This window comes from Vidua macroura, chromosome 1 (genome assembly GCF_024509145.1).
Source record: "Vidua macroura isolate BioBank_ID:100142 chromosome 1, ASM2450914v1, whole genome shotgun sequence".
In the NCBI taxonomy this organism is placed as follows: Eukaryota; Metazoa; Chordata; class Aves; order Passeriformes; family Viduidae; genus Vidua; species Vidua macroura.
In genome coordinates, this window is record NC_071571.1 from 29865957 (window position 1) to 29999351 (window position 133395).

At 37.2% G+C, this 133395-nt stretch overlaps 1 protein-coding gene across 4 annotated transcripts; it reads right to left on the bottom strand.

The window, feature by feature from the left end:
• Positions 1–53632: 53632 nt before the first annotated feature.
• On the bottom strand, positions 53633–118459 carry SNX13 (sorting nexin 13). Of its 4 annotated transcripts, none has more exons than XM_053982350.1 (26): positions 118368–118459; positions 97859–97971; positions 93261–93363; positions 88306–88395; positions 87750–87871; positions 85297–85418; positions 85050–85151; positions 84301–84389; positions 83767–83850; positions 81268–81406; positions 80733–80821; positions 79977–80076; positions 78280–78473; positions 77149–77253; positions 75599–75731; positions 74833–74870; positions 70403–70472; positions 67824–67963; positions 65252–65359; positions 64413–64523; positions 62951–63112; positions 61706–61777; positions 60694–60839; positions 58898–58966; positions 57690–57802; positions 53633–57206 (listed from the first exon to the last, which is right to left on the bottom strand). In XM_053982350.1, exons 1-26 carry the CDS (start codon positions 118377–118379, stop codon positions 56959–56961), a joined length of 2874 nt encoding a protein of 957 aa, XP_053838325.1. In that variant the 5' UTR covers positions 118380–118459; the 3' UTR covers positions 53633–56958. The 4 variants fall into 4 exon arrangements, with proteins under 4 accessions (XP_053838325.1, XP_053838318.1, XP_053838333.1 ...); XM_053982343.1 differs by having other exon boundaries at positions 67824–67996; XM_053982358.1 differs by lacking the exon at positions 85050–85151 and having other exon boundaries at positions 67824–67996.
• Positions 118460–133395: the final 14936 nt, after the last annotated feature.

The following is a 133395-nucleotide window of genomic DNA, read 5'->3' on the forward strand; positions in this document are numbered from 1 at the left end:
GAGTGCCCAGGTACTTACTCATACTCATACATGTTCATGTCTGTCCTGTGATATTACTAGATAATAGAAGGATGAAAGAAACCAGACAGCCAGACAAATCCCAGTTTAGCAAGCAAATGTTTAATGCTCAGGTGATTAAGCCATCAAAGTTGAACAGGTGACATAAACAGCCTCCTTCAAGGCACAAGGAAAAGGTTTTGGTGAAAACTATTAATTTCAATCAAAACCTATTTAATTCTTGGGATAAAACCAAACATTAGACAGTGTTTCTACAGCTGAGATATGGGAAATTAGAAAAAAAAAAAAAAAAAGCTAACCTGTAAGTAATCCTCCCTTTTGCCACGAGGCAGTTCAGCAGCGAGCACAGCATGTTGCTTTCCCACAATAGCAAGCAGTCCCTCGCACATTTACTGTACTGGAAGGTCACACAGTGCTGCCAGAGAGGCAGAAATCTGCGTTGAAATGTGCAAGATTTCAGGGATGGACCTTTTCCATGCAGCAGTCCATAAGTGACTTTGGGGAGCTGAGGTTGATGCATTCTCATTTTGATGGGATCCATGACAGCGTTCCCTCTCTAGCTGATAAACTGCACATACCAACACAACTGGAAGCTCTCCTGAGCTGTCATTTTGAAGAAAAATGGAAAGTCCATCAATGGCCCAAAAACGCTTTTTGTGGACCATTGTTGTTTATGTTGGGCTGTTCAGTCCAGAGTTATTTTGGAATGTGTTTGCATTGGGGTTTGAGGTTTTTCAGAAGAAAAACGCTGGTTTATATTTACATTTAAAATATACTTCTGAGGGAGATAAGGCAGAATCCTTTGTTTTGTACATTTATCCAAGATGCATTTTATGGTTATATTTCTAGTTCCTTATCCTGCTGTCCTACATATTTTTGTCGAAGTCTCTGACCTAAAACATATGGTATAGGCCACTGAGGGATTCTATTTGTCCTTTTCCTACTTCACCTTCTGCTGCCCTTGTGCCCCCTGCCAAATAAATAATAGGGAAGTTATTTTGTCTTGAGCAAAGCTCCTAATCTCAAGGAAACGATAGGATAATATGATAAAGCCCCAGGCACCTACAGAATTGGTTTGGATCAAAAGACTTCGGAAAACAGTGAAATCAAGAATCCAAATAATTGTCTTAGGTAAAGTAAGTTATTTTAAATACCATGAAAATGTTTGTAACATTTAAAATTGTAATGCCATTTATCCAAGAGTTTATACATCCCACTTTTCCAGCAGTAAGGGAGCTGTTTAACCCATAGGCTGCAGTGTTAATTGTAATTCTCTTAGTAAATAGTAAGGGAATCAGTGGGCCATGATTCAGTACAAATGTGTGATATTGTGTATCAGCAATAAATAGAAGACTTTTTAGCCACTCTACAACTTCTGCTTCCCTGTGAAATAATTTTATCCATAAATAATTTCCAATGGAAACAAGATTTTAACTATAACACTCAAGAATTAATATATCTAACTACTGTAAGTAAAACATAAAACCAGATTTTAGGCTACCAGAACAATGAAAATAGTCTTAAGAGTCTAAGTAATTACAGGAGACTTATGATGAAATAACATCTCTACGGAATGCTTCACATTTCTATTTAAAAGATTAAAGCTGAGAAAAGGCGAGGGTTAAATCTGCTATACTACAGCTTCTGTAGCGTTTCTGATGCTGCAAAGGAACAAAATCTCACACAAAGAAGAAGGAGCATAATACCTCTGTACTGCCCGCTTGAGAGACCCAGTATAGAAGGCCTGCAATGATGATGCTTGCTTATGGTAGATCCAATGTATGGGGAGATTCCTCTGCTTCAACATCTTCTGGAGAAAACACAATGAAGCAAAATTTAGCAGAGACCTGAATAAAGTTGTACTCACCTGTCCTATGGGCAAAATAAGGTAGATTAAGAAGTAGACAAGAATATTCTTTCTTTCTAAATCCTCCTCCACTTCTAGACAGAAAATGGTTTGCCTAGGGCAGACCATCAGGGTCGGTGTATGCTTTTATTTTGACACAAAACATCATGGCCCATTTAAGCTTAGGGAAAGGATATTGTATTCAGATGGATTTTTAGCACAGACCACAGAGAGGCTATTCTGCACTTTAAATTTAAAAGGACATGCATTCCAGATCGTGCTCTGAACAGGATCTGGCTTTGGTGGGAAGGAGAGGTTTGTTGCTCCCACAATAAGGACTTATGAAACATTTTAATAAACAATAAGGCTTTGTCTGAAGACAGAGCCTTGACATCCAGTTTGCAGTATATGCACAATACATTCAAACTGAACCACTGTTGTATTCAGAGAATCATGGCAGACTAGTGGATGAAATCCTTATTTGCACAATCGTGCACTTATTGAAGTAGCCTTTCCCAAAGTACTTTCACAGGGGGTTTAACTCCATGCCACCCATGTTTTCTTCTGTCTTTTATCCTGATGTGAGCATTTTTCACTCTCTGAGTAACAAGGGATCTTGTGTGGGAAAATGTTTTCCCTTTATACCTTACAAAGAAAAGTCTTTTCACTCTGAAAAATGTTGTTGTTAATTGCGTTAATCCCATGTTCTATGTGTTTGCTTATTCCGAGGAATTCTCTCAAAATTTTATGGACCATAGTTTTTCTTTGTTCAGGTTACTGAAAAGCTACTTGGGAAAACATTTCGAGTATAAAAACAATGACTTTTGTTTCTAGTTCATTTAATAAAAGAGAAATCAATGTAGGCAACCGTAGTTTTGCCAGACCTCTGCACAATTCTAGGCTTTGAACACCCACATCTCTGGCCATACAGGAGATACACCAGGCTCAAAAAGGCAGGAATGCAGAATCAGTTTTGGCTACAACAGCATGGGCCTTTTGCTTAAGGATTCACATATGTGAATGTACTACACAACTGCTCTCTATCTCAGCATTGCTGGAAAAGAAAGAATTCAGAAGTTCTGCTTTGTACGCTTACATGGAGACTGAAGGATGTGGAGACTGTAGGAGTTTGATTCCAGATTTCATGACTCACTAATGGCAATGCTTTCATCTTGTTTTCCAAACTTGTTGTTTGCTTCCAGTGAAGTTGCAGGCAAAATTTCCATTGACTTCAGAGGAAGTCGGATGGCGCCAGTGAGGTTCTCATAGTTTTAGAAAGCTATCCAAATTTGTCACTAACTTCAAGAATTTGGTCTGAAAAGTCCTTTTATATGTGGGCTAATTACTGTGGGAATGGATACAGCCACTGTATGTACTAAGATATTTTAGCTTCTCTTCATACTGTAATTATATGTATTATCTTACATCACTAATTAAGTTCAAATGTTCTTTTCTTAGCACCGTCATTAATAAACTGTAAAAAAATCTCCCCAGAACAAAATTAAATTAAAAATCCACTGTCCAGACCACTTATAAGAGAGTAATCTGGTTGGGTTTTTTAACTACTGGCTTTCAGATACAGCCTCAGGGACTCCATTTGGGTGGTCAAGTAATTCTGTTTGATGAGTAATAAACAAATAATTCTACACCCAATTCTGTTTTATTCCCACTGAGTGGTAGCTCCTTATGCAAGTAGTTCCCCTTCAGTATTTAGGCATGCACTTAATCCCAGATATCTATATGGCAAAACACCACTCCCTGAAACAAGGGATACAGTATTAGGTTATGTGTACAAAGCAGAAGATTGCCCAATAAAATGCAAAAAATCATATGCTGAAAAGATAGATATTATATTCAGGACTCAGTCATCAAACTAATTATAATTTTCAGTTAAAATAAAGCTTCTCAACACCATATCTTAATGCATATTTTTTCCCAAATTTGAGATGAGCATTAATAAGATTTACATGTCTATTTTTTCAGTGGCAGTGATTTTTTTAATAGGTGGAATGTCCCTGCTGATCTTTCACATAGTCAGTGCTAATGTTAACAAGAGTTATTTTGGTGCTAAGAGTATTTCACTGAATGTTAAATATTATATTATCTTTGACTAGCAGCTGTCAGGTTTTTCAGTTTCAAGGGAAGAAGATTGTTTATTTGGAAAAAAGGAAAAAAAAAGACATCACAGTACCTTCTGGGCACCCACACCAAAACACTTGCATGGAAAACAGAACTATTTTCTTTATTAGAAGTTTAACAAAAAACAGACTTTGGCAGCTAATCTTCTAAACATCTAAACCTCATCAATTACTTTCCTCTGCTGTTGGAGCAAAAGTATGCCATTCTTGGAGAACAATATTCAGGATGTGAAATATGTATGTATCCATTTTCATATATGCATACTCTGGCAAAGATTTTAATAGAAAAATGTCACCACAGCTCAAGCTCAATAAAGAACTGAGCAGTCCAGTCTATGGTTTTATCTTTTAGTCTTTAGGGGTGAGATTCTGACCCTTTTATTCAAGCTAATAATCAGAATTTTCAATGATGTTTATTCAGTATTGGTGAAAGCTGCAGCAGCCAACAGAGGCCTGTGAGTGAAAATGCCATGGAAAATAGGCAGCTCTGTTTTTTTACCCTTGTAACCTTGCTGTGTTATACCTGCAGGTAGAAAACACAGTCTACCTCACTTTACATTAATATTTAAGCATCAAAAAAAGTGCTACACCTGAGGATTATTTCTAAACTTTTCTTCATTTCATAGCATAGGCAGGCATAAGCTCATACACAGCTACATGCCTGTGCACAGTAATACACAGCACAGACTCAAAGGGTCCTCCTGCAAATCTCCTTCTATCTGGAACACCTTTATTATTTGTTTTTCAAATTTCAGTTGAGTCAAATCAAAGACAAATTACTTAAGGAACAAAGAGCCTTACTGACACTTCTGGCAGATTAGAGAACAGCACCTTAACCCCAGATTTCATAAGCAGCCTAAAGAATCTTGATTCAGGCAACTGCCTCTCTTGCTGAACTTCAGAGACTACATTCTCCTCTGCCTATTCTCAAGCCCTTTAAAAATTAAATTCAGAAAGGCTCATGCAGTTGTGCCTGGCACGGTTTTGGCTCTGCAGTGTAAGGCTACTGTCTTGTCTTGGTTGTTTCAAATCAAAAACTTCCCAGAACAAATCTCAAAAAACTGCCAGCAAGTACAATATAAAAACAAAATGTATAAAAGCAATGATATAAAATGAAATGAAGGATATTTTGCTGTGCTTTAAGGTAACTTTCCATCAGTAAATTTTTTAATGTTCTTCTATGCTTTAGGATGGCAGAAACTTCTGAAAAATATATTATTTGTAATCTTAATAATTCATAATTATAATAATAAAAATATTAAAAATGTAGATTAGAAATGACAATTTTATGTCAAATAGGAGAAGGATAATTCTTAGGATGTATATGCATTTGAGGACAACTGTAGTAACTGGCACCTCTGCATTAGCTCTAGTGATGTCATACTTGCCACAGAAAACACACATTAAAGAATTAATAAAGAACCTGCTCAATATTACAATAATAAGAAAAGAAGATAATGTAAACCAGTGACTCTCCATTGCTTCTGGACAGGCCCTGTCTTTCTGTAGCATAATTCTACAGAAAAACACCTTCTTTGTCATCTGACAAACTACCTCAATACTACCTGAGAGAGCACAGCTACCATGCTCTGACACGTGCAAGATAAATTCCCGGGTTTGAGATCAAGCAAACAGCACCTTAAACTCTTGTCCTGAGACTTTGGTAATTTAGCTTATCCAGTGTGATTTTTATTGTATATTTAGTTGAAGCATAGACTATGAGTTATCGTGGGGAGATTCTTTGCTCTGAAGTTTGAACTGGTAATGGGTGTGGGAAAAATCTTTTCTTCTCTAGTGCTCTGTTTTCTTGCTGAATTTACTGGGAACAGCAGAAGTTTAGAAACAGTGAAAACAAGCCTCTGTTATTTATTCCACTTAAAGTGTTGCAACTGTGACTCTTATTGTTAAAGTGCATTAATTCAAATTAACATAATAAATTGTATGTTTTGTGGTTTGGCTCAAAAGGGCCTTAAAGCCTATTTTGCCTATGGATTTCTCAGATGCTATTACAGTTTGCTTTCTGCTAACTAGTCTATGAATAGAACAAGAATGAGGATTGTTTAACAATTAGCAGAAGAATATAATACAAAGCACTAAAAATGCTCACATCCTCTCTCACCTCCACTAAGGGTTTCTTCTTTGTTTTTTCCCTCACTCAAGAAAGAAATACTCTGGAGCCAGCACCCACATTCTGTGTGTAAGTGTAGCTGCTGTTTCTTTTAGGACAGAGAACAGAAAGTCTTTTTACCCAGATATAAGTATAAATCTTTGTAGAATGCATCTCTTCCAGCTCACTGTGCCAAAAGGCTGGTTTTTGAATTTCATTTTTTTCTTTGAAATCATCTGAGCAGAAAAGGGATTTTGGACATAGCTGTGCCCTGTGATGAATTCCATTTTTTAGAGCTCTGAAAGTTTCCTCGCATAGTGTGAGAATCAGGCACACCCCTCTTCTGTTAATTTCAGATGGTGCTATTTCTTTTAAAGATGCTACTAACATCTTGACCATCTATTATTTTTCCTAAAGAAAAAGATGCAAGGCATGAAATTATCTGAATTTTGATGACCACACCTATTATACAGTGCTGCTGTCATCTCCAATGGGAGTGCAAGTGTTTTAACCACTCTGTTCTACAAAAGACAGGCAACTCTGCTTTAATGTCAAGATACAGGAATACAAAGGCATGGCTGTACTAAAGATACAATGCCACACAGTCAAACCAAACCAGCACAGTTAAACAACAGGTACCATGGAGCATTTTCATCTTCTGGAAATTCACTTTAAAGTTCCTCTGGAAACTAAAATATCTCATGATATGGGTACTAATGGAACAGAATAAATAAGACTGGGAGAGATGCACAGACCCTTGAACAAGCAGGGTAAAATCCATAATTAGGCACCCAGCAAGGCAACTGATATGTCATAATGTCCTTCTTTAATAATCAGCAAAAGATGGAGCACATTACTAAGGACAATCCTGCTGTGTTGCCTGTCCTGGGAAGTGGAATTGTACAATGTTACAAGATCCACTTAACTATTAACACAGCTTCTTAACACAAGATGTTATCCTTACATAGAGATGTCCAAAAACAAAGATGAAGGAAACATTTGTTCAGCCACTCAGATGATCTGTATACTTGACAAGGAAGAAAGGCTTTCTATCCTTCACATAAATAAATAAATAAGCATAACAATCCACCATCTCAAATTCTGTCAAAATTTTAAATATTTTATCCAAAAATATTTCAAAACGGGTGGTGTTACATCTAAAAATACAAAACACATGGGATTTTATTTCAATGAGACACAGAAAAATAATTAAAGACATTAAAATTAAATGCAGAAAAAAATTTTGGGAATCTGGTTCAGTTAGAAAAACATCAAAGAGCTTATTACTGTATCTTGAGTTAAGTAAGCATGTTGTCACTCTAACAGACTGGTTTTCATTTGTTCAAACCACTCTGTTGGGATGACTTATATCCCAATATTTCTGGCAAACACATTTAGGAGAGTTAATTATCTTTTCTGAAAGGCACAACAGGTTTTCGTTGACTCAACTGCGGTGCAGAATATCAACACATAAATTCAATAACTTTGAACAGGCTGTTACAATTCAGTATTCTAATTTAGCAACTCCAATTCAAATAAAAACATACCACTTTCTATTTAAAAAAGGTTTTCTAACTTTCTTTTTTTATGATCTTCTTAGTTCTAGAGGCAGTTTATGGGATGAAATTTATGGGGTGAAATGAGAGCCTCAGTGACCCCAAAGGAACTCTACAGTAGTTCACTACCCCTTCAGCCACACCAAAACAGCCCTTTGTGGGAAGGGGAATTTTGATTTGGGTTTTTCTGAGGGTTGCTTGTTTTGTTTTGTTCATGTCAGTAATTCAGCTCACTGAGTAGCCCCATGTGCTGCTATTCTTGTGCAATGGGGATGAGGTTTCTCAACAGCTTAAACCAACTTTGCCACCAACATCTCTGTCTTTCCCTTGCCATCTCCACCCCTCTGCTGCTGGCAATGGCAGTTCCCAGTGGCTCAGGGCTGGACCAAAGGGCTTAACAGAAAGCTACCAGAAATTTCTGTAGGCTGGCACTCTGCTGCCAGGAGTAGTACAAGAGAGGAGAGGAGAGACACAGCAAAGTGTGAAGATGGGACCATGACTGCACTGACTCAGCTTTGTTTAATTTGTCACAGAAGTGTGACCTGAGGGTATGGTAAACACCAGCAAGGAGATACAAGGCACCAGGGCAGAGGGGGTGACTGGAAACTTCTAAAACCAACTTTTACAGCAATGCCAATGTCTTGAGTAATTTCAGCCAGAGGGCTGAGATTGACATAGATGGATCCTGTGCTCACAGCAGGTCCTGGCACAGCTGGTCCCACTTCAGTCCCTGTGCTGCTGACTACGTAGGGGAGAGAGGGGTGGGAAGCAGAGAATCAGCAGATTTAACACAGCTAGGAGACTTTTCCCTGAAGGAAATGTCTATAGGCCATATTCAGACAGCTTTTAAATTCTTATCCTCTTTCAAGTAAAATAGTTATTAAATATGTCTCTTATATCACTTTGCAAGATGGGTTGATGCTTGTCTTTTTACTCTTCCACTCTTTGCATCTTCAGTATTAATAAATCAATAGTTTATATGTTTTAACAAGCTTTATAGTTAATTCTATTGCTTGGGTTCTTTCTTTGGTGATATCTCACTGGGATCATTTTTGTATCTTTTGTGAGCAGAACTGCAGACCAGAGTGAATACTTGCAACCCACATTCCCTAGTAAAGTGAATTCTTGTTGAAGGAGAGAAAACACAATCAAGTCTGCAAGGAAAATGTCATGTCTAGTCAGTGGAGGAGGCCCATGCACTCCCCTTACTCTCATAGCCCCATTAGAAGTGATGCATAATGAGGTTTCTAAATCTTCTGTTAAGCACAGCATGTAAAAACAGAGATTGCCCCATACACTGAATTTATGTCTTCAAGGGAGAGTGATTTGAGCATTTTAGGATTGGAAGGGATTCTCAGAAATTTTCTAGCCATCTCATCAGGGAGAAAATTAGCAGCATCACTGAGGGATTCAATTGTGTTCCATATAAATTAAAAGTATAGGGAAGAGAAAGAAAAAAAAAAGGCATTTATAAGTTGTTTGTTTTGGCAAGCATCCTGCTCTATGCAATTCCATAGATACTGCCAGAGAGTTTATAGAAGGTTCAGCATTTTTATTTAAATATTTTGGCCCATTTCAGAGGACAGTGACCTGTGGGAAACATTATGCATGCTTACTCAGAAAAATATCTGAAATACCACTGTAGACTCCAGCTGTTCAAAAGAGAAGGAAGAATGATTTAACTGCTGGCCTTGACCAAACTTGGATGACAATAGTTAATGTGGGATTCCCATCTCAGTAGACATTTACTTCAGCATCTGCGACATTCAACAATAGAAGGAAATAGTGGGAACCAACAGCAGGATTTCCTCTGAAAATTCACTTTTATTCCTTCTTCCCTTAAATCCCTTTATTCTTGCCTAGTAAAAAATGTATACATAGTAGAAGCTGGAGGGAATGCAAGGTCGGGCCTGAAAACACTTCAATCCATCAGCAGAGGTGTGGCAGCTGGTCAGTCTTCTGTCTTGCAGGAAGGAAGCCGTAGCCTTCGCTTTGAGTCATGAGAAGCAGCCAAGGAGGGAAGCATCCATGCTTAAATGGTGGATGTGCCTGGGTGAAGCTCTGGAGGAAAGTTGTGCACAGAAAACTGTATCAAGCAAAGCTGCTCTGTCATCAGTTTACAGCCAATGTATATCTATGTTCACAACAAGAAACTGAGATCTGTCTGTGTCTGCCTTGGCAGGTGGTGGATTGTAATAGGAGCAGACCTTTAGAGAGACAGAGTTGTTCCTGAAGAGCCAGCTTCTTCACTTTGCTAAGTAAAGAGGATATTACAGCAGGTTATTTCTGGTCTGGCCCAACTGGCCAGAAGTGGTGTAAGCACAGAAGGAGCCAGCTGTATCTCTTCTCATTGAAAGCTCTCTAGTTTGGTCAAACAGTGTAATGTTGTCTTGGAGTGAACAAACTGCAGAATGTGGGCATAACAGGGGACCTGTTTCAGAAGCAGTCTTACAGCAGCTGGTTTTCTTGTATTTCACTAGTGAATGAGTTGTGAGATCAACATCCTGATAACAGAAAGGAGATGGACTAGAATTACCAGCGGTGATCCTTGGAAGGACAAGTCCTATCACTCCCCCTGGGGTTGCATCAGAGGGATGCCTTCTGGTCAGGAGTTCTGAGATCACAGCAGATCCACTGCTGAGAATACTCGAGCAGCTATTGCATAGCACAAGCACTTCATTACAACCAAAACCATCTGTGTGAGAGGGAATATAGTTTAACTACATGATAAATCTCCCTTGAAAGTCTCTCCTATCCATCACCTTTACAAGCTTTTTAAGAATGAAAGCTAAAAAAACTTTACCCAGACAAGAATATCATGTTTAGAGCTGGTGAGCACTCTTTCTGTTCCTTTTCTTTTTCAGAGCTTATTATGGCGCTATGTAGTAGCACAAGCACGATGAACAAGGCTTGGTGGCACAAGGTAGTTGAGGGATACTGAATCAGCTCTTGGCTGGCTACCTGGCTTCCTCTGGGTTAGCAGCAGCCTCCCAAGGAAATGCTTTGAGGAGTTCAGAAACAACATTCTGAAGAATATTATTATATGCAATAGTGTCTTCTAAACCTTGTTACACAGTAATAAGCACAAACCTTTGGAAATGCAAGTGATTTGTCTTCAGAAGATGCAGGAGAAGCTGTGCTTTTGGGAAGAAACATGGACAAACATCTTGGCAACCCTCATATTGTGCCCATTCTGCTGACACATGCCATATACGAAACAAAAAGGAAGAGAGGGTGATCTCCTTACACTCTAACCTAGCTGTTTGACCACATGCTTTACAAAACATAGTCAAAGACAGAAAAGTCACAAAACCCAATGTTAGTGTTCTTTCTTGTGTACAGACAGGCAGTAGAAATCAAGAATTACAGCTGAAACTCCAGCATCAACTCATACTCAAAGACTTCTGTGAAAAGCCAGGGATGTTTATATATTTAGGAATATGTGGACCCAGTTAATGATAAGAAATCCATCTAAACCTTCATTTCCCTATTGAGCAAATTCCTACAGTTACAGGTGGTTTTAATTTAATTTTTGAGTAATTTTTCTTCTACTCAAATTATCACCTGACTAACAAACATTAGGGGATTTGCTACTGCCATAATTTCTTCACTGAATGCTTAAAAATACAGATTTAATTCTTCATGCATCACACACTGTGGGTAAAAAAATAAGAAAGAAAAAAAAAAAAAACAAGGATCAACTGAATTAATATGAATTTATATGAAACCACATTGATTTTACTGGAGCTGAGATTATCCACTGGTCCAACAGCAGAGCGAGACCAAGTCTTTCTTTTAGTATTTTCTTTCTATCTTCTTGTGCCAATATCTTGCTATTTGACTCTGTTGCTAGTGTCTAATGTACTTTAACAAGCATGAGATTCATTATCATAAAATTCTTAATTTTAAGTGAACCTATTTATTATTATTGTAACTATTGCTTTAGAAAAAATCCATTTTGAATTGTCTGTGAAATAGTATCATGGTTCTCTGGCCCTTGGCAATCCTTGAATGACCATTCTCCTTATTTTTAAACAACAAATCTTTCTCTGTAATGTCACAGCTCTTGCTTTTGATCATTTCCACAACTGATGACTTCTGAAAATATCCAAAGTAGGATTAAGAAATAAACACAGTGGGTTCAATATCTACTGAAAGGCATGTCTTAATGTCTTATCAACTTCAATCTTTAGAACAGAATGTGAGGTTCTTGGGTTGAGAGGAAAAACACAGGGAAATAGCACACTGGGGCTGAAACAGGGGTGTGAGCACTGAGCACACACTTCACTGTTAAGTCATCATCTGCATTCTAAATTTGAGTAAAGAAAATTATTTTCTTCTATCAGTGATCAAAGCTTGCATTAAAACTAAGTGGCTTATATAAAATTGGATGAAATCACAATTTGTAGCCTCAAAGGAAACCTCCAAAGGTATGCATGTGTGCACACATTCACACCTATCACCACCTGTCAAAACGCTTCCAGCTTGCTGATCTCAGAGTGTATCTGTGGCTATCTCAAATCTGATATGATTGTACTGAAATTGGACACTTCATAAAAGGGCTTAGAATGAGCAAATGGAAACATGTGGCCTAACTCTCCTCTCCTACTCATATCAGAGCAAATTAAGGCTACCACTGGATTAGTTTTTTTGACAAGCTGCAGAATCTGTATGGAAGCTTCTGAAAAACCCAAGACTTTTGCAAATTTGTGTTTAGTCTGACCAAACATTTCCAATAGGAAAGTATTTTTGGCATTTTGATGAGAAATTATTTTCATTTTGAAACTAATTTTTTTAGCATAAAGTGTTAAACAAATCAAAAGTAATCTTAAAATTTATGGATTATTTCTTTGTCCTTTCTGCAAATGGGAAAATATTATATGAAGTTGTCACTTCCATTTCTGTGGAAAAAAGTAAAGGCATACAGTTTAATATACTGCACAACAGAATTCAGCATGTCACAGTACAAAAAGTAATAATGCACTCTCCTTCCATGGGTCAATTTTGCTCAAACACTAAAGTCAATTAGAATTTTCCAACTGCTTCATTACAGATGAATAAACAGGTCCAGAAAATTTACTCAATTCCTTAAATATTTGTCTCATTTAAACAGAGGAAATTTCAAGGAACTTTACAGAAAATTTGTACTCCTGAGTCCTGATTAAAGACAACAGATTCCTACTTGCAGTGAGTATTCTTTTCACTGCTTGGAAAAGAGTAGCAATGTAAGGTGTAGTCAGTTCACTCCAATTTATCTTCACTTTAAATTTCCATGTCCCTCTTGGAAAGGTTCTAAAGGATCTTAACATAAATTGTATATGTAAGTGATACTGACCTAAAACTTCTTTCAATAATATGGTAATGATAGTTTTGTAGCAGATAGAGTTTGGAGCACTCAGCCAGACCCTATAGGCTCCAGCTTTGACACCACCTAATGTTTCACTTTTGGCCAAAAGGGAGTTAAAATGACAGCCCTTGAGCTAACTCCTTGTGATTGCAATAACAGTGCCTCTTCTCTATTCAAGAACAGAAGCAGTGCTTCTACTGAAAACTATTGGCTATCAGGGAAGTTTTGTGATGGGTCCCTCTCTACAGCTACCTTACTACTGCGAACTCAGGTTTTTTTATTCAGTGTTGACAACTTTCAGAACTTTTCAGTCTAAGCCTGATTTGAATTGCTAACAAAATTAAACTGCTGGGTATTTAGTTTTTTTCCAACCGAGATTTTTAAAAACTTCACAAAACATGTAGACATTTATGCCCAGTTTGCCTTGTGTAATCTTCAACACTATTATGAGTATTTATCAGTATCACTTGACAGTCTAGACTGCATGGTGTGGCCAGAGAGCTGATCTAGTCTCTTCTGCAGTCAAGAGAAATTTTCCTACTCTTTCAAGGTTTGCTTCTTGATTTCTTTTTTTCTTTGTAAAGTATTTGGAACTTCATTTTCTGTTCTTAGTATTCATTGAAAGGTGGAATTTTAAATGTTAAATACCCCCACAAACTGTAACATGGACTACTGTCTGGGATGTTTTAAAAGCCACTAAAATAACTCTTTAATTTTCTTAGTTTTCTTTCTTTCTATCTATCTATCTATCTATCTATCTATCTATCTATCTATCTATCTAGGTGTTGCAAAGAAAGGGTTAAAAGCAGAAAATTTGGCAAGAGGTGAAAGTAGAGTTGTCTTCTTTCAAGATGACCTTGATGCTGAGGGACAGTGAGAATATCTAGCATGGAAAATTTTGTGTATTGTGCTTGCTTTGGGTTGTTTTCTGTCTGTCTTGAGAGGTGAAGTTTTTGTAGAAGATTACAGAAAGCTGTCAAAGACTTGAGGCACTCTTCATGGGCAGGCTTGGAAGAGAGATGAAGAGCTGGGGGTTATGGAAAGCACAGCAAATGCCCAGCACTGTGAAGTACTGTGTGTGCCCCAGGCCCTTGGGGATGCTGAGGGAGGAAATGTGCTCCCAGCTTTTTGTCCTGCTTACACAGACTAAGCTTAGCAGTGCATGTATTTCCTCTTGTTTTCGGAATCCTCTAGCCAACAGGGTGATGGAATAAATCTACTCTTTGCATTTCAGCTGTGGGTCGTGGTGGCCTTTGTTCCTTGTATCCATCAAAGCACACACTAGGTTAGACTGATGACACAGTAATTATCCAGATTAGACAAGTACATGCCCAGGAAAGAGGTAGGGAGAGGGTAAAATTACCAATTCTAGATGGATAGAGTGTACTGATGGCATCATTTTTGGATAACTGTTTGTTTGGGGCACAAAAAAAAAAAAACAAAAAAACACTTCAAAACTCTCTCTGTCTCTGATGGGAAAATTGAGGAATGCACACGGCTTCAAGATGCTACTTGACTCTTACTAGACAAAATGCCTTTTGAGTGTTGTTGTCACATAGATAAGGTGCTGGGAAAAAGCAGGAGTGAAGTCATAAGGATGAGTTATGTAGTGCCAACTCTCATAGGGAGAGAAAGGATATTGCCAGGCCACCACCATGAACAAGTTCTCAAACCTTTCCTGCATGCTGTGAAGGTCTAAGGCATTGTGTTGGGGTTGCAGTGCATTTCCTTCCCAAACCTGAGGCAGGAAATGGGAGTGCAAGGAAACAAAAGAAGAAAGAGAAGTCCAGAGATAGTTCCATTATAACCACATGTGACACTGCAAAATACTTCCTCTCCTCTATAAGAAAAAAAAATTTAAATTAAACTGAGCTGTGAACCTGGACAAGAAATGGTCTTCAGTCCCCCGGGAAGCTTCCCTCTTATACTCCATGTTAAAATTTTGTCACATGGCTGCATTACTTATTCTTTCTTTTCCTGCCCAGCAAAAAGTTTGAAGTGCCTGACTAGTGAGCCAGGAAAAAGACACAGAGAGACCTCTAAGTTACCAGAAAACCCTCCTGATTATCTCCCTCTCAGTTTAAAGGGGATTCAATAGATTTTTTTGCTTAAAAATATAATCCCTTTTTTTTTAACTGCTTTTCTTTTCCTCCTTTTCCCTGAGAAAAGCATTACTGTTCATTTTTTCCTGGAAAGATATCCACTCCAGTCTAACAAATGAAAATTAATAAGTCACTGTTATTGCTAAATCAAAGGCACTGGAGGAATGCTTGCACTCCAAGCCTTCATTGACTCCAGGAGACTTTGTACTGGGACCTCTAGGGGAAACATAATATGAGACTAAACAGGTTTTCCAGTAATCGCATTTGTTCATTCTTCCTAATGCAATAAGATACACCCAAAGTTACCTCAAGAACATTAACCAAGAACATTTTTATACTTCCAAATATATTTTGTGCTGTTAAATGCGTAGATAAACAGCTTGAGGCTACAGTTTAATAGTTCCTCTCAGTATTAATCACATACACATACAAAATATTATTCATATTTCCACTGAAATAGTTAAATACTGAAATTTGAAAAGGATCTTTCTGTAACAGGATTGGGAATATTACCTCTGGGCTAATGTGCACAGTAAAGGAAATTAAAAGAGGCTGCAAAGCAAAAGTAAAAGTAGAGCTGGCCCTTACTGAAGTCAGTGAGAAAATTCCTTTAAACTGCAGTAAGACAAGAACAAGCCCCAGCAGACTGGACTGACTACAAAGCCAAGGGCAATTTTAAAACATGAGTAATAAGAAGAAGGAACAGTACAATGATTATTAATACTAAGAAATTAGGAATCATGCCTTTTAATATTTAAAACAGTTCTCCAAATACACATTTTAATTTGTCTTTAGGATTAGTACAATGTTATCAATTAAAAAAATAAAAGATCTATCATCTTAGTCTAATTGTGTTTGTTTTTCCTTCACAGTATACATGCGGTGTAAATGCATTTATATTTCTGTATATCGTTACCATGCATGCCTGCAAAGAGGGAAGGACCGTAGTTACATGGGCAGGAAACAGAAAATGTTCCATTTTCCAAGCTTATCCTTGCCTTCAAATCATTACAATGCCAGATTTTATCAGGAACGCTGCTTTTAAAAAATTAAAGAGAATTTCAGTTCCAGATGGAGTCTATAGTGATGTTACAAAGATAATATAAGAAACAGAAAGTGGAAACAGATGTGTCATTTTTAAGGAGATGGATTACATTAGCGTAAAACTCTCCAAATGTTCTGCGAGTTGTGACATCTGCAGCAGTGTTTTCAAACCTGGGTACTTCTCTCCCCTTCCCTTTATGGGTTTCCTTGTTTGGATGGTCTTTTCTTCCTTTGTAACTTCATAGATTGTAAGGGACCATCTAGCCTGACCCTCTCACAGGCTGCAGGACTTCCCACAATTAAGTCCTAAAAAAAAAGTTGTCTTGAATAGCAGCATAGTAGATAAACTATGACAATACTTGCTAGCCATACTAATGAATTTTTGTAGATAGAAAAGCAGAAACCAAATGTCTCAGGAGAGCCATCCTATAATCCTGATCACAGGATTGTCACCACTTTCCCTCAGTCATTATCTCCTCTGTTGCATTGGTGGAATGTTTCATACTTTGATGAATAACCTTCCTATACAAAAATAAATTATTCTCTTTCTTTCTGCATTGATACATCAGACAGGAACCACCTGTCCTCTGACAGCTGCCGGAAATGGTTAAAATGTGAGCTATCACAATGAGGTTTTAGTCTATGCTATATTACCAATTGCCCCTTTCATGTCTTAACCAGAATTCCAAATGAAAAATACTTCACTGCCATTGTCTTTAACAATCAAACATCTCAATTTATTCAAAACAAGATAGTAAAAGCTGTTTGCTGCAAACCTATGTCAATGGATGCTGACACTAGGACTTTACTTTCATTTGTCCTGGAGAAGTTCTTCAGCAGCTTCCCACAAATCCTCCACCTACTGCAGTCACCGTTTTGTTCCTTTAAAACATTAGTACAGTATTAATTTTTCTCAGCTCTAGATTAGAATAAATGTTTACAGGGAGGCTTATCAAACTAATTTATTTTAAAATATCTAACTTGAATGGTATGTGTTTGATGTCCTTAAATAGTGGATGACATGATTACTTAGAGAGCAGTTCTGCCTCTCTAGGTTATTATATACAATATTAGCACTTTCTTTTAGCAATTGAACTATATAATTGTAACTTTTCTTAACATACTTTAAAACTTCCCTCTTCCACTCTACATGTTCTGTCTCTGTGGGTTTTTTTCCCCTTAACAACTCTTGAATAATTCCTACCTTCTTTAATGTCCCTTCCAGCCCAAACCATTCTATGATTCTATGATTTTGACTTGTATCACTATCACATTTGCCTTTCTTCCATTTTTGTGTAAATTACCATCTTCCTGGGTTTATTTTGTTTGTTTCATATCTGTTTCTACTTTCCCTTTGAGCCAGGGTTTCATTTTGTTTAGTTTTGTTTTGTTTGGGTGGTATTTTTTTTTTTTAACAATATGGCCTTCTCTCTCATTTGTGGTTTTTGAAGCATTTAGTAAAATATTCCTAAGCAGCTCCCAATTATCATTCACATTTTTCTGTTTAAAAGCCTTTTCCCCAAAGATTTAGCTCTTGATTGTTTTCAGATTTATGAAACTGCTCTTTCAAAGCACTAAGAGAGGGGGAATGTGAAGTTGTTTTTTACATTTTTTGCTTGTTTGAACACTCTTTTGCTTTGATATGCCTAATATAATTTTGCTGAAGATGTATGCCTAAGCATTAACAGTGGCATTAACACTGAGTTTGAAATTCCCTTTTACCTTACAAAGTAGGTTCAGTAGAGGGCTCAGTGTTCCAGAAACATTTTCTGATTTAAGAAACAGATAAAAAGAAATTACTATAACTTTTTTAATGTTTAAAATAGTTATTTAAAGAACCAATTGTCATGGTCTTTTCTGTTACTTGGTGCTGCAATAATCTTAGAAAAGCAAAGTTAAAAGCAGGGTTTCATTAAACATTTGGTAACAGGCAAATAGAAAAATATTCTTCTTGCAAGACTGGTCAGATCTCAAGTGACACACTCACCACTGCACTTCAGATTTTCACCATTTCTCTTAAATGTTCCTCAAGTGTCTTGACTTTTGCTGGATGCTTGGTGAAGAGTGATACAGGCTTTTCAGTAGAAAAAACACTAGGGAACTGAGGGGAATGGGGTTTCAGAGAGAAACAATACCTCAGTTTCTATATTAAAAAGTAATGAAGTTTATATATTTGATGGAAAAATACAATTAAAGTTTGAGTTTTTGAATGCGCTAAGAACTGGACTACATCTATGAGCAGGTGAATAATCACACTGTCATCCCCCTGACTTAGCAGATGCTTCATTTGCTCAGAAGAATTACAACTGGGTTACAGTATTTTTTTTAGAATCCATCCAATCCCAATTTTTAAATTAATTCAGAAGTGACATGGATAAAAATAAGAAATAGTGACAGAGAATAACTTCTTCATACTTGTATTCAAAGTTTAGTACATTCGAAACTGATCTTCTGTGGAGTTGTGTTTTTAGGTTCCACTGTATATATGTTCAGAATGGTTTATCCCTCTGTACCTTGTGCCTTTTTGGTTCATCCCAGGTTTTCCCATCAGCACCTGTGTGTCCATCAATCACAAAAACCCTGACTCAGGCCCCTGACCCCTCCCAGGTGACTTGTCCATCCGTCCCCTTTGTCTGGAGGCTTCTTCTGGGGTCGCTGGGTGACGGGACAATGGCCTGGGGTCCCTCCCCTCCTCCCTCCTAAGTGGATACCCCGGCTGTCCTTCCCTCGGAGTGCCACTCCCATGTCTTCTCCCATTGGCTGATCGGGTTTCCCGCCCACCCTATATCAGGGCCTGCTCGAGGCCCAGAGCTCACGCTCTTCTGGGACCTCTTTGAGTGCTGTCGGGGTCTGGGGCTCTCTTCGGAATCACAATAAATCTTGGACCTATGCCCAGAAGAGTGTCGCCTCCTTCCTTGCTGGTGGGATCAGCGGTGTCCTCGGACCCACGAAGGCGCTCTCTAAAGCCCAGCTGGGTTCAGCAGGGAGTGCCTCTCGCTGCCCTTATCGCCCCAAAAAGAGCTAGCCGGGACTAGCAAGGGATCTGCTCTTGTGAAGTTGGGACGAGATGCGGCAGTCTTCATTGCTGACCCACTGAAATAATCACAGAAGTTTTTCCACAGTGTTACAAAATTCAGTTATGGGCTTTGTTTAATGACTCCGAGCAGAATTTAGATCATTTTTCCAATTAGCTCCTTAACTAAATAATCACTATTCTCTTCTTAACAGGATTAAAAGATATGTAGTAACTCATATGAATTACAAGAGCATTAGTGGCAGTAGTCATTTGAAGAGATCCAGTGTGGAATAGGCAGAAGTAATTTGGATGCCAAGATCAATTTCCTTATTATTGTAAGAGAGCTTATGCTTCCAAAATTAATGAATTGAAAGACAGTCAAGATTACACTGCAAAATCTTTTTAACAATTTAGTTGGAAGGAATTAGGGGTGGTAACTTACGGGAGAGATTCAAAGTCTTCAGGTTTAGTGATACATCAAAACTGTTTCCAGACAACTTTTAGGTATGTGGTTTGGATTCTCCCTTTGACATAACCAGCTCCATCTCTCAGTGCTGACATGCTTTTTCTGTGTCTGGTCAGTAAGGAAGATCCAGAGGGGACCTGGGTTGTTGGGGCAGGGAGAGTGTTTTATTTACAGTATAAGCATGGAGATGTTTATTCTTCAGTGGCAACACACATTGACACATCAACCACAGTGTCCCAGTTGAGAACTATTCCCAGTTGAGAACTATTTCAAGAATAAGAATAGACTTTGTCTGGTCAGCCACCTCTATTTTATGTACCAGAAGAAAGGAACAGATTTTTTTCAAAATAGTCAATCTTTGCTTCACTTACTGTGTCCACAAAGTGAATGATTTAAGCAGGTAATCAGAAAATTTTAATAAATGTCTTGAATAAAACCAATTATTAGAAATAAAAATAGTGTTTTGGCTTGAAGAAAAAAAAAAAACTTTTCAAAGAAGATGTCATAGACTGAAAGAAAATTTTGATTTAGAGAGAATATCCCCCAAAGTGTCTCTAGTAAGATTCTGAGAAACAAAAAACTACATTTTAAAATGATTAAGACTTTCTCCTAGTAGACAAAAATAAAATCAAAAAATGTTTAAAGCTGTAGGGACTTTGGTTCCATTCATTAAGGAGTTTTAAATCAACGTAATCTAGTTCCTAAACAAATGTCTGAGAAACTAAGTTATAGACTGGTTTTGAGGGTACCCTCCTATTGCTTTTCCTCACTTTGTATTAAAACTCAAGACAATAATTGGAAGTAATCACAGGTTTGAAATTTGCTTTCCAATCTCCCAAAGCAATGAACCAAATTAAGAGGCTGGAAAGTAATTTTTTTCTGTGCTCCAAAAAAATATTCAGATAACTTGCATAAAGCAAGACCACACTGATAAAATGGGTCAGACTTTATCAGAATACTTAGACAAGATCACTAGAGCACTCTTTTATGTGTACAGTGCTGTTAAAAACCTTTTGAGTTGAAATCTAAATCTCCCGCTTTCTGAAAAAGCACTCCGGCTATTATTCAAAAGACTGCTCAACACACACACAATGTGTTAAGATGAATCCTGTATGATCACTGTGTATTAGGAGCCCCAGAAATCACACAACTAGAAACAAAACTTTCTGAGAACTAAGGCAAGAGGAAGTATAATTTCTTGACCCTAAACCTCATTAAGTAGAAGGCAGGCTACTGACAGGAATTTATTCAAACCAGATGAGCTTCTGGTGCACAGTCCAGTCACCAGCTCAAGAGACTGAGATGGTCTTTCGCCAGTCCTTTCTGGGAGCTGTTGCATCAGGTATGCTCTCGGGAGCTGCATCATATTTCTAGCTCTCCAACTTCTACATAAGCACCAAAATTGCAGCTTTCCTACTACTGCAAATCTTGCTCGCCATGTACTTATTTACAGCTTTGAAGTTAGCAATGCAAATTACCAGTTTCTGCATGCACAGATATGTCCAGAAAGGCCCAGTAAAATGATTCAATACCCTCACAAGCTTCTGCTGGATTTCCACACCCCAGGTGTCCACCAGAGTTCCACCTTATGCTGAGTCTCTCCACAGCTGAGGCCAAGTACAATGTTTGGTGGTCTTCTCTTCCTCAGACACTCACATTATTAACACCAGGTATTACTGTCTGGTGAATTACCTTCCTTCCTTAGCAGCGGCATGATAGATGGAGGTACTAAAGAACTCATGTTTGTTTTTCAAATGAGACAAGTGAAATTATGATCTTAAACATAGATTTGAGGTTCTAGTCACTTCCACAGTATGAAGGAACAGAAGCATGGACAGGCTGATAGGGGAGGGAAGGGAATGTAGACTTCCAATAATGGAGATCCAAAGAGCAAAAGAAAAAAACATATACATATATACAGATATACATAAGCAAATAAAAATGGAAACTACTATGAAGACAAAACAAACTGCAATAGAAGGAGGATTCTAAGAAATGGTGGTGGAAAACAGAAAAAAAATCCAACAAAGTATTAAAAAAAAACCCTTTGATCAACTATATTTTTATCAGCCAGGCTGAAATTAAATGTGAAAAAACCCCAACATTTTCAATTTAAAATTCTGTTTAGAAAGTGCTCTTATTGGGGAAAAAATTACATAATGAACCTTTATTTTTGTTGCACTTAAAAAGCAGTAAGTGTTTCTTTTCCTTCTACTTTTATAAATGGGCATTACATTATATCTGTTGACACAAAAAAAAAATTCTTAGCTCCACTGAAGTGAACAGAAAAACTGTATATGACAATTTAAGTACAGAAATTGTATCCATACTTTTACAAAAGATATAAACAGAACGTTTCCAACCTGATCAAGCCACTAAACTTGAAAAGTTATAACCAAAAGGGAAAAAATATGACTGATTGAAAGAGTTTAATTAGGAGATCCTGCTGGATGGTGTCAGTTTTCCTTCTATTCAGAATTTAATTTGGTGTAAATCTGAAGCTGACGTGGATAGAGTAATAATGATTAGGGAAATATAAAGCAAAAACCCTTCTCACTTAGTTCTCATTTATGCATTGTTATGTTACTCAGCTGTCTCTCAAGCTGGGCAGAGGGAGAGATTTAAGAGAAGTAGCAACTTATCTGAGTGCCAGCAGTTTTCCAGAAGAAAGTGGGAAATGCATTTTCTTTACAAAAAGACAGCTGCTTCAACGAGGCAGAATATGTCTGCAAGAAAAAAACATCTATGGTGATTATAGTTAGGACACTGAAGTTTTGCAATTGAAACAAGCTCCCTTCTAAATGAATAAGACATATGTGAGATCTCTTTCCTCTGCTGGTAATGGGCACAGACAGCAATGCAGTGTCACAGCTGCCCCTCTCCCCATGCCAGTGACAGCACTGATGCTGCTGACAAAAATGAGATTTCCCTGGGTGCACATAGTGTCTGGAAACCAAATAGGAAGTGACAGTGTCAATGAGTTTTTTTATGAATCATGGGAATGCTGAGAAGATTGTCAGGGAAATGAGGGTTATGAGGAGACAGACTGCACTGAAGACTGAAGGTGATGTCTTGAAATTCTGAAGTCAAAGGCAAAATTTCTCCTGGCTTCTACAGGGCCAGGAGCTCATCCTCTGTATGTAAAACAGTGAATGCAAAACTTACTAAAGGAAATAAATAATTTTCACCTCAGAAAGAATTCTGTTAGAGAATCACTCCCCCTGATAAACATACCATGATGACTTAAAAGCAAATCTTTACATTGCCTACAAATGGTGTTGTAAATTAAGCTTAAAATGACCATGAGAAAGAAGCTTCTAAAATTATTGAATTCTTGATATGACAGCATGTTAAATTGTGACAAGATTCACAATACTTCTCCCAAGGCTGAGTAATTTGGAATAAACTTCAGAGCACAGCAGAGGTATGTCAGTTCTGGTATGTCAAGGGAGTTACTTTGAAAACCTCTGTACACACCCAGGCACCAGTATGGTCTTCCTAAGGTCCAACACAATTGAATAATGTAGCTGTAGCCAGCCTCGGACATAATACATGTATTATTTTATCTTATTTTACCTAGTAAGAGGAGAAATGTTACTGCTGAAATGAAACATTAGGAACACCAATGACCCAGAAGAGAATTAGCCTGGATGAGAAGCTTACATCCTGGTTTCCAAAAGCTAAAATCTACCCCAGCTTCTTCTCTCTCTGCTCATTTTTCTCTGCTGAAAAGTGACAGTGATTGATATCTTCTCCCACCCTAAGTATGCTGTGGTTATTTCTCCTTATGGTTAGAATTAAGCTAACAGCCCAGCTCGAACACTCACCCATTTAGATGAAGTATTTATTAGCCACGAATCCTTCTGTTCTTACACCACCTCAAAGTTCTTGTGTACGTCACTGAGGAACACAAAGGGAAGGATTCTGGCATTCAGTCCGAGGCTCCAGCACCAAACACTCTAACAAGGCGAGCAGGCATGGAACGGCTCCGAAAGCCCAGATGTTTAAACCATATGAAGCTGCAAAAGAAAATAAAGAGCAGCTGAATTACAAAGGAGGGGAGGATACAATGTTTGTGTATGGTTAAACTACTGTAAACTTTGAAATTTGTATTATGGAATCCATTAGGAAACCCATAACTTTGATTTAAAAGTAATAGTCGTAAGATTCTTACTTCGCCATTATTTATGGTATAATGAGAAGGTACGTTACTAGAATCCCACAAACCAAATAGATGGATTTCATTAAAACTGTCCTGATGAAGAGTAAAATCGAAGGAAAAAGGAAATAACAACTTTTATTTGATGCCAATTTATTTTCATAGGCTGCTTTGCACAGCAGAAACCTAGGAAGATAAAAAGACAGGGAAAACTTTTCCCTCTCTTCCATAACAGAAAGAAACTTTTTAACGGTATTTGAAGGGCGGAAATGACCTACTTCCAGTTGCTTCTATATTAAGAATCTGGCTATGTATCCAAGACTTGCCTGAAGAATCAAAGCAATGTACAAATTCAAATCAGGATTTATTTGTCAACACATTGGTTAAATAGAAAATTTGTTGCTAAAGAATGTGCTGTAAAAACGAATGCTTGAAAGTCTGCCCCAGTAGGGTCCTTCAGGGACATAACTCCAGTATTTGCCTTGCCTCCCCCCCAGCTTTCTCCTGCTCTCCCTTCCTGTCTCCACTCTGATGGCTGTCCTGGGGAAGCAGAAATCACAGGAGCATCATGGGCTTTATGCCTACCTTTCAGGTCAGCTTTTTACTTCAAAGGACCCACAAACCAAGTCTGCACAAACTGCAACCAGGACTGTTGTGGTATCCCTTGGGGTTTTTTTGCAGGGATCCCTTCCCACTCAATGAAGCCCCAGGAGTTCACCAATCCCCCCTTGCTCCAAAACTGTTCCTGTTACAGAGTTTTTTCACAAGACAGAGCTCCTCCAGGAAAACTGCCAAGACCAGAACAAAGTGGCTGTCCTGTCTCATGGATTCCACTTTAAATAAGCAACCAGTGAAGGAGACTGGCAGAAGCCTGGAGGGCTCCTCTCCATGCTGGTAAACCAGCACAGCACTGATATCTGCACAGGGCGTGCACAGAAAGGCTGCTCTCCTCTTCCTCCTCCCCAAGAGCAGTCTATAGAGGTTTATGCTTGGGATAGCATGAAACAGATGATAGGTCACATAACATCACGTCTGGGGCTGCACCCACCCCCTGCCGGGAGGAAGAGGAATGAATGATCCAGCATTTGAATGTTATTATCTTGTGGGGAAACAGGAAGGTCACAGGCAACTCCAGAACTGTTACCTTTAGTCTTGAGTTATAATTATGGTCATCATATAATCTATAGTTAATTTTACAGTAATCAAAGGGTGCTGTCCATAAAATCTATTTATTTGTCTACTTTGCAGCTTGAATGGCCACTATCCCCCAGCTAGTCTCTACTGCCACTTTCCCACACCCTAGGTTGTGTTTCTGGCATGCTACAGTTGGCCCCTCAGGCATGCCAGTGCTCTTTACATTTCAGCCCACACTCACCACCTCCCAAGGCAAAGGACTAGAGCTGGGTGCAGCATTCTAGGTGAGTGCTCAGCCAGCCTCAGGTCAGAGGTGCTAAAGCTCCTCCAGCTTCACTGGAAACTCTTCCCCTTGATTCTACACCTTGATTATTGATTTATAGATTCCAGTGTGACTTGAGCCTTCTTGTCATCTCTTCACTTGTAGCCTACAGACAAACTTTTGGCTTGTTCTTCCTAAGTCTGAGCCTTTGCATTCCATGTTAATATGTGTATCACCTTCAGATAGCTGGAGCCCTCATATTCATCTACTCTTGTAGTGCTACCCTCCAATTCTTCTACCCACAACAGCATCATTTCCAAATCTGTATGGGCCCCCAGTGTGTTGTGCTGAGCCCCCAAGATCAGTGGAAGCTGAAATCAGCAAGCAAGCAACATTTCACTGAATACCTAGAAAAATAGATACTTTTGTTTCCAGTTTTTCTTTAGGAAGTTGCATCCACTGGTGTGCACATGTGCTTCTCAGATGTACCCCTGTGTGCACACACATAATATGAACATTAAAAGAGCAGGCTTTAAAACTGCTCAGTCATTTTGGTAGTTTTGCACTCTCAGCTATTGAACTAATGGCCTGAGCAGCTGATTTTTGGGGGGATGACAAAACAGACAGGCTGTAAATTCAAACTGTGGAAACTTTGACACTCCCAATTCTTGTTCTTATTCCAATGTTTTAAACTATTCTTGTTGATTTGTTAGGAGTTAAAAAATCATGGCAAGAAAATTAGAGCCATTAAGTACTTCTCACTTATTTAATTTTAAATATACAGACTTTTGACCATCACTGCCTTACAGTGACACCTTCTGGAAAATCTAAGAGGAGAGGGAAAGCTCCTCCATAAAGAATGTGTAGGGGCAGATGTGAATCAATGCAGATCAGCTTTGGAGCACTTATTCCTGGCAGACTTTTGATGTTCAAATACATGTACAGTGCTGTTACAGACACCCTACAGTTCAGCTCTCTCTAAGAAAACAAATCTATTGCTGTGTCATTAATCTGGTCATGTTTGTTTTCTTCCATAAAATGGTGTTAAAGTGTAAGGTAGTCATAGTATCATTCTTCTTAGCTTCTCACAGAGATAAAAATAAAACTAGAAGTAGTTGTTTTTGCTGGATTAACATTTATTCTGTTTGCAATACTGTCTAATTATATTTTTCTATATGCTAAGAGACACATATATATGTATTAATACTAATTCTTTAAGGGACAACAACAATAGCTGCAGTACACAGGTTCAGCTGATTAGACAACTTGCTTGATCAGGCAAGAAAAGCAGGGGAAAAAAACCTCAAAGTTCATTAGAGAAGACTAGCAGAGGATGTGAAAATACAGTTTCCACTCATAGAGAGTAGTTCAGCTGTTGACAACCTACTGTCATGGCAGAGCTTCCAGTTTCTGGGAGGCTCCCTCAATGTTTAACACACAAAGGAGTTACACTGGCATCAGCAGTAGTTTCTGAGACTACTCTCAATACACTGTCACAAGAGTGGCTCTGTTGTGTCCCACCAGACTTAGAGAAAAGGAAGGCTTTGAGGCTGGCTGCCATTTAAGCAAATGAAAGTTTTACAAGGAAGATCTGGGATCTGGGGATGGACATGTTTGGTTCATTAGCAGAGTTACATTGATGAACAGCTTGTGCAAGAATGGTGTAGGAGTATAGACAGTTTATTATAAAAAGCTGAAATCTAACTGAAAACAGAGCTGTTAGGCCCCCACAAAAAGTATGGCAGGGTGATTTTCCAAATTCGCAACTACTGACATCACAAGAACCAACTCCAAAATGTCTCAACGTCCTTACTCACGTTGTCACTGATGACCCTTGTGCCATGAGTCTCCATCCATTTGTATAACAGTGCTAGCTGTAAATTTCCAGCTCATTAGTTATATATGCAAACATGAAATCAGCACAACCATGATGATTTAAACCAGATGAGGGCTGACCTTTAGTTCGGACACAGGATCATGTGGGAGAGGAAATTGTATTACATGGGAAAGAGTCATTACAATTACCAAAAGGTGAGCTTGACTCTACTTACAGGAGACTGACCCTTGTGCCCAAAGCCACCAGGGTTGACTGGCACTGACTCAGCCCAGAGCAAAACACAGCTGGGTGATGCAGTTGCTGAGCTCTCTGCCCTGAGAGATGGAGCAGGCTGGTAGTGTGGTGGGACCTGCCACCTACGCAGACAGACTGTACCTGATGTACCTGACAGGGGGACATCCCACATTTCCCACCTCTAAAGCAACTCAGCCTGCACAATTCATCTGTCTGGTCTCAACGTGAAACCAGCACGTGGACAAAACCTACACTCAGTCTCAAGAAATTGAAAATTGTCCCAGTGCTGCCAGCAAGAGAGGACTTCAGTCTTCAGGAGTTGGAGGACTTTACAACAGAGATCTTTCCAATGCAGATTAGCCCAATTTTTCATTTATTTCCAAAGATTTCTGTTATCCTTTGTGTGTTGGTAGTTTCTTTATTTGATTACATCAGAAAGGGCAGTTAACCATTCCCCCAAAAAATATTGTATTTAACATCACGAAAAGGGGACTTTGCTATGGAAACCCAGTTTCCAGAGGAAAAGAGGAGAAAAATCCACTGAGCAATAAAAAAGTTGTTATATATTCAAGACTGATCAAGCAGATTTGGTTTAAAACCCATTAAGTTTCCAAATTTGTGACTACCAACTCTTAGAATTTATTTATTTAAATCCTCCAGCTTCACCCAGGTGAGGCCTTTAGGTAGACAAACCTGCAGCAGCTGGGGTTTAGAAAATATCATAGGATTTTCAATAGTAGGATTTTCAATAAAGCAAAGAATGAGTCAATCCTGATTGTATTTCTATATAAATCCAATCCCTTTTTGCCCATCTTGTTATTCCAAAGGCTGTGGTCTTTTGTAGCAACTACAAAGGAGGCCAGAAAGTGGTGCACAATAGGTGTAATATGGAGAGAGCAACATGGAAGGAAACAAAACATGGACTCACTGGAGCTCATGGGAGCAGAAAGGGAAAGGAGTAGCTGCAGGCATGATCTATGCCTAGTGAAGAGACTTCACCTCAGTGGCGTAATTTAAAGGGGCTTAGTGCTGGAATGCAAACTGGTGACCACTAATTTTTTTTTTAAAGGGGAGTCAAATTTGTCACATTAAGCTCAGAACAGCTTACAATAGCTGCCCCCACTGAGGCTCTAGAAACACCATTGCAATAGAAGCATGAGAAACTGGAAGGAGAAAAGGATTTTGCAAGGAACAGCTTAAGACAATGACTATAAGGTTTTCTTTTTCCTCAAGATCTGCTGAATTATAAGGAAAAATTACTACAAGGGGTGCATGCATTTTTCATTGATAACTATGACAGTCACATAGCTATAACAAGAAGTTTATTTCAGCCTGGATGCAAAAATTGGTCTTGAAATCATGAAATAAAGGAGAGAAGGAGAGAGGGGAACCGAGACACAGAAAGAGAGGGTCTGTGTTTTTGCAAAAGGACACAATATGCTGCCAGGTAACAGGACAGGGAACCTTCTGTACTGTCAATGTAGTTACTATAAACTGCCCCTGAGAAAATATTTAAATGCAAGTTTCTTTTCAATTCAAGAAACAACCTTCAAAAAGAACATCTTTACTTTAATAGTAATCCATGTTAATTTACTGCAACAATAACCAGAAGTCAGTTTGCCAGTTGATGTTTTGCTTTTACTATAAAGCTTGAAATGGAAACTGTGGCCTTGATGAAAACTGTAAAATTCCAGTAAATGGGATTAGTCATCCTTTTGTGTGTCCCAGTTCCACATATCAAATAACAAGCAGTGACACCCTCATCTAGCAAGTGGAAGTAAATATACTTCAAAAAGGGGAAAAAAAGCCACAGAGAGGATGAGTAACATTTGACATTTTCATGTACGGAATTTCTGTAGATGTCTCTCTCCCAGGGGAGAAATCTCTTCCAAAATATTTAGTTCATTGTGGTATTTCTCTTTGATAGAGTACTGTGAAATCCAGAGCGTTGAAATCCTTAATTAAAACATCTTAATATTTAACTCTTTGCAACCTTGGATCATTTAAGGCTTTTCAAATCAAGATTAGTATAACAAGTGGCAAAGAGAAATGGATTTCAATCTTTAAGATTCCAGCAGATTGTGGAAAACTTCACTGCCTGATCTCTCTCCATCCAATGCCATGAGCCTTTAATTTCACCTTCAAAAGAAGAATTCCACTGAAAAAGTAACTACTCCATTAAGCAAGCAGATGTTTCTCACACTAATACTGTATGTCTAATCTCTTTGATTTTGATGGAATATGATTAATATTTCCCTCCCAGAGCTCACTGTCCCCAGCAGAACCTTCATATATTCACTTTCTGCTGATCTTGGTTACACAGTATGTTTTGCCAAAGCATGATGCATGCTGCTGCTTGCATAAGCAAGGAAACCCCATTGAAAAAGTTGCATTTACTAAGTTTCTGGGTTAATTGACTGTTGCTATTGAGTAAAGCACCTGATTGTTATAAGATTTTAGCATACTGAATGGATCTTAAACAGATTTCCAGTCCAAACATGCTGTCAAGCACATGGTATAATAATTATAATTCTTTTGATTCATGGTCAAATTATAGGACAATAAAAATCCATTTAAAAATTTTAGTTGCAAATTTCAGTGATAGACATAGAATGAAAACAACTCTAGCAAACCCAACCTCTTGCAAGTGCTTACTGTTTTTGTAATTCTAACTTCATGTCATGGATCATAATGCCTCACTAGCACTGGTTAAAACCTCACAATTCCTGACAGCTCCTCAGGATTGGAAACACCCTAAGTCATTTATCTCCATCTTGCAAGAAAGCCATGCTCCACAGCAATCCCAACCTTCAGCCTAATAAAGAAGGCTCTTTCTCCAGAAACTCAACCCTGGATGTCTTCCCTTGTCAATGTTAGTATGAAAGTCAGAATGGGAGAGCTCCAACATCCAGGATACCCATGGCCCATCTCTAAATGGACAGGTAAAGGTCAGAGAGTGGAATTTCTTCTGCAGTGGCAGGATATCACAACAAAAGGCCACATCCCAGTCTTGCCACCCTTACCATCTGGCCTATCAGAGTAGTGTACAGGTGAGCAATGGACTGAAGTAATCAAAAAACCCACCTGCTTGGCTTCTCTTGGACACATACAGATGTACACCTCAAAATGCTTTGTTTTAAATAATAGCTCCAAAAGAGAAAGGATCTTTTGCTTATTGCTGCTATAAGCGTTAGTTGTGCCACATTCCTATTAGAAAGAATAGAAATTTACTTTGCCTTTTGAGAAGATAATCTGTACTGCACAACTGGGCAGTACAAGCATTGCATACAAGCATTTTGTGGACTTCAATTTGGGATCTACAATATTTCAGTATTTTTCATAAGTTAATGTCTTACATTTGATAGCAGCTTTTTACAAAAGTTGAATGAAGAAAAATACAGCACCTTTCACTACATTCACTGGCAGGCCATGGCAAGCAATGCCTGTAGATGAAAGGAAAGCTGACACAAGCTGGCCAAGGTAGTTTATGTAACAGTAAGAAAAGTCTGTGTTCTCCAGGCTCACAGTAATTACAGCAGTTAGGGCACAGGGAGCACACATATGCTGCACAAAGCCCTGCAAACCCAAGTAGGGCTGCAGGCAGAGCTGGCCTCAATGCCAACAGAAAATCACAAATGCCATCAAAATTCTCCTTTTAAGCTACAGCTGGCTGCCAACTGTTTAGCAGCTGCAGAGGAAAGGAGGAGAAACAGGGAAATTTTAAAATTTAACAGGATATAGCTTTGGTACAAATAATTTCAAGGAGAAATGGAAGAAGAAAGCAAACACATTAAAGATACATTCTCCCCCTTGCTCCCACCATTTTAAAAGGAAGTAAAAGAATTGCAGGGAAATGACATGGCCATTTATAGACACCAAATTTCTGTACCAGCTGAAAGACCAATGATAACAGAACAGAACAGATTATACCCTTAGCGAGGTAGGAGAAAGGCTGGAGTTTAACTGCTCTACAAATATCTAAAGGAGACCGTTCTAAGTCTACAAAATACAAATTCACAAGACACATAAATTTTTGACATTTAAAGAAAGCTAAGAGATGACTCAGGACACCTGAATCAGAGCATGATTACCATGTGAGACACAAGACCCACCAGTGCACTGCTCTAGGCTCATAACATCCACTGATGAGATGTATCACCCACTAAGCTAAAAAAAGATGCACAAAGGAAGAGTGGGTTCTGGGAAAGAATTTCCAGTAAAGCCACCCCTGTATGAGTAGCACAGACCACATAGTGAGACACAGCAGACCCACCACAGAATAAAAATTAATATCAGAACTACATGTTTCCCCAGACTGCCTGTTAAAGGGGACCAATAGGAGACCCCAGGGAGAAAATGCATAGAAAACCTGTACAGGAGACCAATAGGAGACCACAGAGGAGAAAACCTGGAGAAACTTGTTGCTGGTTTTCTAAGCATATTGATATGGGAGATTTAAACTCATATGCTAATTATTTTCTCATTAGAAGAGTGCTGTTGCACTATTTGCAGACTAAGTTACTACTCAGCATGTGCACTTTGTCCCCAATCTGTCCCTTAGCAGGGACATATTGATACTCCGTCATATGGAACACATTACACATTAAATATAAAAGCTGTTTTTGTTTTTATATAACTTCACACACAGAGAAAATAATATCCCACAGACTATATATTAATCATGTTTACTGATCTCTGCAGAGTATTAGTACACTTTGAAGTCAGCCTGTTGTGCCAAACCTCTGTCAGCTGAAGCCATAAATTTTCTGCTTTACTCCTTGTGTAACTTTTCCTTTCTCTCCCCACCCTAGCCCTCAATGAGGCAAGGTTAGTTTTGAGCTAGATGCATTTCTATGTTAGCCTGCCAAATCATACGAGATGTGTGAATGGATGACTTCAATTTGAAGGTACATGTTCAAGTACCCAAATCATCTTTTCCATCCAGTAAACTTCTCAAACAGTCATCCTTTTTGAATTGTTCTGCAATGGAATGAAAGCTTTCCAAAAGCACAACTCTGCCCATCAGCACAATTGTTAGCCACATTTCAAGCCAAAGACTGCAAGTTACCTTTAGAAAGTAGTGATTATAAATAAAGCATCTGAGATATGGTTTCTCCCATATTGTGAATCATAGCAATAACATGTCTTTAACTGAATAAGTATTTTGCATCAGAATACAAAAACATGTTCCAGTTTGGAAAAAACCCCAAACCAATAGCAACAACAAAACCAGCTGCTAAAATGAAGTGAAAAGATGTGTTGATAAAACTAAGCATAGAGTTGTGCAGAATTTTCTGCCCTAAGACACAATGCTATCTAGCAGGGGAAAAGGAGTTATCTTTCAGCCATCAACTAGTGTAGGCATGCACAGACAGGATAATGCATGCATGATGTAGGCATGCATCCACAGGATAATGGTATCAGCCAGTGGCTGATGTTCCCAACATCTCTCTGCAAATCCTGGTCCGGTAGGAATATCTCTTGAGAGGCTTTCAGCAAGAGTCACTGACATTTTATTATGAAGTGTAAGTGTATGTATCAAGGCACTTACTGGATGCCAAAGCAGAAGCATTGTTTGATAAGAGCAGCTCAGGAAAGTCAGTCTAAACTTTACATGATTCCACCATTAGCACCAGCTTCAGCAGGGCAAACAAATGCAGCAGTACAAAAACATAACCCTGTTCCTTCACTCAGAACAGAAACACAGAGTGCATACAAACAAGAAAGACACATGGAAATCTTGGCTCTAGTTGGCATACAAGTCAAAGTTAAGGAAGCAAGACTAATTTTCCCTGGAGTTCCATCAGCACTAGTGATTGTTTGTGGCTATGCATAGTTAATATCTATATCCATCTGCATTGCATTTAAAAGTCTAGGCTTCTGATTTTGACCGTCTGAAGAGTACTGAAGTAAGCTGCCTGCAGTAGCCTGAAACCAGTGGTGAATATACATCACCCTCACTATATTTTTCATAATAAAAATTATTTCAGTCCCTAGTTGCCATTTGACTACAGTTGTTAAGGACTAAAGAGAGCTATCTCAGCTGGCAAGGACAAAAATTAAATGGCCTCGAAATCTTACTGACAGTCTCTTTCCTTTGTCTTCCAAAAAGACAGCCCTAACATAGCTAACCAAACATAGCTAACGAAGCTGACAGAGCCTAAAGAAAGCTGAAGTACCTCTGAAACTACTGCTAGCACCAAAAGTAGCAAAACTAGCAAAACATACCAGAGCACTTCAAACACATTAACTTCATTTATTAATTGATTGATACAGTTATGTTGGTGTGAAGTGGACTTTTTGCAGGGCTGATGTTAAAAGCCAAGCTGCTGTTCTGGTGAGTGAACCTGTTCCTCCAGGACAGACCCAGACCAGCAAGCAGGGAAAGAAAAAAAGTGCCACCACTTCGGGTGGGGGAATCATGAAGGGGCTTGTATTTGCCAGGTGAGGTCTCTATGCAGCTATGATGAAAAGCTGCTCAAACACCACCTTCCTTGATGGTGGACATGATAGGAACAGGAGCATGTGAGGCGCATTTAGGAACAGGGATATAAAACAAAATTCTCTCCCCAACTCTGGGAAAGTGTCATTAATTTAACAACACCTTGAAAACCATTGGTTTGACTCATCAATGGACAAACAAATGTCCTTTTTCTGACTATACAGCCAAACAAATACAGCATCTCTGAGAATCTGAGCGGTGTGATCCCACACCAAGGCCTGTGCTGGCTCTCAGTAAGAACAGGCTTGAAAGGTGTCTGTTTCCATCCCATTGGAGCTGCCTCCAATGGGATAGTATTCTGACGTTAAAACAAATGCGCATTATTCACAAGGGAATTATTAAAGAAACAACAAGCCACTAAATTACCACTTTTTAGTTTTATATCTGAAATTTTACCTCATAGGAGTTCATTTCAGTGCATTAAATAGAATGGTTTCCTCGAAAAAAAAGTACCTGCCAGCACACTTATTGCATCCCTATTCATAGTGTGTCCAGAGTGCACACACTCTTTTCACCACAGGATAGATAAAGATGAAAGCTCAGAGACACTTTTGAATGCTTTAGAATTTGTTTCTACTTTGAAAGAGTTACTTATCAGGGCTGTGATACAACTTAGAGGCAGTTTTCTGATGAAGCTGAAATGGCCACTCTCCAGGGCTGGGAAAGGATGTTACTGCAAGAGCTCCATTAGTCACCAAAGCATTTTTCTCTTAGGTCAGTTTTTGACCTTGGAGGTCAGCAATAGACTGTGCATCTGTTGTTGGTTGGTTTTCCTGAAGACTCATATCTTAGAGCTCGGGCTGATGTTTCCCTAATTGCATTTCCTTTTTACAACAATTTGCCATTGCCTCATTCAAAAAGGGGTTCATCCAACCTGGAAGTTCTTTTTGAGGCACCTAGGGACAGCGTCCGCTCCATTATTTCTGGCTGAGAAAGAACTTCCAAGCAGAGCAATCACAAACCTTTACATCCTAGTAAAATTAACCAAAGGGTTCTATGCAGAGCAGGGGAGGGGGAAAACCCAAAAATAATATACAACTAAATCAACTAAATCCCACAACACTGAGATACAAGGAAGCCACAAGGGAGTTTTTGTTTGCAATCAGCTGCAGGCAGAGAGCTTCTAGTATACGGACAACAGTATGAGGAAAATGACAGCAAATATTACCAAAATATACAAAAAATACAGGAATGAAATACAGACAATTTTTTTCCCAAATAATTCAAACAAGTGGATGAAAACGACAAAAAAATTTCTTCTTTAAGAATCTCTCTTCTTGTAAAAGACAAATAGCTTAAAACAGGAAGCAAACACTGTGACACATCAAGGTTATTGATGGTAAATGTTCTTGTTTCCAGTAAGAATTTAGTGTGTTTTGGATAGCTTAAATGGAAGTAAAAAAAAATACAGAAAATACTTCTGCCAAATACAAAGAGGCCATCTTTTTTTCTTGCTTTTCCTTCCCTGTTACTTGAAATGCTCCCTTTTTTTCTTTGTATATTTTAAAGCAAATACCTTTTAAAACCTGTTTGCATTCACCCAAGTGGTGAAATACAAGAAAGGCAAAACACTAAGTATCCTATATGTCTTCTCTGTGTGTAAGAGCAAATATTTACAGCACATCTCTCAGTGAAAAGTTTCACAAAGCAGAAAGCAGTCACCATGGGAATGACAGACACAAAATATGGATTAATATTGCAAATCAAAATCTACCATCTGAGAGTTCGCTTCTCAAAAAAAAAAAAAAAAATCCAGAGAAACAACCAAACCTGAATCACAACAAACAAACAAACAAACAAAAACCAACCCCGAAACAAGACAAACCTACCCAACCAAATAAACAGAAAAATAGTTCACCTGCTCTTGATTTCCTGATGTCATATCCTTAAATCCCTCCACTGAAAATGTCACTTAGGAACAATATTAAATGCGCAAGCAACCCCTGTGATCAGGATTGAGCATAAAACAAGTTGACACAGCATGGGAAAACTTTCAAGAGGCCACAAAAAATAACTTGCACAGGCTTTCTGGGAAATCACATATCTGGAAAAAAAAGTCCATTACATGATAAATATCACCCAGTGGCAATACCTTATCAAGCAGACAAGCCTTTTCACAAGGCTAAATACAACATGTATTTAATGTCCAAGCATTTCAAGCTTGAAATCCAATGAAAGTGTATTTACTCTCAAAGCTACTCTTTCAAACTTCATGACGTATTTATAAAAAATAAATTCGTTTAGTAGAGGGTTGTATAAGGTGGTTAATTCTTCTCTATTCACTAGGTGGCACTATGAGTCCGCCAGTGAATTTAAAGCTCGTCAGTATTTTCTACTGTAGTTGTTGCAGATGTCTGTCTGAAAAAACAATATTATTTTTTAAGCCTTCTTTAAGAGCTCTTCTGGGGTTTAACTAGATATGCTTTGTCATGTTAAGCAGGAAAGCAATTTTTCGGTAAGATATTAAATCCACAAAATGCAGCATGTAAATCACTTTATATTTATATTGCTCTGAATGGTGCTCAAACTTCATAAACTGAAAGATCCAGCAGGGGGGGGAAGAAACAATGAATTTGTGCTTTAAGCTTGACATTTCTAAATGTTTAGATAGAGAATTTAAGCTGCAATAATAGTAATAATAGATGGTACTTATTTTGTTTGTATTTATTTACTTACTGACTACTAAAACTTAAACTAATAGTCCATGTAGTAGGTTTGCTGATTTTTTATTGAGGGAAAAAAAAAAAAAGTGAAAATGATGGGAATTGAATTTAGAACCTGACTTTTCTTAACCTGAAGAGCCAATAACTTGGGACACAATGTCCAGTGCTCTCCAGTGAAGGTGACAGGGAGGGTGGATGTGCCAGCCCAAGGGTTTGTCACAAAAGCCTGGAGCAGCACTGATGGTACAGGAAAACACATTGAAACCTGCTCTGATTTCCAACATTGGTTTGGCCAGCAAGCCAATGATTCATGAGGCTGATTACCAAGAGAAAGGTGGAAAGAAAAGCCAATTTTGTTTTGATAGCAAAGGAAAGCAGCAGGCCCTGCTGTAAGCCTGTGCTGTTTCTCCAGCACTCTTGGTGGGTTACTTTTGCTGAAGACCCTTCCAGCTTGTCTGTCCAGGGGCTGTGGATGCAGTGGGTGCAGCCAGGAGCTGGCATGGTCTGCAGCCAGCATGGAGAGGAAAAACAAAGAAAAAGCAAGGTAAAGCCAAAATAAGAAACAGCTGTGGCACTTCTCTGTCAAAGTGAAGATCCAATGGTTGCCCATGAAAAGCCAGAGCCCACTCCCCTTGGGGTCTTTTCCCTGATGCAAAGGTCATGTCTACCATGAGCAACAGTTTTAAGTGGTCTGTGATCTAGCTACAAAACAGAGCTAATGGCAGACCTGTATGTGAGATATGAAGAGGAGGGGCAGGATGACAGGGCAGGTCTGACAGGTACCCAGGACACAGGACAGAGGTGCACAACCTCTTCCAAGGCCTTATGAAGGCCAAAATTCCTATCTCATTTGTGTGCCACAGAAAAGAAAGGCCCATTCACATGTGTGTCCCAGCTTTCCCACAGGACAAATTCCAGCCTTGCTTACAGTGTAAATCATACACTGGCTTTCCAAATGACCAAGAATCCTTTATAATTATGTTTTCAAATACACTTACCAGTTTGACTGTTTCTGAAAATCTGGATCTCAGCTGATGAAATAGGAGATGGGGCAAATCTGACTCTTAGAAGGTGTCAGAATCATAAATATGAAAGAAGAAAATCCCTCCCTTTTAAATCAACCCTTCTGTAGTAAGCATATCTTCAGTGTTTCCAAGCAGGATATTTTTAAAAAATCATATATTACTATTCACAGGAACGTGTGCTTATGAGTAATTCCTGGGGTACTTTAAAAGTATTTATTTGAATGTTTTTCTTCTTCCAGTTTGTCACTTGCTCACATATCAAAAGTCCAGAAAAAGGCACAGAGCACCACTGTGCTCCCAACCAGCTCCTTGAATAGTCCCTTGGCAGCTGTAACTCAGCAGGAAAGCCTAGGGGCTTGGATGTGTTAATTAGTTGGCAGCTCTCCTCAAATTTTCAGCAGTAATGCTTATTGCCATAGCTCTGTCTCCGGGCATACACTTTCATTTTACTGTTTCACCAAGCAAACCCTGAAAAAGGAAGAACAAGTGCTGAATTTAATAGGAGTTAATGCATTACTTTGCAAGTGCTTTGTGGCTGAGAGTCTAAAGTCTTCCTCCCAGCAATGTGACTGAGACAGCTGCAAATCTCCAAGTAATGACCTCTGCTAAGTGACTCAGTCAGTTCACTCCAGCTCCCAGCAGATAAATAACACCATATATCTCCTCTTCAGCTACTTACCCAGGCTTGGGAAGGAAGCAGGGCATGTGAGCCCTATCCTGCTGTGGCTGCACACAACCAGCTGTACCCCAGTGAGTGAGTGTGAGATTAACCCAGCAACTGAGACCTTGCAGCCGCTCCGTGACTGGATATTCCTGTCACACAAACTACCCGAGAGCATTAGCAGCCTCTAACCCCCGTCAGCTTAAACACATTTTAGAGTATTATGCACAGTTTCCTCAACACCAAAGGTTCTTTCAGATAGCACATTACCTGGCACTTCACATATTGCAGGAGGATATTTCAGTTTCTGGAAGGAAATGCTGGACAAAACCAGAGTCCCGTCTGAGCACTGGAAGGGCCCAGTTTTCAAAAGCTTAAGAATTCTTTTCTTCTCTATTTCAGCAATAAGCAATAATAAGTAATTAGCACCCTCAGTATTATTTCTACATCCATTTTCTGGACCCTATTTAACAAACTTCACACTCAAAACGTTTCTGTCATGGTTAAGTTTTCTTCTGCAGCTTTTCCTTATGGACAGGTAGCAATGTAAGATAATTTCATTAGGCTGTAGGGAGTAGAGAAAAGCTCAGTTAACCTGAAAAGAGTATTGTAATCCACTGCCATATATCAATATTTGTACTTGCTCTAATTAAATACATGCTGTTAAAAGAGAGCATAATATATCTAACATATTTAGAGGGTGGTTAAGGTAAATGAAGTTACCTAGTTTTGTTTGGATGATAAAGCTCATACACTTTGCATAAGAGGATTTATCCTTAGTTTGGATGTCTGTCTATACAACATCCTACAGTCTACAGTCTTCCTTCACAGCTGAAAAAAGGTCAAGGAAATAACTTCAGCCATCATAAATAATGCTCAATTATGATGTTCTAGCAAATGTGCCACTTCAGATGCCATTTGTGTGGCAGAAAACAGCTGACAGTAAGTGTGGCCTTTGAGATGACAGGGCAAGAAGACAAGTTATGTTTTAAAGAAAATGGTGCAATGAACCCAGAGTGTTGCTTGTCTCTGTTATTAGTGTCCAGCGGGAGACATCAGTCACAGGGAGAATCAGTGCCAAAACCAGCAAATGCATAACTGGGCAGATGGGGAGAGGATGGCCACTGCCACCCTGCACAGGGTCAAGGCAAAGGCACCTGCCAAGAGAGGGGACCTGCAGCAAGGTTCTACACCCACAGTGGCCCCCCCCGACAGTTGTGAAAAAACACTCCCTTTAAAATCATTAGGGATATAGTTTGTTTATAAATTATTGTGTCTTAAGGTCTAGAGCTTCTGTTTCTTTAGACTGACTTATACCAACAGTTAAATATGTCTTTAAAAATAGTATGTGCAGTAGGAATGTAAATGTAAGGTTGCTTGTTCCACTAGAAAAATACCAGATCAGTGAAGTGATTCAGTTTTGATATTGCAATTCCTACTCGTTAAGGAAGTCACCTCTGGTTTGGAGCTCAAGAGGCCTGCAAATGTTTATCCATACCACCGTGCATTAAATATGGAGATATTTAACAGTGCTTAAAACAATATTGATTAGCCTCATTTCCAGACATCAAATTGGGCAATTAGTACAAAATTCTGAAACCAAAGTGCTGCTTTGGTAAACATTTACATTGCCCGCCACTGTTTTTTCCAAGAGGTAGTTTAAAGAGGTCTAATATTTAAATATTTGCCTTGTCTTGTCACCACAGGAATATCTCAGGCACTACAACTATTTTTCCATTTTTAATGCAGAAAAGACAGCTCTAACTAGTTGGATTTCCCGCAGCTATAATTACCTAATGTCTCTAAATTTTTCATTATGTATGCCCCCCTGGATTCTGGGGCTTAAAAGGGGCCACAGTGCTAAATAAAGGTAATAAGCAGGACTCTGGTGGTTTCTCTGTGTGATACCCTCTCCCAGGGATCCTGACTCATCACAGTCGTTGACCAGGAATACAGTTAACTACAGAAAAGCAGGCATCAATATTGTCACATAAAACCTGTTTAAATTTGTTGCAACCCATCCAATTCAGCTCAGTTTCCAACCAGGAGGTGGCAATCTTGTTTCATACTTGTGCTGTTTTCAGCCAGACAGACTCCAGCATCAGGACTTTGACCTGTGTGTGCCTGCAGAATAAATAATGAAAACCAACTCAATTTTAAATTGGCAGCTACGTCTTATTATAGGCATAACATGAAAAGAGAAAAAGACTCCTCATCTCTAGAAATAAAGATATATTAAAGTTGAGCATTCCAACTGGAAATAACAATTTTTAAAAGTTGTTCTTGATAGGTAGAATTATTTTGCAACGGGTCTCTTATTTATAATTACATTTAGGGTGGAGAAACTTGTCATGGGCTTACGTCATAGGCAGAACTTTTAAAGTGGAAGCAGATTCAATGGAAAGCTCTTTCTTTACAGGAGGTGGGATTTGCCTTCCTCATGAAATGAGCACAGATAAGCTTGATATTGGAAAGATACAGTAAATTTGGCTTCCTAGAAGAACCTGGAGTAAAATAAAAAATTAATAGGTGCCTGAGCACACAAAAATTATATTTGAACAGATACTCAAAAAATTGCATACACTACAAAGTAATTCAGCCCTGGTCTGCAGAAAAAAAAAAAGAAAAAAAGAAAAGAGTTTCTTATAAATAAAGATGAAGGAGCTACTTCTTACACAGGGCTTGATCCCAGCCACCACCAACACCTTACCCAGAGAAGGAAATGGAAGATTTGCCACAACAAACTCTGTGATCACTATTGAACAGGAGGAAACACAAGTCTGGGATGATTTTTTGCTCCCTGAGCTCTAGTCTTCTGCCATAGCATTTCTGGGCATTTTGGAAAAGTTTGGCCATTCTGCCTTTTCAAGGTCCTGGGTGCGGACAGAGACACACCGAGAGACAGAGGTGTACCGCAGAGAATAGTTTTACTGAGACCTTTCACAGGCATCACAGCTGTGCTTCTGCTCTCCAGAGGGATTATTCTAACACAAGGCAACATGACATAACTTATTTTTCACTCCAGAAATGTTTCAAGAAGTTCTTTGTTTGGACAAAAGAACTTCATCTTGCAAGCTGTGTGTAAAACCAAGAGATCAGCCTCTACAGAAGTCTACCATTAGTAACAAACCATTTCATTTCAGGCATTGCAGATTCCAAAACATTCAACACTAAGCGAAAAGCTTGTTCACAGAGAGCACCAGGAGCTGAGGCTTCTCAGCAGTGTCCCATGACCTGCTAAGTGTCAGGATCCCCACCAGTGGCAAGTCAGGTGTTTGGTGCACCAATGCATGGCTGCACCTCCCAGATCAGCACCTGAATTGGGCTGTTTTCTCTGGGATCCAGCTGTGCCTTGCAGCAGATGCTTTTTCATCAGCATGTACATTTTTTCAAAGAACTGTCCTGATAACTCTAAGCAGTCCTATATTAAGGGAAATAAGATCACACAATAGTAGAACCAAAGAATTTCTGGTGCTTTAAGACACCCTCCATTCAAGCCATGCTGTGGCTGCTGAGGCCCAGGGCTCTTCATCCCTGGCTCTCATAGTTAATGGATGAGTTTGTGCCCGTTACAGCATCAATCCCTCCATCCTCTGCAAGAGGCTGCTGTTCTGGGCATCAGTACAGCACAGTGACTGTAAAGGACAGAAAGTAAGAATTAGGTCAATAAATTATATGTTTCAAAGCAAAACAATCATTATGTTGTGCACAGGCGTTTGCAGTTCATTTAATGAAATTAGAGTAAAGGCCCCAAAACCAGAGGGTGTGGAAACCTTCAATTCACAGATGTGCACTAACTGCATACCAACTCAACATGAGACCAAAATAAATCACTAAGATAAGAGAAGATTCCTCCTGGAGACTGAAAAACACTGGAACATCTGGAAAGAAAAAAAATTTAGTTGAATATGTGTTTTGGATGCTTTGTAGGAAAAATATCTGCAAGAGACTGTCTTGTCTTTAAACACTGAACATTGAGACCCAGGATGTTTCCTGGGGATTTATAACTACCTAGGAGAATTAATGACCCAGAGAAAAGCTGAGGGTCATTAAAACCAGTCAGTCATCAGGTCATTGGGAAATGCCCTCTGCTCAAGTTTGTTACGGTTGCTGACAGCACCCCTCCTTCTTGGTAAATATAAGAAAAGAAAAACGCAGCAGCATACTTTTTCTGCATTGCCAGAAAGCCCTGCAGCCATCCCTCTGTGAGGGGAAATGCTGGGAGGGCATCACCACTGTGCTAAACCTTGTAAAAAAACCCAATATAATGTCTCCCCTTGAATTTAGATAATAATGTTATGTTTCAGTGTGCTTAGATTAGGCATAGTTGCACACAAAAAATCTAGGCCACCTTTCAATAAATGCTTGATATCCATCAGTTTGAGTATTACTTAAGAAGTTTTTTACATAAAATATTAACTTTTTAAATAAATGCAGTTACAGTTATTAATTGCACTTTTAGCTGAACAGACTTCTGTCTAAAGGCACCCAAATATTACCAGTTATTAAACCCTGATTTGCCAATGAACACTGGGAGAAACATAGTGCTCTGAACATTTCATTTGTCTGAGGCTTGCCAGTAACAAGGACAACAAGACAGGCAACAACTATAGTCATGTATTTCCTGCCTTAGTTATACACCACGATACTGGCACAGGAGTCAGCAGCCAAAAGCAAAGTCACAATTACCCTGGAAAAGATGTTCTTTCAGGGAAACCTGCATCTGCGTTTAAGTCAGGTGGTCAGCCACAAAATCCAGAGGCAGAAAAGTTTCCTTTAATGAGTAGATTGGGTAGTGAAGTATGTCTAACTTAAAAATGCATGTTTACAAAACCTGAACAGAAAGAGGCAGGGGGGCAAAATTAACAAAGGTAGCTTGAAAAAGCAGCAGCTCTCACTTATTAGGTACTACCATCAAAAGACCTTAAACACCAATTTTAATTCTCAGCCATGCAAAAAGATCCAGGTGAACACAGATGGCTGAATCAGTGAAATATTGCAGGACTGGAGTTCAGGCAGAGACCAATGAGGGAGTGCCCAGGCCATACCCTTCCAGCAGCAGAGGCTTCAGACAAATTTCAGAGAATCAAGGAATCACTTAGATAGAAAAAGATCTTTAATATCATAGTGTTCAACCATTAACCAAGTTCACCACTAAACTGTGTCCCTAAGTGCCACATCTACACTTCCCTTAAATACCTACAGGAATGGCAGCTCCACAACTTTCCTGGGCAGCCTTGACAGCATGCTTGGATAATACATTTTCCCTACTATCCAGTCTGAACCTCCTCTGGTGCAACTTAAGGTCATTTCCTCTTGTCCTGTCACTTGAAGGAAAAGATTTACCCACACTTCACTGCAATCTCCTTTCAGGCATTTGTCAAAAGCCATAAGGTCTCTCTCCCCTGAGCCAACAATTCCAGCTCCCTCCTCATAAGGCTTGTGCTGCAGACCCTTCTCCAGCTCTGTAGCTCTTCTTTTGCCACACAGAAACAAGTTTACTGCCTTCTTCCCCCACTATGCTGGGCTGGGATTGGAGCTCTATGTGAGCAATTTAAGAGCCACAGGACAAGGGTTGTACAGGTCTGACAGAAAAGTCATATGAGACACGACAGTATCCATGTAACAGGGACCTTCTAAAACAGGCAATTATTTTAGAAGTCTCATTTCATCTACTTGAGTCAATTATTCAGAGATGATAAAATAAATCTCTGTGTTTTCTTCTTTAGAGAATCTCGCTGCATTTTCAACCAGGAAACCTTCTCTTGACTGAATATATGGCTCCTTTCAAGAGAAGCCTCTTCCTCCTTGCAGGAAAAGGATTTACCACTTCTCCTTACAGACTTTGTTTGGATGTTGCTCCTCATTATTTTTCAAGATGTGCTGGGCCTGAAATACTCAGAATAGCAACTTTTACTGCAGGAAAAGTGGAATACTTATTTTTAACTGGTCCTACTTTAAAGCCAAGTGTCTTGGTCTTTGTTTTATTGTTAGGGAATTTCTCTGCACTTAGAAAAATAAAATTTCACCAGAACACTGAAGGATCTTGGGAGGTTCAATCCAGCCTACTCCCACAAGGCATAATTAGGCAAATAAAATTTCCCAGTGTTTACTTCTCTTCCAAGCTTCACTTTTCCATATCTTAGTGTGACAATCTTAGGCAGCAGTAATCATTCATTAGAGAGAATGGAAGAGAGATTCAGCAGCTTCTACAGATGAATGGGCAAATGCTCAAGTTTAACCTGACATTTCAGCCATCAGCAGTAGGCATACAAGTAAAATTATTTGCCATATCAGCCCTGTGATACCCTTTTGAAAGGGCAGGGTTCAATGTAAGTGTTAAAATAAAGATGGAAAAGTGAGGCAAGAGAGAGGGAAGACTGCCAGCAAGTCAGAAATCTCTTCCAACATTTTATACAAACCTTCAACTTTCTGAATTTTGCACATTTTTGACTCAAAGTAGTGGCAATCAGCACAAAATATAAGCAAATATAGGCAAAAAAATCAGCCTAATAATTTTAATATGGCAAACCTGCAAGACTGGGAGAGATGAAAAAGAAATATGGAAATTCAAAACAGAGAAGTTTCCAGTATCTATGGCATCATTTTGCCAAATATCAGGCACAACAAGGAGAGCAAGCATCAGAAAAATAAAAGAAAAATTAATCTCTATCACTTAGTGGATGTATTTATCTCATGCATTGCACCAGGGTGACTAGGAAGGTGACCCAGGTCTCCTACCAGTTGCAGAAGCAGCCACCACGCTGCACCTGGGCACCAGACTCTTCACATTTGCTCAAAGTGTGTTTGCTGTACACAGGAGGCAGGTCTATGAGAACTATAAAGTAGTACAGCTGGGACAGTTTCTTGGGGAAAAAAATAGGACTATTGCAAATCAAAATGAGCATGTGGAGGTTTTTTTAAATATCATTTGCCAAAAACTGATAATGTGTACTTTTCTGACTTTGCTATGGAATCTCTCTGCAGCTTAATTTTTCCTATTACTGCTTCTACAAGGTTCTGGGGGACTAAAAGATCATGTATGCTGAAAACAGTTACAGTAGGAAAAGCAGAAAATTATAATAGCTGCTGTTAAAAATACAGTCTTTGTGACAGTCCTCTGGAGAGGTAAGATTGCCCTTGTCAAGGCTGGGGGACAAAGCAAACTGCAATAACCTATACAATGATAGCCTCAACATGTGTTAAGTTTCAAGCTTCAAGCAGTCACCAGCTGTGACAAGAGTGACTTTTCTAAAAATTCCTCTTTAGTCATCATGTGCAAACAGAGACTTACTAAAAATCAAAACCTGTAGACTGAAAGATTGTTTCTTCTCAAATATCCATCCCACATCCATGAAATACATGCAGAATGGGGGTAACAATTCAATAGATGTCAGATCCTTTGCCCACCAGGAGCTTTTACACAAAGCCAAGAAAGTGATAGAGAAAGGCAGCAGAGAATGACCTGCTGAAATGAAATTCAATATTGGGTCATCCTTAATACAAACATCGCAATTATTTGGGGTTTGGGAAAATGAAAAAGACTTTCTAGATCCTCCTTAAACAGCCTGTGTAAGCTGGCAGGGCTACTCCCACCAAGATCTTTGCCCTTTTCAACTCCAAGACCATGTGACTAATGCCTGCCCTGCCAATACCACCTGTAACCACAGCCCATGCTGACCAAAATTGCATCTACATTAAATGTTTTCCTATTTTTTTCCATTCAAATCCACCAACATCCCCAAAAATATCAACAACAAACAAACTAAACAAACAAACAAAAACTGTCAACACAAAATCCTTCATGCAGCTCTTCAGTTTAGAACCCATTTTCAGAAATATACTTTCAATCTGACTACTTATTCAAAAACAACTATTAACATATTCACTCTGGAACAACTTATGGAGAGGAAAAGAAGCAGTATCATTTAATATAGGGGCCATACTACTATACAGGACTTTCCCCAAATTAAAATTGGAGAAATTGCTAATAGTAGTCAGAGAAATTATGCCAATGTTTTTGGTAAAAAAAATTAGCTTATCAGGATGGAAGTATCCTTAGCTAGCAGATTTCAGTGACAGAGCTGGTAACAGATTAGCTTCTGTACAGCAAATTAACAGCCTATATAATAATATGCACTACAACATACACACACGATAAGTTTTAGAAATTCAGACTTGACAGAAGACAAGAAACATTTGCTTGGGGAGAACAGGGCTGCGCAATTTCCTTCTTTCTTGACCTGGAATGCCAAGATCTACACAAGGGGAAGCTCTGGAGATAACTCTGGCTTCTGTATCTTGCAAAATCATAATCTTGCAGTCTGTCTGTTAATTTTGCCAGACAGTCATGCATCTTATTTTTGAAGATAGCTGTTCTGGAGAGGAAGGATTAAGCTATCATAGCCTGAGGTCCAAGAAATTAAATTTGCTACTTCTCTGAATGTCACTCTGGGACTGCCTTAAACTTTTCTGGGGCATGGGGGTGGGATGTTGTATTTCTCCAGCCCTGCTGTTTTTCAAGTGCTTTCACACGGGAGAGAAGGAGACTGCAGCTCTTACACGTGACACACTCAGAATACAACTGCCAGGCAGCCTACCCTTCTGCAAATGCCATTAGGAACCTTTCTGTTCAAAAAAACAAACTTAAATAAACATTAGCACTATAATTATTGCAAAGCTGATGAATAGGCCACTCTGTTACCTAAAGTCCATTTTAATTCCAAAGCAACATAGTTAGGATGGGAAAGACTTTTTAAAGGTATTTGAAATATGCATATTCCATTTCAAGTCCAGGGAATCAAATTACCAGCCTGTAAGTGAGATAAGGCAGCAATAGAGCACCCAGATCCTGAACGGCTGTGGGACTTGGGTGATTTGCTTAGCTCAGTCCTCAGGCTAAGCAAAGCCCTCGATAACACCAGCTGGAACGTGTGCCCTGCAGCCCTGGACAGCTGGAAGGAGAAAAGGCTAGTCACAAATTAAATTAAGAGGTGTAATATAGTGTGAGAAGAAAAACAAATTGAGATTGTGAAAACAGGTGCCAACTGACATTTACTCAATACTCAGTCACACTTTCCTTTCTCTCCCTGTGATTAGCAGCTAAGCTGAATTAGGATACATTTCATGCTTCTGTGACCTTCTAGAACCCCCTTACAGAGAAAGAAAAACACCTGTAGCAAGAAAGGGTTTTTTCCAAGAGGGTAAAAGTGCCTACTACTGTGAAGCTAGGCTGGCCAAGATTAATACACCAAAGCAAAAATATAGTGATGCAACCAGTTAAATTCTCTTTTTTAAAAAAAGAGCAGTAAAGACAGAGATTTAAAGTAGTGATGTCTTAAGTTTAGTTAGACAAATCTTTTTCCAGCCCGAGAACCAAGAACAGCATTGCAGCTTTGGGCCCAAAAAGTGTAAACAGCAGCAAATTGAGGAGAGCAATCTGAGAGGATGGGACTTCATAACCTGAAGCTGTAAGTGGACAATTAACCCCAATATGTAAAGCAACCAAAACTTATAAAAGTGTAAAAATTCGTGACCTGGAGTCCATCTTGGGTGTAGCCCTTGGCTGGGCTCTTGTACTGCCCAAGGTCTATATTTTGAAGGCCTTTTTAATACCTACTTTATTCCTACTTTATAACACTGTCTAGCCTCTGTTCTAGGTAACCTCTCGAGGCATCAGTAGCACCAGGCTAGAAGAGTCATGGATTTATTTATCTGCGTCATTCAAGGCTATCCTCCTAATTATCATTCAGAGAATAAGCTGAAACCCATGAACACCATCCTGAAGCTCCTGGGAAGGACTAAAATGAAAAGCAATGGACCAAATTGTTCCCTGCAGAGCCTTGTGCTCTTTCTGTGTTGCTGAAAGCAGAGCCATGATTTTGTATAGGCTCAATCTGGGGCTCCATGAAAGAAAGGCTTTACCTGTGAGAGTGCAGGAGATCACCCCAATACCACTACACCTGAACACCATTTCTCCGGTCACACCACAATTTGGGGTGCAAAACTTCTTCCACTGCCAGGGCAGTCTCTCCTATTCAGACATGGAGGCTCCCATGGGCTCAGTGCTGAGCCTGGTCCACTCTCAGCTGGGGGACTTTTCAGATGTTCCTCAAGGCTTCTGCTTGGTGCAGGCTCCACACAACCTGTTCCTTCTCAAAGCTTTCTTCCTAGGAGGGAAACTATGGCAGATTTTCAGCAAATGGACCTGCAAACACGTCTTTTGATGACTCAGGATGCTAAGGAGACCCCTGACTTTGGCCAGGATAAGGTTAAATAGAAGATATGCCATATCCAACTGCTAAATCCAGGACAACCTCCTTGTACACCCAGAGACTATGTAATTTCAGAAAACCCTCTTCTGACACAAGGATCGGCAGGTCTGTGGGAACAGAGAACTTCAGAAGTGCAGCTTTCAAAGCAGACCTTTCCCTCTTCCCAAAAGCACCAGAATTATCAGAACAAAAGCCTTTGGTGGAGCTTACCTCTGTCTGTGTGAGGCTGTGCCCATCTTGCATGGCTGAAGCAAGCATTCAGCCTTATCCTGTGCTCCAAACTGAAGTTCAAAGCATGATCCCACTCACAAACAACCCCAGTTGTGCTACAATGCACAAAGACCAAGTGCTTTGGAAGAAAATACTTCAAACGACACCTTCCACTAATTTTTAAGATTACAGACTTTTTTGCAATAACATCAAGTTTTGGAACTCTATCAATGACAGCAGCATTGAATTAACATTTTTTCTAAAACCCTCCACAGCTGAACAGATGATGGCAAGCATGTACCATAAGACCATTTTATGAAAATGTCAGGGGTCTTAGAAATAGTTGACATTCTTGGGCCTTCAGTTTCATGATCTTTATCATACTAAAATGTTTTTGCTTATTCCTTGCACACCTGCTGTGTGTCAGTTTTCCCCCAGTGGAGCTCCCTTACCGCATGCACTGATCACACTGACATACATAACCACTTTCTTTATACCAAGCAGATCTCAGGCACTATTGGACCATCACACACTGATAAAAAGCAGAGAACATAAAACACTTTGTGAAAAGAGAGGAATGTAGACCAGGAACGTGGCTCAGGGTTAGAATAAATGAGAACAAAGGCCTGGAACTAGCTGCCATGAAGCTTTGGATGAAAATTCACAAATATTTCTGAAGTATTTATTTTCATCTCATACAGCCAATTATTCTTATGAACGGTCAGCAGCAAATCAGGCCAGGAGATAAGCTTCTTGAATTTTGAAGCCATAAAGTATAACCAAAACACTGCAGGGAGTGGGAAGGATGGACAAGAAGAAAGGGTATAGATCCAAGAACTTCAGTGCCTGACCTCTTTTTAACCTCTGCAGTTCAAGAGGGTTTCAGCTCCTCTGCTCCACTTGCTCTTAACTGAGCTCAGTAACTGCTGCCTGCCCACAAGTACCTTGTCACACGGATCATTCAACCCTAAATACGCACTATGCAGTCTCCTCCAAAATACATCTGCTTTTAGAAACATACTATCCCATGCTTGTACTTACAACAAAACAACTTAAGGAACAACAACAACAACAACAATGTTAATTTTTGACAATAGAGTTGAAAAAGAGCAAATTTTAAAAAGTTGCTTTAGCAGGTTAAATTGTATTTGTAAATATTTTACATTTTTTGTATTTACATTAGTTTAACAAGAAACGGTCTTTCAAACTGATTCCTACCCTGAGTAAACAGTTGTTGCTGTAAAACCTACTGAGCACAAACAATACTAGAATTGCCTGGTTTACTTCAAACATAATTAAAAAATCAAGAGTAGAATATTTTTAATTTCATGTGTTGTGCAAGTATGGAAAGTCTCAGATAATTATCCTTGCAATATTTTTTATTAGGACTTGTAAATTGAAATTACCTAAAAGATGCAGCGGGCTGTTAAGAATGGAATTTAGCTTACATGTGGAATTGATAATAGGAGAAAGAAGATTCATTTAAATGAAATTATTCTAGGCCCATAAAATACAGGCACAGAAACAGAAGTCCTAACTGTGATTTCTCTCTTGTTTAACTTAAAGGAATGGCCACCATTCCTGTAGAAGGCAAAAGCATTGGTCAAAACATTACTCATACAGCAAATAAAGAATCATACAAAAAAATGCATTAAGATAGGCATATTTTACATTAGCATAAAATAAAAAGCATCATTTTTCATTTCCCCATATTTGATTTTAAAACTGCACAGTTCCCCCAAAATGGTCAGGAGGGTGGTACTTAGTTCTATACTTTGCAATACACAACATACACTTATGTACATATATATAACCTAATGCTACATGTTAGACTTCCTTGATTTGCTGACTGATAAAAAGTAATCAGAAGAAACAAACATTATTTCTGTCATTTCCCAGGAGTGGCACTTAGTCTCTTTTGTCAAACTTAGACTCTTTTGTCTCTTTTAACAAAAGTGAAATATTTTCTAGCTGAGAAAATGTAACTGATTTTGATGTGATCTACTAAAGCAGTTTGCAAAGGCTAGGCAGTTTATTTGGAGAGTGCTTCCCTTCATCTGTGATAAAAACCTACAAATGGCTAATGGGAAAGAAAACAAGTACTGCGTGTGAAATAGTATTTTTCTGATGTGAAATGCCCAATACAAAATGTGTAAGTCTCAGAAGTACAAATGCACACAATATAAAAGATGCACAGAAAATCAATTATGCTGCAAATTTAAATAAATTACTGTCTAGTTTGTAACAGTGTAAAAGCGTAAAGTATTGGAATGGGATGTCAATGGAGACTTTATTTAACTTTTCAAAATAAATGTGATGCTGAGAGATATTTCTGACCTACCAATTTTTCTTCTGCAGTGTTCTCCTTTCAGATTATTCAATTCTCTCTCAAGTTAATGAACTGAGACTATTGTACTTCACATGCTGTTGCTAAATGAGTACAAAATTTTACTGTTTGTTTTCTAAGAAACGGGTTAGTAGACCCACTATGAGAGCCATATCTCTCTCTAAGTTAAGTAAGTGATCACTTGACTTGGCATCAAATAAATCATCAGTAAAAAAGTTTCCAGGTAAAATAATTTTAAAGTTATTATTCTTAATTAGTCATCTTAATTATTATTTAAATTAATCTTATTTTTATTATTGCTTCTTCTGGATTCTTTTTAGCTGTAGTCCACAATACTAGGAGAAAAGTATTACAATTGTCAAGCCAAGAGTCCACCTACACAAACAGCCCTCTATCTATTACTACACTCCTTAGGCTCAGGATGACACATCCTCTAGAGACCACAATATTCTTGGCAATAGCAATACCATTGACAGAAAGTAAAAAAAGGATGGATTTTATAGCAAGTAGAACAGCACAAATGTTTCTGTGTGGAACCACTCAGGTGCTTCAGCAAGTTCTTTTCAGTGGTGAGAGCCCCATGTGTTGGTTCTACAGAACCCCTGTCAGTAACACATTTCTACAGGCCGCACTTCCCTCATGAGCAGAACAATGAGGCTCCAGCACATTCAGAGGCACTTACCACAACTACCCACCACTAGCCTCAGCAACACTTAGAACCCACATGCAATAAGAAGAAAACTAAAATACTTTTCCCTGAGATCCACTGGAGAACCATGAGTGCATTTTTCCTTTATACAGCAGTGCACAAAGTCAGCAAAACTGGTGAATTACCAAATGGATGACATCCCAGTTTCACTTTTGCACTGATACAACTCCAAAAGACAGAAGAACATTGCATGAAGATCCTATCCCTTATTTCTTCCAGATAGTCGTGTTTTTACATTAGACATAAGCAGGTCTTGTTTACTTGCAGAAATGATGTTCAGGATTAATGGGAAACCAGTGTTTTAAATCAACATAGATAACAAAATTGAGTAAGATGTGAAACCAATTTTTTCAACAGACTATAGGGGAATGCTTTGTATGAAGTTCTTGATAACAAAAACAATCCTTTGATAATCAAATTCCAACTTCACCGTCACACTGAAAAAATAACAAACCTGTAGGGGAGATGACATATGCAAAGGTTTGTACTTACCCTAATACAGGCTGGCTATGTTAAAAAAAAGAACCAAAGTGAAAGTTCTGGCTATTCTGTGCATGGAATTACCAGGTAACTTGCAGAACCATATTCCACACGCTGCAAATGAAGAAGAATGTTTCCAATTCAAATAATTTTGATAATCTCTTACCTAAAACTCCCAAAAGTTGGTAACAAAAATTTCATCGTTACCTCTCAATTTAATTCAGAATTAACATGTTTTCAGAGCTCAAGCTGAGAAAATTCAGCATAAAAACCTCTAAAGACTACTTTAGAATAATGTTTAAAAGTGTTATGGTTAGAAAGAAAAATACAGTTTTTTAAATCTACATTCCTTATTTCCATTTAGTACGTCTTGATTGCCAACAAATTCAATATAATCTTGTTCTCTACTTAAACCCAACCTCAGAATTAATTTGCAGACTAGTCTAATTCTAATATGCCAAATGAGAATTCCAGTTAGCCCTTGCTGAACCAGGTATCAAATTATTTAACTGACCCATGCAGATTACCCCAAGCCCAACATGCCATAGTAATTCAGAGACATGGCAAGTATCTCAAATTGCTGGGAAACAGTTATTTGAAACCTCTGAATACAAAAGTAGTCAAACGTATTTTGGGGAGGGACACACTATAGTGGTGTACATGTTTCAAGCGTTTACTAAAGCTTAGTTTCTTTTGAAATACATAACAAAAGTGAACTAATTGTTTTCATGATGTAATTTCTCTTCTTCCAAGAGATAAATTATGGAATTTGTGTCATGTCAAGGAAGACTGATGCTACTACTGAACTCTAAATAAACTTTAGCAATCACACTGCATTAGACATCAAAACCAAAATGAAATAATGTGACAGACTGAAGATTTAAATAAGCCACAAGACACATATAACCCTCAGTTAGCAAAGGGTAGATAATTTAAAGATTTTTTTTTTTTTAAATAAACTTATTATGGAGTGTATTTTTGCCATGAAATTACCCTAGGATAACAGGTTCAACAAATTAGAACTTCCAATCAGCTAGTAAAATTCCTGATATGCATCTATATCCTGTAGCAAAAGTGGTAAACACTTTACTCAAAGAACTAACATCTCTCTAGCTCAGGACATCTTTTTGATGAATGTGAAACAGCTGGAATAAACACATCAAGGGTAACAATTGTGATCCCATGGTAGACCCAGCTGCTGCAAAAATAAACCCAGGGGAAAGAGCCGAAGATTTAAAAAACCTGCAATATAAACCCATCTTGCATCATACAATCCCATTGTTTCTGCTTCTTTTTAAAATACAGTACTCTCTGTAAACACTGGTCAAAAATGAATGTAGAGATTAATTTGTTAAGAAGTAAACTCAGTTTATAAAACATTTAAAAAATTCAAAGAATAGGTGTTTTATTTAAACAGTAATAGTTTTATCTTTAGCGACCTTTTGTACCTGCTAGTGAGAAAGTTATTTGAAAAATAAATGGAGTCTCATACTAATCCTGTTAATACTTTATTAGTGTAATTTTTTAGCTTTCTATTGGACAGAACATAAATGCAAACTCCAAAAAAAATTCAGAGTCCTCTGCCATTCAGTAGAAGTGACCATGGCAGCCCATTTCATGTTCATTCTTTGTTACAGAAACGAGAGGAGGGGGAGGGGAGGGGAAAAGCATCAATAGAACAATTAGGCACACAGCTGACACTTACTGTACAATGATATGCACAAGTAATTTATAACAGCTTTATGAGTTTATGAGATGTGTTCTTCAGATTCTTCCCTTGTAATACATGAGCTTTGCTCAGGCGAGCAAGGATCATTGAGAACAAAGGAATTAACAAAGGAGTAACAAGTAAGACTTTTAAAACAAGTCCTTAAATAAACTAAAGTAACAACAGAATGCAGAATTGTTCACCTGAGAAGACATTTTTAACCTAGACTTCAGAACATTAAAAATTCATTTATTTTACAGCTATTCAAATACACATGCATTAAATGAAAATATTGCACAAAATTAAAATTTAGATTGTGGAATTTATATAGTTTCATTTTGGTACACATTCTGGTAGCACTTAAAATTAACTGTTTAGTTCTAGCAAACACCAGCAGCACAAGCTTGAGGATGAACCAAATGAAAAATTCAATTGCTCATTTTATCTTAAAAATAATTAAGGCTAAAACAAGTGCATTTGTTGACAGTGGCACAATTTTCAGCGGTCAGTCACAGCACCTAAAGGCCAGAAGATACACCCAGACACTTAAGTGCTGTATATTAACATTCAGTTTTGGAGACTTCCTAGGATAATAGGCTGCATGGGTTGACAGCGTGGGTACTTCAAATTGTTGACAGGAACACCTTTTAAATAAAGATACATACAAACTCGCTTTAACAAAAAGTACTCATTTCTGAGGGTTCTTGCCAGCCAAGAGGCACCACTGAATTAGGAAGCCACATTCTGTAATTAAATACAGAAGATAAAACTTCAATACATATATACATATGCACACATGCCTATATAAATGTGTGTATAGGTATATGTAATAAATTCATTAAGTAAAATGACTAATAAGTATGGTGTATTATGTTTAGTTCACATTCCTAGAGATATTATTTTTTTTGTACAGAAATGTACCAGATAACTAAAAAATAATTTAAAAAAAGCCAAATTTGTATATTATCACTATCCTGTTGAAATTTTTCATGGTACCTACAGATAGATAAAAGGTTCCACAGATTTGACATAACAGTATTTGAACTTCCCATTTTCATACTGCTTCACAAATTCAGTGACTTAAAAGACATAAATTAGATTTGGTAGGATTAATGAGATATTTACTGTATCACCAAGAACAACTGCTGAATGATCTTTCATCAGTCAGATATGAGCTATACATGAGCACCCTCACAGAGGAAGATACAGGCATGTAAACAATAGGAGCTGGCCATGTTGATTACTTCACACAGAACTCAAGAATTTTGTTAAATTCAAAAGCATTTAACCATCACACTTCCACAGAACCTGCAGAGAGGAAGGGAGAGGGGCTCTTCTATATTTACCAAGTTGTCTTCCTAGGGATTACAAAAGAAAGGGATTTAATTTACAGCATTTAGTTCTGCAATAAAGAAAAAAACAAGTGCACTTGAGCCCATGCATACTGTATGAGAATGTTAACAGTACAATATGATCATCATTAAGTAGTATGATAAAAGGCTACATTTCAATAATAGAGTCCATGAGAAAAATTATCAATATAGAAGTGTCAGTCAATTTAACAAGGTCCTTTGAGAGCCTTCTATCTTGTCTCAGAATGCTTTCATCAAAGGTCTATGTTTCTCTCTTGCATAAAAGGACCATTTGCTCCCATTAACACACAAATTACAACAAGGATCCTTGGGATCCTTGATCCATAACTGTATTTTACCCTGTGTTTAGTGTTCAGAAAAAAAAGGGACTTTAAAAGATTACCTTCTATTCAGTCAAGATAGTAGTGCTCAAACAGTTGGGGACTATGAAAAAGAAAACACAAACTGAGATATGCTGTGGCCAAACAGGATTATTCAAATGTTACTGTATTTTTAATCGGACAGAACTTCTTCCATGAAACTAAACAGATGGATGTGGGGCCTTGATGTCAAATTTTTATTAAAATTTTACACTATGCAAAAAATAAAAAAATTATTTAAAAAAATATTGTAGTTTTATTTCCTTTTTATTTTCATATATACACTGAGATGCATTCAGAAATTTCCAAGTGTTTGCATATGACTAATGAAATCTTTTACCTGTGAGGAACCAAGTAATTCTAGCATTTTTCCATATGAGGCTTACACACTAAAAGGTAAGGAATCTTTCAATTAAGTAGGACATAGTTCTTTCACATCCCAAAAATGCTCCAGATTTTAGTGGGAAGTTGTGTGTAAACTGTGTCTTAGTGCAATTTCCTCATCTTCTAACATTATATCTATCCTCTTTGAAACATATATTCCTTTCCTTCTACAAATACCAACTTGACTTATGTTCCAATAGACCAATTGAACATAAACATGATGCTCCTTCTCCACTGAAGTTACATGCAAAATGTATGCCAGGTGCTGTAAGAGCAGCATACAGCCATTAAACGCTACAGAATAATCAGAATAAATGGTTTGTTTCTACTGCACCTCTGCTTTTACTAAAACCCCCATTAGATATAAGGTTAATTTAATTTTCAAAATATGAAAGGTGATGCAAATATGGCATACAAGCCACCTTACCTCCACTTTTATTTAATAAATGTACTTTTATGATGGGGCTATAGCTATTTCTCCCTGCTCCTATCAACCTGCTATTCCACAGACTGCTTTTCCGGTTAATTCAGCCTTTACAGGAATGTTAAAATAGCCCTACAGAGCCTCAAAACTTTTAACGCCAAACAATTCCACCTGACTCTCACACATTGCACTATCTCCCAGTGCCAAAACACCCCTTTCTTCAATTGTTTCACCATAGTTGTGCTTTACTTGAACAGCCTGGCACTTTGCATTGCTGGCAAAACATCGACTCAGGAACGGAAGGGATCAGCATTCTGATATACTGGGCCAGTTTTCTTCCCAATGTTGCATGAAGACGCACCAAATCATTTAAGACACACAAACCATTCTGGTCGTGGTTGAACTACAAGTGAAGATGAGAAGATCCACAGGTCTTACAGATGCATTAATAATCTAATATGTGACACTAGAAGACTGGTGCAGAAATGACGGCATGTGAGTTTGAAGCCCCAGAGAATCTGCCCAAGAAATTAATCCTGGACAAACAAACACCAGCTAAATGGATTTGAAGTGTCACCTTTTCTGTAAGGAAGGCGCTTGAGTAGAGTGTAGTCTCTGCTTATATCTCTGCATTTGCTTTGACCTTGAATGCAGTTTGTGGAACAGCTCAGGGAACTTATTTTGTGGAAATAAGGTTTCTAGAAATCTCTCCAGAAACACATACACCATTCTCTTATTCAGCTGACTATGCTGGAACATTTCGAAGACCCGAAGAATGCCTTTCCGTGTAGTCTCAGCGCCTATGATGTGCTTCAGTTCATCTACAAAAACAGAAGTCCCACAGAAGTTTAAGCAACATTCTACTTCCATGTTAACAACAAACTTAAACTGAATATTAAGTCTTTCAAACTATGTAGCCTGAAATCTGAGGTAACAGTGACTCTACACAACATGAATAAACTAAAAGTTCTCTTACAGAAGGGACCATTTCTGAAAATTACTTCACTCTTACTCTACACATGTGGGAACCATATTTACAAGAAATCGGACTGGTTTGGAATATACCCATTTTAGGCACAACTTAATCCTCTAGAAAATTAATGCTGGGGTGGCTCTAAGAGAATTACTGAGATTACACGTGAAAATGTCCAATGCTTTAATAATTAGAAACCTTTTTATTTAAATACTGTTCATATTATCAAGGTTTCTGTGCAGTACTTAAAACAATCAACAAGAATCCTGACATCAATTTCAGTAACAATATATCATATGGATTATTAGGCTTTAATCCCAGACTCACTTACCTGGCATTACCTCCAGCAATTTGGTTTTCCCTGCCACTCTTGTTCTCATTCTAATAGCTTTGTCCCTCCGTGGAACAGTTTCTGCTAAAATGCCGTTGGGCCAAAAAGCGTCTCTGTAACAAAAGCAAGTCTGTCAAAAATACATTAACATTTTATCAAGTGAAAAGCTCTTTTAAATCTCTCAAGGCTATCTCATAAAATAAATACAAGAAAATAATTTGCACACAACCTAAGAAAAAAAATGAAGAATGATGAAGAAGATGAAATTAAAAGCAAGTAGTACCATACACTCTATCAATAGCGAACATATACGTTTTGTACAGAATCAGAAGAAATGAAATTTTAATAAAATAATACAAATCAAAACTCAAATACCACATAGTTCTTACATAAAACAGACCTAAGCCTTGCTTTTACCAGGCTTTATTGCTGCTGAGGTTCTAGGTCTATTAATTGCTCCCTCAAAATTTTGAAACTAGCAGTTAGCCTTTCAACAAGCTAAAGCTGAGAAGAAATAGTTTCAGTGTAGTAGAAAGTCCAGTGCAAAAGACATGCCTCTAATAAGCTATTCTCCCTCAGTGAAAGATGATTTTTTTTCTGAATAAAAAGTAAGCATTCTTACAGTTTAATCAAAGAGTAACAGAACACTTGTAAAGTATGACCCTTCGGAGAATATATGACCCTACTTTGACTTTCACCCCAACAAAAAAACCCCAAAATATATGGAAAGAAAAAAGTGTGTAACATTTTCTCAACACCAATGTAGAAGCCATTAAAACTTTTAGGATATTGATAGTTTCAAATTCAAACTTCAGTTCCATTGTATCTATCCAAAGTGAAACATTATCTCAGAGCTAGGGCTCTTTCAGCACTAATTGCTTGCCTTTAAAAGCAAGGCACGTACATGCCTTCATCAAGGCAAACAAGATATTACATCACTACAGTGATAAATTATGAAATTTCTAAGTATGCCTGTACCCTAGCTCTTCTAGACTGGTTGACAAATAAGTTTTTAAGGTAGAGGAGAAAACTTAAAAATACTCTTTTCCATGTGACAATTGCTTTCTCTCACTTAACGTCTAAAAAGCAGTGTATGATCCAGCTGTATTCTGGAGAATAATAATTTCTTCATGTAAGAGGAAAAGGAAGACATATTAGACATCAATTGGTGAGTGCTTTGTATTTAACATCTGTGATAAAAGACATACCTGAAGCGTTTCACTGCATCTGCTACTTGCTCGGGAGATGTCATCCAATCAACATGATCAACTATTTTTCTAAAATCAAAGCAACAAGTCTCTTATTTAATTTTTAAAGCAGGAAACCCATAAGTGAAGCATTTTAATGAGCATTCTAGGGAAAACAAAGCATAATTTAAACTTTTTCCAACTCTGTAAGTAGGTTCTATAATACTGCACAATAGGAAGGCAAACACTGATTCTCAAGATAGAAATCTAAGTTCACTGATCACTTCCTAAAGCTAAAGCTTTCTTCTCTTTGGATAAATATGTGATAATGAAGTTGGCTGCAAAGCTGCTGTTGCATCTCCTGTCAGCATTAGATAACTGGCTTGCTTCTAGACTACTCCTCTTCAGGCTCTTCAAGGAGTAAGCAAAGGACCTACTCAGAATCTCAAAATACTTGCTGCAATGTGTACAGTTACTTCACAATCCTTAACAGGAGATACAGACTGATAATTCATCAGGCCTTCATTCACCAACCCATACATATAGCTCTACATCCAAATCTAGGATGCTTACAGAAATGATACATGCATCTGTGTATCACCACAATCACAGGACTGTTTCCCTAACTACAATTTGAATTTAGTTTTCTAAGAAACAGAACAAGATGATTTTTCTGCAGAATGCTATTAAATCCTAAGAACTTACCAGGACAAGGTATGGCCATGAGTATCTGAAATGGTTCTAAATGCAGAAGCAAACTAGAAATACACTACAGCCATATCTGTAATAAGGAAGCAGCAGCCTGTGCAGAAACTGCTGCTTATACTACAATCTGGAAACAGCAAAAAGTATTCAGAGTTGTTCAACAGGGCAGCATGTTCTTGGAAGTACAGTTCTCAAGACAGTTTTCAACTGGCCATAAAATTGAGAAATCCCTGTGCTATTTTACAACATAGTTACCTCATTACTGCTACCACAAGTCTGTAAGTTTAACAGTGATGATAAAAACATCACAAATATAATTGTGAAGGGTGAAAAGAAATGACACAGTGAGGAATGTCCTGAAAAAAAGTAAAAGGAAGCTCTTTCTCACCATCTAGAAATTAAGTTTTTTGATTCACGGCACTAAATTGAGAGTAACAATGCAGTTCTAGAATTTGTTGTTGTTTATATTTGCTCACATTTCAGAAACAAATTATTAGAAGGCAAGCCTGGAAACTGTATATTTCTAAGCTGAAGGCAAGAAGCATTACTTAATTAGCACTATTAACTGGCTTTGTATTTGCATGAATAAGTGTACATGTGAAGTACAAAGAACATGGAGTGGCCAAAACAGACCCCAAAGGAGTCCTTTTTCTTTCCCACTTCCATCTTTTAAGTGTGAGAGCAAAAGCTTAACACAGCAACTCAGTACAGTTCACATAATTTGAAAGTGCTAGTGTATCATTTGTGGCATGAAAGAGATGTAATCAGAAAAAGTGCAGAAAGTAATAAATAATATTAATAAAAAAAGGTATAGTGGTAAAACAGGGCAAAAAGCATAAATATTAAGTTACATTCACAGAAACGTGAACTCTAACATGTGAAAGCTCCTTTGTAAGTTCTCTGGCATGTAAAAGTTACTGGAATTTTTCTTTCAATAATGTTTTGTGTTTAATCTCCATTGTACACCACATTCGCACTCAGTTTATTGATTTTCTCCAAGGAGGAATGCATGCAGATTTAAAGCACAATAATTTAGTATCATCAAAAAGGATGTATAGACAGATACTATACGGTGTCACTCACATGATTGCTCTATATAAGAAAAGCAGTACCTATTAATTGTGTCACCATATGTTGCTCTAATAAGTTGCTGAAGCAGATTTTTTATATTTCTTCTTAACCACTGATTTCTCTCCTTTAAATCAAAGACTTCATCCATAAGTAGAAGCATTACTCTCAGCGGAATATTGTCATCCACCTGACCACCAAATAAAAGAATAAAGAGTAAACTTTTATTTCAGTTCAAGAAAGATACAGTTTTAGAAGCTACTTTAGCTGTCAAACATTTCAGTATAAGCACAACAATGACAAACACTTTACTCTGTATTTTACTGTAATGTGAAATTGTCCCTAAATCTTCTACATCATTAGTAGCAAAGAAGGACTGAAAATTAAATATAAAACCAGATACACTGAATTTTTAAAATATGACAAGAAGAAGCAGCTATTTCAAAAGTCAACAGTTATTATGGAAGTTGAATAAAATTAATACATATAAGTATGTCCTAAAGAGAGACATCATCCCTGACCTCTTCCTCGTTGCTGTGCTTCCAGCTGCCTTACAGAAAAACTCAGGAAGGAGCTTTTCTTGGGCACCATTTTCTTACGGACACTAAAAACAGTGACATTTCACTGCAATTAACTGCTTTTTATTTAGACATCATTGTAACCTGCATAACTATCCTGTGCTTTTATGCTTGAAGATTAAGAAAAGGATCATAATTTTACTTTTTTAGTAGATAATGTTACACAGATGGGCCTACAAAAAACAATGTTGGAAGGAGAAGAGAAAAAAATCAAAAAACTAAACGCCCCAGCCATAAAACACAGAAACAGTAGTACATGCACACTTCACGGTCATTCCAATGTTGTGCAAATCATTCTAGTGCGAGCAAAAATGTTAATTTTAAAAGGAAGTATGCAAATTTATTTTTAAAAAGTTTAGAACTGTTTTGATGTGCCTGGTATAGTGTCAGAAAACAATAAAAGTGTAGCTCAATACAGAATAAGTAACAAGTTTGGTTTTAGAGGTGTCAACTTTGAAAGGACAAACATCAGACTCACATTGTCATCAATTGGTGCAGCAACACGGCAATGGTCAGGATCTGAATAGGTTTTCTGCATCAGAGGTGGCACCTGCAATAAAAAAGGCTATGTTAATGAAAGTAAAAAGTACTTTAGGGTATGAATAAATGAGAAAAAAATCATAAACAGTTTGGTTATGAAAATATAAAACAACATTTGGTCAACAGTAACTGCAAGCTAATATATACACAGCAGCACTTTCACCTTCCAAAACTAATAATCAAGTCTGTACATTTTTGTATAGCTACCAAGATTATCAACACCTTTAAGACAATCCACATCTGATTTATCAAGTGCCTAGTGCTTCAACTGAAAAACACCTAAAAACTCTTATGAGACTGAGATTTCTTTTGATATTTCATGCTGATCTTGACTCCTGCCTAGTCACGGGCTTCCCAGCAAGTACAACTGCAATTATATTGCTAGTCACACACCAGGGAAGTTTACTAGCAATGATAAAGTCCAGAGACAGTCATTTTACCCTGCAAGTAATTAAAAAAACTCACATATCCTCCCAGGCCCCAATTTATTATCCTCTTTCATGATTTAAGGGTTAATTCCCCCATCTCAGTTGCTGTTCTACATCTGCCATATATAACTGCTTTGATAGCACAAACCACAGACCTTACAGCTACATACAGGAAGAGGAAGACCAGAGAAACAAAGGGAAGATGAACATGTTCTGAACATAACTATTTTCATAGGACTTCCAAATTGCATACCATGCTACCATTCCTCACCTCTAAAGTATTATATTTTATCAATGTAAGAGATGAGGGAAGATGGCAGGAAAGACAGAAAAAAAATAATTTAAACCAGAATTCAGCATGGAATAAGCAAAAAAGAGGATATGTCTTTATTCTAAGTTTCAAAATATATGTTTTTTTTCCCCTAACTAAAACAGCAGATGCAGGAAATTAGCTGATTGAGAATGGTTAGTTAAAAATAAGCCAGGAATCTCATGTTCTTCTCAAGTTACTTTACTGAATTAAGTGGAGAACTGTAACAGTCTGTAGATGCTATCTTAAAACACGTTATTTAATTGCAAAGACCTCAATTTTTGCAGTAAAATCACTGCTGAACCTTATTAAAAAGATGCAGGTACAAAACAGATTGGTCTTCTGTTTAATGACTTGACTCTCCTATATAACATTAGTTTCAGTGTGTCAATAGTGACTCTTCTGTTGATTTACTAGTATGTATTAACCATCAATACTTTCTTACCTTGAAAAATGATTGCTTTATGTCTTGTCCCAGTCTCTCTGACATTTTACCCATGTTGTCTGACATTTTAGTCATTCCCTCTGCCAGACTGTCAGGGATAGACTTGACTGCATTTGATACGTTTCTCATAGAGTTACGCAGTGGATTTACAAATGTGTCCATCTGAAGGGGAAGATGTTTAACCAGAATTGTATAATCTATGAGGACACCAGCATATTAATACACTATGAGAAGCATGGCACAGAGAACAAGAACATAATAGTTGTTCTTACAACTCAAACTACTTAACTTCATTACAGAATGCAGAATACAGTTTTAATTTTATTTCCATTTATATTTCTCATTTGTTACATCCCTACTGCAGCTATTCACATCTTTCAACAGATGTTTTCCTGAGTCATTTCCATTTCCCATCCCTTGGTTTTTCTTAGCTTAAATTTATTTTCCTTTTCTTCTCCATTCAACACCATTTCTCCCTTCCAAGCTTTCTACTTCCAGATGTTTCAATTCTGCTTTCAACTCTTCATCTTTGCAACATGCCTCTTCTAAACAGCACTGGAATAGTATGTATCATGGCAAGTATAATTTAAAACATAAAGTAGTTTCACAGAAACTGTTACAATTTTTCTTCCAGTATATACTCTGAATTCAGTCCAAACAGAAGCACAAATACAAGAGTGATGCCCTTTAAAAAGTTATGCTTATAAAGAATCTTGTAAGCTGGAAAACACATCATTATAAAAACCTTGATAAATATTTAACTATTTCTCTGTTAATTATTTCAGGAATATAGGCAGGACAGTAACTTGAGGTGACAATGGAGTTGCAGATGCTTTTTATATCTAAATTGCTTAAATTTTAGAAATGGCTACATTTGCAAAGCAGATGCTCACACAAACTGGTCAACTGAACAAAGAACCACTTGTCTGAAGACACTTCTGGTGGCTTAACAAAAACGACGAAGAGCCCAGAGCTCGGAATTTGACCAATGACTCTGGATGGTTACACCTAAATACATAACAGGTGCTTCTGAAGGGAAATGCATATTGTGTTTTGGGCTGAAGAGTGGAAAGCATGGTAATAGCAGCAAATACAGAGTAAAGAAATAAAAAAAGAAATCTGAGTAAGACTATAAAAAAAATATCGCAGATGTCTGACAGAAAGCAACTTGCAACAAACACACTTTTAGACTAGTAGAGAAGTCTCAGTGGAATTCACTGGGTCCAATTTCAAAATTTTATTTTCTTGTCATACAAACAGATTTGCCTATTATAAAAATGGCAATTTTTTGGTTCTGTATGTCCTCAGATACTTTGCCACTGAAAGTTTTAAAGCAACGCATTTGCAAGATGTTTTCAAAGTGCTACATAGCTCTTTAATATCAGTTCAACATGTCTGTTTAATGCAATCATTGCATGAATGAATGCTCTAAAGTTCCCCTGACTGTACAAAACATTCTTACCTTCCGTGCAAAATCCCCCTTCCCTTTGCTGTAGGCTTTATTCTCCAGGAAGTCATACACATAATGGGCTAAAGCTGGAGAAGCTTTCATCATCTCAGGATTTAACAAGAGCTGAGTAAAATAATTTTTAAAAGTTATTTTAATACATAATTAACAAGACAATCAAAGACATCACATGTAGCAATGTATTTTTTAATTCCTAAATTTTATTCCAACATTACAGTAGTCTCAAGATGGAAACAATGGGCTTCTTAGTAATTACCATAATTTTAACCACTATGGTAATTATAGCATCTCACAGGAAAATATACACCTTTATCATCAAACTGTCATTTCACAGTGCTTTACTCATCTTCATTATTTATTGTTAATATGTTCATTGACTTGGTCAACATATTTTAGTGCTAAATGACTAGAAAGTCCCTATGAAGGAAGACTTTTTTTGTTTGGGCTGATACAGGCTTTATCTGAACAGAGGGACTGTGTGGTTTGCTACACTGCTCGAGTGAGCGCCACAGAAATCCTTACACAGCAGCACAAGAGAAAGTGACCACAAACATGTAAGTAGGAGAAGATCAATGGCATAAAGCTCAAAACCAACATACCTGGAACTTCATCAGCTCAGAAAAGCTGTGACAGAACTGGCCAAGAATAAACCAAAACACCAAAGAAAATGCACTTATAAGACAGTATCAAGTTCTTATGGTATATTATTTAATTTTGCATACCAACTACAAAACAGCTTTTTTTTTTTTTATAAAAGAAAAATCCACAAAGGCAAGCCACCTCTGAAAAAATAATTCTAAGCACAGAGCTAAAAAAAACCAATAACAGCTTACCTGCAAATAAGCATTTAAATCTTTTTTCCTCTTTTCCAAAAACTCTCTGTCCATATTGTTAAATGTTTTTTTTCCAGGAAGTTTTAGTATATTTGCAAGGTTTTCAAACTAGAAAAAAAGAAAAGATTTTTTGTTGCTTTAAAGAGTTTCAAGTCTTCATATAAGGACATTCTATTCACCTATTCTTATGTATCATCTAACACCTGACAAAAAGAATTCTGCATCATGCCTGGAACTCAGAATTCTTGGAGAAGCTAAAGAAAGAGGTACGCTGTCAATAAAAAATGTGTGAAAATTCCCAGGAGACTATCACAGGTAAAATTTCATATATTGTGAAACTCTCTTTTGAAGTACACTTTTGAAATACAAACCAATAGTGTGCAAAAGGCTTAGGCTCAAAATTTATCATTATTATTATTTGGAATGAAGTTACTACAATTATAAGACTATAAAGAGTAAAGATTTTTAAGAGAACTTGTAAATCTTTCTAAAATCTCTTTCCTATCCTGATCAATTCTATTAAGGAAATAATTAAGCTTTTCTCCCTGAAGAGATGGCAGCACCTAGTTTAAACAAAGGTTATCACAACTTGCTCTATATGTAATGATCTGTGCCTTTTCTCCAGGTAATGACAGTGATTGGCACTGTAGTCTTTGACACTGTACATCGTTGACATGTACTCTGATCTAGTTTTGCAGGAAGAATGGCAGTCCCAGGGAAGGAGAAAGGAAAGAAGAGGCCCTAACACTTAATAAGGCTGAATATATTTGGTACAATGCACAAAAAATTAAAAAGTGACAAGAACAAAACTTGAAGAATCAGGACTATCCCCATATAGAATCCAGACTTCCTGTAAATAATATCCTTAAGGTGGTAAAGAGAGAAACATACAGTATTCTAGGCTTTAAGAAACAATATGGAAAGAGGTTGCATCCTTTTTCTCTTTAGAAAAAAACACAACATTACAGATTTAAAGACATGGATTCCATTCAGTCCTTGCAAGATCTCTTCTTGCATCATTAAACTTTGGAAGGCCACGAAGCTCATATGAAATTTATGGTCTGCAGGAAGCACCAAAGAATAGTTCTTTACAACTTCAGAAATCCCATTCCCTTGCAAGTAGGTCATAAGGGAAAATAACTGAACAGAAGATGGTCTAGTTTTAATAGTTTTCATTTGGACTCTTATATCTAACCAGAACCAATATAAGCAACTAACAGCCTCTATTTTAAATATAGGTATTTACTTCAAATGGCATTTATTACATGACTGACTAAAGGAACTGGTGCGAATCTATTCAATGCTCTAAGGAAAAAAATACTCAGATACTTTGAACTGCTTTGAACTACTTCAATTCCATTTTGGATCGACTATCTATTTTCTCTGAAAAACAGTCCCTGACCTTCTTACTGATTTTAAATCAATGATTCTAACTTTTACCCTTAACATGTCAATAAAAACATCTTAGACAAGCACACAAGACAATAAGAATGTCTATTTTATTGTCAAGACAAAGCAAAACTGTTGGGCACATCTGAGATGCCACAGTGAATCACAGAAATCTGTTTACTTTTTGCAATCTTAGTGCTCTAGGTTAACATTTCCAGTCTCTGTAAATTCAATCAGACTTAGCAACCAGAAATGTTGAGCTTTCATATTTTGAACATCTTTGCTTTTGCCATTTATTTCTACTCATTTAACGTTATGTTGGTTTTAAATTATTGTCCCATACCAACAGGATGTTAATTCACTCTAAGATCCACGATTCTTCAAAACACTGAATTAATTTAAGAAAATAAATTTGAAGGAGTACAAAAATTGGTATTTTAACTTTATTGACAGCACACTAAGACCATCAGAAATTCAAAGGAAAGTTGGACTTCATTCATAATTAATCCAAGTATTCAACATGTTTGCTTTTTTAATAAAGCCTTTTCAGTTTTTATTACTGCTGTAACTTTAAAATGCTAACTTACCTGCACAGAATTTGTTCCCTATGACTCTCAATTAATAACAGAGTAAAGGGATACAAACTGACACTTCTGACTAGTTCAAAGGTTATGCAGTCAAATCTGACTTCTGCAAAGGCTTGGTTTTAAAGCACTTCAGCCTCCTTTTAAAGGCACCGTGTTTTCATCTTTTTTTCATGTCAATAGGTTCTACTTTGTACCAGTTGGTAAATTACAACTCTCTATTTCTTCCTTCTTTCATTTTAGGAGGATAAAGAGTCTGAGAATACACGTACAGCAGTAAAAGGCAGATTGGTAGTAGTATAGTGAAGTGCTACCAGCTCTCCCTTTTGCGACCCCACCAATTCTTAATATTCACTTAAAATCTAAATACCTATTTCCCAACCTCAGCTTTTATTTCTTAATCTCTGACAAATATAACTAACTCTCTTGGAGACCAACAGCACTTCCAAAGAAAGATTTAAAGTAAAATTAAGCCGTATGGGAAGAGGTGGGGAGACTTTCTAAGTTCCATTTCTTTTTCAAAGAGCAATCAGATATTTACCATCAATTATTAAACTACAGGAAAGTGTACCTATAAAGATTTTCATGAGACTGGTTACCTGTTCAGTGATCCTCATGTGAAAGTCATGGAAGTCGCTGTAGCGCCGGTATGTCTTCCACATCTCCTCACTGTTTGCATTTCGCCGGTGAACGGTGATGGCGTACAGGGCATATGTCTTGCCGTGGTCATTACACACTCCTGCCACAGCATATGGGTCAGAGTCAGCATAGACTAGCAGTTTTAAAAACAAAAATAAAAAAGGAACAAACAGAAAGAAGGAAGACGAAAGGACACAAATGTGAAGTGAAGAAATGTCTGAAATGACAGATTTGAAAGATAAAAATGGACATGCAAGCAGAAGACTAAACTATCCCTTTAACTTAAACACTGTATGGTACCCTCCAAAACTTACTGCATAAACTTAGAGATTAAACAGCTTTAAAGCTAGACAGGTTCAATGACATGCAAAACATAAACAAACAGAAAAATTTTCAACTTTTAAATAGTAAATAGAACTTTAAAAAAATATTTTAACCTAAAGAACTCAAGATGGGGGTGAAAGACAACTGTGGAACCAGAAGAAATTCCAGTCTGCAAAGTAGTCTAATCACATTGCAAAAGTCTGCCCATCAGAAAAGTCTATAAATACAAGACAATGATTGCAAGCTGCAAGCATTCAGTTTTGTTATTGGCATCAGTAGTTTTTTATTAACTCAGCAGTTTGTTATTAACTCTAGGATAAAAATCACTTCCCATGCTATTTTAGTTAAGTATATTTACAGACATGTGTGTACATATATATAATTCATTCTCTGTGTGCGCACACACACACTGTATGGAGAAGTCAATTCATAAATAAAAAGAACACATATAGCTATCTAAAATAGAAGCAAACATCTTTTTGATCTCCGTTAAATATTTAAGTCTTCTTGGACTTCCTCCCTCACAGAATTTTCCCAGTACAGTTTATTTCAAAACCTTCCATTTTATTTAGAGAATAATCTAGAACCAATATTGTTTACACTGCACACCATTTAAACTGGCAACATGTAGTGTTTCTAAGTATTGAGCCAATATCCAGTACATACAGTTATCCAGTGGCTAGATGAAAGTCTTTTTAATCAAGGTCTCAGCTGCTGCCTATGCAAGAATTACATACTAGAAAGGAGAAGAGTGGGCACAGAGTTATCTTGTCTTTGCAATCCAACCTCTAAAAGAAGAATGTTGAGTGCTGAACCCCCAGGGGAATGAGCAGGCAGTCAGGATGGTGCCAAAAGACTGCCCAGAGAGCCGTCAGGAACCCCCTGCACTACGGATGCTGCACAAGCCCCATCCTCTACATTGACATTGACCACTTGGCCCTGCAGCCACCAGACCACATTCCAGGGGCACTGCCAAGTGGCATCTTCAGAACCACTTCAGGCAGAAAAAGAAAGAAGTTGCTGTCCCTTATGCCACAGCTCTTAATTAGTATTTATTTTGCAACCCAAGACAGTGTGAATCCTGAAACACACAGAGATAATCCTGTCTGTATATAACCCTCACACACAGGAAAGGATAGTAACTGGGTGAGGAAAAGAAGCTGTTCACAGATGCAGTTTAATACTACCTTGCAATACAAACCTGTACAGATCTCCTGCTACAACTGGAGTATTATGTATTCAAAGTCATAATGGTAGTTATCAATACATGCTGTCCTTAAGATTATAAATTTTACGATTGATGTGGTTCTAAGTTTACCTTTTTTTCTTAGGTTAGAATGATGAAACTTCTAAGTTTAATTCAGAAAAAAAGTACCACAGGCCATTTTAATAAAAAAGCAGAATTTGGTTAACTTTCAACGCATTTTCCTCTTTCCCTGAGGACTGACTACCATTACACTCGGTTTGCACACTACCCTCACATTGAATTGGAATAGGTTTAATTAAAATGTAAAGTAGCTGAATGCTTACTGACAGCATGTGTCCACTACATAAATTCATAGATTTAAGAGCTTATTGCATAGTAAAATCTACCCAAAAAGTATCTGAAGATCACTTCATAATTTAATTGCCCAATGCAATCTAATTTAATTAGAGTATTTGAAATAATAGTTGAAATTTTTGTTATTTACTTTCATGTAACAAAGAAAAATAATTTCTTTCTAGGCAAAGTTTTTTAAAAGATACTGAAAAATGCCATCACAGTAACAACAGAACTCACTTCCTTAAACTAAGCTAAGTCAGTAAGGAAGCACAAAGAATAAGGGAAAAGTATTATACTAAGAGAATGAAACAGTCAAGACTTATAATTCTGTGACTAGAAAGAGAGATATCTTTCAGAATTTCTTTAAATAATTGCTAAAATAAATCCTACTCGATAGTAAGTTTAATGAATGATTCTCCAGAGATAAAAGTAGTAATAATAATAATACCATACACAATAAAAATTAAATTACTTCTTAAGTGATATATAGTCTGTGACCAACAGAACAAATACTGGAAAGATTTCCAAAAAGACTTAATGGAAAATATGAATTCAAATGTTTTATGAGGCCAAAAAAATGAGACAACCAGGATTTCAAGGGCCTGTAATACTACAAAATTAAAAATAAATTATGGGAAAAAAGTTAGAAGATATCGTAACAGATTCACTTACCTGTATCTGAGATGTATGCATGGAGCTGAACTGACTCATCAGCAGGGACATTTGAAAGGTCATCTAAAGACTGCAGGTGGGGAGATAATATAGGAGGAAAAAATACGAAAAAAAAAATAAGATCAGAAATACATTGCACTTGAGATGTGTTTTGATTAATCTATTTAATTTTCAAACTTTCAGTTCATTATACTAAAAGCTTAGCGCACTGTAACAGTGCAGGTGTTTGTACTACTTGGTTACCAAAGCCATTCTTTTGCACAGTATAGGGCATTTCATTTGCCCCATCATTTTCACACATAGTTTTGTGACCACTCATATTTGATTAAACATATTTGCCACTTCAGTTTGATATCTCAACCCTAATGAAAGTACAGCTAAAAATGGTCTTTTACTAAGCATTGGAAAAAAAAACAAAATAAAGCCAGAAAAGCTCCCAAACAACTGGGGAGATACGGATGTTGTGTAACAGATGTTGTGTTTGGCTTTTAGCTTCATAGCATTCTATTTTCTTTCAAATGTCTTTATGCCCTACACAAAAGTTACACAGCAGCAGAAACTGGAAGTTTTTCTGCTTTATGTAAAAAAAAAAAAAAACCAAACAAAAGCCAACATTTTTCTCAGGAATATTTTCTGTCGTAAAAAATGAACAGGTACATTCTCAGCTGGTTAATGCTGTCTCCATATCTAATAATTACTGGGATCAAAAGAAGTCTAGTGGGTCTTTTAGAGAAGCTTTGGTTTTAGTTAAAATTAATACATCTGATTACTAAGATTTAACATAATAAAGCTCTTCAAGACTGTTGGAAGACTTGGTTATGCAACTGATAGAAACAGAGGATGGGCCACTATGCATCCTAATCTTAAATTATCAGGTTAAAAAAAAAAGAGTTGGAGCTACCTAAGTATAATTCACAGACACTCAGATCCCAGTTACTTTATGTATTTTACCCCAGAATTCCCCAAAGAAACACATTCAGAATGAATATAGCTATTTGCTATCTTTTATAATTTAACCAAGCCAGTTTAATAGTGACTTACCACGAAAAGTAATCTAGAATGGGACTTAGTAGTTAACCATGCCATTCCCATATCAAACTAAAACCTCTACCTACATCAATTCAGTTTCTAAATCTCTGTTTCCTTAACATAAAACAATATACGAAATCACAATCAAAAGATAGGCTGGATTTAAACATGACTTATTTAAAGACTCTGCTCTTGCCCCTTCTTCATCTGAATTTTTATCAACTCCACAATATCCCAACATAATACTCCATTGCTTCCTCCTCTAGTTCTCTACAAGGAATGGCTTTTTCCTGTCTCAACCACCTCAATCAGTCTCTGCCTAAATGTCTACTACTGAAGGTAAGGGAAATAACATTTCTGTTGTAAAGTCTAGATACCAAATAAAAGGCATCTTAAAAGTATCTGAATAACATGTGTTGGAGTAGGGAGTCTCCTCAATGATATGCTTGTACACTTTTAGTACCAAAGCCCCACACTGAGAAAAGGTAGAAGAAAGAAAAGCCCTTCTGAGGAAATCTGTTTTGCCACTACATGCTATAGTGCTAGAAGTATGTCTGTCGAATGGTAGAACAGATGAATTTATGCAAAAATATTTTGACACCAGACATCATCTTTACCTCAAGAATCTACAAGTTACTGGATGCCGGAGAGTTATTCTGGAAATGTATCACCATAAATGGGCTTTCCTTTAATCTTTATGCTTGGTTTCAGTCACTGTTGGACACAACACTCCCACTTAGCCCATTCTGGATCAAGTCCCTTGAACAGCCATGACCCTCTCAGGTGCTGCTCCATAATGCTGTGTTTGATTTATGAGCAGAGTATCACCTGGGACTGGCTAGCAGAAGACATTTGTGGAAGCCTGGATAAAGTGCTTGATTTTAAAGCTCTAGGATTTGATTATCAATAAGATGGAAGTGATGTGATGTTACAAGAGAAGACAAGTAACTGCCAACTGCTCAAATGTTTTGTTTTCCTCAAAATACTGATATTAGGGTACTGTTATATTTTTAAAAGGCATAATTATTTATTGTTTTCCTGCTTCCCTTCACTGTCACTCAAGTTCAGATTTCTTTGTGATTACTGAGTGGGGCTCAAGCTGACATATGCTAATGATTGCCAAAAGTTCAACCCAGTCACTTCTGCTGCCCTTCAAGGTCTTGGAACACCTGTGTAAATCCTTATATTTACTCAATGCAAAGCTCCCATTATGGATCCTTTAGAGGAAATCTGCAAGAGTCTATTAATATTTATAATAATTTTATACTCCAAAAATGTGACCCACTGATTTAATATAGTCGATTAATGTATCAAATTAAAAGGCAGAAAATAAGATTTTTTTGTAAAACAACTTTTCCTCAAAACAGTTTTGAGCCTCTCTTCCAAATTCTTCCAGTGAAAGTATGAATTGCAGACAATTTATTTTATAATAGAAACTTTAGGAAACACTCAACTACTGTGGCAAGGCACTATACAGCAACTATTAATACAAGTAAATTAAAAGGTTGAAACATGAACAGATAACACAACAGACATTTAATATGAGCTAATATATCTACCATTAGATATATTCACAGGAACACAAGTTAATTAAAAACCTAAAAATATCACAACCCAATCTTATTTAATACATTGTCATTAGCTGCAAGTACAGAAATTTCCTGACCTTTAAAGTAACCTCTCCAAGCTCTATTTTTCTTACGTAACAGACTAACACAAGGGAGCTAAACTATGTGTACAGAAATTTACTCTTGACATGGAATTCAGCCATCAAAAACTAATCTACCAGTATTCAAACACCTGTAAAAGCACTGAACACCCTGAACAATATGGACTACAGAAAACTAAGAGTAGTTCTGCATAAAGAGAAATTTACTTATGGATTTCTCCTAGAATGTTCCTAACTCTTTATAATAAATGTAGTATTCTATAAATACCCTTGTCACAACAAAAACAAAAATCAAGTCTTTGAAGAGTCCCATGCTAATACCTATTTGCAGTGCAACAGTGCTTGGTAAACTCTTTAGGTCTTTCTAACTTAGCTTGGAAAGTCACTTGAAGCAGCAGATAACCACTAGCCAGAAAAGCCACAATCATGACAAATCCTCATCCATAAAATATAACTCTGGTATGGCACAACATTATTAGAAAGAGTACTTTAAAGACATTTGAAAGATCTTTGTTAAAGAGATTAGTCAGTTAAAAAGCTCTTGTGAAAAAATATGGCTAAATTAAGTTTTTCTTCTGCATCTACCAGGAGTTTGCATTAATTGTATCAGCCGAACACCTCCCCTTTTCTTTACATTTCAAAATGTCAACAACAGGAAAATAATAGGAAAGAAAATCTCAGTTTAAATTAAAAAAAAATCCAAAACTCACAAAAAATGAACCCCATAAACAACAAACCCCCACACTGAAACACATTGACATTAATGTTACGTGTATTCCTTTAGAAAACACTCATTCCTTTTCATGCAAGCATGACCTTATCAATGCAATGGAACTCCTAAGGAGCTACAGCACCTTCCAAGAACAAACTAGAAGGGCCCAGGCATCGCATAACCCAGGAAATTGCATGCAGATTGTAAATCTCTACGTAAACCTTCATGAAACAAAAAGGTTTGGAAACATACTATCATATGCCCAACTGAATCTTGTGTACCTTGTGGCTCAGCTACACACTGTCTGCAGAAACATGAGGAGGATATATACCAAATTTCTTATGATTTCTCCTGTTTAAATACATGTATTTGCATTTTTGGTTCAGGTACACTCATTTAACAAAGAAAAGGTTTTGACAAACTGACACAGGTCAAGAATCACTTAAAAATAATAAAACTGAACTTGAAATTAGATTAAAAAAAACCCAAAACCATAGACTCATGGCTGGAACAAACTCCAGATACTTTAATGCTTCCAAATCAACTCCTAATGAAAAAAAAAAAAAAACCAAAACAAAAAAAAAACCAAAACAAAAAAAAAAAAAAAAACCAACAAAAAAAACCCCAATAAAAATGTAATTAAATGCCTCATTTTACAGTCTATTTGAATTTAATTCTTTGAAATTTCTCTTTCAAAGGATTTGTTTTCACCCATTATTATGTAACTCCAAATTTATATCTATTTAAGAAAAGCAAATAGGGATAAGAAATTATGCTTTCCATAAATTAACTGTTTCTGTGAGAAACAATGCAAAATTTCATTAAACATGGCAAAATACAAAAAGGAGATGTTTTATCTTACGGAGTAATGAATAACTTGTGTGTTTTAATTTGGTTAAAAAACTTTTTCAGAAATTCAACTGCAGTGAAGTAAAACCTATAATGTACATTAAGTTAAACTATTTTATCACACTTTCTCTACTGTTGAGGACAAAAAAAAAAAGAAATCAAAGCACTTACCAGATTTATGCTGCCAGTAGGAGAACCATTAAAAGATTCTGGGAGCAGTGAGGAAAAGGAAAGAAAAAGCCAAGTCAGAAGATTTCTCCACATTGTAGGATCACACATAAATAAAAATGCATCCACAAAACATTATGAAAAATGAAGGGACAATCGTGGCACTGGGCAAAATGCTGCATCCAACATGCAAGTATTTCAAATTTCCAGTAAAGACACTTAAAGAAATGTAGGTTTATAAAGAGTCTAAATAAATACTTCAGAGATAACATTTTTTAAAGTTTATATCCCCACATGGTACTGTTGTGTTAACAAGCTAGTTTAACAGTGAAAACAATTTCCACTGGATTTGTACTTCAGTTAACAAGAACAATGTTTTTATTTGCTTTAAAGAGTCACATCTCCTATGTACTTTCAATTTCTCTTTCCAGAGAGGACTATTGTTATGTATTAAAAGAACCTAATATATTGAAGAGTTTTAAATATTTTCACAAAAAAAAAGTAGAATGGAAGAATCGCATATTTATTTTAGTGACAAACTAGTTACCAAGACCGGACAAGAATTTATATAAGATTAATAAACTTATTACAGTGAAAACCCTATGTGAGTTTACACACAAAAGCACAAGGAGGAAAATAAATTTAAGTATCAAAGACACCACAGGAGTATTTAATTTCCTAAAAACAGTGTGGATAATTTTTTTATTTTCATTTTAAAGCAGAGAAAAGAATGGTCCCAGGAAATAATCCTTAGAGATACAGAGCTCACCTCCTTCACCATCATCTGATCCTCTGAAACTGGGATCCTTCAGCATATCCAGCTCAGCTAACATACGCACATACAACACGTTCTGCTTGAATGAAGGGTAGAACCTCTCATCTCTCAGCATCAACTCATATACCTTATTGAAACAAAAATGCCAAATTCAGAAATACTTATTGCATTTTTTAATCAAACTAGTTTTCATAAATTCTACTTGAACAAGAAGTACCTGTGCAAACGCGTCTCTGACTTACTCTTAATGAAAAGGTTATCAGAAAATATCTAACTAGTCAGATGTGCACATCTAGGAAGGGAAGTAGCACCATAGCTGTATATGCTTCTGTTCTCTGCTCTTAACCCTTCCAATTGCAGTATACACCTATTTCATCTTTATCTATTTCATAAAAGGTTATCTCAGTCCCTCCTTGTGGATAAACTATAAATGTAGACCTGCAAACACTAAGGGCAAGAGGTGAGGAGCGGGAAAGAAGGGGAGAGAAGACACCATATGTGACCGTTCTGACAATTCCTAGTTTAGCCAATACAATATAGCCATACCTCACAAAGACTTAACCACACCACCTCAAACAATTTACCTTTACAGCATATATACAAGTATCTCTACGTAGCAGGAATTAATTTACAATGTTTGGATACTCATGTCAGCTCTAGAATATTTTAATTTTTTTTTTTCCATGGACTACTGTTCAAGTACTATCATCTAGTAAGAATAGGAAAAAACCTAATCCATACAGTTTTCAGGAAGTTCATTTCCTTTGTAACATATGGGAAATTTATGGTCTTCAGCAGAATTCACAAGTAAGGCCCAGATTTCACAAGGGACTTTAATTAGTCTTAAATGGAGTCCCACATACAATAGTGTGATTCTAAATTCTACAGCTCATACCATTAATTTGTAGCATGAATGAGAACACTGAAGTAACGATCTAAAATAAAAACATTTCAGACTGGGTATGTAAGTTATTGCCAGAATATTAATCATTCACTTTTCCTTTTTAAATACATGTATTAGACTTGAATGATAAAGTCTACATATGCAGGTAGTAAATATATTGTCTTTTTCTTCAGTACTTGAGGCTTCTAGCGCTTCATTGGGCAAGTCTGCAGAAACAGATGAGTCAAACTAATTTCTGGGAACAACTATAGGATTTAAGATGGGACCATTACATTCACCTTTGAAAAAGAGAAGTAAAACTGAACAAAAACTGTATGTTTTAGTCTACTCATTACTTTTTTCTTAAATTGGTGCATTAACACAAATAAAAACACGATAATTCTAAACTGTGTTTCATACTTAGATTTATACAGGAAGGACACTTACTCCTTCTGTCTACTGCTTTGAAAACCGTGGGCTAACGAATGGAAAAGCAAAAGTTGACAATTTTAAACGAGTGTGATTTTCATAGAACAGAAAAATTATTACACAGCTTTTAGGGTTTAGATATTTGACTTCTTTCTTTTCTAGCATCTGTAGTTATGTTTCCTACTCTATAGCATTAACAGTTCTTATGAAATAAAGGATGAATAGAGTATACCTTTCTCTGAATGTCATCAAAGATTTCAGGTGTTGGATCCTCATGGTTCAGTGTTTCTGCAAGTTTTGCTACTAAGTTGTCATCAATATTAACTCTTGGAGATGCCTGTCATAGAGATTTAATCAACTTTTGCAGCATAAAAATAAGAAAGTTCTACTTTATCAAATAAAATAAAATCCAATACAATGCTGCAACTCTCTAAGTAAATTAAATTTCTTTTTCACAAGTATCTCTGTAACTGTCTAGAACATATGATAGGAGTCAGATCCCATCCACCCCCAAATTAAGTTCAGAGTTTGTATTAAAACTTGGAAGTTTCATTATTAAACACTAGGAACTGCCTCAAAAACAATTTATACATACATTTTGAAGCAGTACCTAAATCAGATTTACTCAGACTTATAAACAGTTTTTATTTGTTTATGAAAAAGATTAAAATTTAGAAATCAAGAACAAGCCAGTAAAAAAGTAATAGGATGAAGTTCTGAAACATCTGAGGAAAGGCTAACAGTTTGTCAACTGCCCATTTCTGAGTGAGAGGTGATTTTTATGCACACACAAATTCAGAACAAAAATGCTTTGTCAATACAAGCTAATGAGCAGTTTCTTCCACAGAGGAATCCTTACTGCCTATTGAAAGATACCCAATGGTGATATTTGAGCAATTTACACAGACTATTGTAGAGAGGCACAAGAAGCTATTTCATTTGATAACCCAATCATAATCCAAGTTTGGACAAATACTCAGTTCCATTTTTTTCAATAACACTTCTTAAGGGGGCAGGCAAGGATAGAGGGCAGAATAAATGGAAGGAAAAGGACAGCATACGCAGAGAGACGCTTTTTTATTCTGTCTTGACTTCTAGAAAGTCAACTTCTGAGGAACACAGTGCATCTGACAAGGCAGTCAGTGGCAATATGAGCCTTTATAAATAAGGGGGAACACAAAAGAGGAAGACTTCCTTACTGCTTGAGATGAGAGAGAGAGAAGATACACACGCAATAGCTTAAATGTCAACATGTAAGCAACTTGTACTACATAATAACCATTTCATATTAACTTAGCCATAACCATATCAAAGAAGTATCAGTATAAAGAATAAATAAACTGCAGAATGAAGTTATTCCTACCTTTTCTGATAAATATTGCTCATAAACTCCAAATGCAGCTGCTCTTAATAGACCCTTGGTCTGATTAGTCTGATGTTTTCCATCTTTCTGCCGGCTTTGAAGTACCTCCAGTTGTTGCTGTGCTGTAACCCTGTATCCTTCCACTGTCATCCAGAAAAACAGATGTGCTTGGCCACCAGTTTGCTGCATGTAATCTCCAGAAAACAGACACCACATGACCTTAGTTACTGTTGTGCATCTTGGAATAGGAATGATGTTGACTACATATGGAACACCAGGATCTGGTTATACATCTGGAATACTTGCCATATAGAGTCAATTGAAAAATACATATACATATTAGTGATATGTATGTATATATGTACATATTGGTGATAGTCAGTAAAAAAAAAAACCTGAGAGCAAAGTCTAGGAACTAAGCACTGAATCCTCAGATGCACATGTAAAATGTGAATCCATCACTACTGTGTGAATGTAACAGGCTTGTACAGAATGATGCAAATGGAGACAAAATTCAAACTGAATTTCTAAAAAACAGGTTCATAGAATCATGGGATCATATTTACACTGGAAAAGATGTTCAAGACTGCCAATTTAACAGTTTTCAAGTCCACCACTAAACCATGTTCCTAAGCACCACATCTACATGTCTTTTAAATATCTCCAGGGATGATGACTCTACCACTTCCCTGGGCAGCCTGTCAAGCCAATGCTTCACCCTTTTGGTGAAGAAATATTTCCTAATACCCAATCTAAACTTCATCTGGCACATCTTGAGGCAATTTCCTCTCACCCTGTTGCTAGCTGCCTAGGAGAAGAGAGGAGCCCTCTCTTCACTCCAGCCTCCTTTCAGGCAGTTGTAGGGAGTGCTAAGATCCTCCCTGAGCATCCTTTTCTCCAGCCTAAGAAACCCCAACTTCCTGGGACACCCCACATAAGACATGCTTCAGACCCTTCCCCAGCTTCGTTGCCCTTCTCTGGACATGCTCCAGCACCTCAATGTCTTTCTTGTAGTGAAGGTCAGGATTTGAGGTGTGACCTCACTAGTGCTGAGTACAGGGGAGCAATCACTGCCCTAATCCTGCTGGCCACACTGTTGCTGATCCAAGCAAGGATATCATTAGCCTTCTTGGTCACCTGGACTCACTCCTGGCTCATGTTCAGCTGCTGACAATCAGCACGCCCAGGTGCTTTTCTGCCAGGCAGTTTCCCAGCCACTCTGCTCCTGCCTGCAGCACTGCCTGAGGTTGACACAAGTGCAGGACCTGGCACTTGGCTTTACTGAATCTCATACAAAAAATCTCGGGCCATAAATTCAGCCTTCTTCCCTCTAGAGAGCCTTCCTGCCCTCCAGTAGATGAACACTCCTGTCTAACTTAAGTGTCTTCTGCAAACTGACAGAGGATGTTCATTTTATGCCCAAGACAGCCTCCAATTATCACATCACCCTGTTTGCAAACAACAGGTTCAGACAGGTGCCTTTCTAGATTGGCTGCCTCACCAGCTGTGTCAGGAAGTACCTCCCATGCACTCCAGGAAGTTCCTGGACTGTTTCCATCTACTGCATTAAAAGGACTACAATCACCAACAAAAGTGATGGATATTCTTAGTACTGACACTTAGCAATTCCAAGTACACTGTCCTGTGAGTTAGCATCGTCCTTATAAATAAAACAGATCAGATGAATTAACACTTACCCATAAAAAACTGTAGTGCAACATTGTCTACCAAAATATGGTCCAGAGGGACTGTGCAAAGTTTTCCAAAGTTTGCTGCCAGTTTCACAGTATCTATTTCCTGTAAGACACAGTTCAGTGTGTTCATAGGTTTTTTTTTTAATTAACTTTCAAAAGTTCTACTTACTACAAAGCATATAGGTTAAAAAAATTACATTTCATATAATAAAGTAGCATCTCAATGATTAGCTATTTTCATGATCACTAGTAAATTAAGGTCTAGATTAGGAGGTCATGTTTTCTTAATTATTTGTCTTCAAAACCAGCTGCAGCTGTTCTGCTACATGATAAGCTGGATTTTAATACTGCTGTTCATGTAATACTCTACAGATCAAATTAACCCTGCATACCTCATCAACAGTGACAGTAGCAGAAAATAAATTAAAAAAAATTAATTTCAGCATTTGATGGGCTGCAGTTCACCACAACTAAATTAATCTCTGCCACATTTTCCTCTGCCTATATGACACTTCTTGCTATTACAGCAATACCTTCAGGTCCAGCTATAAAATGCTTAATCACTTTAATAGTCAATACATGCAGAATATTATATTATCTTGGAACCAAATCTAGGCCAAATTAAGAGAATCAAGAAATTAAGTAAAACCAAACAAACCAACTCTATCAACCCTTAATTATAAAACAAGCAAAACTAACAACTAGTCAGTCATTTGCAACCTCACTCTCTTGAAACCAAAAAAATTTTAAAACACTTACTTTTCCTGACTGCAACCTCTGAATTCTTGAATCACATACTTTAATAACATATAATAAACTGTTTATTTGATTTTTTATAGTGTTGATATCTGCAAGCAAAAACAAAGACAATTAAGCAATACAGATGACTAAATAAAGTCTTCATTTTTTTTTCTTTTCAGTTTAAATACCTTGCTAATGAAAGTGAACAAGAACAACTATTTTTCTTTTCCCTTTTTCATATTAATGGTTAACTACCATTAACACCTTAAATATTACCGAAATTAAGAACCACCAGTCAGGCAGTTTTGATTTAACAGAAATACACTTAGCAAACCAAATTCTCTATACTTACAAAAAGGAATCAAACATACACCAACTAAAAAAAACACTTATGAAAACAAAAACTCGAGTTTTATGAATTCTTACTCATTTTTTAAATAAAATACTTTATACTATGCTGCATCAGAGCTTTTATTTTTTAATTGTTGCAATAATCTACAGCGATCATGCTGGTAAGTACATTTCATATTTTGCAAAGCAATGCAGCACTAACCATCTCCTGCTGTATCTAGAGATCGAAGATATTGCAATTCTTCACTTGCTTTATCTTTCACAGCTTCCAACTCGCCTATATTATCACTTAATTTAATAATATTCATAAAGGCCTCATAGTTACAGTTGGAATCACGAATCTGAAACACAAAGTTTTACAGTGTAAGTAATGCAAACCAGCTAAAAGTACAAGACATGATTTTTCTTCAAGTGAATTAGTTTGATACAGCACTATAAAGTGGCATTTTGAAAGTTCTTTGACACTCGTAAATTTTCCTCTTGGTACTCAAATTCTACATGGACTGAAACAGAAAAAGCACGCATAGTCAAAAACTATTTCACTTCATCACTTTCTGTTTCCAAGAACTACAACATAGACACATGGGAAGTCCATTAACCTCCTTAATGAAGATGTCCAAAATCCAGTCTACCATCTTCTGCTATTATCTCCTTAGCTGAGCAGGCAGAAAATGGTGAGACCACTGAAAAGGTTCAGCTTCACCAAGATCCCCTGCAAGTACACACGCTCCCAGAGTAATGGTTTCTTAAGATACAGAATTACAAAAAGAATTAAAACATTCTACAATGTAATCACAACCTACTAAGGGAAAAACAAATCTACATGACTCCTCTCTGGAACCCTAATTCAGATACCCTGGCAAATACTATTAAGCTATTTAAATACATACAATTTTACCAGTATTGGCATAACCTGCTCTAGGGACTCAAAGGAATTTGTGCAAGTGAAGGAAGCCTACTGTGCTGCCAAGATCACTGGAAACTGTGCTGTGAATGCAGCATGGAGATCAGGGAAAGGTTGGCAGCATTACAACACGTGCACACAGGTGCTGAGGATAAAGACAGCGTTAGAACTCAACCATCTGAAGCTAAAAAAGTCACTTCACCCACATCTCTTCTAAGTGCTCACTTTGATATGGAAATGTAATACTTGGTCTGCACTGAAGAAGTGCATTGACACGAGCTGCATGAAGCAGAAAGAATGAAGACTGGATACCACTGATCAAAGTTAATGGAAAAATCTCCCTAAAAATCTGCTTTTAAAGTAATAGTACAAGCAGTACTTGAACTTAAAACATTTTGTAAATTTGTGAATTTCACAGTGAAGAGAGACCTTTGAATTTACTTCTGATTTTGTATCGAAGCTTTGTATTTTATTGCAACAGAATTAGTATCGGACTGTGGTATGTCTGGAATTAAACCTCTCTTTTCCAGAAACTGATCCTTTCATTCAAGTGTGACTTTATGTTAAAGGTTCCAAAAGAAGCCAGGATTTATTTCGGTCATCTCTACTTCTGACCTTAATTTCTGCAACAATCTCCATTTCATAAGACTTGTATTAAATTTTTTCCTTATCTTTTGGCCAGCACATTTGTTTCTTCATCTCAGAAAGCAATTTTGAAAATTAGTTATTTGGGACATCACTATCACAACAGAAAGCTTTATAAAAAGCACAGAATCCTATCTCTGGATGCAGCCGGGGGCAGTGCTCAGCAAATAAAGAATGAGGCCAAGTTACAAATAGAGAACACACGTAGGAGAAGAGGGGAATCGAAAATTGAAAATTCTGGTCCAGATGAGCAATATTTTTTCTTACTAACATAGGTTCCAGTAGAATGCGTGCAAACTTTTACATGAAGTGAAGGAGGCTGGAGTGAAGGAAACACTGCACATATACACTTGAAGCCTGCACATATACACTTATAATTCCATACATAAGAATAACTTTGAAATACAAATATATTTTCAGCATAGAATTTGAATGTACACTATAGGACCAAAATATATGACTAAAAAGAGAAAAGTTGGGGAAAAAAATTAAACTTGATTCATTAACTATACAGGATAATGACATACAAGAGTAAGTTTTAACTTGCTTTCCAAAGAATCAATATTGTTAATTAAAGCATAAATATTCTATTTATGTTAGCATATTTACTATGTAATACTACTTTAAAATTTTAGTGGCTTTTCTTGCAGGTGCATTAGAAAGTTATCAAAGTAAAAAAATTGTTTCTGCCCATTCCATTGAATTATTTGGGTTAACACAAACAGTCCTAAAATAATTGCCCTGAAATTCCTTCGCAGAAAATAAATATTTCTTAGTTTTCATTCTTGAGGTCTCTTAAGCTTGAAAGGCCAAACTGTAAACACAGGGGAAAACACCTCCACGGGTACTGCCATACTTCCCAAAGAGCCAAGCAGAACAGTCAGAGGACTGAATTTTACATTTTGTTGATACATGTCCTCAGTCAGGCAACTTTTGCTGAACAATCAAAATGAGGAGTGCAGATATATAGACTCTTTTTTTATGTGTGTATAAAATTTAGTATAGCAGCCCTAAGTTCACTATCTCTACCAACATATCCAATGGTAACGTTTATACCAGACACTTATCCATCGTGATTACAGGGAACATGAGTAAAGCTGTATATGAAAACGTTCTGGAAATACAAACAATTTTAAACATTTTATATCTTACCATCCATATGACATACTGATTAATATAATCAGGATCACTGAGCTGGTTTATTAATGGAAGAAGAATTCCTCGGGAGAGGATTTCCTAAAAAACAAAGGATTTTTATATCATCATTTTTACACTTATTCATAAAGTTAGTATAACTGCAACAATTTAAACATTATTGTGTAGAGCTTAAAACACAAAAGTGTAATTACAGAGAGCATTTAATAGGCACTACCACATTCTCTTCCAATTAACACTACAAATGTAATTTGTAATTGCAAGAAATTACAAGAAAAACCTCCTCAAGAAAAAACAATCTCAAAAAACCAACATCCACTTTTTCATGCTTTTGTCATGATAGAGCTAAAAGAACCTTCAAAAACATTTCAGACAAACTGTTCCCCGCTATTAAACACTTATCAAGACTCTACTGCTTTTAAAATACCCTAATATTAAAATAGATCAATTTTAGAAAATAAGACCAGCAGTTTAAAAATTTTTATGACATTAAACCAAAGAATTGGGATGGCTTTTAGAGTCTGTACGTACCCTGACAAAGTATCGCATGATCTTGTTCTGGAAGTCTCCAGGAGGTAGCAATATATACAGTAAAACCTCACACAGATCCCTTAGGAATCCTAGAGAAGGAAAACAAAAACGCCTCAGCACAATTTCACATTATGTTACTTCACATCTAACCTGATATCACCAAATGCCATAGATAAATCCTTAATTCTGAGTTCAAACATACAATACATGTATCTCTGTAATGCTTTTATTCCAAGCATTACAGTAACACCTTTCAGATGGAATATAAGCAGCACTCATGAAAAATATCTACCTCAAACCCAAGACAACAAAAGCCAAATTGCAAGATTAAAAAAAAAACCAACAATCTAACTCTAATGCATTTTCCTTACTTAGCATATTCAGGTTTTTCTCCCCTCCTTCAACACTTTCCCTAAAAATATAGTGCTTTTTGCAGCAAGACTACAGAATAGTGATAAGGAAGGCACATCTACCAAAAAGCAGTAAGAATCTGCAAAACCATCCCCTCCCTCCCAGGAAAAAATATTTTTATCTTAGAATTTTTCCAATAAAAGGAGGAAGACTTACATAGGTACATGCTTCATTTTAGTTATCACATTAATATGTCCAAATCGGAAGAAATATACACGTATGGTACATAACCACACTGAAAGTCATATGCTAAGATTTTATACTGTGAACACAATTGTTAGTATTTTAATTTAGTCTCCCATACTAAAAGATTTACTTAGAAGATAATATTGAGAGACCTTCTTCATCTTTGGGAGAAGTGCAGACTAGATCACGACAGACTTCTTTTTCCATTTCAACTTCAACCTCAAAGAATGTATCTACAAGTTCCTCAGCTTGATCTATGCAAAAGAAAATAAAAAACCATGTTTTTGTCAAGACTAGAGACTTGAGAGAGAACTTGAATTATAAAATAAAGCTAACTATATTTCACACACATAAGATACCAGCCTACTCAGACTCAAATAAAAAAAATCTTCCCATTACCTTTCATCTGATTGCCTTTCTCTGCTATCCTTTGCTGAGCTTTTCTGAAAACTCGAAGATGAGTGCCAAAGTCATCAACAAGTCGTGTAGTGAAATAAGGCTGCCAGTCTGTCTCCTTTGACCTATTAGTAAAGGACATCCATGGAAATTAATTATTTTATTGTGAACACAAAGAACAATAATAAATTCCTACCTCTCCTTCCTTCCTGTCAAGAACCACACTGATTGTAAACATGGAAAAGCAAAGAAATAAATCAGTCTCCTAATTGCCTATCCACTGAAAACCCAAATATTGTAAAACACCACTCTTGAACCACATTAATATTTATGCTTGATTTAGTTGAAAGTCAACATTTGCATGTAGAATAGCATTCTGATTTGTGACATTGTCAAATATCTGTAAGAAGTCCTGATATAAACAGTTCACAATGTAAAACTAAAATACTCTCCAGATCTTTTTCAGCCATACTTCCTACTATTTTGGAAGGCATATAATCTAAATAATTTTCTTCTCAACTTGCAGAATATGCACCAGTGAGAAAACACACACTTCATTTGAAACTAAACACAATCTAATATTATCAACAATTGATTCCACAGATTATATGAGGTTCTTAGCATACTCTTCCAACAACATAGGTTTAGATCAGAAAATAGTCACTGTTAGATTTACATAAAAGTACCTGAATGGTGTGAAAAGGATAGAGGTATTTTTATGATATCTGTGCCTTACTAGGCAACCTAACAATCTGATTGTGTGTTACGGGTTTAATGAACCTTGATGCCAGTAATAGCTTTTACACCACACTAAGTATTTTATTGCCTGAACTCTCTCAAGGTGTTATAACACTAACCCTTCTACAACACTTCCTTTTTTTGTCTTTGTTCCCTTACCTGCTCTTTCTTTTCTCAAGGAGAAAGAGCTAAGGAACTCTGGAAGAAAGGGAAGGCTACTGCAAAATCTAGATGTGTAAATAAGAAGCAGAGCTGTCCCAAAGGGCCATCGATCAAGCAATCCAGATCCCCATCCACACAAGACAGAACCGCACAAAACCTCTGGATGGCAGCCTTAACCCAGGCTCCCAAAGCTGCAGCTCTCAGGGAATACTAAATTCCCACTGTACTCATTCTCCCCAGAAGCTGACAGGCTGTATGAAAGTACAGGTGATGGTACTAATCTAAACTGCTTCAGCTATATCCAACTAAAGGCATTATAAATACACTACATCATTTTTTCTACAGAAGAAGAACTGCTGCAGGCCTGTGAAATTGATTTGCTTTCTACAGCAGAACACAACAGCACAGGAGAAGTGCCTATTTTTGAAGAGCTATCATACTGCAGAAAAGAAAAATAAACTTGCCAAAATTTGACCTACTTTGACACAAACTCAGCGCTCAACACTGTCCAATGAAATGGAAGGTACCAAACAGACAAAAACACTGAAGCTAGGTAGTCATGTCCATTTCATGCCTAAGTTTGGTTGCTGTAACAGTTTATTTAGCATCGTTTTCACCATTTCAATATTTTTTCCTAGAATTTTCATTATTTTATTACATCATATATTATTATATTCATAATTATATTATAATTATTTTTTCTTAGTATTACACCCAGTTCTCCATCTTTGGCCCTCACTGTCAGAAAAGCACAATAACCTACATTTTCAAGTCAACAGAGGGAGGGGATAACACCATAAAATTGCTAAGAAGTTACTTATATTTAGGTGACCCACAACCTCTTCTGCAGGGAAAGCAAGTAACAATAAGCACAGTCAGATGAACACCTGCAATAAAAACTTAATAAACAAGTATATGGATATAAATGCACACACGCCTGGGCTGAGAAATCAGCCATACTAAAGAAGTGAATTTCCCAGACAAGTTGCTAATCAAGTAGCAAAAAGTCAGGGAACAGCAGCAGAAATAAGGAGTAATTAACAAACTATCCGTTTGTCCTCAATCAATCCTGTTTAAAAAAAAAAATTTTGCATATGTGACATTCTATTTCACTTCCTGGACTATTATTCTTTCTAAAATACCCACTGTTCTTACACATGGAAGAGCCATACCACTTCTAAAAATCATCTCAGATGATACACATGTTGAATTCAGACTTACCTCGGGAGTGGCCCTACTCTTTACATGAAGAATACAAAGAAATAATGATTCACAAACTTAATGCTTAAGTCACAAAAAAGGAAAAAAATAGCAGTTCAGTGATTTTAGACAATCTAAATTTTTAAATGGCCATTTTCCAAAAGATTATGATTTCAAACACTGCCATCTCCATTATTTCCTAGGGGATCAGCAAAGGATCGTATTTCTTATATTATAATCTTAAATTTTTACATGCTCTTTCTGAAAATTCACAACTAGGCTAGTAGATAAACTTAACCACGTACCTACTACCATACAACCCACAGTATATTGATGGAAATAAAAACAAATCTTACCTGGCAGAAAACTGAACAAGTGCGTACTGAAGAGCCTGCCTAATTTCCAGAAGAAAGGATTCATCATCACTTAGTGTGTAATACCAATACTGCACATAGTCTCTCAGGGAAAACTGGATTACCTGAAATTGGAAAGAAAAAGAAAAAAAAAAGAACTAATGAAAAAGTGAAAAAGGACAAAAAAAATATACAACATTTTTTTGTGCCTGATAACACAATAGCAGTTATCCTAAAAGGTTACCAGAGTGAACAACACTCCTTTGCCATTATGAAACTGGGAGTGAAACAATAGAATTCACACACTGAAACTTCTTTTCAGACTGGTTTGCACACATTGTTTTTACCACCACTACACTGAGAAAATAAAATAAAATATACCAAAAATATACTCAAATATTGCCCAATATCCCAGCCTATCTCCCATGGTTCTTTCATATATCACTCTCATATATGGTAAAATTTTGAAATTCTATTTGTCACTCAGCTACTTCTGCATTACATAGTCAATATTGGCAAAGTAAAAAAAGTAGGTTAAATAGTCCTGGTTAGAACTTACCTGTTGCAAAGGCTCATCAATTATGTTTGCACCTGTCAGTCTTCTGTCAATCTTAATAGGTCTGGCTTCACGTTTCATTTCTTCTATGCACTAGAAAGAGATTGGGAAACGTAACTTTGCAGGGTTTAGCTGTAATTAAAAAACAGCTCTACTGCTTACGATATATATGCATATGCCCAGTAATGACTATATATATTTTCTATATTATTATAATTTATGGAGAAAACATAATCATAGAATCATAGAATTATTTGGGTTGGAAGGTCTAGTTCAAAACTCCTGCAATGAGCAGGGACATCTTGAACTAAATCAAGTTGTTCAGAGCCCTGTTCAACCTGACCTGGAATGTTTCCAGGGATGAGGCATTCGCCTCTGCTCTGAGCAACAATATTTTCTGTATTTTTTTCTATATAGTACATAATGAAAACCTACTTCTTGCTTAATATAAACAAGCAAGTGTTTGCTAAATTACTAAGGAAATAAAACTCAAATAGTTAGAAAAGGAGGGAAGGGTGAGACACAACAGCACAAAGTAGTTTTTATGCAAGACTCCAGTTCCCCTCTTGCTTGTGAACTTGACTGTGCAATCTCAGGCAGATAATTTTCAGTTGGGTTTTTGGTTTCTTTATCCACCTCAGTTTATTCTATATGCCAGAAGAGAAACTACTTTTCTGTACAATTGCTTCTCAACAGATGAGCCTTTGGAAAGTTATTGATGAGGAGGGAAAGAAATTACTTTATAGAAGGATTTACAACTCAAAGTAGTTAATGCCAAGAATGACCTCATCAGAGCTGACCTTTGGCAAGTGACATACTGAAAAAGAGCTCCCTTTATAAGTGCTTCTCTCAAGTGGACTAAATGCAGTGTCTTTCTACAAAATTTCTATGAAATTGGCAATAAACTTCTCTATTTTCACAGAAATAACATCCCAACAACTTACTATTGTTCAAATAAATCAGTAATTTCTTTGATCTAAAGTTATGACTATATTGGAAAAAAAAAGAACTGCCAATGCCATAAATGAAGGAATTATAAACCATACACCCAAGCTTTTTATTCCATGTGATTAAAACTTGCCTTGAGTATCTCTCATTCAAATCAGTTAACAGTGAATGGCACTGAAATATCGGAGGCCAGAAAAAAAAAAAAACAAACATTCTTCTCTTTAAGCAACTCTGTATCACAACACAGTAATACTTTGTTGCAAAATTTTGTATATTTTATTAATTTTCAAGGCAAGTGAACCTTCAATGCCACTTTAATACAATTAAGACTGGGTCCCATTCAAACAATTAGCATATTCCACCTATTGACTAATGAATTTGCAAAGTATTTTTGTGTTGATTGTGTCAAAACCACCAAATTATAGGGACCTGAATAATTAAACATTTTTACTAAACACAGCATCATATAAATTACCAGAAAAAAAAAGTCAAAATAATTTTGAAGGACTGCATGCATAAAACCACATTTGGAAAAGAGAGGAAAATACAGCAGTAAAAAAAAAAAAAAAGCAGCAGGCACAACAAAGAGAGGGGCACAGAGAATATGCAAGATTACTTGGTAAAAATTGGAATGTTCATATGCTCATAGAATCCAGGTTTTGACCTGGATTTCAGGAATTCATCTTGTCCAATGTTCTGCTCAAAGCAGAGCCAACTACAAGGTTAGACCATTCTTTCATATTCTTTATCTCCAGAGAAATCCTTATGTGCCTGCAGTATAATTAAATTTGCTTTCAGTATGTCTGAAAACATCTAAAATTTAGAGTATGTGCTTTTATTCCATTATAGGTACAACAGCTGACTATAGTCTCACTTGGAAAGCATTGTTGGTTTTACTTCTGCCTTCCAGATATTGACACAGAAAACAGACTTAAAGGAAGGACCCAACTTACATGACAACTGTCCCATTTGACTGTCACTTCACTCACAATTAGTCTGATGTACTCTACCAGTATTAAATCATTGGTTAGGAAAAATGGACATCACTTCTTATTACATTTGACACCTCCTTGCTTCATTTTAAGCAGGGAGGAAGCACCTAGGAGGAATGCAAGATACAGACTCCACAATGTGAGATGCAACAGAAATAAAACCAGGCTCCACAAGCATCTAACTGCACTGACTGAGTTATTTAAGACTTTTGTTTCACTGCATTAATGGGTATTTTTGAAGTCCTCTTTTGAAACTGCAGCCACAGGGTTTCATGAGTGGACAAGAGACAGAGCATTTACACATCTGCCTCAAATCTGTAACATAGGATATGACCAACTGACTTAAAGAGACTGAGAGACTATTCAGAGATCCAACATGCAACTACTGCCTGTAAGTTGTTATCACTGTTTTCTTACTGTACTTTGGCAATATTGCACCAAGCCTACTCTTTGTCTTTTGGGTAAAGCTTATAGACATAAACTATCATAACCAAACATTTCACACTTCTGTTGAAGTTGAAGTGAAATTGTAATTTCAGTAGGAAGTGGCATTCAAGTTAACAGTTCAGAAGGCTCTAAACTTACCCTTCACTCAACATTGTTTTAATACAAGCCTGCAGACAACTGTGTATCTTGCAGATCCAGTTCATTACTGCATCATCCTGTAGGTTCCTGACATAGAAGTTGTATACAACTTGCAAAAAGAAAAGCAAGTCTAAGCCTAATTTTGAAGCCTCCCTGTGTGTTTGTAAACAAACAAACAAATTGTAGAAAGGTATACAATCTTCCATCAAATGTACCTTAAGTATTCTCCTTAATGTGAGGTATTCACTATATATTTTCTAGTAAGTATAATCTGCAGCAATCAAGGAAACCTAACACCACCAAATCTGGTGTTGTAATGTATGGTACATTCTACACATTACATCCAGCCACAACTTTGATTCTCTGTATTATTACTGATTTCTGTAAAATCAAGCATCTGAACATTTATCTTAGCCTAAAGAAAATCTCTAAGTACCAAAAATACCCCAAAACTATCAATAAAACTCAGATGAAAAGAGCATCTTATAAAGAACCAGTATCACCAGGTTACTCCTTAGACTATCACAAAATAATTTCATGTTCAGGCAAATTCAGCTTGTACTTGGTTCATGGAAGAAGTATAATCTCTACACATCAGCCACTAGAAAGAATATTAATTGTTCAAGACCACTTAGGTCCAAAATGACTTTAAACATGAAAAAAAAATTCAAGTTAAAAATATTATTTTCCATACAAGTCAGCAGCAATTTAATAGAGAAATAGCAATAGGAATCACAAAACAACATGTTTGGTTTTGGATGGGACTCACCTCTACTTGCACTGCTACTGAAAAGCTTACATACCCTTGTTAATGCTACTTTAATGCAGTGGCAAAAGAGAAAACACTATTGTAGAAGACAAAAAGATTTTATTTGGTGAACAGCTTCAAATAACATTTCATAAGTCAGCTAAAAACAAATACCTTCATATTACAAAACGAATCCAGAGATTAGTCAAGACAGGTCAATTAAGGGAAGTGCTGTGTCAATTGTCCATACTTAAATCAGATGCCAAAGTACTGGATTTGCAAAGAGTACATAAAAAACTCCATAAGATTTTATTCTTTTATAAAGCAACTAGCGCATACATACATGCTGAACCCAAAAAAGTAACACTAACATTAAAAAATGTTTCAGCATGTAGAGGAAATTTAAAAAACAGAAAAACTTCTCTAAATTTGCTCGCAAAACACAAGACATTAAGTAATAACCTATATAACAGAAGCACTAAAGTCTATATGGCACCAAGAATCTTAGCCATCAAAAATGAGGTTTCATTAACAGAACAGAAACATTAGCTGACTACTGACTTTTCCTTTTTCAGCCTTAACCTTTGTACTTTTCATCTGGAGCAGTGACTTGACTTTACAGTTTAGGGTATACTTTCAGATTTATCTTAAAATATTCAAAGCCTTAAGTGAAAAGGCCACTTACCAAACAAGCAATGAACCAGTCACAGAAAAAGTTCTGTGACTAGAAGACACTGCTGAATCACAAGGTAAATTTCTACTCACCCCCTTAGATAAACATGAAATGTAGTGAGTGACAGCTAAGAAATAATAGGATGCTTCAGTCAGAATAGCTGTCAGATTAAATGTAATATAATTAGCAATCTTTGGGTTAAAGTGTTTATTCTGATGAGTGCAAATGGATTAGACCAAGATATATTTAAATTTATGACCTAAAAAGATGCATTGGTTCATAAACCAGGGATTCCTAGAAATTCTACCTCCTGGGTTTTAACAACTTTTTCTGTACTAAACAGATGCAGATTTATCAAGTTAGGAACCCTGAACTTGAGTCCATCAACCAAAATGATGTGGCTGTTAGGTATTCAGAAAAGAAAAGAGCTGAAAAGTGGCTTCCACTGCTGCTCTGTATTCATCTATGCCTTTCCAGAATTTTTGCTTGGTGTTGAAGAGAGCTGAAGATAACCTCTACATCCTTGAAGTACTGCAAATCTAGACTTTGTAACAGTTTGACTTTCTTAGTTAGGCAGGCAACTTTTTGACCATAATCAAAAGTGGAGAGACTACAGATCCAGTGATGGAAGACACCTAAATAGTTGTGACAATCTTGCACAAAAAAGCAAGAAAGAGGTAGCCCCCAAAACAAACCAAGAAACACAAGTAGTCTGGAAAGGAATGGTTTAGTAATTTCTTCACAGATGATATTTGCCAGTCATATCATACTCATTTCTCACAATGAAGAAACAATTCTTTAATCAAACTTTCCACAACCTATTGAAAAAAAAATTGTATTTCATAAAGGAAAAATATGGCATTGCATTCCACTTACACATTGCAGCTGACTCAAAAGATAAAAGCAGGCGCTTTTACCTTGAGAAATGGGCACAATTCTTACATTAAAACTGATTATTTCCAACCAAGTTATAAAATCTGATCTAGAAGTTAAGACCAGAAACTTTCCTTACCTTAGGGATCCCAACTGATGTACAAGGGAGAAATGAATGTTCACACTGCTCAAGATATTTTTCTGAATTGCTTTTTCCAAATAAAAGAGTAACCACAAAACCCCTAAAATGGAAAAAGAAAGACCAGGTACAACAACAGCCACATTTTCTCACCTCTAGAAAGTATTTAACAGCTAGTTATAAAATGACAATACATGATAATCCTCGCTGTTTACTCTTGTGCTTTTTCACATTGTAACATGCTGCTCAAAATAAGTGATACAACCCTAAGCATGAAGTTTCCCATGAAGTCTTGTATTGTCTGTCTTGATATATTCTTACCACATAGAAAATCTATGTAGCATTGTCTATGCTACAGTGTGCCTGCTGTGATGGCACACTGCCTGTGCTCACAAATATTAGCACTTGGGAAGAGGGGTACATACAGAAGTTGCACTGGTTACATTTATATTAAAAGTCTCCAAAACAATGAAGAAATAAAATCTGTAGGCTGCTCCACTGTAGTGTATGCCACAAAATCACAGTCCAGGAATAAAGTGATGCAGCAAGCATAACTAACCGCTGCATATGTTTAGACATTGTGCTTACCCTTGCTAGAACAGCAAAAATTTATTTACAGCCTATGACACTAGGGCACAAAAACACATGAACATCAAGCTGGCTTTACTTAGAAGAAAACCTAGTGTCTGTCCCAATTCTAGCATAAGCAGAGCATGTAGCTTTTGAAAAAGAAAAAAAGAAAATAAGATTAACCTTGAGATGGCTAAACAGTTTCTACACAGATTTCAAAGCATTCCATTTAAAGGCCAGCTGACTAGCATTTGCAACCACAGGAACTCACAAAGCTATTCCAGGCTTGAAATGTGCTGAAGTAATATGTTCTTTTAATACAGATTGCTGTTGATATGATACTTTCACTTACAAGATTACAGAAAAAAATACTATCCAATCTAAAATATGCCATTTAAAGGTTTTAATTCCCAAAATTAAAAAAAAAAAAACAACTTTTTAAGCCCCTCAGAGGCCCAGAAATTCAGAAGCTATGAGGTTAATTCCATGAAAGAGGGAAAAAAAAAAAAGCTACTCAAATTATTATCAGTAACTTGAAAATCTGTAAGAGGAATTCATTGGATACTCTAACTCCATTACAGCCATTCTTACCTGCCATATGACAGCAAGAAATAAAAGCAGGTTTAATTGCCCCCCTGCTCCCTGCAACTTTAAAATCATAACACCTATCAGAGTTCACAGACAACAACTTGCTTAGAAAAATCACAATATTAGTTTCACTAATGTTTTGGATTGTTTTTAATTATTTAAGTTTGGATTTTCTTTTGATTACCTATGACTTTGCTATTAGAAACCTCAGCTGTCTTTTAAAGAAAACAGTATACTCAAGTTTGGCCTAAAATCAACTTTAACTTTGAACATCTATCAGACAGTTGCTTCTCTTTTTTTATTCAAAAGGAATGAAGCCTTGGAAATAACTACCTATAGATTATATCTCTGTTTTCTCTCAAATATTTTGATACTTTTAAAGTTAATGACTCATTCAAAAATACTAATACTACCAATATGGTTAAAAAAAAGGCTAACCTTCTTAGATGCCTTGAAGTATTATCAGTTCTATGCTTGAAATGCTAGGAGCTGCTTCTTCTCTGGCAGAAACTAACACATTTTATTCTCTAATGTAAAATCATGTGAGCATCAGAGAAGGATACATAGTCTGAACATTCAGGACATCTGTTAGCTAACCTGAATCTTCTAGTGTAAATGCTTATTTAATTCATCAAGAGGATTTTCAATACATGAATAAGAAATCATATTAGTCTTCTGTAAATGAATAGATGAAAAAAAGGAAAAAGATTGTATTTTTCTTCATTTTTAAAAAATTCTTCCAAAGATTACTGGATGGGCAGCTTTTTCAGGGTAAATTAACAACAGAACAAAGGTAAAAGATAAAAAAATGAAGACTACAGATTTATCACTTTCCCCTCAATTCTGAAAAGTAACAGTCTCAGCTGAATGCTTTGTGAAAGTCAAAAAGCAGCTACAGAACCATCCCTGATTTGGTAGGCAGTCACAATCATTAACGGAGCCAGACAGTCACATATATATGGATGTGATTGAGTATCAATAATTACGGGATTTGATGACCAAGCAAATGCTTTTAAATGGCAAAGCAATTGATTTCAAGAAATTTCAATTTTTGTATTTGGCAAAACCACAATTCACATCATTTTTATTTCACTTTCTTAGGGCTGAAAGAGGGAAGGAAAGAGAATAAGATAAGAAACACTCTTAGTGAGAAAGGCAGATGGTAACAGACAGGCTCAGCAGTCAGGTAAAGGGGTCTACACCAGTACTTGAACTGGAGAGGAAGAAAGAATACCACCCTGTAATATTCTACACAGGTTAAGTAAACAGTATCTATCTTTAGCCTCCTGCTTTCGAACTCAGATCCCTAAGTGAATGATCACTGAATGGAAAAAGGCTAACATTTTATAAATCAGTCTTAAAACAAAACAAAATTAAATACAGAGAAATGGTGCTTTTGAACTTTTACTCATATATACAAATAGTTTCAGTATTCTTCCATGTACACCAAAAACAATAGTACATTTACTACAAGTCATTTGTGCAATCACAGAGCTGAGTGCATATAAAAAGAAATAATTACACATAATAGGAATTAAACAGTATAAACAGATTGATTACATTGACATAGATATGGCATCACCATTATCTTCCTGCACAGCCCACTGATACATTATTTAAGTACTTAGGGTCAATACTAAGAGTGTGACCAGCTGTGATTCAGCATTTTCTTTTGTTAAAACTGCAAAGTGGGACAAAAGCTGGACTTCTGGCTACTAGAAGTCAGAAACCTTTGACGGGCCACTTCTTTTTTGAATGAAATATAAAGACCTAGAAAACTGTGTGAAATTGGGTAAGAACTCCAAGTTTCAACAAAAAATTCAACCATAAAAATCCATGTCCAAAATTGCTATTTTGCTCCAGAGAAGTTAAGTGAACATTACAGACACGACTGTAACCATGAACCAGAACTGAATTTTTGTTTTCTAAATTTATATATATGATGTCATGACATATAATTGCTAATCCTAAGTGCAAAAGTTACTTCATAACAATTTCTGTTTGTTTCTAACAGGAGCATGACCAAGCATTTTGTGAAACTTCAGGGAAATTAAAAAAAAAAAAAAGCAGGCAACAATAATTTAGCTATAAACCTATTTGGCCTAGTTATCACTCACAGTTCTGTGTGCTGAATGCTAAAGTAAGTGTGTCATTCTTCAAAAGATTAACAGTGTAAAAAAGGCCAGATCTCAGTCATAGCCAAGATGTATATGTTATAGTAATGAAGTGATGACATTCTACTGCAAGGGCTGAGACTTCACATCTATATATTTAAGTAAACACTCTGCTCCAGCAGATGCACTACCACTAGATGAATCCTTAACAAGATCAATGTTTTCTGACTAGCTACAAAAATTAATCAAAGCACTACAATAACCACAGCAAAGAGATAGGACAGCTGACTTGAGAATGAATGAGCTCAGGCACCACATGCAGTTTAATGGTGCCAAACTGTAGCTGATTTCAGATGTGCTCCAAGACCCTGCTTTGACGGTTAGCTTTGAAAAGCCAAACTGAAACTGTGCAAGAATGAAGGGTAACATCTTAAGAAATCATTATATCCCATGTTATTTTCCATACTGCAAGTACTAAGGAAGTGGTAAGACAAAACAGCAAGCAGATAAACTCTGACTTTTGTCTTGGACTAATAGATAGCAAAATATGCCAACCACACCTGTATCAAGACTTAACAAGACAAAAGCATTCATTTCAAGTTAGTTTTACCTTAACTAAATCCCTTTTCTAGCAGACTGACTATTCTGATTTCTCAGAGATGAAATACCAAGCCTAATACAGTTGAAACCCAAGCATAGCAGCTCTAATTCTAGCTACTAAACTCTACTACATTTTTTATGAGATATACAGGAATATACAAACGTTCTGCATGGTATCAAGTAAGAAGGTAAAAAGAATATCCCACTGAGACATTCTAACTTGCCACTAAAAATATTTTAATGGTTACAAGGCAAACATCATAATATACTATGTAACAATGGTGCTAAACTTACGTTTGCTCCCTTCCTGCCTATATAGATAATATATGAAAAGTCTACAGCTGCTGAACTGATCTACTTGTTCAAAGTGTAGCATTATTTCCACATACACAGGACAACATCCACTGCCATGAATCAAGTGCCTTAGATTGGAAAATGAGATTCTGATAGAAAAGGAAACGTAAGTACTTAGAAGTACCTGAGAAAAGAACTGACACTAATAAAAAGTATGAACTGAAATTACCACTGCTTTTATGTGAGCATTTTTCCTCTAATGTCCACTAAAAATAGCTATATTGGGAGCTCAACTGCAAAAACTTTGCTCATAAAGACGTGCTCAAATTACATAAAGCCACTTCAGATTTTCAGAGCAAGCTCTTTGCTAACACACCCATTAAAATTTTACTTTCACGGCAAATTCAACAAAACACTTAATAACATACTTACCCACCCACAAAGCAGAGGATATAAAATGCAAAGTAAAATATAGCGAAGGGTCCAAAAGTTACTAGAAAAAGCACAAGGCCAAGACTTCCCCATCCCCATATGGAAAGACTGGTCTGTAAACAAGAACACAGAGAAAAGGAATAATTAATGTTATATTCATACAACTTTATGTCTCCAGAGCAATACTTGTATTTCTATAATGTTTGATACATTTTAACCAGATGTAAGCTCTGCTTGATGAAATAAAAAATTACCTTTGTTTTTATGCCCCCCATTATACTGTGGGCCACTAATCCAGTTTAGCCAACATTACAGCATTTTTCTTTCAAATACTGTTCCTCATCTCCCACTTCAGATACATCTGTCATCCTTTAAGGTACCACTTTTTTCTTTTCTATTCTCCCTTTGTGCATTTTTGTTTCTTGAGATCCCTTCCTCCTCACCTCTTCCCCCCATCCCCACCCTGAGAAAAGTTCTCCACCATATCCTAGGAAAAAGTAGGGTTTGTGATAGAACAGGAATAGACAATACAGCCTTGTTTTACACATCTAAACATGTTATTTTCTACAACCAAGCAATACTGTTTCTTCCCTAGATCAAAGGAGGTGCAAGACAAAAAAGGTGTCCCTTTCTCCAGTCAAGTCAGAGGCGGGTCAACAGGTGCACCAAATAATTGGCACAAGTCTACTTTTCCACATAAATAAAAGGGAGGGAAACTTCAGCAACTGATACTTGCACAGTGGTTATTTGAAAAGCTCATGATGAAGTTAAAGTCAGTCACAAGAGCACACGTGGGGCTGGTGGGATTCTGGGAGTTGATGTTTGGCATAAATGCAGCAGGCAAAACTCCTGCACTGGCAGTCACCAGGAGTACAAAAAAAGCAGCGAGATTCTGGTTATAGTGTACGTGCATTTATATATACCCATGTATACACACACATACCTGATCTATCTATCTATATAGATAGATGTGTGCCTGTACATACCTGTGCATACATGCATGGTAATCTAAAAAAGCAAGGCAGGGAAAACCTGACTGATCTGAGCTACAATAGTTTTTGGACCGTCACAATGCTGCAATGCAATCAACAAAGCTTATATAAATTTAATTAAATCTAGTCTCTAGTTCAATATGGAAAACACGCTTCAGCCAAGTCCCAAGAGTGTGAAACACAACGATGACAAGTATTTATAGGCCACCCAAACTTTCCAGCTCTAAGGTTCTCAATATTTTTCTTTTTGGTTGCTGCTGTTGTCTAATTTACACCTTTCCTAACAGTGATCAAATGACACCCAATGGGAACTCAGACAACTGTGGCAACAAGTAACACTAAGAAAGTATTTAAATAAACTTGTCTTGCAGTTTGACATTTAGAAAACAAACAGAGATTGAACACCAGATTTGCAGATAGCCCTTTTTTAGCTTTTAATATGAAGGAGCTGCAGCTCATTTCTCTCAAGGAACTATTTAGATTTCATCTTTTCATTTTAGGCATAGGATTAAAAAAATCAACTTTTTCAAAAAAGTTTTAAAAATCCTATATAGAATGAAAAAGAATATAAATTAAGACTTCTAAATAAAGTAGCTATGATTATTTTTTGAAAGCAAGATCAAAAAGCAAAATCACAGATCTGAAGAGAGACTTTCACAGATCTAAACTGTAATAATCAGAATTATTTAATTCTTTCTAGTTAAAAGTTTAATGTAACATTGAGATGAAATTCTATTTTCTTCCAAGTTGAACTTTCTTAGCAGGAGATACAATTTGTACTGGCTTTGTTCTCAGTGTTTGAGGCTGGGAAAAATTAAACACACAAGTATGTAGATGAGTGTAATTAAAGCACAGCAATTAAAAAAAATGCATTGCAAGTTATTCAATTCTCTTTAAACTGAGGAATTGCTTCAATAGATAATATAAACGACAAAATCCACACTACTAAAATCACAACCGAGCAGAAGATTTTGTTGTTTTGTTGACTCATAACAAGGAAATGCAGTAGATAATTGTGGTCTTCCAGTAAATGAAGAGAGCCCACAAGAAAGACAAGAGAGAAACTATTCACAAGGGCATGTAGTGACAGAACAAGGGGGAATGGCTTCAAACAGAGATTAAGTTTAGATTAGATATAAGGTGGTGGTGGGCACTGGAACAGGCTGCCCACAGAAGCTGCAGATGCCCCAAACCTGGCAGTGGTCAAGGCCAGATTGGGGCTTTAAGCAACCTGGTCTAGCAGAAAGTACTCCTGCCCATGGCAGGGATGCTGGAACTAGATGATCTTTAAGGTCTCTTCCAACCCAAACCATTCTAGGACACACCAGCTGAAACAAAGAAAGAAAACCTGGCAAATGCAAGAATTAACTAAAACATGAGATCCCATTGCACATCTACATTTCAATACAAAAAGAAGATTCAGCATATTCGTACCCTCAGAAATAAATTTTAAAACTTCTGCAGAGCACTACAAGCATGATAAGGAAGATATGCACACAGAAGATAGCATTTAATGATGGTCTTTTTATGTCAAAAACCCATTATGCTTAATCACATCATTCAAAAAAGTTTAAGCTCTAAATATGGGATAAGCACTCTAAATGACTTAATTAAACTAGAGGGTTGTATAGTCAGAGTTGGATGAATCCATAATTAACAAAGAAAGCTCTATAACTCTAATAAATAAAACAGTGACCTTTTGTCCTATGCTCCAGTTTTGCAATTTAGTATATGGGTACAGAGATTCAAATCTCATTTGGTATTTTAATAGGATTTCTTAAAAATCGTAGAACTTGGTACACTGCAGGAAGCACAACTGATATTGGCCCAATTCTTGTATATTCTAATGAGTGCTTTATATTCTTACGGATTTTGAGACATTCAAAGGGATTAAATCATCAGGATGGTACCCTTTCTGCTGACTGTAAACAAAACTTTCCCTGACTCCACACTTCTTGAAGGGACTTCAGCAGTAAGACTCCTAGGAAAAAAAATGAAAACTTAAAGTTCTTTATACATAAAAACCCACTATTTTTGAATAGAATGTCCAAACATAACAAATATGACTATACTGCTGGTCAGTATGAAAACAGTTCAGGCATTTAAATTCAAACCTCACTTACAGCTTATTTCCAAATTCTATTTATAATGTTAATTTTTTAGAAGATTTACAGATTTAGTGAAGCTGTATTAGTCATGCTAAAGTTAGTTGCAGGGTGTAAGCTTATCACCCTTAACACAAAGAACAAACCAGTCTTCTGAAGAAATGGTGTAATTGCTGGTGTTTCAGTCACAGCTATCCAGACCCTTTAAAAGAAGCTAACCTGCCCTATATTGGCAGGGCAAACTTCCAAGCTGACCTGGCACAGGGCTATTCACTGACATTCAAGGAATTAGGGACAGTTATCTAAAGCCTGAAGAGATGCACAGGTCTTAGTGCTGTGGTAGGCATGGTTGGGTATATACTGTGTGCATACACATGGGTAACGGATGTTTATTCCATGTCAGCAGCTGCTCCACTTCACCGGTTTTAGCCACTTTTGCTTACCACCACTACAGGTGCTCTATGTTTGCCTCACAATCATCACTTCTTAGCTTTCAAGTCTAAGATTTTGCAAAGACTTCTGCAGAATATTACTGAGGTCATATATATATAATGGGTTAATGCAACATTGTGGTCACACATGGTAATTTTCTTTCCACAGTTGGAGTTGCTTCAACAAAATAAAAGGCAGTTGAAGTACAGGGGTGTCTGTAAGCGCCAACAGTACACTGCAGAGGCTCATCAGGTGTGAGAAGACACAAAAAGGTGAATATTCATACGTGTTTGATTCAGCTTTTACAGCTAACAAAACTGTCACCTCAATGACCCCTGCTTGTTGGTTTTTTTTACTAGGTTTTGTCCATTTTTCACATGGAATGGTACTTCCACAGTATGCAGCTAAGTACTAAAAGCAGTACATAAAGAATTTGCTTTTTTACGCATATTTGCTTCTTCTTTTTTTGGTTTCTGCTTCCTAATCAAGGCAACATTTTGATGGTTGAAGCTGCATGCCATTATGGGAAGCAGCACTGAGCTAAGACTGATTACATCACTTAACATGACCATTCACACAGAAGTTTCTAGAAATTATTTCTTCCAGAAACAAACACAATTTTGTCTTACTAAAAAGTAGCTTCAACAGGTTTCTTATTTGCTTAATCCATTTGACAATCTTTCAGACCTTTGCCCCACACCCATTTTTAAGCAAGATCTTTGGTCTTGACACATCTTTCTCTAGAAATGATTCACCAAAGTAATATAAGTTTGTTGTTTGAATTTGAACTAGTGCTGTCAATTTTAGCTTGCAGCTGGCAGTAAGGTTACACATGTGTCTGGTTTAGGGCAAAACAAATGTTACTCTACAAGTTCAGATGACAGGCTCTTCCCAGCCCCCTCTGCCACTGAACAGAGGACGAGTATTTCCACTTATGTGGCTCTGGGTGCCACTATCCTCCTACTCCGATGAGAAGCTCTTCTTCCCGGCACTTGTCTCTCTTCACAATTCCCACACACATTGGGTGAGAATTGCGGTTTCAGGTTTGGAGACACAGTTCAAGAGGAAATTAAGAACACTCATATGGGAAGGCAGGGCTCTAGAATCATCTGCTTATCAATCTTATTAAAGCTGAAGCAAAAGACAATTTAGATCTTACATTAGCATCCAAAAGACTGATTCTACCTTGGAAGATTATAATTTGTGATTATTTTCACATTTAATGGTCACAACAGAATAATCTGAGCTTTGACAGAACAGCAACATTTAAAAACAAAAACATGTTGCTTTGCTCACAATTCTTTCACTTTTGTTGATCAAATTACATTTTCCATTAATATTTTAAAAGTTACAGTAGCTGACCTGTTTCTAACAGACACTGATAAACTATTTTTTGCCATTTGGGTAGTTTAAATTATTAGGGTTTTTTTTTTTAATGCCTTCTCTGGGCTCACATTAGAAAAATTGTCAGGGATTGCATTTACAGTAGATGTCAAGTTTAATTTTGTTAATTCCACACATCTGCCTTTTAATTTGTCTTCCATTTTGAGTGCAAATGGAACATGTTCACATATAAACCTTTCTATAATTAAGGTGTGTGTCACTTTTGTCAAGTGATTAAAAAGAATATTTTAGGTTTCAAATTACTGCCTCTTTCACTAGCATGACAAGTAAAATTGGAAAGCTGTACCAACCAGAGTGCCAATTTCAGTGCAATGAAATTGTTACATTACACTACTCAGAGAAATATTTAACAATCTTGAAGTAAACCATTAACAACTTCCTAGTTACATTCTCCTATCTGCCAAAGTTAAAGCAATCATCTGAAATATATGTCAACATGGTTTCAACTTCTGCATATCATGATTTCCTAACAGCACTAAAGGTCTCTTTTTAACCTCTTTCTTCTTATCCTTTTCCCTTTTCCTTCCTCAGCCCAAAAAGGCAAAGGAAAAACACACCCTAAACTCCACTCCTACTTCATACTATGGAAAAATAATTGTGGTGAATCTACACAATAATTTACTGCAGATTGTTGGTTTTTTTTTTCCCCAAAGAAAGCTTAAAATACTAGAGCATATAAATACACACTAAAAATCTTTTAACTAAATGAAAAAGGTAATGTTAATTAATGTTAAGAGTTTAGAAGTTTGGCCAATGAAGGTTCTTCTAGATAAGTGTAGTATTCCCGCTGGTCCCTCACGGTTACGGAGTCTGGAAACTCTCTGTTGCAAGCAAGAGTCCATCTGTCCCCTCTCTACCTCACCTCCTCTTCTTCTGCTAACGCGCACTTTGTATGTCAAATGGCTTAATTACTTAACAGTTGCATTAATTCAAACATAATCAAGTCTAACTGTTCTGAGTTTGGGTTTTCCTGCTGTTCCTCACACTGCATGAAACAGCAAAGCTTTTGGGATCATTTTCCCCTACTTTCCCCTATGGCTATTTGAGACAGCCAACAGATTAGGCTTTAATGGATAGGTGACAATTTTTCATCTGTATTCACTATCACTGCAGTTTTGCAGTTTTATTGCTAAAGCTCATTTTCAGAAGTGCAAACACTTAAATGAAAATACATGCTAACATTCTCTTTAAATATGTAATATTACAGTGTGTAACTAGAAAGATTAAAAGTTATTGTGCACATTACTTTGATTTTACTATTTATCTAGAGAACAACAAATTCCCTTTTACTAAAACTTTACTGTTTGGAATAATCAGAATATTACTATACAACTTGTAATATAATTAAAAATAAAAACATTATGTTCCATATTTTGATACAACTGGTTTTTTTGCAAGAAAAAGACCAATTTTCTGTTTAACACTTACAGTTCTATAAGAAATGATAAATATTTTCAGTGACAAATTTTCTTCTCTTTCACACCTGGCTTTGACACAATTGCTGATCATTACATGAAATTAGGAAGCAAAATATTCAGTGTTAAACTGACCTTCATTTTACTAACCTTTTTTCCCAGTGCTAACAGCTACTTTATTATATAGCAGACATATCAGCAAGGGACAGAAAGTTTCATTCCATGCAACCTTTTCTTGAGTGGCCCAAGTACTTGCTGTGAAAAATAAAGAGGCTACCTTCACAGATACACACTCTCTGATAAGGCCTGCATTAAAACACAGTCTGAATCATGTTCTAGTTAAAGGATGTGAAATTTTGGTCAAATTTAAAAGAAGCACTTGAGCATCTTGGATACCAATGGGAAATAAGAGAGGCAAGCCCAAATTTCTGCTACTTTCTTGAATATAAAAGTGACATACTCAAACTCATCTTTAATACAAATTTCAAGGAAGCGATCCTTTTCTTTTGTAACAATCCATATTGACTTGTATCCAAGCTAATTTATTTATTTGGACAGAAAGCAAGACAAAAAGATAAAAGCATTTTGGATCACCTTAGGTGACTGAAACAGGGTCAGGCTTGACAGGATTGCCTAAGGTGATCTAAAGTGAGAGAATAAAGTAATCCCTCTAACTCTATTTTGTATGCAAGCCAATGAGATAATCTACACTGTTCTACATTCAGCCTCTGGATAAACAGATTACATCTATTTCAAGTTTTTCTGGTGCAAAATAGTGGCAAAGGGGAGAGAAGGAGAAGCCTCCAAAATCTTTAGCAGGCGAAAAAAAAAAGAGATCTGTTCTCCTATATGGCTCAAAATAATGAGGTCACATGCGCTAAGTCAAGAAACTGTTATTGGGTATTTCATTTGTGACGACTGCTCAAGCAGCATCTTAAGCTTTTTTCTTTCCTGCAGCAAGGAGTTATCTAGAAGTTCTTTTCACCATTTTTTTTCACTGCTAAAGAAACCTGATTCCACTGAAAGAACTTTAAGAATCATGAGCTTTGCTTTGAGAACAATTTCTACCACTCCAGCTTCTAATGTTTATCTGAATGGAAATTTATCTGTATGCATTAAATGAGTCTCTCTCCACAAGAATCAGATCTAGTGGTCATCTCTTTATGATTCTAACAAAAACATGCTGGCAGAACTGATGGGTACTACAGAAAAAGTTGCATTGGACACGTTTTTAAAAAGATTTCTTCATACCTTAAGAGCTAAGCTTTTCAAAGGTAGAGAAGAATTTTCTTTAGTTCTAAGCTGTTTTTCCATTGTAGTGGTAATTTTAACTCAGCATCCCTTCTACCAAGCAATAAGCATCTGCCGACTCCTGGAACTTAAATCTCCATTACACTTGCCCAATTTATATCATTACTAAAAAAAAAAAATTATATAAAGATTATTTATATAAACACTACTTTAAAGACGGGTTTTAAGAGGTCTGATGAACAATGATTACTTCTAAAATAAATCCATTCTTTTTCTATAGAGATACCACACAATTTCATAGCAGTGGCTGTGTGCAAAACAGTTTGTGCAATCTCAAATTGATAGAATCAGCTTAAATATAAAATAAATACAAAAGAGTTCCACAATGATACAGTTTCTGGAAAATATAAGACATTGGAAATCTCGCTACCTTCAACCAACAACCACACTATAACATAAAGTGAAATGAAGTAAAAGTGCACAGTTTTTGCAAACACAGAGGTGTCAAAGACATGAAGGTATAAAATAAGACAAATTATATAAAATTTGGAACATTTTTGAACTGCACATTGCAGCAGCAGTCATTGATCTTTATTGTTTTGCTTTTTCCTAAACAACTCATCACATGTAAACAGTAGACAACATCTTCAAATTTTATACTGACAAAAATACTAAGATTTTTGTTTCTATCACTTGATGACTTGCTTGAAAGCAGCAATAAGCAAATAATTATTTTCAAGCAAATTTCTTAAAATCAGTAGTTTCTTCTAAACAGCCTGATAAACCATACATTTCAATACATATCTGCAGGATGTGTGATTTTTTTTTAGTGAGAGTTAAACATTTTATATGCATTTATACATATTTTGCATATGCACAAATATTATATATACACATATGAAATCCAGTACTGCAGTAAGGTTACTGCAGAAATATTTAGTCATTATTTTCTGATCAACCTTTTAGTACTCTGGCTTCGTCAGGCTATAAAATTAGTCATCAAAGAGTTCTGTTAAGTTCTTTAACCCACTGGTAATATTATGTTGCTATTTGCAGCAAAATTTTCAGCATTATTCCTAGTGGATGTGTTGAAGTAGTTCACAACTTCAAAAGTTAAGAAGCAACCACTTTGGATGCAGTATTCTTTGGCAGTACATACCACAATCTAATACATCCCAAATACACAACATTCCTCATCTAGATGAAAAAGTTACTTTAAAAATACTAAGCTAAAAATGTGACTTTAGAATCTTTTTCTCAAGCACTGTACTAAATAAAAAGATTGACTCTACTTGCCTTATTAGGTCAGGTTACAAATCTGAAAGAATACAAGTGGAAGAAGCCAATTCACATTATCTATCATGATTGCCAGGAGTCCTCCAGTAACAGACATACTCAACAAAACTAAAAATTGATTTCCACATTGTCCCTCTTTATAAAGGCTGTTGTCTCTAAATACAGTCAATCGTACCACCTATCCTTGTAGAATTATTTTGGCAAATGAAATAATGTGGTTAAAAACATTCCTATCCTTTTTACTATCCCTAAAAAAAGTTTGGGTTTTTTTTTTTTTTGGTTGGTTTTTTTAATTTACTAAAAAGGAGGAGAAAAGCTCTAAGCAATAATGCAGTGTTTATAAAGGAAAACCATGTTGAGTTTCTCACCTGTAATGCAAAATGTCACCTTGCTTGAAGACAGTACTGTAATTGCTTTCATGGAATCCAAAAAACAAGGCTTAACAGAAAGCCACCATAAATGATTTCTCAAACTGTACTGGCAGCACAAGACCAGCAAGAAAGAAGGTCCAGGCCAGGGAGGAAGGAAAAATATATGCCAGTCAGCATCACCTCAGTCCCTAAGAAGGTTGTGAGCAACCAAAAGAGATTTACCAAGTGCAAATCATGTCTGACCAACGCAATTGCTTTCTGTGATGAGGGGAGTGATGCTGAGGACAAGGGTGGGGCCTTATATGACATGCACTTTGCCTTTAGCACAATATCCCACACTAAATTGCCGGATGAGGCCGGATGAGTAGATTAAAAGGTAAGTGAAAAAATGCCGGATGAAAACACATGATCAGTGGTACAGAGTTCAGTGTGCAGCCAGTGACTAGGTGGGAACCTTCACGGATCAATATGGGACTGATGATGCCTAAGCAATGTGGGTGATGTGACACAGTGAGCTCTCAGTAAAAGGGTGCACAGAATCCTGAAGTGGGGTGAGCACTCATTACACTGGAGGGATCTGAGGTGTGTCAACAGGCTGGAGAAAGGGGTTGACAAGAACCTCATCGAGTCCAACAGCAAGCACAGGTTTGCATCTGGAGTGAACTAACCCTGGGCCACAATACAGTCTGGGGCCCACTCTCTGCGACACAGCTCTACACAAAGAGACCCCGAGGTGCGCTGTAAGGTGAATGCGAGTCAGCAGCATGCTGTTGTAGCAAAGGTGGCCAACAGCAAAGTGACCCTTCCTCTCCATTTGGACATCCTTGGAGTCCTGTGTCCAGTTCTGGCCTTCCTGTTACAATACAAATCCATCTGGAAAACAGTGTACAACATCCAATTCTACCACAAAGGATTTTGTGCTAAAATAAAATACATCCATATTATGAAGTCACACACTGGCTACACTTGCCACCAAGAGAAGGATAGATTCAGAAAGCTTGTTGGTGCTCCCAGTTAACATTCTGACCTCCTTTTATGTGACTGAGAAGCAACACCATTTTTAAAGGATTACCCCCTTCCTCCTCTCCCTGGCGCTCACCTTTGTCTTCAAACATAAACAAGTAGTCTCTAGTCTCTTACCACCAAAGTAATAAAGGGCATCTACTGCCTCAACACCGGATTCTGAAGAAACAGCTACCAACACTGTATTCACAGATTTTACTATTTTGGCAGATTTGTTTTGTTGTTTTAATTCCAAGACCTCAGTCAGTGCCAGCACCATGAACTAGTTTCAGTTTGGACTTCTGCTTGCAATGATCACCCCTTCACTGTAACTGATTTCTTGTCCAAAATGTACTGATAATTTCACAACAGTTCTTAAAACTATATAGTGCTTTTTAATCAGCATCATAATTTATAAGCTGGAAAATTAAATGGATATTAAAAATAGAACTCCAAAGATCAGAGTATGCACCACAAAGAATTTGTTGTCAGTACACAAATAACAAGTAGGATCCCAAGGTGCAAATACAGTCAGTTTTTAAGAAACTTAAAAACACTGACACAATACTAGCACCTTCCTTTGGAGATCATGATGTTACTCCACCATTTTCTTCAAAAGTTTAAATTTTATGCAGTTCTCCAAGCACCACAGGTTTTCTCCAGTTACAAAATACACTCTGATACAACCACTATTTCACTACGAATTCCCAGTGGTCTCTGAGAGTACATCTGAACTCCTACACAGCCAAATTTCGTATGAAGCATGCTACTGGATGAACACAAAATAACCATGGAAACAACTGTTATACAAAGTGACGCAAACCCTCACAAAGCTTGAGTAAGCCTAAAAGCTTACTGTTCTTTACTGTTTTTCTGGACAAAGTATCATCCAGTTACAGAAAGTAAAGCAAGAGAAAGAGATCAGTGTCAGCAAGTTTTTCAGTAGTTCACAATATACAAAAAATCTGCATCCTCTTTAATAATCAGCTGATGCCTAAATCTTCACAGAATGGACAGTGAAAACACAGAAAATCAGCACTCGGACTTTGCTTTGAATCAGCGAAGGAGAAATTGTTTAAACATTATTGTCTTTTTCCAATTGGACAAATGTAACGGGAATGTAGCAGAAACAAATAAAATCTTTCCCCTTCACGTATTTAATATCCCCCTTTTCCAATATCTCTTACAGTCCTTATTGCTTGTGTGCTTTACCCACTTGCTTTCCAGAGATGTTTGACCCCCATCCCTTTTAGGAAGGCTTGCTCACTCCATGCATCTCTTTCACAGTCCTCTCTGCACTTCTGCCTTTCCCTTAACACCATTACTGAGAAAACTGCTGTCTGCTGACTGCAAAACCCTGAGAAACTCCACAGGTTTTATTTAGTGGTTTGCAACAGAACGCTGCTGGCAGCATTGCAGGTAAGTGTCAGTAGAGTGGAGCCTCCTACAACTTCTTCCAAGACTCTGCTCCATGACCTCTGTCCATCTGGCTTCTCTGTGGAATAAAAGAGCCTGTTGAGTATCCTAGATTAATCTTTTAGGTTCAAGTTATCTTCTTCCTTGTACAAAATCTGGGCCCAGAATCAGCATGTCAACTATTTCCTGGATATCTCCCAACTTCACATACTACCTCTCCCACAAAGACACAGAAGAGGGAAAGGAAGTGTGAATACCTACAAATAACATTTACATAAAGGGACAATTTTTTGAACTTGCTGGAACACTTCATTCTCATACACAACGGCATGGAATATTTCCAACAAATTTCAATGAATTTGGAGAGAAAGGAAACCACAGAAATGGTGCACCAACTCTTGTCACTTCAAGATCATAGACTGAAACTAATTATAGATTAAACTAATTGAGTCATTTGAATATTCAGCTCCCAGGGCAAGTTTAGAGAAGATATCTAAAAACTTCAATCATTGCCACATGTCCAAGAACAAAAAAAGAAACCTAACTGGCACTACCAAACTTTATTTTTAATTTTTTCTGGAGACAGAGATGCATTCAGAAGTCACAGAAGGGATAGTGACATTCCCTGATTCAAAAGAACAGGAATTATTTTGGGTATTGACTCGTTTTAGATCTACACCGAAGGAAATGCAGACTAACACTATACACTTCCCTAGCACTGAACCATGCAGCTGTTGATTTGGCAACTTATCCTGGGTTCCCACCCGCATATCCCTCCACAAGACTGGTTCACCAAGGCAAAAGAATTCTTCATGCAGTTGCTACTTAGCTGCTAGACCTGAAACAAGAAGCTGTCAGACCAGCTTGTGTCTGGTGGAGGGGAGAAAACCACTTTAGTAGCAGCCAAACTAGATCCAGTGAGGTTAAACATGAAATGGCATCTTAAATGCCTTTATGCATGGACGACATCTAAAGAAAAATATATGGCCAGTGACAGCAGCAGGAAAACAAAATATATAAAGAAAATAATAAAGAAGAGGGCAACACACAAGAGAAACAAAAGAACGAACAAAAGAAGAACCACGCAGACAGCAAGGTGGAAGCATTCATGGACCACCCCAGGTATACAAATCTACACAGAAACAATGCAGCTACTTTTATCACTGGAAAACAAAAAAAAACCAAAACCATGTGGCATACTGCATCAAAAAACAGAAATAAGGGAAATTAGAGTTATGGGCAATTCTCTAGAAATCTAGAGAGAAAAAATAAGAAGACTGCAAGCATCATGTTATATTGAGATTGTTAAAATAGAAAAAAATATTTCAAATAAAAAAGGTGCCAGTAAAATAAAGCACAATTAAAAGAAACAGTGATTGGCAATAGTCAACCATCATTAATTGGAGAATTCAGTAAAAGAAAATATCCAATAAAGTAATGTAAGAGCTTAGAAACATTCATAGACATATTGTTTGCTGTTGGTGTCACTATTGCTAATTCATAATCTTCATAGGAATTTTTAAGAAGCTGCAGTAGAGCAACTGCCAACTGAAAGACACACCTGTACCATTTAAAATCCAGACCTTAAAAACAATTTAGAGAAATAAACATAACATTTATTTCAAAGTTTTAAGCACACATGCAAGTCAAGCATGAAGCACTAAAGAAGAAATTAAATACGTAGTTGTAAGATCATAAAGCCAAGTACCAGTATTAAGTGCTCGTATACACAAAGTAAGGACAAATTATTTTTAATACACCTACTGCACTCTATTAAATTCAGAAAAAATGCTGACTGTAAAGAGAAAAGCTTTGGTAAATGTGAAAATTTTAAATAAAACCATATTCTCCTAGTCTAATATTATAAATAACCTATCAAAACAATAAAAATTATATTCACAGAAACCAATTTGTTCTCCACAAGAATTTTTGAATTTTATAGAAGAAATAAACAAGCATAAAAGTAATTACCATTTCATTATATGTACCATCAAATTAAATTTGATTTTGCTTTACAAAGTTAATGAAATTTCCATTTGTTATCATTATGATCAAAAATACTAATTTGAGTATATAAACGATAAAAAAAGTCTTTTTCTTCCAAATATATTAAAAGAGGTTGGATACCTCAATCCCCAATAGGTTTCACTAAAAATTAAGGTATCTATCAGTAGCAAATATACCAAGATATACCAGGGGAGAGTAGAACAGAACTACAACCACTTGCATAGATTTTTAGAAAAAAAAATAAAAAGCACACAAATACGTATGAATGCAGATGTGTTTTGAAGCACAAAGAGGTCCTTCAGTGAATAAGAAATATATACAATTTTTACTGATCCCATTATTTTCGAGATATCACAAAAAATCATTATATAGGCTTTAGAAAAGTAAGCCGATACAACAGTATGAAACACCACGACCTTTGGGGAAACCCAACTTAAACAAAGTTTTGATTTATAATAATGGACGTGGAATGTAAAGGTTTAAGTGGGCCTCATAAGGGAGAAAAGACTCAAGACTCTTGAGATATCTCAGCCTGCATCAGCCACTGTTAGAACAGCAGCAGGGCAACAAGCAAGGCTCTCTCATCTCTCTAAGTCAGACAGTTCCAAGACCATTTCGACAATAGGCAAGATTTCAAAGCAATCACTCTTTCTACAGTAACACAGGTTGGACACTTGTTTCGCAAGGCATGTACAGCACCAGATTTTCAACTCATCCATGCAGTCTGGAATGCCAAATCCTGAATGAGGGGTGACTGGGAATACCATACAAATTTGTTCCCTGTTGCTTTCAGTATCACTTAAGAGGTATGTGAGAAATTATTCCAAGTCTGAGGCACTCTTTCATAATCAGCTGGACAGCTGCTGCAAGAATTTTGCTATTCTAAATTATTTTCTACTTGGCCTTGTATAACAGCTCTGACTGGAAGAGTGGAAGTGCAGGGTGCCCTACAGGATATGTAGCAATTCAAACTTCCTGCTTAAGTTCATTCCCTTACATCACAAGAGATAGCCTAACCTGCACTGCCCTAGAGGCACCAGCAGAAGTGCTGAGTAGTCATTCCTTAGAATTGCAAAAATATACTGATGAACAAGAATCTTACAATAGTAACAGTTATGAAATCAAAACATTCTGACACAAACAGGTGTGATTAAAATAGCATCAGGATCACTCTCTTCCTCCAAGAAGCATGAGATTAAGGGAAGAAGGCAAAGGAACAGACATAAAAGATAAAAGATTAAAAAAATAACACTGTAACAAAAGCAAAACTGCATTTAAGCAGTTAATACTCTTCAAAGAATGTTCCCAAAGTTATGAACATTCTTGGAAAGAAAATGCATGCAAAGCTCTTCCTCCTACTCAGAACTCCAACCACAATGGGATACTGAATTAAGCATTTCAGACATCAATGGTACCTGTGAACTTTTAATTAGGCCATATGAGCCCTCACATGAACAAACATGGTGCCATTTCCATCTGTGAAATAAAGAAAAAGTTCTTGAAATTTAGTATTTCTAATTATCAAAAAATCCTTCCAAGTGAAGTTGAAGAAAGGACATCATACAAGCCATCTGATGCATGAAGGGATTTAATGGGATTCAAGCCAGCAGAGATGATTTTATTTCCGTCTCCTGCTGGCAAGTAGTGGACTGACAAACTGGTGAGGTTCAAATCAAATTAGTCTTGTGCTCACTGTCTGAGAAAATAGACAAAACAGCAGGACTGAAAAGATTTCAGTGTCACTGGTAAAACAGCTTTAAAATAAACTACTGTACTAACCACTATGGTCAAATTCCATATTCCATGCTAGGAAATCCCGGATTTTTCATAACATCCCACTTGAAAAAAAATAGTTAAAAATTTGTGAGACTTTAATGTTTGTAAAATGTCAGTGTTAGAATACAACAATAAATTTGGCTCACACTATTTTAACTGCAACACCGAGATCACATCTCATTCCACACAGAACACAAAGTCAATCAACAATGCAACTTCTTCAGAAATCCATCTCTACCGCCTCAGGATTTTACAGCTACTCCTGTTTTAGAGCAATAATAACCTTTAACAGATCCTCCCAAACTGTGACAGAGAAGGAATTGACCTCTTGTCCAAAACAAATGGTAGTTATAAAAGGAGTCCCCATGGCTGAACATATCAATTATCTGTGCTTACTCACAGTACAGACAAACACATTTCACCTCAAACCTGTAAATCACCATCATGCCATCATATTTTGAAGTGTGATCCCACAGAAATTATGTAAACATGGTTAGAGTGCTCTTGTTCAAACTTGTCAATATGCTTACATCATGAAATAATGCCTTGCTTTATTAATTCAGAAATCAGAGTATCAGGCCTAAGCTTACAATTCCTTGTACTTCTTGAAGCTTCTTGCTCACATAACTGCAAGTGCCAACTGCAATTGATTTTGCTGTCATTCCAGCCTTGGTATTCTCAACCAAGCAATGGGGAAAATTGCTAGTGAGACTGCAAAATATTAATCCTTTCACTGTTGCAAATAACTTAGATGTAATATCAATGACTTCTCTTTTCTAATAATAGCAATTCTCCCAATGCTAGCTCAAGGAAAACATGCTTTGTCATCTTTGTAAGGGTGGGGAAAAGACGACAAACATATTTAAAAGAGAGATAATTCCCTAGAGTGCAACCAGACAGAGGAAATCATCCTTCAGCTATCTAAGCCGACAAGCTATTACTATTTTTGTTGAAGTAAGGAACTTCATGCTTTTCTTCTTCCACGCTGTTTTGGGGAATGGTCCAGACTGACATTTTAGAGTTGTTGTAGAACTCTGCACTCAGTCTCAGCAGTTTAGGCCCAACTGTACACTCTAAGAATAGTCCTGAGCGTTTAGACACTGTTTTACTAGTAGCTAGCAAAATATTTAAAAGCAAGTACTTAGGACTATATGATAACTGTTCTTTGCAACAGGTTAGTTTTCTTAGTTTTATCATTTTTCACATACTTTCAACTGACACTTCATAAATTACAGAGTTATTAAAATAGCTCTAATAGGAACAATTAGGGACACAACACAGACCATCTGTAGAAGAAACCTCATTGACAGAAAATACTGAAGGAGAAAGAGGCTTTTTACCTCCCAAGAGCTTGCAGCTAATGCTCCAACTAGATCTCATCTAGCAAAACACTGGCACTAAAGAAAGCCCCAGCACACAAGTTTTACAAAAGGACAGAAAACTTACTTATTTCAGCACCCTGGTAAATGTCTACACATTTGAAAATGGCTCTACCAGTGGAATATAGTTCAGACACATAAAGCACCAGAGCAATTTGCCACTGACATGTATCAAGAAACAGAAAAATGCTAAAGTACATCAAGCAGTTAACTGTGTTCTGTGTCTTTCAGAGCCATACTAATATACTTTACAATGTGCTACTGTTGCATAAAGGCTAATTCACTATTATTCTAGAGCAAGTTAAGCTGCTGAGTCAACCTTTATTCTTAAAAATCAGGCTAATTTGCTTAGTTTTTCTCAGAAACAGTTCTCAATGGCTAGTAGTTACCAAAATTTAACAAAAAAAAAAAAACCTCTCTTATAAACAAAATATAGATTGTTTAATGGAAAGGAAGCATGTAGTTAGTGAACTATCTTCACCAGTTGCAATAACAAGAAATACCAACACATTAGAACTCATTTAATATGGTTCATTTTTAGTTGTGGATAAAGAAAAAAGGTTACATTTCAAAAATCTTCTCAACTGTCACTAGTACTGCAACAAGTTACTCTTGCTAAACTGAGAATTAAGTTGTCAAAAATTTAGCTGCTGATAAATTCTGAAGTCCTCCCTAAGCATCTCAAAGTAGTTTAATGAGTAGCTGGGGAAGGAAAAAAAGGAACCTACTTCTCAGCTGAGATAAAGTGCCTTCTTCAGAGACAACACAGACTGCAAATGCAGACAGCACAGACCATCAATTTGAAAGGCACCTAAAACTTCTTAAAGTCAAAATCCTACTGAGTGTTTGGTCCATCAGAATTTAAGACACTACTGACCACCAAGAGCCAGAGCTGTAAAACATCAATTGCTTCCCTGCAGTCTGTGCAGTGCGGTTACCACCACACAAGAGGCGAGTGTGACAAAGCCAGTTGTCCAAAAAGACAAGAGAAAGACCACTGCAACTTGTGTCCATCATGGCCTTGCCAGATGAGAAAGTGCTGAGGCAGTAAGTCACACGGGAACAGGCCACACGGGCCTGGAAAGCAGAGGAGACATCTGATGAACAAGAAAAGAGGAACAAGTGAAAAGGCACGGAATGGCCAACACAACAGACTAGGGAAATGATCATCACAACAGGACTCTAAACACATGCCAACAGAATGAATTCAGCATTACTGCAGAAATAAGTTTCATGGTGAAAAATTTGGAAATGGCATTTGCTGGTTAGGTAAATAAACGTATGTGCTTGCCATTCAACAGCATGGGTTTTGAATACAAATAAAATAAGATGGGCAGAAGGGGCCAAATAAAAAACACACACAGTATTTTTTCCTGACAGGAAGTGTGATCTTCCCCTGAAATTATGATTACAAAGTCCTAATCCTAACTGCATTCACACAAAACTGAAACAAATCTGCTGGGGTCTGCATATACAGATACAGTCAAAGGATGTAGGAAACTGACCCTGAGAAACTCAACACTATGTTACTGCATGATAAAATACATGTAAAACCCAATGTGCCTTTCCCACATTCTTAAACATATTTAAGAAAAAATATTTTCCACGTTGGTAAGTTATAAAACTAGCAGTTACAGTAGGGGAAGTGGATCTAAATTTTTAATGGCTAAAAGCAAAATTACAGTGATTTTGGCCAGTCTAGACAGTAGCAAACTTGACAAGGCCACAAATACCCAGCACCAAAAACTAGTGCAGTTTTTGCTTCTAATGTCAGTTCACCATACAGTCAATCCCAATTTTCATATATAAGGAAATCACGTATCAGTAGACTTGAAACAATATGCATATTCCTCCAAAGTGTGGTAAGGGTTCATGGGTGCAACTGTGTACAGCTTCCCCAGGCTGTTGTAGCTATCAAGTCACCATCAGAACACCCAGAAAAGTTCACAGGGAAAAGACTCCTCCAGTTCACCTTAGGTAGGTATTCCTGACAGCCTAGAGCTATCTGACTGCCTGAAGAACTCCCCACAATTGCTTTTCAGGCAGGCAAAGCCTGCAGTTTTGCTAGACTCCCTTAAAACTTAAATTCATCTCCTTGGCAAAGACCAAGGCTGGAATACTTCACCTTGAAGTATCTTGTCTACAAATGACATATGTACAGGAACTAGAAGAAGGGAACATCAGAACCCTCCCCTCCTGACAACAAGGATAAGTGTCATAACTGGTCATCACACATGAAATCATGAAGCTTTATCTCAAAAAGCCAATGGATTGTCATCCACATTGCTATTCACAGAAATTCAACACTGTTAAAAAAAAATTCAGTTCCAAGATAAAGCGTCTTGGATGAGCACACACAGCCACCACCAAAAGGAACAAACAGTCCAGTAGGAGGCACCGACCCAGAACGTTCTATGCTACCCTTAAAATAATTTAAATTACTATGGCTAATAGTTATAGCCATCACACTCACCAACTCTCCTTAATGCAGCTTATAAATCCTGACCACCCACCAAATACCCTCAATTCAAAAATAGGTCATATATTTTTACAGGTTTAATTCATTCTGCAAATTTTACCCTCCTGGGGAAATCTGAGAGCTCATGGCTCTACAGAACTGCTTTCTGAATGCCCTAAAACTTTGAACTGATGCAAATTAAAACATGGAAGAAACTGTTTCATATCATTCAGGAAAGCAAAGCTGAAATGTTCAGGTATTGGAAAGCAAGCCTTTACCCTGCAAGACTTAAGACAACTCACTTTTGGATGAATAACCTCCACTGTAAAATAATATGACAAATTATAAAACATGAGTAACGCAGTCATTGTATTGCAGAAGTATCTGGCACTCAGGACACCTTGCTGACATTAAAAATAGAAAATCAACTGCTCTTTGTAGACAAAACAGAATACAGGATAAAGTCTAATTTCCAGCACCTGGAAAGCACTGCCAGATTCCACCTTTTAGGATGCCTTTGGACACAGCAGACATTTATAGCCCACGCTGATCCTCAAATACCTGCCTGCCTCACAGCCAAGCTGCTTCGGGACAGCAACCCTCCACCAGGCAGAGGTGATCCGGGGCAGTCAAGTTCTAAGTACCTACTGACACAAACTCCTCCAAGCACAGCCGAACCGCTTCGCTTAAGCCCTTCAAAAAAATAAACACGGAGCCTTTACGAAGCCACCGCGGAGAAGGAGGCCAGAGGGGCTGAAGCCGCAGCGGGCGTGCGGGGCCCAGGCGGGGGCATCTTTCCGGCGCGGCCCAGGGCCGAGGCGGGTTCCCCCTCGCCAGGTGCGCTCCGCTCCTCCAGACACGGGCCCGCACCGGGCAACACAGCCCGGCCGTCTGCGGACCGCGTCGGAACAGAGACCGGGCCCAGCCGCCGCACGGAGCGGGCACGGCGGACCGGGCTCCGCCGCGGAGCCGGAGCGCCCCGCCGCCGTCCCACCCTGCCGGGAGAGGACGGAGGCTGATAAGAGGGGCCCGGCGCTACCCTGGGCGAGCCGGCCAGTGGCTCTGCCCTCCGCGGCCAAGGAGAAAACTGCCAGCCGCCGAGAAAACTCGGAGGCCCCGGCGAAGGGCTGAGCCACGGCGCTGAGCGCTCGGGCGGACAGCGAGCCGCTCCCCGCGCTCCCGCACCTCCTTGGCAGCGCTCTTACCTCTGTTAACATTATTACCCCGCTGCGCTGCGGCGGCGCCTCGGCGGCTCTAGCCCCGCAGCATGGTGAAGCCTGGCGGCCGCGCGGAAAGCTACCCCGCACCCCGCGGGGAGGCGAGGCGAGCGCCGCCAGCCCCCGCCGCCGCCCCGCTCAGCGTCCGCCCGCCGGCCCCGGCCCCGCTGCCGCCCTCGCAGTCCGGTCCGGAGCGGCCGCCATCTTGGGACGGCTACGTGCGCCACCGCCCCGCCCCGCCCCGCCCGCCCAGCGGGGCCGCGGGACCGCCCCTGCCGGGGCCGACGCTCCGCTCCGCGCCCAGCCCGGCCCGCGCTGCGCCTGCCCGGCAGCACCGGCACCGGCACCAGCGGCGGTACCGGCACCGGCGGCCCTTGGCGGGGTCCGGCCGCAAGGCACACAGCTCGAAACTGCGAGTCGGGTTTTTTTCCTTCTCTCGCTTGGTGTGACCTGTCTTAGAGCTCTTCGGTGTCAGGCAACTGTGCTGCGGACGCTAATCGAAATATTTTGTTAAATTTCTGACCAAGCAGCACATCTCTCATCCACCAGTGACGTATGCAGCGCTGCGCGTCATTCCCTGTTCTAGATGCTAAGGAAGAGCGCGTGTCCTATCTGGAGCACAAATCCTTTGAGAAGCGGCTGAGGGAGCTGGGGGTGTTTAGCCTGGAGAAAAGGAGATTCAGGGGTGACCTTATCACTCTCTACAAGTGCCTGAAAGGAGGCTGTAGCCAGGCAGGGGTCGGTCTCTTCTCCCAGGCAACCAGCGACAGGGCGGGAGAACACAGTCTTAAGCTGCACCAGGGGAGGTTTAAGTTGGATATTAGGAAGAATTTCTTCACGAAAGTGTGTTTAGACATTGGAGTGGGCCTCCCAGGGAGGTGGTCGAGTCACTGTCCCTAGAGGTGTTTAAGGAAAGACTGGATGTGGTGCTTAGTGTCATAGTCTACTGGAGTGATGGTAATCGGTCGTTTGGACTCGACGATCTCAGGTCTTTTCCTAGCTCAATGATTCTATGAAAGAAACTTCTATAAGTCTGTTACCTACAGTGTTGTTAAGTAATGGCATAAAGTATGGAACAGAAACACGTCTCCTCAGAAACAGAGCCATATCTGCCCCAACCCAGAGAATCTGGGCTGATGTGCCCCTACAGCTTAGTATTTGAATACATAGAAATATTCCCGTCTGAAATTTGCTCTTCCTTTAAGCACTGTTCTGTGGGCTTTTGTTTGTGTGCTTGCTTTTTCACTAGACTTTAAGGTACACAGTTAACCTTAGGTGCATTAGGAGAGTAGGAAGAAGATGGGATTTTTTTCCTGCATTGCCAGTAACAACATGCACATCAAAGAAATAGTAATGGTTTGCAGGAAAGATGGAGAAAAACAACACTACTGTTTTAATGTGAAGAAAACTAACCTTCTTCAATTACAGTGTTTTTTCTCCTCAATAAAAGCAGATTGTGTTTTCTTGCAGAAATGTGAAGGGTATTAAACAGTTCTTAAGCCTGATGGGTTTTGCAGAAGTTCTGTAATTTTCCCAGGTATTGTTGAATACTTAACATTTCAAGGCTGACCACTTCTTCGTTTTATTTGTGAGTATTACTGAGTTTCAGTTTTACTCATACAACTGTTTTTCCCGTGTTAGAGACCCAGCTGTTAGTCATGTGAAGCAAAAAGAGCAAACCCTTCATAAATAAACTCATAATTGTTTATTTGCCTTTTATAAATAATAAAAAATACTGTTTTTTCTAAGTGTCTAATAAGCTTTTTACTTCTAAGTCTAAGATTTTGAATGTTTCATGTTAGCAGTACTCTTTCCCCCAAGCTGATCCCTCAGGGAATCTTACAGCACACAACTCTACTTTAAACCATAGGCTTGGCAATAACAGTACCATGCAGAGGTCTTGCACATGGTATTTCACCACCTTGATAAATTAAAAATTGTTCAAAAACCATTGAGAAATAGGAGTTTTGAAATACCAATTTCAGTGTATTGCTTTGGTCCCCTAAAATTGTGTAGGTGCTTATTTGGCCATTGTATATGTACACAGCTAGGATCCACATTTGTGGCTTTCATTGTGCTTCAAGTCAAACAAACAATGCCCTTTGCTACAGGAAATCATGAAGGTACCCATAAAATAGCAGAGTGATCAGTAAATGATCATTAGTGTGTAATTATGAAAAAACTTCAACACATATTTAGGTAGTAGGAAATAGAATCAAAATACTTAAAGCACCTACTGCTTGACATGTCATTGAGTCAATAAATATGTCCTCTGGGCAAGGCACAGTATCATGAACTGATAAGATTAATTACCTATTCCATAAAATGTAAGGGTTAAGCAAGAGGTAAAAAAATCTCATTATATTTATGAATATATATAAATAATAGTAAATGAATCAAGGTGGTAGCCTAGAAAAACAAACTTTCTAGGCATGGTATCTGTTTACTTTGTGTGTTTAGGTATAGCAGTTAAGGTTTTCAAAAGAAATAATCCCTTTTGACAACTTGCTGCAAAGATGTATATATCCTAAGTGTGCTGACGTAAAAGAAGATCAAATCTTACACAAATCTCCCAGCAAGATGAAGTCACAATTAACACTTTGTACTTGAATTTGCCCCTACTTCTGCTTGGGATTTGGCAGCCCAACAGCATAATAGTCTGGGAAGCACCTTCTGTTCTTGCATTGCTGGAATAAACCTACCAGTACTTCTGCTGAAAACAGTTCTCTAATTTTACAGAAATCAGCACAGCCTTAACAGTGTTACAAATTGCTACTAATGCTAGATTCCATTGTTCTAATTTTTGGTCAATATCATCTCAGCTTCAAAAGGGAAAGGCCGTGTAATTGCAACAGCAAGGAATGAGGCTGTGAGGAAGGACTGAACCACACAGACTCAAGGCAGAAGAAGAAGCAGCCTTTTAAAGGAGAGGTGAGAAGGGGCAGCAGCTTGGGAAGAGTATGATATCAGGGAATTCTTGAAAAACTGCTGGGAGGAAGAGAAACAAACCAGCAGTTATGTTGCCAGTTCCCATTCTTATAATAAACTGAAAAGATGTACTTTTTTTTTTTTCCCCTAGGAAGGAGGGTGTTTCTAAATTAGTGTGAACAGGTCTGGAAATGAGGCTTCAACACAGACTGAAAGAATTATCAATGGTAGGCCAGAAGATCTAGAATACTTGTTTCCTTGAGCCCATCTTCCAGTGACAATAATTCCATTAGACTTGTTAAGTCATCCGTAAAAGAGCTTTATCCATGTCATCCTTTTGTGTTCATTACACACAGCTTGGGACAGGCACTGCAACAAGCCAGCATTTTAACAGCAGCAGGGCAGCCACGTTAGCACCACACTCATCCAGGCAGAGCAGCACATACCTTATTTTTCATGTCACTTCCACAAGCCCACAAGCATGGTGTGAAGTACTGTGTTAGGGCAAGTATTTATATCTGCAGTCAAAGGCAAACTTGGCAGAAAGTGTTTGCACTCAGTCCTTAAAATACTCACAGAATTTTTTCCTCTTAAGCCTAGACAAATGCTTAGCTCATCTAGAAGGAGTACCTGAAAGCAGATGGCTGTGAATACCTTCATAGTTATAAAACAGCTCCAACCTGTTGCCAAACATCTTAGTGTTCTTTGCATTCATTACAGTTTTCACTATAAGCTAAAGGAGTGGTCTGATGGTCTAGATCCACATTTTGAAATCCCACAGGGAACATTGGGAGCCACGGGGCTGAAATGATGGATGAATGCAGCATTAAAATCTGAAATACAGGAAGAGAAGACAGAGATAGCACCTTCAGGCTCTACATCCAGAAGTTTATAAAGATTTTGAAAAGTAAAGCATAGAAAGTAAAGAGACAAAAATAAAGAGCATAGAAAATAAAGAGGCAAAAATATAGTCATGAGGGGAGGACACAACATGCACAGAAGCAGAGGCATAAGCAGGATTTAGCAATAAAAGAGCAACTGTGCCAACTTGCAGCAAAGCACAAAGGAGTGCAAATTATTTTCCAGCCCAGAAAGGAGGGCAGTTCCACAACCTAAATAACTGTTAGCTCACCAGCTTATGAAAAACTAAATTGGTGACCTAATTGCCATCATGATAACCTCTGAAAGTGCAGTAGCCTGCATTTGGAGAGCAAAAGGATATGTTCTCCTGACCTGTACAAGAAAACAAGTGAAGACTAAGGAAAGGGGAAACTACAGGCAGGGTTGGGGGAGGGACGGACTGAAAGAACAACAGACTGATTTTGCTTTGCAAAGCAGTTTTATGGAAGTGGCTACAACACTGTTTCTAACATCAGTAAGCCTGAACTTCTGTACCTTTCTTTAAAATATAGAAAGATCTTTTACAGAATTATTTCTAAATGCTGTAGTTAGTTCTGATTGTCTGTAACAACTGATGCAAACCAAAGTTTGGCTTCTGTTCTCTCGTTTAAGTTGCTCATAGCTCAGGCTGGCAGTATGGTTAGAGTTTGCAAAGGGTTGATCAGTTTGGGATTCACTCTTTTTGTTGGGGGAGGAGGTGAGGTGGAGAAGATCTGAAGAATTTGTAGTCATTAAATATTTCAAGTGTTAAGTCTTAACTGTTTAAGTGAAATTCTCTGTGATTGCATTCCATTCCATTTCAAATAAGGTCACATGACCCCAAAAGTCTACATAGCAACATGATTGAAAGGGGAACTCAAAGTATCTTTTTGTGTGAAATTTGAATATTCCGTTATTTCAGGATGTTGCCAATTCTAAGCTCTTTGGTTTGAGTGGCCTGATCAGAAGTTTTGTTTCTGGTCAGGATCACAACTGTATAATTTCCAATTAAATATCTCATTCACTTTAAACTTTTTCATCATTCTTCTGAGATGCAGCACAGACAGAAGATGCAATGGTGTATGTCAAAGGACCACTCGAAGCAATATAATCTCAATGTTGGGCATTAGATAAACAATTACTGAACAAGTATCAGCTTAATTCCTGTTTCATCCTTTGCTATAAGGATACAATATCTCCCAATGTTCATGTTCTCAGAATTGTTTATGGGAGGCTGAAATTTCTTTTAAAGATTTTGCTAGCTTATGTCTTTGCTATAGTGAACATTTTGTATTCAAACAGCTGTCTGCAGCTAGACAGGCTAGACAGACACTGTTTGCCTTAGCATCTTAATCCTAGTTTTCTAAGTAAGTATTAGAATAAAGATAAGCTATATTTTTAATACAAAGAGAACTTTCAAAATTATGGTGTCTCTTTCAGAAGTCTATCAGAAGGCTATCACAACTAGAGTCATATCAGAATTATAACATAGATGTTAGTCATCAGCTGCATAGCTTCTGGCTGGGGATTTTTTTGCACACAAACAGAAGGCTTCTTATGCTATTTGTACACTGCTGACACAAAGGCGAGCAATGTAGAATGCAACAAGCTGTTTAGAAAAGTCACCTTTATTCTTAAAATTCCTTTGGAAACAACCAGTGCAATTCTTTATCTGAATGATATGATAATTTGTAGATTAAACTGTTACATGGAATTTTTTATTCTATGTTATGGTAAATGATCCCACTTCTTTCAAGTGGGTCAAGAGTCATGAAAGCATATTTGTGATTTAAAGATATTTCTATTGCTCTTCAGACTATTTACTGTTACCCAAGCTTGACCTGGTATCAACAGCTAGCCCTTACAAAAGGGTTTGGATGGTTTCTCTCCAGAGATCTGAACCCCTGAGTATATCTGTCAGGTAGATCAGCCTGTGTGACAGTCTAAAAGGTATCACAGGGATCCTTCAAAAGGATATTTTTGGTATCCTCTCAAGCATATGTATGCACAATTTTAGAACGTACTGCAAACAGTTTGTGTACATAGATTTTAGTTTTGTTCGGTGATGGTGTTGCAGTGGACTCAGTTTACTTTTCTGGTAAGAAGAATTTGTTTGTATCGTTATATCATAGTTATCCTTCCAGACCTTAGGTGTAGGTAAGAAGGAGTTTGGGCCTGAATTTTCAGGTTACAAATTGCTACAGTAGCAATTATAGTGATATTGGAACTATGATCATTACAACAATGCAGAATTTTGCCAGTGACTTCAGAACAAAATTAGGATGTTCAGTGGAACAGGGAACACAAAATAAGTTATATCTAAAACATTCTGGGGGGAAATATCTGCTTAATAAGACTAACAGCTAGTAAAAAAAAAAGACAAATAGGAAGCAAAGTTATTTATTATGCATTAAAAAAATTAGCATCATTTACCATATTTGTATTCTGCAAAAGTAGTGTCTATTGGGTCCTCTTTACATAATTCCAGATGAAGATATCATCCTGAGAAGTCTAGAAAGCCTGACTAACTGTACTAAGTTAACACATGGTACAAAAGGTTCTTGGTTAGGAAATGTATTAAAAAAAAAATCTGGGCAGAGAGGTATTTAGACATGATTCTAAAACTTTTTTTTTTTTTTCTTCTTTAAACAATATTTTCTACTGAGTCCTAAAGGCCTAATCCATAATGGATTTGGGGACAATGTTCAGGCGGAAAGGGACCTGGGTGCTGGTTGACACCCAGTTGAATAGGAGCCAGCAATGTGCCTTGGTGGCCAAGAAGGCCAATGGCATCCTGGCCTGCATTAGGAATTGTGTGACCAGCAGGAGTAGGGAGGTCATTCTTCCCCTGTACTAGGCTCTTGTGAGACCGCATCTTGAGTACTGTGTCCAGTTCTGTGCCCCTCAGTTTAGGAAGGACATTGAGATGCTTGAGTGCGTCCAGAAGAGGGCAACAAGGTTGGTGAGGGGCTTGGAACACAAGCTCTATGAGGAACATTTGAAGGAACCGGGGTTGTTTAGCCTGGAGTAGAGGAGACTTAGAGGTGACCTTATTGCTCTCTCTACAACTTCCTGAAGGGAGGTTGTAGACAGGTGGGGTCGGTCTCTTCCACCGGGCAGCAGCTGACAGAACAAGAGGACACAGTCTCAAGCTACATCAGGGAAGGTACAGGTTGGATATTAGGAAGAAATTTTTCACCGAAAGAATAATAAAGTACTGGAATTGTCTTCCCAGGGAGGTGGTAGAATCACCATCTCTGGATGTGTTTAAAAAAAGACTGGACATGGCACTTGGTGCTATAGTCTAGTGGAGGTGTTAGGGCATAGGTTGGATTTGATGATCTTAGAGGTCTCTTCCAACCTCATTATTCTGTGATTCTGTGATTCTGTGATTCTGTGATTCTGTGATAATCAATAAAATTTCTAGGACAGTTAATCTGCTTATAGGGGATGGATGTGGGGGAGAAAACGAGAAGAATCTAATAGCTATGAGTAAAATAAATATTCTATCTACAGTATCAGCACCTTCAGGTGTTCAGAGCCATTAGCCAGGCCCTAAGAATCATGACATTGGAACTGAAAGTTGTTTACATTTTCTGTGTCTCGAACCTGTAAGAAATTTTCAAGTCGTATTTTCATTAGGCTTTGCTTTGCAATCATAAACACTACAAAATCTTTTAAAAGCGTATTTCCTCTGGCAATAAATGACTTGGCTCCAAAAACTATAAGAAAGAAGCTAAATATTTTAAGTTATAGTAAACTTTTAGGACTTGGCAAAAACTGTGAGAATACTGGAGAGCTTATTATACTTTCTTTCCATTGTGCATCACTGATGTTTACATCTTGTCTTTGTGTGAAGGACTTTATTGGTACTGTATGTGCTCTCAGAGTTGAAGCTTTAGACCTTTGAAGCCACCTTGGGAATTGGGAGCATTCTTCTGCTCATTTGTTTTGCTGCCTACTTACAGGTGTTTGTTCTTAACAAACACTGATGCAACTACAAAATGCAGAGATTTAATTTCACCACTGGAAACAGCCACAGTATGTTCAAACATCTGAAACAAATATACATTAATTACATTATATATTACATTACAAATATATATTAATTACAAATATACATTGTAATGCATTAGGAGGAGGCAGCACAGAGGAGTACAACAGTCTTTTTTTATTTGAGTAACAACATTTCCTCTGGTTATCTGGGGCTCTCACAGTACTCTCCCCTATGGACTTTACAAAAGAAATCAGTGCCTGCTCCCCTGAAGGAGTGTTAAAAACTGGTCAAAACTATGTCAATGCCAAATTTGTTTTCATGTACTACAAGGACTACCAAGTTCCTCCTTCACCAGAAAAACCTGTTCCTGAGGCACTCCTCTTCCTCATTTTTGGATGCATAGTCAGAGAGGCCATTATGAAGAATTTCATTTGGGTGACTTTAATATACAAGATATGTCCCTGAATAAAGATTTGATCCTCTAACTGTGTCCATGGTTTGCTGGCTTTAATTTCGACATTCTGATTTCTCCTTAAGTTTTTCACAAGTTTGGTTTTCTGATTTTGGAGGTTTTTTTCTTAATGTTACAGTTTGAAAAAAAAAAATCTCTGATTGTGTGTATTGTTCCTTCACTTTACCAGGAGGACTAAATGCCACTAGTCCTTTCTCATCATGTACATCCAGTTCCCAGAAAGACAAACCCATTTCTCCACAGCTTATTGTGAAAGAATTGGAACCATGTATGCCACTACTGCTGACACAAGGACATCAGCAATACATCGAAGGTCACAAAGGATCAGTAAGGGCATAATCTTAGATAGGATTTTGCAGAGTGACTCACATATCTGAGTATTAATCCTTGCAGCAAAGGCATATCCTAAAGTAGGACGGTGAAATTTTCCATGATAAATCCCACAATTTCCTAATAATTCCTGTTCTTTCTTAAAATAGTTCCTCTGGAAATGCCAGCTAGAAAAGAATTTGTAAGCTTAAAATGCATGCTTAGTCTTTCCTTTTCTCCTTGATGTCAGTGGGTTTAACAAAGGATATCATTTTTTCTTCGGGCTGAGAATACAGTACTTTAGGCACACTTATGTCCCATATTACAAGCAATACAGATGCTGCAGTTAAAATATAGTCTCAAAGCAAAAGTATAATCACAGGGATTTTATTTGAAAACACTGAATGTAAACAACAGTTGACTCAGACTACTCTAGAGTAAAAGTTGAGATTGCAAAGTAAAAAACTAAGCTAAAACCTCTGTAGCAACTATGCATAGGAGTTTGCAATGTAGTTTTGAGTTGAAATTTAGATCTGCTTAGTCATCATAGTGATGAAGATTTTGTGTTTACACAGATAACTGCCAGAAAAAGCCTGACTTACTGCAAACTCACCAGTGTTTTGGAGGTGAGAAAAGAAAAGACAAACGATGTGTTCTGTCCAAGCCTAATACATAACTGATCTGAACATTGTTATTTTGAATTTTTATTTAAAAATTATTTTATTAAAAATATATTTATATATTGTATAAAAATATATTAAAATTTTATTAAAATGTATTAAAATTTTTATTTAAAACCTATTAAAAACTTGCCAGTTAGAAACAATTAGGTACATCAGGTTCTTCCTCAATACATGATGCAATTAAAAACTTATGTAATGCCTTCAGGTCTTGCCAGAGTTAAAAACAAACAGCACCTCTAATTTAAGTTGCAAATTATCTGACAGAAGTGACAAAGAACAGGGCTGGAACAAACATTTTCCAGTTACAAAATGTAAATCAGCTGTACTAGATCTTTTCTTGCTTCTTTCTGGAACAGTCCAATGAACACACAGTCAGAAAGCGTATCAGGAGAAAGAAACAAAACTAAGTTAGAATAAAATACTGAAAAAAAATTAAGATTAAAAAAAAAAAATAGAATTACTATCCCATTTACATCCAGCTGTGGAAAATAAACATCTTCCTTGCAAAGTCTAGTCTTCCTTGCAAAGTCTATCCATCTGTAACTTCTCTGCTCATTCAGTGCCATTTTTATATTTTCTTTTGTTCTTCACCCTGCAACATCTGGATGTAATACTTTCTTAATTCTATTCCTCCATTTTCATGGGGGAAATATGCTTTCTTTCAGTTTCTAGGCCCCCAGTGTGGCAACAGCCCCATATTCCTTTCAGAAATGCTCCTCTTTCTCACAGCTCAGCATGAATATGTCTTTTGCTTGCCACCTGGGGAAAGTACCGTCCCAGGGGAGTGAGCAAGCTGCCAGGATTCATCTGTCTTCTGTCCCTCCCTCAAACCAAAGAGCTTCTATCTCTGAGAGGAAATGTGCTGTGGAATAAGGCTGATGGTAGCTACCAAAAGCATTTCTGGATAGAATAGTCTCACTAATGGGGGAAGGATATGTTTTCTCTGTAACTTTAAACTGTATAGCTTTTCAGTAAATATGAAAGAGCTTTAAATGGAAAAACCAAATAGAGTTCATCACTATAGCAGGTTCTGGGGTTGGTTTTGTTGCTTGACCTAAAGCTGCCATCTGTGAAGACATGTGCTTGAGCCATGTGATGATGAAGGATTCTGCTGTAGGCAAGCAAGTTTTTGTCCTTCCTCTTGGAACAGAAATGCTTACTTACGTGAATCCTAAAGTCTTAGAAAACTGGGTAAGTAGAAAAAAATGCATTTCTAGTTTGTGATACGGGTACCACTGGATTCAAACCCCTGCATCTTGGTTACTCATAATGCTTTAAATCCTCAAAAACTTTTGCATGTGTTAACTTTACTACTGGAGTAATTTTATAATCACTCAGTGCACAGAACTTTTATTTATACTTTAACACAAATATGTTAAAGTGTCTATAGGATTGTAACCAAAGCACATTTAGACATCTTCTGCCACCTGCTACTGACAGGGTTGCTCTATTCCAAACAGCACTCCAGAAGCAGATTAATATTTAAAAGTATGTGATCAGTCTTCTTCTCCAAAATTTGGAGATTTCCAGGACATAGAAGACCTCTTTAGCAGTCTTTATCCAAAAATAGCTATAAAGAGACAGAGCTCTGCTCCATGAGGACATTTATTTCTGTGAGGATAAGGAAAAATACTTTCCTTACCTTAGGTGAGAGATGTGAATATAATTGCATTTATTCATCCAGATCCACATAGCTGGGACTAGTCTAGTTACGCAGAACTTGGCAAAGCCTTTGTAAACTGTTTCTGAAACTTTTATATTATATTGAGAGAAAGAATTGGAGTCCTGAATTCAAGCTAGAGAAAGCAAAACTACATTTATTTCTATGGAACACTTTCCTTTTTTTTCTTTGACATTAACACACTCATCATGTATGTAAAGTACACAGCTGCTGATTAAAAGATTGCAAAAGGGATGCAAAAAATATTTTTAAACATACAGAATGAAATAGTTTGAGTGGCATTTTGTGATTTGTTTTCCAATTAGGAATGACATTTAATTTTAAGAGTTGAGCTGTTTTTAAGATAGCATTTTTCTAGCTCATGTGCATATGCCTACTAGTGTGATTACTGATTGGAACTCCCAGGGTTTTAGGCACAGATACATGGTCCCTTACATCTTTTTCCAAGAGTCTCAGTTTTAATATGTAGGACTATACTTACTGTTGTGAATGACACAACCCCAAATGTATTTTTGCTTCCAGTTTTTATGTATTATGCATGTTTCTCGATTATTAAGGAAGCAGTAGGTTTAAGATCTTCACTGACTTCACCAGCGTTGGTGGTAGACCTTTCTCTTCAAGAATAAGGTAAAATGCAACTTGTATGCAGACCACAAATTATCATAAGGTCAGTTTTGACGTGTGTAGGCGTTAGCACTGATATGACAGTTTTCACATTAAAATCCTATGGTCAAACTAATAAATAACTAATAATGTACTTCATAATAAATATTTTGAAGTTGTTTATCTAAAAATGGCAACACTTACAAGAAAAATTCCTTTTTTTAAGTACCCCAACTGTATGAGATACTTCATAGAAATAAGGAAATCTACATCTATGCTCATAACTTGCAAATAAGAAGCTGCAGTGATGGCTCACACTCATGTTAACCTGACATAAATTGACTCCATCTCCTCACATGCCCAGCTGCTCACTCCCAGCATCTTCCTTAGTGCTGCTACAAGCAGGGAGGCTTTTGAGCGCGCACAGTCAGGCAAGTTAAAGAGCACATGCACCCATTTTGCATGTAATCAGCAGGATTTAATCACATTAAACAGACTGTATAATCATGACCTGATTCTGCAAAACTGTGAGTTTGAGTTTTGCATCTTAAATGACTGCACATCTTAATCATGTTATAGCTTATATGATGCTAAGCACAGAGCAGGAGACCTGTGCTAAGGAAATCTATTTCCACTTCAATTGGATGAAGTTGACAGCATTACTGAAGGAAAACTGTGATGAGGGAATTAGTAGGTTGGATATGGACTTTTTATATAATATCAAAAATAGGTGTGCCACAAAATAAAACGAGGAAGGACAGAGAACCAGATTATTTCCTGTTTTGCTTTTAGAAAATTGTTTTCTTTGAAATGCTTGCATGTCTTTAAAAAATGCTTTAAGCAAACTGTCTGGATTAAATCAAAGCAGTAATTATTATTTCATAAGTTATTCTGTATCTTTTAGGACTGAAGCTTTGATCTCTGACATGCTATATTATATTAGTATTTATTACAGACCACCATGCTGTTACTTGACAAATAGGAAATCTTTCATTATGCTGGGACTTACATATAGTTAAAGTATCTTGCTGGGACTATAAAAATAATATTTTTTCCTATATAAGCTTAATTCTATAGTTCAATTTTAGTTTTTATGAGCAATAGAGAATTTTTCCAAACCAAATAAAGTGTCAGCTTAATGTATTTGCTTAATGTATGTTCTTAATGTATTTGTTGTTATACAACATGCAGATTACTGCTGAAGGGTATGTTTTAAATTGTATTTTCAAATTGGTTTTTATAAGATAACAAAAATGCCTGTGTGGGCTCAAATGTGTTTGTGTGTGTGTGTTGAATGTATGCACACTTGCATGTTTATCTCTCTGTTTTCCATTAATACCTTTGAGCCCTTTGGCTAATTCCAACCAAATTAACTTAGGACCATAGTTCTAAAAATAAATATGTTCCTACAAGGCTTGGAAAATGGCCAAGTGAAATAAGGAAATCTTATCAGTGTTCTTGTTAAAGGAAAAGTTGTTGTGAAACTGCATACATGATTAGACACTAGAGAAGCTACCTTGAGGACGCCCTAATTATCTCAGAGGAGGGGCTTCTTGGCTGATACCTAAACTGGGTGATGCAGGTTAAGATGTATTCAAGATGCATAGCTGTCTGATTTTATGTCTTCTTTCTTTACCAGCTTTGGGAGTGTTTCCAAGTCCTCCATTCATGTGTAGTCTTTGATGTTACAGCTGTTAAGTCTCTGGAATAGGCAGCTCCATGAAATTACCTGAGGACTTTTAAAAGGTACCTGTTGCCTCCATCCAGCCTGTGTAGATGTTTGTTTCCTGCTGGTAGCAGCACCAAATAGGCTGTGTCCTTCAGGAGCATACATCCAGGCCTGCTACCCTGTCCTCAACCCTCTAGGATGCTCTGTAGTGCATGGCAGTCAGATAATTTACTGAAACATCTAAAGATAGATTTGCAGAAACTTCTCAGCTCATTTTCACCTCATAGGCCAATGTCCACTGACTAACAGAGACTCGGTACTGCCAGCCACCGCAAAGGTCTCCAGAGCACCAGATTTAATAGTTTAAGGAATCGAAAGTGCAAGAAACTCTGCCCCCTTTGATATTTTACAAGTGATTTACTGTTGTGTTTTTTCCCCATTTTTCTGATATTTCCAATCCAAATTCTGTATGGCAGAAAAAACTTTTCTCATTAGTATTACATGTGGCTATGGACTTTTGTCAGACTTCTGGGGCTTTCTTGGAACCCCCACACTCACATAAAGTTTCTTTGTTTGTGGTCAAAGAGAAAGCTTTAGGAAATTATGTAATAACATAAAAGAAAATCAAAAAAGAAGAAAAAAAGCCCACAACTTCACACTTATAAAAATAATTTAGGATTTTTTGTGATTTTGATTAATGAATTCGTATGTTGTATATTGTCCTTGAACATTAATAGTGTGTCCTAACTAGATAAAGATGTTAAGGAGGACATTCAGAACATCCATAGCAACAGCAGTACTACAGTCACATACTACTTTTAGATATTTTTTTGCATAGAAAAGATGGTCTCCATTTGGCATAGGCTATAACTACCATAAAAATGTATTCTAAATTGTAATTTGGTCTTTTCTGGTTATTCTGTATGCAAATATATTCAAAATGCTTGATGAAGTACTAAAGCTTTCTTCTATGCGCAATTACATTTAATATAGAAATTGGGAGAAAAAGAGATTGATTTATTCTATACTTATTTGAATTGATGGATATTTCATTTTGCAATAGATGTTCCAAGTTCTAAAATACTAAGAAATATAATGGCAACTATTTACCTCTTTTAAAGTAATTATGGAGGACATCTGGGGAAGTAATCATCATCCATGCATGAAACTGTTGCTTTAAAGGCAAACATCAGTAACTTTTTCATGTAATGGTGCATATACATAGTGAGAATTTGGAAACTTTCCTGGAGTTTGTGATCTTTTATGGATCTTTTATGGATTTTTTTTATGTAGCTTTTTTGAAATGTTTCTAAAATATTTTGCTATAGAAACTAGCATGGAAGACCACTGATAGAAAAAAACAAGAGTCTAATTAAAGACTTTAAATATCTGTGGATGCATTCCACAGATCAATCAAAAAAACATATTTATAACCAAACAGTTTTATAACTAAGTATGTATTTACTTATATACTACGATCAAAACACACAATGGAGAAAAGTTATCTTATTAATGATACAGTTTCTTAATATTTCAGTTAAGGTGTGAGATTGAAAAATAACATGGTGGAAGCTCTGTAATGTCTTCTCATAAGACCCAGAATTACAAAACTTAATGTTCATGGTAATTTTAAGTTAAAAATTTACTTTTAAAGGCTAGTTATAAATCTTCAGGAGCAGAATAATCTGTCTTAAAAACTGAAAATTAATATTAAATTTTGGGTTTCTGTGGATTTATGATGTAGCCATGAACTCTTGCAATAATCCCATATTGCCCCAGGTCCATATAACACACT

What these genes read in the sequence shown, in the direction of transcription:
- SNX13 (XM_053982343.1), bottom strand. An exon ending in AGAGGTTGCAGTCAGGAAAA is followed by an intron (nt 80,077 to 80,732) that starts GTAAGTGTTTTA and finishes TGTGTCTTACAG; the next exon opens with GAAATAGATACTGTGAAACT. An exon ending in TATGGTGACACAATTAATAG is followed by an intron (nt 58,967 to 60,693) that starts GTACTGCTTTTC and finishes CTTTGATTTTAG; the next exon opens with AAAAATAGTTGATCATGTTG.